A 142,617-nucleotide genomic window follows, 5' to 3' on the forward strand; every position below is an offset into this window, starting at 1 on the left:
TTTAAGCCCTGGGCCTGCTTATAGAATCATAGGGGTCGGATGGGACCTCTGGAGATGACCAAGCCCAACCCCCTGCTAAAGCAGGTTCCCTGCAGTAGGTTGTAAGGATGAAGTAGCAGTTCCTTGAGGATTATTAGGAGACAAAATAGCAATTTCTTGCCCACAGAAATCCAGCAGAGGAATGCAGTGAGCTCCTCTCCCAAACCACCTCCTTAACATGAAACAAAACACATCCAATGCCACAGAAGAACAGTAGGAATGATCTCTGGTGACTTGAAAAATGGCAGATTGCCCCAGTCATTCTAAAACTCTGTTAATGCCAGAGACCATTCCTCAACATTTCTCTCACTCTTCAGAGTTACCACATGTGTGGCAACACTGTGTGAGCCTGAGCCACTTCTCGGCGCTTCCCCATCAAGTGACTTCCCATCTAGATCGCTAGAGGAGGGGTCGTGGGATCATGACGGCAACCACCTCCATCCATTCAAACTTTAAATTCAAACCGCGGCTCCTTGAGCTGGGCCCGCGTTGCCATTAAGGAGAAGGATAAAGGAATACAAGCGGCAAGCCGTGCTTCCACGGAAAACTTCAGAGCCTTCGCCCACTGCCCGCTGAGACCCCGAGGGAGGGGAGGAGGAAAGGGGGATGCTCACGGGGGAAACGGGCGCAGTGAGAAGGGAGAAGGAAGGGCCGGCGGGAGGCACAGCCGCAGGGAGCGAGGGGCGATGGAGGGGAGGGACCCCCGGGAGGGCGGCGGGCACCGCGCGGCCCACGGCCCCAGCGCCGCCCGGCGGGAAGGGGCTGAGGGCAGGGGGCTCGTCCGCGGGAGGGAGCGGGGCGGGGAGGAAAGACGCGGCTGGGCTAAGCGGGAGGAGAAGGGAGGGCGGTGCTCACAGCGGATGGTATGGAAGGAGGCCTTGGGCCGCCGCTCGAAGCTCTCGCCCAGCTGCAGCGGGTGCTCCTCCTTGTCCAGCAGCGGGTTCGCCGAGCCGTTCATGGCCCCGCACCCCCCCTGTCCCGTCCCGGCCGGTCCCTTCCTCTCCTCCGCCCGCCGTGTGCGCTGCCGCCCCGCGCCCTTCCGGGCGCCGAGTGCAGCCGGGAAAGCGCTCCGGGGCCCACGGCGGCGGGTGCGGAGCGAGCGGCCAGGGGAGCGGGACCGAGCGGGGCTGCGGGCCCCGGGGAGGGGGAGCGGGCACGGGGGAGGGTCCCCCTCGCTCTCCGCCCTCGGGAGGGCAGGACAGCGCGGGGCACGGGGACAACGCGGCTCAGGAGCCGGCGCCGCGGGTAGCTTGGGCCGGGCAGCGCCGTGCGGGTGTGGGCTGAGCACACATGGAGGGGGGGACGTGTGGTGTGAGTGCTGCCAGGCTGCACCAATTCTGTGGTTTAATTCAGCGTGCTGTCCTGGGTCTGGGTGTTTGCGGCAAGGCAGAGCTTAGAACTACCTTAATGGTTTTGGGATTGGATGTTGGGTTTTTGGGTGGTGCTGCGTGGAGCCAGGAGTTGGTCTCAGTGATTCTTATGGGTCCCTTCCAACTCAGGATATTCTGTGATTAGGGATAGGAGCTGGATCCCTCCTCAGCCTACACAGACCCTTTTCATTGCTTCATTTTTCTTAACTCCTGGGTGGAGGGGGGAACAAAAACACTCAAAACAACAAACTGGTTGTTGTTATGGTTATAAGGGTTGTGTATATTTGGGAAGAAGCAGGGAATGAGTGCTGACACAGGCTGGCTTTAAGCATTCTCGTCACCATGCTGGTTTTGCTTTGTTGCCCAAGTATCTTGGTGCTGTAAATGCTGATGTTTATCTCACTGAGCTGAGAAGAGGAAGGAGAAATGCTAACACAAGCACAGATTGCTTTACCATCTTGAATGAGGCTGTCACCTATTTATCACTACTTTTGTCTTAGGTGTTGCTAACTGGAGTTCACAAGAACCGAAGTTTTCCTTTTAAGTCAGTTTTAGTGCAAGAAGTTTATAGCTACACCATCTTTCCCTTGGAAGGTGGATTTCTACAATGCATGAAGTAGACCAGTAGATTCTTTTAAGCATTTTCTTTAATTTTTATGTCAGTGGGATTTCATGCTCAGTGTTAGCTTGCATGGAACAGTTCTGAAATTAAGAGAAGTCAGATGGCTTTGCAGTTTGTTATGTACAATAGATTAGCATAAGGCCCTAATCAGTATGCACTGATGCATTGTGACTTTTCCTAATATTTTTCTTTTTTTTTTTCAGTTTCTTTTAGATATTTGGGAATTTTATCTATGTTAAATGATGGAAATGTACACTGAAGGAAAGAAAACCACCCTTGGGTCTTTGGTATTCATATCTGTGTGAAAGATTCTAGGATGTTCCATGAAAACACATCAGCACATTGCTTAACTACAGTAACAACATCTACTGAAGATGGTGCTTTCCAAACAAAAGGCCCTAATACAAGAATCCTTAGCCCGGAAGAAGCAGAGAGACTGGCAAAACATCAGGTTTTGGTGTCTGACTTCAAACAGCTGAAACTGGAAAAAGAGGCACAAAAGAACTGGGATCTGTTTTACAAAAGAAACAGCACCAACTTCTTCAAAGACAGACACTGGACAACCAGAGAGTTTGAAGAGTTAAAAGCGTGTCGGGAGGTGAGCTCTTTGCACTTCCTCTGTGACAGATGGGATTGACTGTTTTCAAATGATTTAATAGTATTTCTAATTCAGCCATGAATTTGGGAGCACTAACATGTTATGTGTGCGGTGCTCTGTGCAGTCCCTCTTATTATCAAAGGTAACACCTCAGAATCAGATGCATCAGATCAATTTAAAATTGACCCACGTGGATGCTGAGAATGAAATCTAGAACACTTTTTCTGTGACCTAAATAGACTGTAATGTGATGTTTAGAGTTGGAGCACTTCAAAACACAGCTTTAAGGAAAAGCACCCAGAATTACAGGCTAATTGCTAAACGTTGTTAAGAGGAATAGTTATCTGCATCTGTTGCTCCTTATATCTGAACGAGACAAGGCAGAAATGGTACAGCAATCTGTTTAGTCATCTACCCCTCAAGTAATTAAGAAGTATTAATGCGTTCTAAAAAGATGTGTACTTTTACAAAAGTCAAGATTCCTCTTCTGTAGTGTGAAGGTTATCCAGTGGATGGCTGCTTTAATTTCTGAGTCAATGGTAATTAAACTTGATTATTGCTTTTTATGTACTGATTGAACTGTGTCTCTGCTGATAGAATGAGGAAACCAAAAATGATGTGTTTTTTTCTTGGCTTTCTTCCACCCTAGTTTGCAGACCAGAAACTGACCATTTTGGAAGCGGGCTGTGGGGTTGGAAACTGCTTATTTCCGCTCCTGGAAGAAGATCTGAATATTTTTGCATATGCCTGTGATTTCTCTCCTAGAGCTGTTGAGTATGTGAAGGTTGGTGTGATATTTGGAACTTCTTTTAGAGTCTTAGAAACTTACTCCATTACAAATGATGGAGAGATGGGCTTCCCATATCATCCCTATATGAAAAGTAGAACAGATTTTATTCAAGACCTATGTTTCCCATGTCAACTTCTAGTATTACAGTCATATATATGAATGAATGTGTTGCAGACTCTGTTTTTTGGGAGCAATACTATATTTCTGGCTATGGGGTATAAGCAAAATTTCTCAGGCATGGAAGCATCCCTTTATATTTGTTTTATACTTTTTTGATGCAGTGCTGCTGATTCTTGAGTGAAAACATGCTCTTTTTGTTCCTCCAGAAAAACCCCTTATACGATACTGAAAGGTGCAAAGTGTTCCAGTGTGACCTTACCAAAGATGATCTTCTAGAAAATATACCAGCAGATTCTGTGGATGTCGTCACCCTTATATTTGTGCTTTCTGCCATTCATCCTGACAAAATGCATCTTGTATTGAAGAACGTTTACAAGGTAACTCATTAACACTTTATTTAACAGCCTTTAAAGCACCTGTATTCTCTTTAGCTTGAAATCAGTACAGTTTTATTCTGAATCCTGGTCTGGCGTATGTTATAAACACAACAAAATGGTATCTTGTAGCTGTGAGTTTGGCTTTGATGTTGTCTGATACAAATAATGTTCACGGGTTGTTGAAATGAAAAAAAAATAAAGGGCTGACTATAGCAGGACTAGGGGAAATGGTTTTAAGTTAAAAGAGGGAAGATTTAGGTTGGATGTTAGGGGGAAGTTCTTCACTAGGAGAGTGGTTCGGCCCTGGAACAGGCTGCCCATAGAGGTTGTGGATGCCCCGTCCTTGGAGGTGTTCAAGACCAGGTTGGACGGGGCCCTGGGCAACCTGATCTAGTAAAGGTGTATGTTTGGTGGCCCTGGCAGGCAGGGGGGTTGGAACTACATGATCCTTGAGGTCCCTTCCAACCCAGGTCATTCTGTGATTCTGTGAAATGTCTGGTGATGAGGTATAGACGATAGCAAACTAACTGACTTCCAGAATATGGAAAGACTTGCAGTTAGGACATTATTGCTATTATTAAACCTGCTTGACCTGCAATGATTTGGAAGTGGAGTGCTTGGAGATTAACAGTAATATAGAGAGACTCAGCACCCTGGGCTGCCTGTGTAGGCTGGTAGGTAAAGATAGGCCCCTCCAGAGGGCAGTTCTAAATGATCACAATCAAATTGGTTTTATATATATATGATCTCAAGTCATATATTGACTGTGGAGAGGCATAGTCAACGTGTATTTTTTATATAAGTGTATGCATGCATTTGGGCTTTTGTATTATCAGATATCCTGCTCATTTTATTATCAGTAGTTAGGAAAAGGAATGTTTCATTTTTTTTTCCCCACGTACCTCCTTTCTAAAGTTGAGATTGGTTTGTAGCTCTGGCACCTAAAAAGGCTAATTACTGTTTTCTGTGTGGAAACGTCTGGCTCATTTAACTCACTTGTAGGTTTCTGTACAAATTTGCAAGTTGCAAATATTCATTTTCTCCTCCAACAAATGCAGCTGGCATTGCTGAGGTTGAAAGGTTGCATGGATCAAATATCACCAGTCTGAAAGGGTAGTGATTGTACCTTTCTAAACATCTTCATAGCTCGATTCCTTTATCAAAGAGCAACTTAAACAAAAAAAACTAACACCTGACCTGCAACCCATTTTCCTATAATTGTTCCTTTTTTTTTCCCCCCTTACATTGCACTTTATTTTTCCTTCTTGCATTGAAAAGTTGTGGTTTTCTGTATTTTATTTAGCAGAATTGCGTGCTAGGTGGAACCCTAGCCAGCAAATATAACCCTGATAGGATTTCATTTTTATTGTTACACCATAGACATTTTTCTTTCCTCTCTGTTTGAAGAGTGTTGCAGAAAGCTTCTTAATTGTTCAGCACCCAAACAGATATCTTAAAGCGTATTGTGGTGTTCATGGGGAAGAATTCTTTTAAAAGCTAACAATCCACTTTGTATACGACACTTCTGCTGCATGAGGAATTAATTTGAAGTATATATTGCTTGTGTATGGAGCGTGTTAGGATACCTTGTCTTAATTATGTGTGTATAAACATGAATGCATAAATCTACTTTATTACTTTATTTTTACATGACAGATATTAAAACCAGGCAAGTGTGTCTTGTTCAGAGACTACGGACTGTATGATCATGCGATGCTCAGGTTTAAATCTGGCAGCAAACTTGGAGAAAACTTCTATGTTAGGCAAGATGGGACAAGATCCTATTTTTTTACTACAGGTAAGATGTTTTCTATCATCTTCTACTTAAGTTTGATTCAGAGAATTGGTAACATGCCCATAGAAGTTTTGTTTCTGCACAGGTGGCTGTCAAATGGTCAAGTACTTCATCTGCCCTCTCTTTTTGTTACTATTTATGGGAGGTTGTTTATTGGATCGACAGGACTTTATGGAGCTGTTGCTTCATTTATATGTTCTATCTTGTAATGAGAGCAGAAGCTTCTAAATTTGTTGGATTTCATTCAGATCTGTTTGTATGAGGGGAAAAAGAACAAAGTTCAGTAAAAGTTCAATAAAAAAAACATTTGTGATGCAATTTTGCTGAGGTTATTTCTGGTTATTCATGAGGTTATTCCTGGTGTGGAAGATTGTCTGCCAATGAAGAGCAGAAACATGACTGAAGGGCTGAGCAGATTGTACCCAGATCCTACTGAAATATCTGTGGTCATTGTCCTCTCTTTCTTCATGAAGTTGAGGCAAAAAAAGGTTTCCATTTGATAAGGTATTTTAAGAGCTTTTCATTTAGTGCTCTCAATGCTTTAGGAAGGATGGTAATTGTTGCAGGTTATTGGCTGCTAAATTGAAGCACAGAGACATGAAGGAATTTGTTAAGACTCTCAAAATGAACTGGGTTTATAGCTCATCTCTTAACTCCCAATTCTTCATGCTAAACTTTAGTGGACCATTACTTCTCCCTATCAAATATAGGGCACTGTGTAATAAAAGCTCAGTGTTTATTTCTGTGGACTCCTTGTTCCAAGTATAAAGCAAAATACTCTCACTGAAGAGACCAATTTGAAGCCAAGTAAATGTTCATATATTATGACATAATGTATTACCTAATTGCTTCTGATATATAAAAGACATTAATCATGTCTGAGATCTTTCTGTTTTTCACAGGACTATGATGAAATCCAAGATAATGCGGGCTATTCTACAGCTTCACTAAAGCATTTCCAGAGCTATTATTTACTGAGTGATTTTTAATTCCACTTTAACAAATTAGCTCTTAAAAAGAGAATGGGTGCTAAAAGGACCAAATAAGCAATGGACCTATCTATGTAAATTTAAATCCCATTCTTAGAGTGTGTGAAATATCAATTTCAGTTGATGCACAAGTGCTATTTATTAGTTTTTCATTAATGTGGATTCTCCACTTTAGAGGAACGCTCACTGTTTATGGCCAGCCCATGTGTTTTCCTGTTGGGTTTATGATGACAAAAGCCTGCCTTACTGCTGAAGTGAATGGTCTCTCGTGCCCTTCTCACTTTATTTAGTGCGAGTGCAGCAGTCTCCTTGTGCAGAACAGCTTAAAATCTAAAGGCGCGTGGTTTTTCATACTCTAACTCATTGGAACATAAGCTTATAAAAACGCTGGCTAGCGCTTTAAACATAGCAAAAACATAATTTTTCATCTAATGCTTGTTTTTTTTCTCTTCTAGAGTTCTTGTCTCAGCTCTTCAGGGCAGAGGGATACGAGGAAGTGGTCAATGAATACGTGCACCGAGAAACTGTGAATAGGAAAGAAGACTTGCGTGTTCCAAGAGTTTTTCTTCAAAGCAAATTTCAAAAGCCTTTCAGTAAGACATAAGTTCTTACTGATTATCAATAGCATCAGTGATAGCACATAGTGTTTCCTTGTGGGTGTTCAGCTGTTTGGTAAACCATAAATGACTGCATCCTCTTGGTTTTCATCCTCGGATATGAAATATGAATGTTAATTCTAATTAAAACTTAAGATGGTTTTGCAAAGCAGGAAACTTGATGAGTACCTGTATTCCTGTTTTTAAGGTAAATCCTCTGCAGCACTGTTGGAATATCAGATGATATAGACTAAAAAATGTTTAATTTGAAGTTCTAGCTTTTATTATTAACTGGCACAATTGTTATTTCCCTTTTTATTAAAAGCTATTTTTATTAAAAGCTATAATAAGCGTTCTTTTTCTATCACTTGTGTTTATGATTGACTTCTTAATGTTACAGTATTTCATCTTTTCATTTCTTCTAAGAGGAAAGGTTGAAGGAATGGGGCTTGTTTAGCTTGGAGAAGACTCTGGGGGGACTTCATTGTGGCCTTCCAGTACTTGAAGGGAATGTATAAACAGGAGGAAGAATGGCTGTTTACAAGGATGGATAGTGATAGAACAAGGGGGAAAGGTTTTAAACCGAGACAGGGTAGGTTTAGGTTAGACATGAGGAAGAAGTTTTTCACTCAGAGGGTGGTGATGCACTGGAACAAGCTGCCCGAGAAGGTTGTGGTTGCCCCATCTCTGGAGACATTCAAGGCCAGGCTGGTCTGGTGGTTGGCAACCCTGCACGTAGCATGGGGGTTTGAAACTGGATAATCATTGTGGTACTTTTTAATCCAGGCCATTCTATGATCTTCTTTCAGCATTTGCAGGGCTTCCGAGTATGATTTCTCAGGTGCAAGAATGAAATGGACTCAGTGAGGGATACTTTTAAGTTGCTTCAGTATATTAATCTTTTTAATGTGCTCAGCATTTAGATACTTTAAGTGAACATATGTTTACATATGTTCCTAATTTTAAGCTTGAAGGAAATAGTTAAAGAATCAATTTGTCTTTATCCCTAATTAATTTCATATGTTCTTCCTTTGCTTAACCGAAGCAGTCAAGGTTTTGCAAGTCAGTTTCCCATTTGGAAGGAAAATTTGTGGGCTGGAAGTACTTTATTTTACATTAAGTGTATTCTGCTTCTCCTTTCCTGAGCAGAGGTCTTAACTCTTCTCTGTCACTCTCAGAATAGTGTTGGTTTTTGCTGTTTCTGTCACTAAAAGGAGTTTTGATGTTATGCCTCAGACTGTCACAGACCTGACTGCTTGAAGGGGATTTTTCTTTTCCCTTTGATGGCCCTGGCTCCTTGTACTGCAGAACCACTTGTTCTTGGATTATATCATCTCAAAAACATGTCTGCATCTTTAACCTGCGTTTTGAACAGCTGCTCTGCAGCAGGGGAAGTATCTGGTGACTTGTGCAACTGGCAGCAGTGGTAATGTAATGCACACAAGTTGCAAGAAGGGAAATTTCAGAGAAATACTGTTTTTTGGGTGGGTTTGGTGTGTTTTTTTCAGTGGGAGGAATGGGGAAGATGTGTGCAGGCAGACGTTGGGACATGGCCAGAGAGGTGTGGGACCTCCATCTTTGGGGATATGCAGAAGTTGAGTGGGCAAGGCCTTGAGCAACCTGCTTGAGAGTGGCTCTGTTCTAAGCAGGGATTTGATCTCTTGTGGCTTAAATTACTCAGGTTGTTGCTCCACTCTACTTGTGTGCTATTAGATGACACATATCATTTTCGGCATAAAGCCTCCTACTATTACAAAGTTAACCAGTCAAATGGGAGCTGTCAGAAGTCCTCTATAGCTGAGATGGTTCTGAATAAATTTTCAGGAGATCATTGCTTTGTTTCAGGGCTTTACAGCTTGTTAGTTTTGGTTTCTTTTTTTTATCATCTGCTACAGTGAGCCCCAAAGCTGAATTTATTGTATGATCAAACTTGGGCCTCAGTGGAAAAAGAGATTAAGCAACAGATTTCTCCTTACGACTCTTAGAGGGTGGTTATTATATGACATGTTATTTTACAGAGAGTATCATCCTGGGGTTTATGTATTACTAATTCCCTGCTGTGCAATCCATTAGTACTTTCTGCCATACGAGTAATAAATGTCTAGTAACATTTACAATAAATGGAAAAATATATTGGAAAGGGATATAACAGTGATAGCATTATTATAATCTAAGTAATCATCATTTTGTGGCCTCCCTCAGCAAACGTTCATCTATATTACAGTAGTTTTGTTATGATTGGGTGTATCCTGAGCTCTGTTGGGTTTAGAGCAGTTTGGACCCTACAACTCTAGGTGTCCTATAGGGCTGGATGCTTGGTCCTTTCAGAGAGATGGAGCATAAATGAGACTGAGGGATTTGCCTACCGTGTTTTCATGTCACTTTGGCATTCCTCAAAAGGAACTGAAAATTAGACAAGTATTAACAAAATATTAGTCAGAAGTTTTCACGTTTGAGTCAACTCAACAGACTTAGCTGCAGACAGCAATTAACTTCCCTTTTCACTATGAACTAACTAAGCATTTCCTGAACAGCAACGTACCATTTAGTGGCTGTAGCCTCAGTAGTTTAATACATTTCTTCTGAAGGAACTGTTGTCATTTTTTGTATAGGACACATTCAATGGAAAGTAGTAGTAGTGTTTTTTGTTCTCATTTAGTCTCGTTTCCAGTCAGACCCTGAAAATGAAATAGCTTTCATTACCATGCTGCTCTGCCAGAAAGGCTTTCAGCTGTAGTTGTAGTAATGCAGAGGTCGTTCTGAGATGACTGGTCTCTATACCACTCTATGCTCTGTTCCAATGCACTCCAAATCATTGCAGGCGTTTTTAACTGGTAAAGTTTGAGGAAGTTGAGGGAGCTTTAAGAAGTCATCACATGGGATGTTATAACTCATGAGATGCACGAGTCTGCTGTTGTGCTGAAAAAAACACTATGCACTGAACCCTTCAGCCATTACCAAGCCCATGCAAGATCACCAGAGACTGCAGTTGATGAGGACAGATGTACCTGGAATAGTCTCAAAAGGACTTGACAGAAAAAATATACATGCACTGAATTGCACCCACCTTGCACAAACAAGCCATTATGCCATTGCTGTAATTAATATATTGATCATCCTGTGATTGAAGTTGTCTTCAGTCAATGAGGGCTGCTGAGACTGAATTAATTGCTTGCAGAAAACCTTCCATTCCTTTCCCTTAAGCTGAGCTAGCTGCTTTATCTGGCAGGTGTAAGTAATGCAGACTCTGGCTGAAGATTTTCCCGCAATTATGGAATCCTAAACATCACCCTCGTCTGTGGGATTCTCCAGTGTCCTCTGCTGGAATTGAACAACGCATATTAAGAGAATCCATTAGAACAAAGGCAGATGGTGAGCTTTTACTGTGGGGAGGCACACAGATATGTTGCTTGCACAGATAAAAGCTATTAGTCAGTAAGATGATTCGTTAGAGATCTCTTTTCTATTCCTACTTCCCAAGCTGATGGGCACCATTCATTGTGTTTGTACTGAAGGGAAAACACTGCTGACATTTAATTGGGATCTTTTGTCATTTAATATAAGCTTTTTAAATATACCAGACCTGATGCCATAGCACTAAAGCCATATTATTCAAAGGAAGGTGGAAGGAAAGGAGAGCTGTTTCCTACATTAATACAATAGAGCATGGCTGCCCAACCCCGTGGCTTGCCTGGGCCATGCTGAGTGAAGAGGAATGATCTTGGGCCCTTGTAGTGGGAAACGCTAAGTCATGCATTGAACTAGTGATTAAGCACCTCATGGGAGGTAGTGCCAACACAGGGGAGCTCTGGTGCATGCAGTGCAAATGAATGACCAGAACAGCTGGAGCCAGGATCTACCCATTCCCAGACCTCATTTAAGGGTTGGCAGTGGCAGCAAAGGTAATCTATCCTAACAATAGAGGAAAGAGTAGTAGCAGCATCTGCTGTAGCGTAGCTGCTTTTATTAACTGTTAATGGATATCATTTCTCCAAGGAAGAATTAAAGGAGATTGAGCTTCTAAGATCTTGTATCAAGCAATTAGAAAACAAGATTACATTTCTAACAGGGCAAAATGCCCCATCTTCAACTGCCATTTCTCCTCTAAAATTAAGACCTGTAGATTGTAGAATCTTAGAATCACAAAACCATCCAGTCCAACTGTCCTCCTATTACTGTTACTACTAAACCATCTCTCAGAGTTCCTCTTCCGGTTGCCTCTTGAACACTACCAGGGACTGGAGGGTCTATGCTGAACTGGCTATCTTTTGGTTCCAGAAAGAATATACAGAGAGTGATGGCATTAGTGATCATGGGTGTGGAAACTTTGATTATATGTGGTGATCAAACTAAATTTCAGGGAGATAGGGTGATGAGTGGTGGGTTTGGGGGAGAGAACATCCTTGTAACACAGACATGGTTGAAGTTGAGGGTTGGGTGTCTTCCACCCCAGGACTGTAATGTGTCTATTGCCCTAGTCCTGGAGTATATACTTGGCATAGACGTATTGTGGGGTCTGACTTACTACGGGAGAGTTCAGACTTAAAGAGGGATGCATTAGTATCTGTGTGGTAGAGGCAATTTTAAGAGGCCATGTATACGCCTGCCAGAGTCACACCAGGTTACTAACACATAACATATCAAAACACACGAAATTACTTGTCATAGCTTGAGCTTGCCACAATTTAAGATCCGTTCTGAGTGCTGATATGATTTGAAACATGTAACAAATGATTCTCACCTTGAAGATGTTGAAAATTACAAGATTTGTCAGCATTGTGCAAGTATTTGGGATATTGCTTCCTCAGTGAATGTGTTAGCTTGTTAAATTGTTTTATTCAATAACACAAACCCAAGTTTAATGATTAAATACAAAAACTTGCACGTCTGCTTAATAACAAAACACATTTGTCTTCACAGGCGTGCACAGTGTAGGTGGGTTGAAATATTATTGGCAGTCACCATGCTACTTGCCAACTGGCACTACACATTTAATGTGCAATAATAAATGTGGGTTTGGATATGATGTATGTGTTTGTGGTGATGCTGAAAGGCAGAGTCAACCCTACAAGAGGTCCCCTCAAAAAGCACTGCCATAAATAAGGCATGATGGCAAAGCAAGGGGTGTTTTCCCTCCTGTCAGATGGGGTTTATAAAGGTCTGGTAAAGAGACGCAATCAATTGTTTGATTTGAATATCTGATGGCAGCTTTGCATGTTCCAGTTGGAAATTGCTATGTGATGTATTTATGTCAGCTGGGCATGGAGTCACAACTCTGGCAAAAAGACTGATGATTTTTTTCTGCATTCTTGAAACCTATTCTCAAATTCCTTTTCCAAAACAGAAAGCAGAGCTGCGTATCTTCCACTATTCCCAGGGCTGTGTTCAGTCAGTGTGCCAAATGCACACCATTATTTGTCAGAACTTGTGTCAGCACAATGGAATGCTGTATTATATTCATTAGGACCTGGCCTGGTTTGTCGCCTCTTGTCTGGATTCATGTTAAATGCTTACTGTAATGAATATGCAGATGTTCTGGTCTCTACCTGATACAGTAGCATATGTCTTTGCCCTGCCACTCTAAGTCTTTTGCTGTTTTTGAGACAGCTTATGGTTACAGTTTCAGGCAGCTAATAAACAGATATCAGCAGTCTTCAGGATATTCTTGATGTGTGCTTGTCTGGAACAAAATGGCCAGGAGGAAGCTCTGTTAGAGATAAGAATAATACACAGAAGACAGAAGAACCTTACCTAAAGCAAACTGGAACGCTCAAGGCTGATACAGAAACAGAAAAATCTTCCTGTTCAAGACAGCCTTTTCTCTATGCAAAAATATTAGCCTTTCGTTTTACTTGAGTAACTATTTCCAAGCCACTAAATAAAGGGTTTTTAAAAAGAACAAAACCTTAAATGGAAAGAAAATATCATCAACAGACCTTTCAACATGAAGTACTTGAATCCCATAAACTGGCAGAGTCATGCTCACTAGCCAGATGAAAACTGGATTAGCTTATCAACTGATACCAACAGTTTTTATCTTGATTCCCTAATACACAGTTTGTACTTAATCCATGCAGGCTTACTGTGTATGGGAGCTCTTTGTCTGATTTGGTCAGCAGTAGAAGATTAGTGAGAAAGAACTTCAGTTACAACAGATCTGAAGTGTGCTGGTACTTATATAGAATAAAGGCTTCTTGTGAATGACTTCATATTCCTGCAATTAAAATATGGCATCGTCCACAGAAGATTCTTTTGAACAAAACCCTTTTAAATATTTACTGTGTGCTCGTGGTGTTATCTGGAGACCTGAGTATGGGACAGCGTTTTCTGGGATCTATAAGCACAAAGTGGAAGAAACAAACTGACCGAAAAATTATAGCAGTTCAGTTATGCAAGATGGGTAAGCAGAGGAAGAAGGGGTGTTATCCCATTTGTAACAGGGCATATAGACCAATATTTTCACTACTCTGAATTTAAATTACTGTGAAAATGGGACTGAAGAAATGATTTCCCATTTCTTGGCTCAGTGCTGCTGCATGACACTGTCCTATGTGAGATGCTTGTTTCCAAATTGAAAAGAAGTTTGATTTGTTGGATGGACCACCTGGTGGATAAGGAATTGGTTGGATGGTCATGCTCAAAGAGTTGTGGTTGATGGCTCAGTATCCAGATGGATACCTAAGAGCAGTGCCATTTAACAAGGGTTGGTATTGGGACTAGCACCATTTTTGAAGGCACTCTTTGCAAGTTTGTGGGTAACACCAAGCTGAGATGTTGACATGCTGCATGGAAGAGATGCCATCCATAGTGACCTTGACAGGCTTGAGAATGCTGCCTCTGCTCTGCTCTCATGGAGTACAGTACACTGGGGTCTTAGCTCAAGAAGGGCATCAAGGTGTTGCAGTGAGTCCAGAGGAGGTCATGAGGATGATCAGAGGACTGGAGCACATCTCCTGTGGAGACAGGCTGAGTTAGCCGGAGTTGTTCAGCCTGGAGAAGAAACCTAGTAGCTTTCCACTACCAGGAAAAACTACTAGCAGGGCAGCAGGAAAGTGAGGGAAGGACTCTTTCTCAAGGAGTGCAGTGATAGGAAAAAGGGTACTGGTTTTAAACCAAAAGAGGGTATATTTTGAATAGATATTAGGAAGAAATTCTTCATTGTGAGTATGGTGGGCCATTGGAATAGGAAACTGTGAATGCCCCATCCCTGAAGTGTTCAAGGTGAGGCTGGACGGGGCTTTGATTAATATGGCCTCGTGGGAGCTGTCCCTTACCATGGCAGGGGTTTGGACTGAAACACCTTCCTTCTCTGTAGGTTATCTCTGTTTTGTTGAATTCCTATCTGGACTGGGCAGAAACTCTCATAAATATGCCAAAATGTGGAGATGTCATCACTAAGTTACTTAGTTGTGCAAAAGTTGAGCTTTTGTGTTTTTTTTTTCCCCCTGCTCTGCTATGTCAGATGCAGTTCGACTAAGAGCAAAGGGATGGCGTTAGGAATTTTGATCGCAAGATGGCAGTAGCCACTAACCACAGCGCTACCTTCCTTTTAATACGCGCCCTGCTGCTGGCCTGGCATTTAACGCAGTGGTAGGAAGAGCTGGTAATGGTTATACAAGAACTAGACAGCCCGAGTCTTTTCTTACATGTCGTTAACTCATCTTTTTCTCTACTTAAATAGCTCTCAGGTCTCTAAGAAGGAAAGCAAAAGGTGTTTAAAGAAAATATAGTAGTATCTTAGCAATGCTTGTTATTGAGAATGTTCTTAGAACGTGAGGGAGGCTAAAGTGCAATACTATCAGCTTGTAATGGCACCTGGGATCCTCATTACCTCTACCTATGAGGCAGTAATTTGTTGCATTGACAACTTGCGGGCTGTTTTTGTAGGATCTGATTCCTGCTAAACTGTTACCGTGGAAACTGCAGCGATTTAAGATAACAGATTTCGAAGCTTTGAAATGCAGTGCCTTAATGCGATGTTTTATCAGCTCCTCAAAGATGTTAGACAAATCTCTGTATGAATTGTTCCTGTTTTCTTCCTATCATTTTCAGAGCTGCATACGACGCAGGAGACCAGAGAGGTTGTATCTCTTTCCTTCCTTACTGTGTTGAACTCAGCTATAGTTTCATTTGCCGTTTTGCAGTTTCCACTACTGTAGTAATCCCTATTTTGCCTCCTTACTTAAAAGGAAGAATGGAATAAAATGTCATTTACCTCTTGCTGGCTTTACATCTCATTTTAAACACTGTTTGTTTAGTGTAATCGTTACCAGGCAGCACAAATAAACTACATGTAATGCTGCCTAACCCACATTTTAAGCAACAGTAATTCTTCTGGGTATTGAATATCTGAACTATTGATAACACTAACAATCTGCCACTGCAGAAACCTAATTGTTTAAACACAGAAATAAAAATGAGAGAGAAGAGGATCCTCTCTGTGCTTGTCTTGCAACATTCATGGGTAGACAGTGATAAGATAAGGGTGAGTGGTTTTAAACTAGAAAGGGGAATATTTAGGTTAGATGTCAGGGGAAATATTTTCACTGTGGTGCCCCATCCCTGGAGGTGCTCAAGGCCGGGTTGGATGGGACCCTGGGCAGCCTGATGCAGTGACTGATTTAGTGGTTGGCAATCCTGCCTATGCCAGAGAGGGTTGGAACTAGATGATTTTTGAGGTCCCTTCAAACTGAAGCCTATGCACATTCATGTACAGGCTGAGAGAGCAGCAGACCAAGAGGTAAAGCCAGCTGAGAGGGTGCTGGTGTAGTTGGGTTGGTCTTGAGATATTCCTGTTCAGGTTAACTTGGGCTGCTTGAGTGGCACAGATCTGTGGTACTTCCTTGTTTGGATCAGGCTTGTGTTCAGCCTTGGCATCTCTTTTTGGTAGGCTCTGAAGCAGCACCAGAGAAGGGATGATCATGTTCCTAGCATGAAAGTGGAAACAAAAGGCAACTGGAGGCCTACAGAGTGGTTGCTCCCTCCTCTTTTCACAGAAGATGAATGGAAGCATGACTGTTCTGTGTTGTAACTAATCAGTGGTTGCAGCTGCCTCTGAGGCTGTGTTGGGGCATTGTACCCTTGAGAAACCGTGACACAAGCTGTTGGAGTTGGATGCTGTGCAGTGCAGTGGCTTGCGTTGTTCCAGGCTAAGCAATTAGGGCTCATCCACTGAGTAAAGATGGGTATGGCCAGGCATCTTGGCCATGTGTGACTTGTTCGGCAGATGGTACCTGGAGTGTAATGGATTAGGAAAATGTTCTGAGTGGGGAAAATATCACAGTTAAAAATGCCACCACAGATAGCATTTTCTGGAAGAGAAACTGACAGGGTCTTTCATGCAGGCTGTGGGTACCAGCCAAAACAAAGACAGTCATGAGACATATATATATTTTTTCTTCTGGCAATAATTCTGAATCATTTGACATGTCTCAAAAATTTTGAGGCATGCTTCACTCTCTAAGAATAAATAAATATAAGAGGGAAAGATATTTGTATTTTTAGTGTAGAATCATTGAGTGACTTCGTTTGGAAGGGACCTTAAAGACCACCCAGCTCCAATGCTCTGCCATGGGCAGGGCTGCCACCCACCAGCTCAGGCCATGGCCCCATTCATCCTGGCCTTGAGCACTCCAGGGATGGGGCACCACATCTTCTCTGAGCAGATGTGCCAGGGCTTCATCACCATCAGAGTAAAGAATTTCTTCCTAACTTCTAACCTAAATCCAAGACTCCCCTCTTTTAGCTTAAAGCCATTCCCCCTTGTCCTATCAATATCATACAGCATAAAAAGTTGCTTTCCTTCCTGCTTGTAAGCTCCCTTCAAGTACTAGAAGTACTATGGGAATGCAGACTTAAAATAGAAACTGAGAAACCAGTTTTTCCAACTGAGGTAGTTGATATAGACCCTGATACACTGATTGGGACCTGAGACAAATCAACCTGAGAAAGATTACTAGAGAACGCAAAACCAAACAATTATGTAGATCAGCTGTAATTTGCAAGGTGGAGCAAAGTGCTGAGGCCGAATTATGAAATATAAGAAGGATGACACTGGATGAATCTCCAACACTGGATGCAGTAGAGAAGTAAAACAAGTACTATAAGGATGGAGATCTAATGTAGACAAGTGTGTCAGAACTCAAAACTGGGTTTTCATGAAACAAAATGTGGTGAACATTGTGAGCCAAGGCAACGTAGCTTTTGAAAGAATACAAGTACACTGGTGGGCTGTATTACTTTCTAGTGCCAACAGTGCATGTGGCATGGACTGCAGAGTTGGGAGCTTCAGAAAGGAAAGAAAGATAAATAATGCTGCAGCCAGAGCTGTGCAAACTACCCTCTCTAAAACAAATAGGATGTATTAACAGAGAGTTAGCTTGTGGGCCACAGACCAGTAACATCATAAATGGGAATATCAACACTGAGAGTACTGATAAGCCAGAATAGAAACAGATAAAGCCTTAGTGATAATGGTAAGACATGTGAAATGAGTATCTAGATAAAATGGGATTTGGCAATGTTACAGTTTTCTTGGGGGTGAGAGGGAGGAGGGCAGTAATTGTTAATGAGTCTGGGACTCATCTAATAGTTGACCTCAAATGGGTATGCTTGCTAGAGAGATGGGGCAAAAAACAGTGATAAAAGAATTTAAGGATGTTTTTGAAGGACCAGTCTGTTAAAACAAACAAACAACTTAAGAGTCAGTAAAGATCTCCTTAACCTGGGGTTGAAGTCTTGGTAGGGATGAGTAAACTGATTACTCCTGGGAATTAACAGGGGAGCTGTTGAACAGATGCCCATATGTTAATTACTGTGGGAGAGGGTAGAACCCCCAGGTCATTCACTTCATATACAAACCCAGTGAAACTTAACAAGAATTTTAAAGGGAGCATTTTTCTATGCCATAGAATACTTTAAGACATCAAATATTTCTCTGCTTTGTTGCCCCAGAAAAAGTTCTGCAAAGCACACCTAGCATGAACATGGTGGATGCACGTATCCAATCCTCTTGCATTCTTGTGGCAATGCTATCTCAGCTTGTAGATACACTGTGGGACTCCTACCTGTCAGTGAAGCACTGGAACTGGTTGCTCAAAGGGGTGGTGGCTGCCCCATCCCTGGAGACATTTATGATCAGACTGCATGGGGCTCTAAGTAGTTTGATTTCTCTGTAGGTGTCCCTGCTCAATGTAGGGGAGTTGGACTAGATGGTCTTATGGTCCCTTCCAACTCAAACAGTTGTATGATTCAATGCTGGCTCCAAAATGATTGAATGTTGGGATAAGCTCACTTGTGCACCATTTTCTTTTCTTCTCTTGAAACCCTAGTGTTACTTAGAAAGGAGCATAGCTTCATAGGCAGGGAGGGAAGGCAGAAGGACGCCCATAGGTGCTCCCAAGTGACTGTGTTACAGAATATCCTAGTTCTGATAGCCTCAGTTTATCATTTGAGATTTCCTTGCTCCTGAGCAATGTTATTGGAAAACACAAAGGACAACAAATGTTAAGCAAAGTTTTATACTTCATACACCAAAATGACTACTTGGGAAGTAGTAGAACTCTGTGTGAAGATCTCCACATGTGAAGAGTGGAGATAGTAGTTCTATCACTCTTCACATGCGAAGATAGAGACTATGCCATTCAGCCTCTTCCCTTCAGTTGTTTGTTCCCAGCTCAGCAAGCTACTAGAGATCATAAATTGCATTAACTGGTCTGTGAATGTGCATGTAAAGCAGCCAGGTTGGCAAGGCTGCACAGAAACAGAAAACACCTCATTCAGTATACACTGATGTTCTAATTCCTTTCAGCCAACAGGTGCTTGCAGACATCTGTGCAAAGAAAAGCACAGCTCTCTGTAGGGTGAGCCATCATTTTCCAGTTTTGGGTCATGTTCCCTTTAGAAAGTATGGTTGAAAAGAGGAGCAGCCCAGCTGAAGGAAGGAACTGAAAGATCTGCCTTCTCACCAGGGAGAGCAGAGGAAGAGCCTGTCTGAATCTGTGGCTCCTGCATATCAGAGAAGAGGTGCATGAGCTGATGGGCTTCTGCTTTGGTTCCAAAAGACCTAAACTATGGAAACTTGTGGCTGACAGAAAACTGTGGGTACAACTAATTATTACCTGTGAAGCTGCTTCAGGTGGAGGTCTGTACTATAATATGAATACAGACAAAAGGCAACAGCAGTGCTTGACAGCATCAGTGCTGCTACTGGGTGTGCACTGATCCAATTTGCTCTTGCCTAATTAGCTTAAAGCTGTCCAGGATTTCTTGATTTAAGACTACTGGGCTCCCTTTTTTTACTACAACAGTGATATTCCACCAAAATGTGCCATGTTGAATGTCTGTCTTCACTCATAGTTTCTAAGGTGTCCTAGATATAATGCACATAAAGCGTATCTTGGATATTGCAGACAAGAGCAAGTACATTAGCATTTGCAGGATAGGGATCTAAGTCAGTAGGTGTGTTAGAAACACCCAGAAGAGGTATCTGCTCATCCCAGAAACCACACAGGGCTGCAAACTTGAAAGCAAACTGCGTGGCAGCTAGAAGCAGAGTCTTTTGAACTTCCCTTTTATTTTTACTGCATGTAAAGCAGTGAAGTAACCTTTTAACTAAAACTTTTAAAAGAAAAAGTAGTTTTAAAACTCAATTTTCTCTGCTGTTTCTTTCTCTGCAGCTTCTTTTTCTTCATTTATATTTCCTCTTCAGGGCATACAGGTGTTTCTGTGGTGTTCCTGTGCACACTCCCATTGCATCCTTGCATTTCACTGCTTGGGGCAGGAGCACATCAGCAGCAGCGTGGTTCTGGGTCAAGCTGCAGCAAGAACAAGCACAGGCCTCTCACCTCTGCTTTGAAACAGGTAGTAGGGTTGCTGCAGCCATGAATTTAAAATGCCTGGCCAAAAATGTGATTAATAGGGAACCATTTCAGTGTGCTTATTAAATGATTCTGATGTAAAGTATTCTTGTAGTTCTAAGAATAAGCTTCCTTCAGATAGCTTAAAACCCCTTCCTGTTCCTGTCCTACATTTTGTTTTCAAGTAGCTTCTCACTGTTAACTACTGAATACAGCTTTCTTAGGGATAATGGTGCTGTTTTTCTACTGAGTAGAAGAATCGGTGTTCCTTGTTGTGAAATCAGGCTGTAAATGTGTAACTCTTGAAAGCTTAAAGTTTATCTTTTGCATGAGAAAACAAATTCAGGTCAGGAGTCCAATTGCCAAAGTCTTTTCTATGTGTTTTTATACTTAAAGCTTCAGGTTAGGATTGTGGAGAAGCAGATTATGAACCAATAGAAGTCCCAAGGAGAATTCTGAGCTCTGATTTTGGTATTCATCTCCACTGTCCAAGATCCTAAAGTTTTGCTTATTCTCAAACCAATTATTTGTTATGCCTGTTGTCCAACTATCATAAAACTAGGAAACGCATCAGCCACACATCTGTTAAAACAGTGGTTCCACCAAAGCCTGATTATGATGATTTTAAGAATCAGATTATGTAGGTGAAATCTAAGTTATCTGTTCTCAGCAGGACAAAAAGCAGCACTTTCTTTGTGGAGGAGTTAATCTGATTATGAGCACTTGGGTACCAGTTAGGAACAAACTCTCTCTGTAAAAGCACAATGAAGAGGGGGTGGGAGGCTGTGTGTCTAAAGGTAGAAGGGAGCTGGAATAGTATCTTTTTCACAGTTGTGTTAACACCGCATGAATCAGAATATACAGTGCCTTGAATGCAGGCTTCTGGGTGTGGGGAAAATGCCAGAGAAGAGCCCATCATCAGTGAAAGGGCACTGCACCGCTATGAGATACCATTAACTGTTAGTGCAATGTATTTCTTGCAGATGGAGGTGTGATATGTCTCGAGCACACTCCATTGTGTTGCCTGAAGGTAGAGGTGGGAGGCCTTGGGGATAGCTTTTGGAACTAAAGCTATCTTGTTGGGAATAGCTTTTGGAGCTAAAGGAACTCTTGTTAGATGGTGATTTTTTTCTTTGTCAGTAGCTTCGTTCCGCAGCCCTTCCTCCATCTTGGAGCTAGGAGAGGCCTTGTGCCTAGCCACATGATGCAGCCATTGAAGTATTGCATGTTGGACTGCAGGGTGGTGGAAGATCCACCTGAGGGTGCTCGGGAAGCTGGTGGATGCAATTTCCAAGCTGTTTTCCACCATCTATCTGCAGTCCTGATCAAACAGAGAGGTCCCAGATGACTGAAGGCTTGCCAATATGACTCCCAGATTGGATATTAGGGAAAACTTCTCTGAAAGAGTGTCTGGGCTCTGCCACAGGCTACCCAGGGACATGGTTTAGCGGGTGATATTGGTGGTAGGTGGACAGCTGGACTAGGTGATCTCAGAGGTCTTTTCCATCTGATTCTAAGATGGAAACATGCCTCCTGCCTGTGGGCTCAGACAGTGTGTGAGGGGCTCTGCAGCTGTCCATGGGTGCACACCTGTGCTTGGGGAAACACAGGAATTTGAGCTCACTTTTCCCTTCATTAAGGTGAGTGAGCAAAGAGGATTGTACTATGTGATATTGTGATTTTTCACACGTCAGCACGTCATGGCTAAGCCCCTTGCTTCTATATCACAGCACTGTCCTGCTGCTGACAAGGATGTGGGCAGTTCCTTGCCATCCATGAGTGACTCAAAAAGAGGTTATTTCACACTCACCCTCTACAGCCCTTCTGGCTCCAGCTAGGAAAGGGGCTCAGCTCCCTCCAGTTCAGTCAGCTTTGCTGACGTGCATGAGCAGCGGATCTAATCCATTACTGCTAGTGCTCCCAGGGGGGCGATGGGCATCCAGATGCTATAACTGCAGGCAGAGGATAGGAAGCTGCAGTACTGTCCTTAATCTGTATCTCTGTAACGCTGTGCTGGGGTAAAAAGGTGAAGCAGCATCTTGCGTCGTCTTGCTTCTGCTGGTATTTACTCAGGGATGTGACAAGCTGTCATTTTCTAGTTTGTGTGATAAGTGACACCTAATCTCCCTCCCCCTGCTGCAACCTCGCCAGTGTGTTTTCTGTGTTCAGATATAGATTTGTGTTCATTTCCCTAACAGATGTCACAGTGATTGTGTGGAATCTGCTCGGGGACATGATGATAATTGAACTGTTTGCAGGGAGGGGGAGGCGAATGCATTGGTATTCTCTGCTTCTGTTGCAATACTACAGTTTTGTGTTTCAGAACCTTGATTCACATTTCACTTCCCATTTTGCATGAGGAGGAGGCAAGGCTCTCAATTGTTTTGAACGCTTTAAAGATTCTGTATAACCAAATATACGTAACAAAAGTATCTCATCCTAACAGACAACATAGGCTTCTGCTGATTTCTGCAAGGAGATTCTGAATGTCTGAGCAGTGTCGTATAGTGCAAGCTGCTGTTTCTAAGGTGTTCATGCAAGAGATGTACTGACATGCCATCAGGAGGGCATCTCCTGTGTGTTAACTTAAGGTGTTCAGGAACTGATTTTACATTCAGCACCACTGTGCATTGATTGTTTTCTGATATTTAGATGCAGGAGAGCATCTGTGAAAAAAATGTGAATCCTACTGTTATTTAAAGTAAGGCTTAATTAAAAGTAGGCTCCTCTTGCTCAGAACTTTATACAGAATGCCAGTCTCTTTTCTTTCACTTCTCAATCCAATTTACATGGAAAAACCTTTCTTTGCTGAGGAACTGACTGGAGAAGGTTTGGCACTCTTGTAATAATAACCCCAGGGCACCACTTCCCCCTTTGGTAAATTGTACAACTGCTGCAAAATAATACAGGTGCCGAATTCAAGAAGAATCAGAGGCAGTTATTTAGCTGAGCACATTGCTGCTGTGCTACTGTATGATAGCTGTAAATTTGTTGCTGTGATTTGCAGTTTCCAGTTTGTGTGTACATTTGCCTATATGTCCTTTCAAGAGGTCCCAGCTGTCTGTTATTTTCTGTCATTACAAGTGGATGCTTCTCTGTTTCTGGCTGGCTCCCTCCAAGCCTCCTCAGGGCTTGTGGGATCACTGCTCCTTTAATAAAGTTAATATCAGTGGAGCTTGCCATCTTGGACCATTCTGATACCTTTGGCACAAAGGAAATGCTGTTTCCTCCTTCTGTAAGATTACACTGCGTTAAAACTGCTCTGTCTGTGGGGATTAGCACGCTGCTGGCTATCTGTTTTTCTCTCCTGCTCCCTTGAAAGAATTACTGCTCCAGAAGGGTGCTTGCAAGGGGGCAAATGAATACTGATGCACTGCTGCAGTTGCAATTATAGGGGCTCCACTCCATTCCACTTTCTGGGCAGCAGCACAGATACCAGACTAAATGAGAATAAATTTCATCCCCTTGCATCAGGACTGCCTTTACACTCTTGACAGCAGTTCTGCTTCAGAGATCTCAGAGATAGGCCTTCTGGGTCTCCAGGGTGCTCAGTGCACTGAATTCTCTCCTGTGATCGAGCCCAGGAAGGGAGATCAATTTTCTTTCTGGTTGACTTGCTCCTGAGAAGAGCTGCATGTTAAATATATTCTCAGAATATTTTGTGATATGTGATTCCATCTGCAAGCGAGGGCTGGATGATGCTCACACACCTGTTCAATGCAGAAACCTTCAACTACTTTTCTCCATACCTGCATTCTTTTGTGCTGATTTCCTGAGCCATTCAGTCTGTTTGCTGAAACAGTCCTGGCAACAAAGCACCTGGGCACCCTTCCTTTGCTAAACATTGCTTAGTTGGGGCTCTGCAGCCTGGAGAAGGTTCTGGAGGGACCTTGTAGTGGTTTTCTAATACCCAAAGAGGCCTACAGGAAAGTTAGGGAGGAACTCTTTATGAGCACATATAGTGACCAAAAAAGGGGAAATGGCTTTAAACTGGAAGAGAATATCTTTACACTAGGTATTAGGAAGAGATTCTTTAATGTGAGTGTGGTGAGACACTGAAAGAGGTTGCCTAATGAGGCTGTGGATGCCCCCTCTCAGGAGGAGATCAAGGCCAGGCTGGATGGGGCTTTGAGCAACCTGGTTTAAATGGGTCCCTATCTGTAGCAGGGGGTTTGAAATGAGATGGTCTTAATAGTCCCTTCCAACCCATACCATTCTATGATTCCATGACTCTGTGACTGTAAGAGTGACTCAGGGGAAGGCTCACACTGTAGATGAGAGAAGCAACATCGTCAGCTGGGAGTTATCTGTGTTCATCCATGTGTTAATGAAAGTCAGTATGTCTGAAAATAACACAATAATAACAACAACAACAACAATAATAATAATAATAATAATAAAGTTTTGTGACCAATGAGTGGGCTGCAAGGACTCTAAAGGTGAAACGCTTCACTGCTGGCCCTACAAGCTCTTTTTTACTGAGTTTGTAAAGCTGCCCTCATATTGGTGAGATTTCAGGAGAAATGAGTTTTATTCTTCCCAAGGAAGAACATAATATCAGGCTACAGTGGTAGTAGTCCTCAGAAGTTCCTGAAGCAGTGGGCAGTTTTGCTTTCACTTTGGCAGAGCCTATGGTATGTCTTCTTTCTGCTGCCTCCCTTTCCCTGTGGGTTACTGGGGCGGTCCAACAGCCTCTGGTTTAAGGCTGTCCTGCTGGGAGGCAGTGGAGAGATCTGTGTCTGATGGAGGAAGGTCAGCTTGAAGACTGAGTTGCCATGCTCATAGGGCACTGCTGAGACCATGTTATGGTGGAAGGTTGAGGTGTGTGAAAGTGAACAAGAGTGTGGCAGGAAATAACTGGGAAGAGTGAACAGAAAATTCTGCCTCTAAGAGAGGGGTTACCAAGATGTAAAGTTGAGGAGGTCAGGAGAGGGAGGGGAAAGAGAAGGGAAGGACAAGGATAGATAAGGGAAAGCATTTTGATGATACTTGAGGTGGTGGGAACAGGGGAAAGTGGTAACCTCATGGAGATGCATCAAGGCAGGGTTGGAGCGTGTTAGGAAAAGGCTCTTCCCCAGAGGACACTGGGCACAGCCCCAAGCTGATAGAGTTCAAGGAACATTTGGACAGTGCTCTCAGACACTGGGTTTAATTTTGGTGGTCCTGTGTGGAGCCATGGGTTGGACCTGTTGTTCCTTGTTGGTCCCTTCCAACTTGGGATATTCTGCGAGACAGAATGCAGATCATCGTTGCCTCTTATCCTGAAGTATAGTGTTAGGTGCTAAAACAGAATCTGCTTCACTCCTACACACAATGTGCTCAACTGCTTGATTTTTATGTAATGAGAAGCGCTGAAGACTGTGATTCTGTCAGGTGGTAGGCTGAAGGCAAAAATCTCACTATTAATGATAGGAGAGAGGGCAAAGACTCTTGGTGCACAATAAGCCATTTACTGTTATGAAGCTGATAGGGACTGTTATATCTTAGTATTTGAGTGGTTCTTGGATTTCCATACATATTTAGAAGGAAAGAGACACTTGAGGGGGGGACCCTGGGAATCTTGCAGACCTGAAAATCAAATTGGTTACACTGACAACTGTTTCTGCATCTAGATACTTCATAAAATTAGGCTACAATGAGCCTAAGAGGAATGCTAAGGAGGAGGGTAGGAAAAACATCTCTTTTTTCTCATATCACTGCTTATGGGTCAGTCCAATTGGGTTAGGAAGCAAAGAGACTGTGCAAAGACCTCTTGATATCTTAATTGGGCTTGGCTGTGGAAGGGCTGTGCTAGTTGCTTTCCTCTTGGCTGCCAGCCGTTCCCCACAATTCAGAAGCAGGAGTTCCCCTGTTTGGTTGCCGGTCCTTGACTTCTATTTCTATAGACAAACCTTGGTTTCTTCCTTTTCTTTTTGCTTATCAGTTGGCTGTGAGAGTAATGAGGTCCTAAATCTCACTGCCTTTCTGTAGCTGTCTGGGCTACTTGGCTCCTTGTTTGAAAGTTTATTTTCAATATTTCTGCGGTTATCTGGGCCATCCTGTTCTTGAAATATCTCTACTCCTTCCCTATATTTAAACAATTAGCACCACAAAGATGTGGGATTTGTAAAGAAAAACAAAGGGAAAGCTTCCTTGGATAGCTAATGCTTGAATGAATGTTTACTGCTGGGCTGGAAGACTACTCTGTGCTGAGTGCATGAAGTGGCCATCCCATGTAAGGGCAGGGTTGACAAAACCGTCAGCAACCATTTGTGCCTCTTGCTGCCATACACTAGCCATGTGAATACACAGAACCCGACCATCTGATCTTTCTTACTTAGCATTTTACTTTTGCCCTTGCATTTTCATATTGCCCTGCTGCAGGGGTTTCTTTATTAATCTGTCAGTATAGGTTATTCTTTAAATCAGTGTTTTAAATGTGGCTTGCATATATGTCTGAGCACAAGAAATAAAAGATGAGTGTGGGTGTTTTTGTACTGAATAGCAATGTTGTATCTGGCTCACTGAAGAAGCATTACCAGGTTATTGGGCTGGGCTTAGGAGAATGGCTCTTGCATCTCATGTTGGCTCTCGTGTCTCATGTTGGCTCTCACAAGGCACCTCTTGTCTAAGGTCTTATTCTATGTATAAATTTACACCTTTGCATTTGATCTGTCCCCACTGAAACTGATGGGAGACTACTTATCGAGAATACAGATGGCAGAGCAGGGAATTTGTTCCACTGAAAGGGATGCAGTGTAGAGTTTTCCCTGTTAAAGCATCAGGCACTGTAAAGGGGATTTTTTCTTATCATTCAGAACCAGATACAAGTAAGGGTGTCTCATGTTGCTGTGCTATCTCCTAAATCTGCAAAAGCAGCACACTTAGTACTTTGTGCAGATGGGCGGTGGGCCTCCGTTTCTTCTCTGGAGACACAGCATTGTTGTGATGGTGGTTTCCAGTGGGAAATTCCACACCACCCACCTTGCCATGGACAGACTGTGTGAGAAGAAAGTCCTGTGGTGGTGGTGATTCTCTCTGTATGAAACAGCAGCAAGCATCGATCAAGCTATTAGTCATGTACTGTATATTTAGTAACGCTTATGCAAATTTTATATAAATACATATACTTACACTATCTGTATAAAGCATCATCCAGATGAGGTTTCGTCATAGTTAGAAAAGTAGTTAATGGGATAGAAAGGTATCAACTGGGATAGAAATATATAATGGGATAGAAAGTATCAACTGGCCAAGAAGGTAATTTTGCTAATATATATTTAGCTTTTTTTGAAAGTATCTAGGCTAAGCATGGCTAGAAAGTAGACTGTACTTCTTTAAATAAGCCTCCCTTCTTTGTAGCCTTGAAAGACTAGAGGGTATTTTTATTCATCCTTAAGCGATGCTTGTTAAAAAGAAATGAACTAAATGGTATTTTGGGATGTAGAATTTTCTTTAAATACATTCCTTGTAGGTGGAATAGCACATCACTTTTTTTTTGTTCCATAGATGCTCAAGGCCCATTAACGTATCTGTGTTCAGTGTTTGTGTGCAAGTTCGTAAGGTGATAGCATCATAATGTGGTGCCGTAAAAAAGAATGCTTGATTTTTAGTGCTTCCTAAAACACAGAGAGAGATCATGCTGCTAACATCAGGAATATAGAACTGTGATAACAGTTCTCAGATATAGACTGAGAAAAAGCCAGAGGAAGTTTGATTCTGATCACTTCAGAAGTGTTTAAATTCCTGGGATACACAGAGTATTAAAACCTTCAGTAAATGCAGCCTGTATCTCCAAATATAAAGCAAGGGCTTGGCCTCTTATCTGTAAGATTTAAGACTTGAAGGATTGGATCTTTAAATGTACTGGGTTTGTGGGCGAAATCTTAGTGCTTAAAAATGTTTCCAACATGCACAGTATACTTCTAAGAAGCAGCAAAGCATATGGGGCTTGAATGCTGGTAGAGCAGTGTCTTTGCTGCAGTTTAGAAGAGAGAGATGGTGACTTGGTTTAACACGAGAACTCTCTGGGCTGAACTAATACATGGTGTAATGTTGTCAAAGTTAGCGTGTAAAATCACTAAAGCGGTCTTCAGGATTAGTTCAGTTATAGCAATTATTTAGAGGATTTTACGCCCATAAGTGTATTTTGAGAGCCAAGTTTTATGTACTTGGTTAGAATTGGACTGTTTATACTTCTGTGTTTATTTGATGGTAATTTACTTAAATTGCTATAACGCTTCAATATTTGAGGCCAATGGGAAATTAGCCTCTGGCATCATAATCAACAAAAGCTGAAGAATTTTCAGAGCAGAACTATTTTTCTGGTCCCCTTGAGGAAAGAGAGGCAATATTCTGTAAGCAAGGCGGTGTCTCGGTCAATTTTCTCCACAAGGTTTTCCAGGAACCATGAATGTGTCTTCAGTAATCAGATATGTGCCAATTAGTCCTGAACTCTGCTCAATATGTTATCAGCATTCAAAAAGGAGATAGTAAAACTTGTTTCTGAGGAAGGAGATGCAGCTTTGATTTGTATTTTAAGCTCTTCCCTCTAGTGCTTGGGCAGAATCAAGCTTTTGGAACAGTACAAGCACAAATCTGAATGTAAGATAGACTTGAAAAACACCACACATCAAAACAACAGAACAGCCCAACCCAGCCTTTCTTTTGAATCCATTCAAGATGTACCAAACATCAGATACATGTAGAATTGCACTATCCATTCACTTGGATATTTTTTTTTCCTCTGCTAAATTAACTGCAGTCATTGGTATGTTTCCCTAAGTGGTCCCTCACTGACACATCCTGGCTGATTTTACTTAAAATGCAACTTCTATTTCCCCAGTGTCTAATCAGACAATGTAATACTTAGTCCATGAAACATCCTCCAGAACAAGGGAGAAAATGCTCTCTGTACTCCTCCCTTGCCTGCTTTTCCCTGCCAACTGCTGCCTATACACTGAGAATTTCTGTGGGACCAAAAAATGGGGTTATCTACTCTTGAAGGTAAGACTGCTGCTTGGCCAGAGCATGGCCCTTGCCCAGAGGTTTCTATACTCCACATCTGGCAATAATGGTAAAGATTGTACCCCAAACAGCAGCTGTCACATTGCACAACACAGATGCATTGTCTGGTGTGATTAAAACAGTTGTTAAAGTGAGTTGTACCATGACTCTCCCTGTACTGGTGCTTTTCAGATGAGCTGTACCACCTCCAGAGTAACTTGTGTTGAGCCACAGCTTGGCCCCATCACTCGGTGCTAATCCCCTGCTGTGGCCACTCCAGAATACCATTAACAACAGAGAGCCCTGTTCTTTCCTGCCTGAACCTCGCTTGATAGTTGAACACTGAGTGCTTCAGACCAGGACTTGAAATATTGATGTAGGAGAAAGTGCACAGGCTGCCTTGGTCAAACCCCGTGCAGGCTTTACTCAGCTGCCTTTGTGCATGTAAGGGAATCGAAAAAGGTCAGCATGACTGGCTGTCTTTTTTGGGCGAAGTTTCTTACTTTTGACACATCATGTAGGAGATTTGCTGGGATGAGATGACTCATGACTTTGTGAAAGCAATACCCAAATGTCATCTGCCGTTGATGTCTTGTGCCGTATTTCCATAAGCAGAGCATGGGCCCTGCCTACGTGCTGCGCAGTAGGGCTGCTCATGCACTCCTGGGCCTCTCTGCCCCATTGCATGTGACAGTGGTTTCAGTCAAAACTAATTCATGGGGAACAGAGAAAACCGATGATGCAAATAATATTCTTGAGTCTTTTATCGATATTCATGCACTCTGAGTGGTCTCCCTTTCTCTTCAAATTCCCCCCTCAAGGCTATTTTTCTGTTTGTGCCTTAGTGATGTCAGACTTGTGATCTGTTCATTCTTCAGCAATTTCTTGAAAATAAACCTCCCTGATGCACTGGCTTAATTCAAATTGATCTCAGAAGCCTTGGGGGCTGTGTGTGAGCTTTGGAGCTGTGGGGAAAGGGGATGTGCATTCGTACCATCTCTTGCACAGAGCCAAGCTGTGCGGGCAGCTCTCCCAGTACACTAACTCCAAGCACAAACGAGGAGAGAAACAGCTTGCTCTGACACGATGGTGGCAGATTGATGGATTTGGCTTGATTCTGAGTTCTGGTAATCTCTGGGGCTGTCACAGTGGCAGTGGAAGAATGGGGTTCTCTCTCAGACATGATAAATCCCTTGGGAAGAGCACAGTCCATGTCATAACATTTTGGTACCCCAAGTAGCAAGTAGCGCTTTTTGTGTAATGGTTCAGACCACCCAGGTCCTGGAGAAATAGGACAAAGCTACCCCAGCTCTTCTACACGGCTGTGTTCTCTACAGTAGGATTGCCAGCATTAACCCTTCCAGAAGCTGCTTTGTGGTTTTTAGGATGACCAGAGCTTTGGATGTTGAAACACATGAGCCACATGAGAGACCTGGAGACTCTGGAGCTCTGTATTGTTTGCACACATTGAATTCCCTTAATGGCAATCAACAGGAACAAACCACTTTTGTGTGGTGATGTTTTCTTTTTCTTTACACAGTTTCTCTTGCTGTGAGAAATGAAGATGTGAACAGCCCATCTGCGTTTTGCAACACCTCTGTTCCTTGATTAGTTTGGATTGATGGTATAACTTTGCATGTTTATACACTGTTCAAATGTTTGTGCCATTTTCTTTCTTCCCACATTGTTTTGATTTTTCCAGTTTCTTTCATAGTACACAGAATCAAAGAATCATTGAGCTGGAAAGGGACCCTTGGAGGTCATCTGCAATGAGCAGTTACCTACAGCTGTATCAGGAGCTCAGAGCCCTGTACAGCCTGACCTTGAGTGTCATCAGGGATGGTATATCTACCACCTCTCTGGACAACCTGTACCAGTGCCTCAACACCCTTATTGTGAAAAACTTCCTTACATCCAATCTAAATCTCCACTCTTTTAGTTTGAAACCATTTCCCTTTTGTCCTATCACAACAGACTGTATTAAAGAGCCTGTCCCCTGCCTTCTTACAGGCCCCTTTAGATACCAAATGGCCACTCTCAGGTCTCCCCACAGTCTTCTCTTCTCCAGGCTGAACAGTCCCATCTCTCTCAGCCTGTCCTCGCAGGGGAGGTGTTCGATCTCATCTTCGTGGCCCTCCTGTGGATGTGCTCCAACAGGTCCATGTCTCTCCTGTACTGAGGACTCCACATATGGACACTGTACACCACGTGAGGCCTCACCAGTGCAGATCAGTGGGGCCAGATCACCTTCCTTACCCTGCTGTCCACATTTCTTTTGATTCAGTCCAGGATACAGTTGACTTTCTGGGCTGTGAGGGCACACCGTTGGCTCATGTCTAACTTCCCATCCACCAGTACCCCCAGGTACTATCTAGGAGGGCTGTGCTCCATCCTTACATTCCCCAGCTTGCATTGATAGTGTGGGTTGCCACAACCCAGGTGCAAGACTTGGACTTGTTGAACCTCATAGGGTTCACGTGTGCCCACTGCTCAAACCAGTCTGTGTGGCATCCCATCTCTCAGGATTTAAGCTATTTGGACGAGCTTGAATACTACTTTCCTTCCCTTTTCTTTGCTGCAAGCTCACCAGCAGAGCCTGTAGGAATAGAAGAGACAGAAAAGGAGGCAAAAGGAGCAGTGTGAGGTGTGGTTGGCTTTCCCCAGCACCTGAAATCGCTCACCTCGGCTCCGCGCAGTGGACGTGCGTGGGCCTGCCGTGCCCGGCGGGGCAGGGAGGAACGACAAAAGAACAGAAGAAAAAAGGGGCTAAAAAATAAAGGGGAAGGAAAGAGCGGGGAAATTTTACCCTCTTTTCCTTCTCCAGGCACAAAGGGCCGGGGGGGCCGCGGGCAGGGAGGGGTTTCCCCGGAGGCGGGGCCGCGCCGAGGTGGCCGCTGAGCGGCAGCCGGAGCCGAGCGGGCAGCGGCGGGCGGGAGCCGCCATGGAGCCGGGGGGCAGGCGCGGCCGTGCCGCCGAGGAGGCCCCGCGGCCCGAGGAGGAGGAGGTGGATCCCCGCATCCAGGTGAGGGACCTCCGGCCGATCCCTCCCCGCGTACGGAGACGGACGGTTCTCTTCACGAGCGGCCCGGGGCTGCGCTTTGTCGCTGTGCGGACCCCTCCCCGGCTGCTCTCGGCCGTGACCTTGGCTGCGGAGCGGGGCCGGCACCCCGAAATGCGGGGATGGGAACGGGGTGGGGGAGGAGATGGCGTAGTGTTTTAATTCTTGTTCGGAAGGAGCTGTAATGGCAGCTGCCGTTTCCCTTGTGTCGGTGCCGTTCGGAAGGCTTTGGATTCCGTCGCGTTTTATACAGGCGATTTTTTCTCTCCCCTTAACCAAGCCGTGACCTGCTGCCTGTGTATTTTTGGGTCCGGGTCCGCGTTTCGTCTCTGCTGGCCGTGAGGAGTCCCCGCCGAGTGGGGGAGGGCTCCTCTAGTTTTGCCTCTAGTACGTATTTATTCAGAGGGTTTAACACCTTTGCTTTTGCTGTTAGAGATCAAAATGTTGGCTGGAAGGCAGGCTTAAGAAACACTGTCATCTGTCCCACTGACTGCTTGTGTTATAGAGCGGCTTGCCAAAATCCAGAGCACAGAGCTGGCTGTCTATTCCTTCTGTTGCATCTCCTGTGATAGGACTAATGTGATGCTGATATATTTGGGGGTGCCTGTTCCAGGTAGCAGATGCTGGCTACCTTTAACAGGAACAGAAATGACTCTACTTGACGTTTATTTTTACTTGTGAGGAATAGGCCAGAACAGGAAACATACTGCCTTAAAATAAAGCTGTAGAGCTGCTCTGATTATTTTTCTTTTAGGTTGCAGAATAGAAGACCAGTGGCAAAGTTGTTCCAAGTGTCTCAGGTTTTCCTGTTTTCATTACATATATAAGCCCACGGCCCTTGTGAGCTTTCTGTGGGGATGCTGAACGGTTGTTCTCAGAAACATTTCCCTCAGATTTCTTCATACACATTCAACATTTTCTTCCTTTCTTTTCAGGGGGAGCTGGAAAAGCTGAATCAATCTACAGATGTAATCAATCGGAGGGAGACGGAACTGGAGGTAGGGGCTTCATCCTTGCATTTTCCTTCTGTGCATGTTGGGGTTTGTAAACAACCAAAAGAGGTTTTTGAGCAGGTTCCCTCCTGTATGGTTATCCCAAGAGGTTATTTGGCAGCAAGGAACTGATGATAGATTTGAAAGGTGTGAGTGATGCTGACGGAGTGGAAGCCCTAAGTGGAACACCCAGCCTCTTCCACTGCGAAACCCTATTTTTAGGTTTTGAAACGAAACTAAGACAAGTTCTGCTTTCACAAGTGGCTCCCTTGGGTTTGGCTTCTTGCGATTATCAGCAGTGAAAGTTTGGTTGGTTAAAAGATCTTTGGTATAAAAACGCCTGCCAAGATGGAAAGTTGAGGAGCTGAAAGAAAATACTTCCTACTTAGGGGAGAAAGGGGTGTTCTAGGCTGTTTAAAAATCCAGTGGTGTGTTCTGGAGTGGTTAATTTGAGTTTCAGCTGCTTATCCATTCTGGAAGGCTCAGCACCGTGGATCTAATATGAATTAATTGGCCCACTTGTACATCTAAGTTTTCTTTTGTTATCTGCAAAACAAAAGATAAAACCTGTGGTACTGTGGGTTGAAAACGCTGTTAGAGGAAAGCTGGCACAATGTTTTACTTTAGTTCCTAAATAATTTCGATAGCATAACAGTATTTTGAATACTATATCCAGCTGTTCCATTCAGCTGGACAGGGTGCAGTGATCTCTGAGCTTGTTGTGTGGCAATTTTCTTCTTTATTTTCTGTTTCTGGCGTGTAGATCGTGAATTTATTGGCAAATGGACTTGGTGGAGCTGAGGACTATTTGTTATGCAGAATTAAACTATATTTCAGCTGTGGAAAGCACTCTGTGCTACTGGCTTCATTTGTATTTTAAGAGTGAACTTAAAAAAGCAGTATGCTAGTTGATCTTTTTAAGTGCAGCAGTACCAATTAAATGCATTCCAGCTCCCCTCAGGAGTAGTACTATATATATCCATGTATTACTATGTATATGTATATATGTAGCTGTTGATAGATGCAATTTAAATGGACATTTCTAGATTATGTTTTTTGCAAAGTATAAGGCCTTGCTGTTATTCTGCAGACAGAAAAGGCTGCTTTGGCCCAGCTCTCTTACAGGATAAATCCACAGTTGGGAAGGAGGAGCCGAGTCTTTGAAACAGTGATCCCAGTTCTGAAATCCTTGAGTGCTGCTGAAGAACATGGGCTTCTGGGAGAGCCGTGCTGGATTTGCCTTTGAAATTTTGGCTGCTTGCCCCTCGTGTTGCCTATTTCTTGTCTGTGTTGTTGCTGCTGTTGCGAGATAGTTCATTAGATGATGAGCTTTTTTTTTTATTCCTTACGAACAATGGAGTTATATTTATCCTGTTCTTCCGTTATTGAAAATACGGAGTGAATAATGTGGTAGTTGACTTTATAATAGTTGACGTTAATGGGAGCACAGCATCATTAGGCTATTTACGTTACAGGAAGCTGATATAGTACATCTCATGGTATTGCTTTGTGGTCCATTCATTCCCACTGTTGGATATTTCTTGGATGATCTGAAAAAGCGAATGGAGGGTTTGAAGGGAGGGTACATTTCTTTGAAGGAAGATCAGGAAAAAACCCTCATGTTTTCATGACTTGAAGTGCTCTCTAATAAGCAGGAAGAGTAACCTTGTGGCATCTGAGTCTGCTTTGGACTTCCTGCAGCTTTGCATAGCTTCTCCAGCTGGATTGCTGCGCACGCTGGCTCTTTCCAGATCCCAATAACAGGAAAAATGCTGTAGGCATTATGTGTTTGTAAATCCCTTGCTTTCGTTTTCACTGTGCCTCAGGTCTACATCTGCAAAATGGTCATGTTTACCCGATAGAAAACTGGGGCTAACATCAGTAAATGCCTCTAGGATTGTGACGTTGCACTCTCCCAGTGCAGCCACAGGCGTGTCTGTGTTTTAATGATGTCAGAGCTATTGGAGTTGGCTGCTCACAGAGGTGACAAAATGAGGGATCCCATTTGGAGTTGATCAGCCTACCTTCTTAAAACAAATAACAATAATAATAATAAAAATCTGTACCCGAATCACCCTGTGAGAGGTGTGATTTTACATGCATGGCATGACTTGAGAAATGTAGAAGTTGTCTAAATCTATTCTTTTAGTTGCTATAATTGCTCATTTTTTGCTCTTTTGGCCTATCCCACTAAAACCTGAAGGACTGCCCTGACCTTATAGTACTCACAGCCTGTTCAGGACCTGCAGAGCCGATAAAGGGCACCGAGTGGCTGGTAGTTGTGTTCCCTTAATGTATTGCCTGTTAATGAATCTTTGATTGGCTTCATTTAAAACCCCTCAAGCCAATCTTACTAAGTGCAACACTGAGCGTTACTGACACAACAAAGGGATGATAAAGGCCCTCCAGAGGATTGAACACTTGGCTTTCCCCATGTCCGTGATTGTGTTGGAAGCCTCTCTGAAGAGGTGTCGGAAACATCTTGCAGTGGAGATAGAAGCAGGTTTTGACCACATACAAGTTTGAGCAGTGCCTTGCTATTTCAGTATTTTTCCTGTTTACTGGGAACACATCTGCATGGGAGCTCTCATCGGGAGCCTGGAAATGCACTTAGCAAATGTACACGACGTGCCCATCCATCTAACCCCTGTGTATTGTTGACCAGCTCCTAGAGGTACGATTCAGCTGCAGCAGATCAATCAAGGGAACCTCTGGCAGCATTGCAGGGGGAAAAATGCAGCACATACCATTAAAATTACCACTGGAATCCTAGCAATCCCAGTGTGTTTTTTGTTACAGCTTTTGTGTTTCTGGAACTTCAAGCCTGCTAGTGTTTATTAAGGGACAACGATTGCACACAAAAACTAGTTAAGCAGTGCTACTTCCAGCCATGTTTTTTTAAGTGGGATTTGTTTAGGATCCTTCTTGTATGTTTGTCTAGATCCTCTAGTCCCAATCTGTGAGGCTTTGTGCTCCTTTTAGTCCCACATTTGTCCTAAAGGTTACTCTGGGTTGATGTTGAACAGTATCACAGGAAAGGGTTGCGTCTGCCGTGGTGCTGTCACTTGTAAGCCCTGTCAGCATGGGAACCCCTTGCAAAAGAGGAAGGGCTGTCCTTTCCACTTCCCCCTTCATATGTTTGGTTTATAGGGCTGAAGCTTCATATTTTGACCACGTCCCATGTAAGAATCTTCTTTTTATTTTTAAAGCAAAGATCCAAGTCCGGGTTTTAGAAAAACGGCCTGTCAGCATTGGGAATCTCATTCTGTGCATACCTGAGTGGGCTGGGGAAATTTATCTGTAGGGCCATCAGCCACTCCATGCGGTGTTTTTCGGCATCCCAGCAAAGAGTGCTCAGCAGAGGGAACAGAAGCTCAGCAGCCCTTCTTCCTGTTGTCTTTGAGAGCGTGATATTTGCGTGTGTTGGATTTGTCCAGCACTAAGAGCTCTTTCCCTGTCTGTATTATCTGTTTGTTTCCGTAGGAAATGGCTTCTACATGGGGATTGGTGTTACGGTACTTATTTTGCTGTCTGCTTTTGTCGTTGGATGAGTAAGGAAGGGCTTCTTCCTTTACTTCTAGTGGTAGTTTTCTGAGCTTATGTCATGAAAGCACAAAGCTCTTCTCTGAAGAATCCTCACTGCACATGCACCTCCAGGCTGGTATAATGGGTTGTCAGAGGTTCTACACACCAAATTGTCAGGATGGGCATAGGGCAGCCTTTGTGAATGAAATAAAGATGTGGAGTGGGAGTCTAGTTAGGAAGGCTGTAAGTTCAAGAAGTACAGAAGCTAGAAGCTGAGGATTGTGCTAGAAAAGCTGCACAACATATGCTGTGCTGTCTTGGTTCTTCTGATGGCAGGGAACTGCAGGAGTTTTCTTTCTCTGGTATTTGTGGCGCTGGGTGGAAGACTGAGTGTAGCAAGTCTGCAGCTCAGTAGTAACACTCACAGGGTGCTCAACACACTGCAGGACTCGATGAGCAATGAGGATGGTGTGGAAGGCTTCACCAGTGCTTGGAACCATGGGGATATTGCATCACCGTGCTGATGGTGAGCTCGTACATTTTTGGAGTGAGTGTTTATAGACATGGAATGGCTTAAGTTGGAAGGGACCTTAAAGCCCATGCACTGCCGACCCCCTGCCATGGGCAGGGCTGCCACCCACTGGATCAGGTTGCCTAGGGCCCCATCCAACCTGACCTTGATTGCCTCCTGGGATGGGGAGCCACAGTTTCTCTATGTGGGGTGATTATGGTCCTTTGCATGAAGAGTAAAACCAGCTGGTATGGCTGTATTTCTTATTTGAACTTCTCTGGATTGCCTGCCAGGGAAGATTTCTGCTGTCCCTTGGCTGCTGACATCTATAGATGTCCTGCCAGCACGCTGATATAGCCATGTGTTTCAGGGGAGCTGTGCCCTGCTCGTAGGAGATGAAGCCCTGGTCTGTAAGCACAGATTTGCTAGCGGTAGTACTAAGTTGCTGTTGTCAGATTGCTTTGTTCCAAGTGCTTATCTTACTGACATGGGAACTGAATTTTTTGATGATGTGCTACATGAGGGCTTATTTTTTTTTAAGCTTGATGCATTTATGTTTGTTTTTCCTTTATTCATTTTCCATACCTGGTATCCAGGTACACAGCTTGCACAAGTAGAAAACCAGACCTTAGAAATGATTCAACCTCTTCTCACTGAGGAACTCATTGACTCTATACATATTGTTTGAGTGATACACTTCATCCTTTCACTTCATCACTTCATCCTTGGATTATTGACTAGATTCAAGTTTTTACAATAATGTCTCTGTTTTGGCTCTGCCACCCATGTATTTCCTTAGAATAAACTGGAGCACCTTAAAAAAGAAAGGCTTTTTTGCACCAGAGGAAAAAATACTACTGGTGCTGTTTAAGGTTTTAAATAACCCTGAAAAGGAACCAAATCAGCTTTTACTGAAGTATGTTTCCTTTTCTATGAAACTAATGTACTGTTGCAGATTTTTCCACTTCTGTGAGCATAGTTGCAGGCTCCAATGTATATTAATTCTTTCAATGAATAAACAGTGGTGCATTCTAGAGATCCTCAGCAGTAATGATGAAACCCTCCTCAATTAGAGCACATCTTCGAGCCAGCTGCTTCCTGATTTATCACCACATCCCTCTAGCAGTCTGCCTAAATCCTGGTCTCTAATTAGAATTACAAGGCTTGTCAGTAGCTCACATGGCCCTTCCTCTCAGACTCTTTAAACCCTGGGCCAGATCTCAGCCTATATTTGCATCTCTCTGCAACGGAACCATTGATTTAGAGTCCGGGTTGGATACTGAGATTGAAATCAGGATTGCTCTGCTTAATGGTGTGGAAGTTTCAGTGGAGCGGAAAAGAAGAAGAAATGTAACCTCTTCAGCTAATCACATAAAGGGCAACTCTTCTCATATGGAAGAAGGTGGAATTTACGGTTCTTAAATATAACAATTAGTGATCAAATGGAAAGTTAAACCTGTATCAGGCGGTACAAACCTTGTCTGAAAAGACAGGCTTTAATGATGGATAATCTTTCTTCAATGGCCTGGAAGGTTTTTTTTTTTGTCTCTCTTGAAGTGTTTATAAAACTGAAGGAGGAGCTGACTTGAAAATACACCACTGCCATGTGGGAAGAGTCTGATTCTTCCTCCTGCAGAAAGCAAATCCTTTCTGTCCTCGTCTGCACTATGAAATGGTGCCTCTACTGATGACGCTTATTGGGGTGGGACATGTGCTGAAGTGTAGGAGATGCTGATCCTGTTTGAGTGCCAACTTGCTGTGGGATTAGGCCTGTCTGCTAACCCAGCTTGGTTAGTGAAAGGAAAGGCACATGGAGTGAGTTGGATGCTAAAAATTGTGTTGAAAAATCTTTAGTAAAAATCCAGCCATCAAAATTGGTGAAGCAAGATCAGGGAGCCTTCTGGCAAGTTTCCTTTGGAAAGAGTGTGGTGGAAATACGAAGTCACAGCCCGAATCAGTCACTGAGCACCTGGTGGGAAGGCAGAGCCAACCCAGGGGAGCTCAGCTGCTTGCAGTGCTCCTAAGTGACTGGAAGTGGTGGAGCCAGGATCCGTCCCCTCCTAGACCTCATTTAAGGGTTGGCAGTGGAGGCGAGGGTATCTCACTGGAGATCCTTGCCTACCTGAGGCCTTCCAAGGGTAAGCAGATTTTTCCCTCTGTTTCTGTGTCCGCAGCTGCTGTATGCTCACTTGTTTCAGCCTAGGGCTTTGCTATCCTGCTATCATTGCTGTGCTTTCTGTTGCATTATAGTATTACAGAGGACAAACCAGACATAAATTTTAAAGCTCTAATCTTTGGATGTTTTTTTCCCCTTTTTTCCTGCTTTGCAACATTTTGAAGGATGCACGTCAGAAGTTCCGCTCTGTGCTGGTTGAAGCAACAGTAAAACTGGATGAACTGGTAAAGAAGATTGGGAAAGCTGTAGAAGATTCTAAACCTTACTGGGAGGCTCGGAGGGTGGCCAGGCAGGTAAGAACTTTCTGCCTTATAAGCTTATGCTAGAAAGCACATAGTGACCGCATCACTTCTCTGCTATTAATAACATCATAAGTGTACGCTCTCGGCTGACACTGGTTTTTGTCTTGGGTTGCGTGTCAGCCATATGAAGTGATGGCAAAGTGTGCTGCTTATTCACAGTCACAGCTGCACATGTTCTTCAGTCCACAAGCAGCTCCAACAGACAAGAACTATGAACAACAAGAGGACCAGTGCTGTTCTCCCTTCATTACCAATGGCCTTTCAGAGCCTTCCTCTTGGCAGTTGTAATTGTTTGAGAACATAGTGTATGCCTTGTGTATCTGCTTTTTCATCTTAAAGCAAAATGCTGAGCAGATGAAGGGCTGCAACTCAAAGCTGCTGGTGAAGAGGCTCAAGTTGACAAACCTGGAGAGGCCTGCATGGTTTGGTGCTGATGAGGTTTTGCTGAAGCAGGATCGTGCTAAGTTTAGGTCTAAAATTTGTTGGTATTGGCAGAAATTGAGCTTTGCTTTTTGTATGATTATGTGGACCTTACCAGCCTCACTTCAAGTACCAAAGCTAACTTTATTATTGATAGGCCCCGGAAATTGTTTTTGGTGCTGTGTTTTTTTTTGTTGGAAAGGCCGCATGTGACTGAGGTAGGAAAGGATGAGGAGTGAAGGTAAGGATGTGCTCCACTGGCTGCAAGGGAAGCAAAAAATCTTTTGAGATGTCAGGCAGGAGAATCAGCCGAAAACTGAGTATGTAGTGGCATAGGGAATGCTTCTGCTTAATGTCTGTGGTGGGTTCTGCTGGTGCTGAGCCATTGTCTCAGTGAGTGGAGATGTGTGGGGATTATTAAACTTAATCATTGAGAGTAGAAACAGCAGAGTAAAGAAGTAAACTCTGCTTCAGGTGGCTGCTGCTCTGAAAGCAACCCAATCACAGGGACTGTGATGTGTGGTAGAGGTAAACCAGTTGTGACCTAGAGAAAGAGAAAGTTAGTAATAAAATAACATGAACAGTTAGCTCTCTGATCTTGTGCTAACTAATGTGCCTAATATCAATAAATAAATAAAAAGGCCCTGCCTCTAATGTGATCCCATACTTCTCTTCCTATAAACAGCTATAGAATAACTGCAGAACACATAAGATTTCTGGAGTTACGCTTGGAAAAGTCAATGATGAAAACATGTACGTTTACAGTACCAAAAATTCAGATGACTTTGAGGTTTGTAATGTCACACACTGAGAGCAGTGAACTTTGTCCTCTGTCCAGAAGCTGGCAGCAGATTATGTCCTGAAATGGAATTTCTTGATCCTACGTTTTTCCTGCAACCAAACTTCATTCAGTCGCAATTGTTCAGAGGTGCTCTGTGAGAACTCTTAAAAAAAAAACAACCAACCCAAACTGCCTGAAGTCCTGAGATTTGCAAAATCGCTCCTCTTGCATTGGGCTTATTAGGAAATACTGTATTTTTCTTCTGATTCATTTTATCATTAGCTGGGTTTAACTGCTACTTATCCCGGATCTGCTAATTGGCTACACAAATCTTTTAATTCCTTAATACTTGACAGCATAACCCTTTTTAAAAAATTCTTATTTTTTTATTTATTAATGTGGAGATTCCCCTACTTATCATTCATTTGACTCTTTTTTAGTACTGAGTCATGGAACTGAGCTTCCTCTCTATCTGCTGAGGAGATGAAGCTGGAGGGTTGTTTCTAGTTATCTTTTGGCTCCTTGTCTAGCTTCAATCTTGAAATACAAAATATTAAGGGAAAGAGGAATGTTAGTATTGTGAACGGGGCATGTGTTGGAAAATGGGAGATAGGAAAGATTGATGGCAGTGTCAGTACGGCATCTGCCCAAAGAGTTTTTCTAGTCTTCGCTTAGTCTGGGAAACTTCAGTTTAATTGGGAACAAATTTCCTGTATAAAGCAGGATAGGATATGAAACTGAAGGAATGTACCAGAATATTAATGTGGTGAGGTGGCAGCCCAACACCTTTCTTTTACACTTTAATTTCTAAAGTTTTAAAGAAACTGTAGGAATGGCTTTCTCTTTCCATTTGAGTTTAGAAAAAACATTGAGCTTATCAAGTTTTTTCTTTCTACCTTTTGTCTTTTCAAGTATTCTGGAGCCAGTTCGCTACTGCTGAAAATAGAGGCTCAGGGTTCTTGGTGGAAAGAGCTTGAGTAAATGATAAGTGGCAAAAGGCATGACTGTGTGTAAGGGAAGGGGAAGTGTAAATTCTTGTTCTCTACAAAGGGAAGTAAAAATATGAGCAATAAATTGAAGTCTGCCGGAAACAAGGAGCTGAGTGATTAAAGAAACCTAGCTTGGAAGAAGTGCAGGAGTTGTCTAGTGTTACTTGAGTTTAAGATGCCAGTTGTAGGGCAAGTTATCTTATAAAAGCTGTATTTAATCATGCTAAAGAGTGTGCTTTCACGTTGCACCAGCATGATTCTCTTGTAGAGATAACTCTTATTGAGATAAAATGCATTGATGTAGGGTCAGCAAAAAACAGGCCCCTGAATCAAGTACACCATGGAGAAGCTTTAGGACCGTGAGTCCTTTTGTCTCCTCACCCTTATCCACATCTTGTGCAATCCTGTGTTGGCAGAAGATGGGGAATTCAAAACGAATCCTCCTGTGCAAGATTCCTGTAACATCTTGTTTGTGTAATGTATGCCAAGAGAATTTCAGCTTAGTCTATTTCAGAGCCAAACTTTGCTATAACAGACCAATGGTGCCTTAGTGCTTGAGAGCTTTGTCCTCCAAAGTGGTGGCACAGGGAATCAGAATATTGCCCATTGACACCAAGGTTTTGATATTCAGCTTTGCTGAGGCTGCAAGCAAAAAGATAATGCTCTTGACCCTGCAGGTTTTATGCCACTTATGCAAAGATAACTTGTTGTGGTTCTTTATTTGGTATTGTGTTGTGCCTTTTGTTTTCGTGGTGGGAATAGAGCGTTTTGATTCAAATTATTTGCTTAATTGGCTTTTAATATGTTTTTGCTGAGATTTTTTTATGGTGCTGTCTTTGACTTATGCCATAATGCTTGTGTCCAATGGAAGAATCTTGGCATATAACTGGGGCTCACATACATGTGCAAGCAGTGATCACATTGCAGCAATCTGAAGTTCATCTAATCCAGAAGGTGGTCTGGGTTCCAGGCATTGGGAAGACAGATTTTTTAAATTTTTTATTTTATTATATTTATTTTCCTTCCCCATGTCTTTATTACTTTTTTTTTCTTTACTTACTAATCTGCTTTTCTCTGTGACTAGTCTGAAAATACTATTTCATTTTTGCCCAACGGTAATGGGAAAGAAGGAGGGCATTACCGGGAAACATTAGTAATATAAACAATAGCACAGGTCCTGAGCCTCTGAGGTAAGGAGTGTCCTAAGCCACTGTTGACTTAGCATTTTGTGGGGTTGGGACTGCAAAACTCCTGTGCAATAGTATCCAAGAAAGCAGCGGGAATTAGAGAAGTGTTACTTCATCAGTGGCAGCATGCTCTGGGACAGGATGCTGTGCAAAAGCAAGTGTGGTCTATTGCATAAATCATTGGGCTGTTCAGAGTCAGTTTTGTTCTGCTGCATGGCTTAGAGAAATTACTTCATCTTTCCCTTAGATCCCACGTGAAATGGAGCTGTCAGGCTGCTGCGAAGCTGAGTTCATTAAGGGAAGCGAAAGCACTTTGGGGTTATAGGGTAAAAGGTGCCTTTAAAACACTGCTGTTAGTACATCATCTCTCATGAACCCAGAGACAAACCAAACAGGAGAACTTTTCTGCTTTGCTTCTGATGGGGACGAAAAAAAGATCTGATAAAAATGTATTCCCTCACCCCCATAAGTACGAAAATCCACGTGTTTGTAGTGACCCTAGTCAGAACGAAAGCCTTGGGAGTGTTGCTTTTAAGCAAGCCTTATCTGCTGTTACTGAGCTCTGTATGCAAAGTGAGAAGTTATGTTTTAGTCCCCCAGTACTGGCTCACATGGGAGTAGGTGTGGATGCTTTGCTTAGCTTTAGTACTGAATCTATCTGGGAGGGATGTGGTTATGCTTAGTGATATTCCCCATGCTCCCTGCCCTGTTCAGCTTTAATAAAAAGGGCATTGGAAAGCCTGATTCAGACATAAAGAGGTGAAAGATCAATGCTAGGTCCTATCTGTATGTTTCTCTCACTCAAGGATCCATCTCTAACAAGTGTTCAGAAATCAGTAGTACACTGAAGGATATATGTGTGTTCATCCCCCCTTAGGTCACCTGCACTGATTCTGCTTTACAGCCAATTCTGCTTTCCATGTTGTTGGTGAACTTCCTTAAAATAAAATCAACAAAACACCCAAAACCAAAAGCAAACAAAAAAACTCTTGTATCACAGAAAACTTGAAAAAATGCACTGGAATCAACATGTGCAATGTTGTCTTCCCTGCTGCAGGCTGGCTATACCAAAAATCAAATAGTTTGGATTGGATGGATAACTGGATTGTGCATAGCAGGGGCAGATTTCTTCATCTCTTTGTATGTAGTCCAGCATCTTCTCCTCGCTTCAGTAGCATCCTTTCTGTCTTGTAATACTTTATACTGGACTGACACATCAGTTTGAAGAATCAGCTGGCAGGGTAAATAATTATTAAGGATGAGCTCATACCTTGAGTCTCTGTTCAACCTGTCTTCACTAAACCTCTGGGAACAGTTATCACTGAGCAATCATTTCCTCTTTCAAATATGATTTTAGTTGGATTTGACTGGGAGGATCAAACGTTCATAGTGGACACTAGTAGACCAAGGTGGGTACATAGCAGTCACCTTGATCAGTTGTACCTACTGAAGGGTTTATAGTCCCATTGAAGGTAGTCACTTGGGTCCCTTCTGGCTCTAGTCAGAGGTGAGAGACAGCTGCATTTGAAAAGTCTTCTAAGATATGTCCTTCTTCCTTGGGTACAGAGGGGGATTATAGGCATCTCATCTTTGGTTGCTTGGCCATTGATCGGTTGTCAGCTGAATCCTGCAGTGAGCAATTGTACAAATCTTAAAGTGAATTTGGATGAAAAGCAGCATCTGTAATCTTGCAGAACAGGAACTGAGGAGTAACTTAGTCTCTTGATGGTGAAAGTGGGAAGAGTGTAAGCAGGTAAGAGCACACTTACCTTGTGGGAAGACTCTTCCTCAGCTGATGATCCTGATACTGTTCTGTGTGGAAGACTGCAGCGTCTATAAATGAACAGATCTTTCCAAAATGGCCATTGCATCTCGGTTTCTAGGTGTTCAGCTTAAAATGTCTGAGAGCAGTATGGTACTACAGATGGTAACTTGCTTATCTCTGGAGATGAAGGTTTTTTATGTAAACATAACTTGGAGGTTCAAAACTGCCAATCATATCCTTAAAATTAATTAGGAATTGGAAAGTGTTGTCTTCCTAGTGTTTCTTGCAGCATTCAAGTTTCCCATCTAAATCTGTTCAATGAAGGAAAGCTGACTGGATCACAGTATTAGCTTTCTTGGCTGTGAACAAGGAGGGGACATCACTGGGTGTGAGTGACAGCTCCCAGTTCCAGATCCCACAGCAGTCCTGGTCATCCCCTCTGATTCCTAGGTGTGCTGTGCATGGGTGTTTTGGAGGTAGGGTTGAAAAGAGGCTTCTTATGGCTACTTTTTGGGCTGAAGACATGATGCTTGTACATAAGAGAACAAGGAGTTAAGAATGGTTCGTGTTATCTGGTAAGCTTATCTTGGCAAAAAAAAGATGGAGAGAAGGGGAATTTGAGAAGTACAAATTAAAATGTCAGCAGAACTGCGACAAACTTGAATTCTTGCTTGGCAGCTTGCCATGGAGTAGTTGTAAAAAGCAAAAATTATTGGCACAGTTGCAGTGAGGCAAACAACTGACCCTTCCTGGCTGAAGGAGTGTTTCTGGTTAACTGTTTAGATACCAGAAATCTGGGTGGTGGATTGAAATTTTCAAAGCAAGGCTGCAGAGACTTGAAAAGGGACTATGACAAACCTTCTACAAACCCTTTCAAGTGTCTGAGGGGGAAAGAAGCCCAATGTCCAAAGCATGTGGCTGCTTTCTGTGACTGTAGCACTGCAATATTGCTGCTCTGTGCAGCACTACTAATGGACCTCCAGTTCTGGTCTCTCCCTGTTTGAGATGAGCAAACAGAAAGAGAAAGTGGTGTGTGTACAGAAGTGCCTTTTTCATCAAAGAGAACAGTGCTGTTAACACAGAGCCAGTAACTGTAAGGGCTTCTAAGAGCATTTCCAGCTGTATTGCTGCTGTTGTAGCCAGCAGAAGGTACTCTTCGAATCTTCTTTGGCCAGTTGCAGTATTCTGTCCTAAGCTGATAGAATAGAACCATAGCATGGTTTGGGTAGAAGGGACTGTGAAGACCACCTAGTCCCAAACCCCTTGCCATGGGCAGGAATTTCTCCCAGTAGACCAGGTTACCCAAAGACCCATCCAACCTGATCTTGAAGACCTGAAGGGGATTTCTATGGCTGGGATACTGTGGAGGAGGAGACTCAGAACTTGCTGTATGGGTAATCAAGGATCTCAGCATGGTAAGTAAGTGGTAAGGAGAAAAAAAAAATCTTACATGAGCTCTGTAAAAAGAAAGATGTTGAGGGATGAAGCGTGGAGGCTGAGAGTTGTACTCAGTGATCCAAGAAGCTTTTATGTATCCTTTTCCTGTTCCCTGTGGACCTGCTCTAAACCTGAACCCCCCTTTTTCCCACATACGCTTTCTTCTTCTTTTTTTTTATGAAACACGTCATGAAATCAGCCCTCCTATGAAACATGTAGTTCCCGTTGCTTTGATCCCTAGGGTGTTTTCACAGTATATTCATCTTTTCATGGGCATGTGGCTGGCTGTGGGACTGGGTGCCCATCTGAAGAGGAAATAAGCCAAGCAAAAGGCTCATACATCAGTCATTTTATTACTGTTGTTATTGTTGGGGGAGAGGAGTCATTTCCCGGACTTGAACCATAGAACCCACTGAATTACGTAAACTTTATTACTAAAGCAGGATGCACTTTAGGTTAAGCAAAGAAAATGTTTTGCCACACTCCAGATTTGTGGGAGTGCTTTGTGCACTCATGCTGTGTTTTCACAATTGTTATTGACACCCTGTGAGTTATTACCTGGTATTTGGGTATGCTTGGATCAGTGTTTCACTGCTGCTGGATGACACTGTGCTTGGTGTGTCCACCTGAAGGCCATAAACCTCCAAACTGCATTCATAGCTCTGTTGCATTTTCGTTCAGGCCAAAATTGTGAATATGCCTAGGAAGAAGGGAAATGAGACCTGAGGGATTTAACCTGGGTCAGCCAGTTGGAGTTTGCCCAGCTGACGTATCAGTGATACTATTTGTTTAGTTTAAGTCCTCAATCTTAGGGTTGTGTTCTGGTTGAGCAGTGTGGCATTCAAGAGTCTCATACAGTACCTTCCAACTGCTAAAGTGGCAGATGCTGCCTGGTGGGTTTTGGAAGGTTATTCCAAAGATGAGATCTGCAAAGGAGAGCTCCCAAAAGCATTTACCTTCCCATCCTGCTGAAGTGGGAGAGTAGGTCAGAATGACAGGCAGGTTTCTGCCATTTCAGTCCCAGACAGCTGCAAATCTACCTCATGTTTGGGAATGTGAGCAGCTGCTGCTTCATGTTAACTAAAAAAAACTTCCATATATCCTTACCTGATTCATATTTAGTGCTCTGTTACCTATATTTCCTTCAGGCTAGATAGCATTTGCAGGTGGTTTTACTGCAAATGCCATATTCTTGTTGTCTTTGGGATGTGGGGACTAATTTTTAGCCACTCTATTGATGAAATGCCTGTACTGATAAGTTCTGTGCACACGTATGTTCTCTCTGTAAGTTAGAGCTCCTGCATCTGTCTGTCCTTCCTGTGCCTCGTTGAAGAGGTTGTTCTGGGTTGATACTATACCTCCTGCATCTTTGCTTTATTTAAGCATGCTCTTCTGTTGATGGATAAATATTTGTATTAGCTGCTGATGCAGAAGCCGTAGTTGGTTTTATCATTATTATTAGATGTGCCTCGGAGGACTGTAAATTAAAGATTCTTTTCTCTTCAGTGCTTCCTTCCTGAAGTAAAAGAAAATGCTGTTCTTCCATCAGAGTGTTTTGATGAGTTTCTCCATAGATAAAATGAAACAAATTCTTTGTGTCTTCTGTTCCATTTTCTCTAAAGCATCCAGGAGTCGTATTCTGGATGGCAGTGGTACAAAGCCAGCTGGCTGTTCAACCTCCAGTACTTGCCAACGATACAGTGAGATAAATATTTTCCTGCTCTTCAAGAATAGCTTTTCTTGCACTTTTCCTGTTGTGAAATGTAAACCTTGTGTACATAAGTCTGGAGTAATGGAATACTGGGGAGGGTAAGTTGATGGAAAAGTGTCTTCTTTGAAGTAACAGGGAGATAGTTTTGTTTCTGTGTCAGATACCTGCTGTTAATTTAAAGGAAAGACGCCCCTGCTTTGTTTTCTCTCCCCTTCTTCCCTGTCAGTCTCCTATGGCCATTATTGATGGCTGTTTCAAGCCACAGACATGCTCATCTGTTAAAAATAGTAGCCGGCATTTGAGATGGATAATGTGAGGTCAGGTTGTTATCCTTCATACCAGTTTTGCATGTTGACTTCTAGCAGGCAGCACAAGTATTGCAGCTTTGAGAAGTTGTTCAATTGCCCCAATCTTTATTACATACAGTGGCTTAAATAGGTAGAGTTCATTATGAAATCATAAATGCTTATGCTAGGAGTTGCTGCCAGAACAAATCAAATATGGTTATTGGTTACAGCCTTCTGGATGTGTTTCATTAGGACTTGTAGTAAACCAGTATGAGTTTGAAAAATACTGTCTCTAGAGCCTAATGGCTCTGTATTTTCCCAGTTTAAGTAAGAAACATCTCTTTTAATTGCAGCCAACTTGTAGTCCTTATGTTAGTAGACAAATGTCACTGGAAGGTTTGGAAGTAATATCTATCTTCTTCAGCTGTGTCTGCTTCTCGTGCTTGTTTTTCAGTTAGAGAAGGTGCTGAGGGTTTGTTCTTGCAAGAGGATTTTAGCACGGTGAAGGGGAATTGAAATCCTGTCCCTGCTGCTCCTTAGATTTCTTCCTTTTAAGGAATGGTCTTAGCCTTTTATATATCCAGGTCACCATTCAGAACTTTTCTCCTAAAGCCAAGCAGGCCTGTTGTTCATATGTACTGTGGCGATGTATTTAATTATATTAGGAGAAATTTTGAAGGGTCAGTGGATGAATTATCTTTAATGGGACCCTTAGGGATGTTCCATGAACCTCTCAGGAGTTCTCTGAGCACCTTGTACTCTGCTGAAGATGTCCATGGTCAGTCTGGACCTTTCAGTATCATCCCTGTTATGGAGGCTGGGATGTTGCTGGGCTGCTTAATGCTTCCTAAGGCTGGAGGGGGGGGAACAAGACCAGAGCAGCCCCTTGCCCCAGTGAAACTTCTGTCTGTGTGTCTTTTCCTTGCTTATACTGGGAGCTGTGCATGTACAAGGTGTGCTACTACAAGCAGGCTGCCAGTATTTTGCCAACTCTCTGGAAACCTCTACAAACAAACATTTACTGTTTTGGTGGCAATTAGGTGAGACAACGATCCGGTGTTTCTCCTTTGCATATTTCCTGTATCTGCTGAGCATGGATTATCTTGGATGACCGGCAAAATCCATGAAGGCAGGCTGTGTAAATCTAGCAGTGTGCATTGGTGGGAGTTTATTCCTTGCTTCTATATTTAATTTCAGCAAAGAAGGCTGCTGCCAGGTGCAGATGAGCATGCAGAGTGACTGTCTGTAAACTCTGGGCTCACTGAGTCATTGCCTAAGCCCCTGGTGTAGGTGAATGTTGAGAGAAGGGCTGCTGTGTTTTGATTTTTTTTTCCCCTTCTCTTAATAGAGTGATTTACATTGGAGATAAAAACCTGGACACGTTCTATGATCCCATCTTCCAGAAGGCAGCAGCTTTAAATTTTGCACAGCTAACAAGCAGATGGTGATATGTGCCCAAGAAAACTGTGTCTGGATGGTATTGGCATGAACAGTTGGGCTTATTCTGCTGCCATAGACTCGTTAACTAGGTTAAGCAACTCCAGGCAGGCCAAGTTCTTGAAACAAGCTCTTGAAAAAGGCTTGATATTGCATGCTTAGATATTTCCTTTTTTCTTTCCTTCCATAGTTCCAAAGGGAGGGAGGATTTTGTCTTTGAGACCAACTGTGTGTATGCTGCTAACAGAACTGCTAATAAGTGAGTGGCTGGTTGTGTCCTGAGCCTCTAATTTCATGGAATATGGCTTGTGACTGTCTTAGGGGTGCCAAATATATCAGCTAACTTTAGCACAGAGTTAGGTATCTCAGATCATGCTTTATAGGTCTACTCTGATTTCCCGGGCCTTTTAATAGTTTAAAGGTTTACCAGGAAAACAACTAGAACTGGAAGTCAGGTCAGTTCTGTAGCTTAAGCTGTTGGAAGAAGAGGAGTGGATGCATAAGTGGAACCAGAAAGCCCAGCACAAGAACAAGATACCTGATTGACAGCAGAGACTAAGTGACATCTGGTCATCGTATTCCACAGGCATTTCATTAGTTGTGCAGCAGGGAGGAAATGGGTTTTGCTACAAAAAGCTTTAGTGAGTCTCATTTCCTCCCTACCCTCAGCACTTGCCTTCCTCCACCCAAATAAAATTCTTCAGATCTACTCTTGAAAAAGCAATTTCTAACCCAGGAAGGTTTTATAGCTTTTTCAGTGAAAAAGCCTGAAGAATACAAGGGTGTTTCAGACTCTTTGAGAGACTGCATTTTCTGTCAGTAATGCAGTCAGATTAATACATAGTTCACAAAATACCTCAGATCTGCCAAAATGAGGTCACTCCAGAGGCTTTTGTAAGTTGTTTATAAGCATCTGTACATAGCTTACAACAAGAAGGGGTTTTGGTCTTTACTAACTCTCAGTTCTGGTTTGGCTCAGAGTTTTTTTTGTGGGGAGAGAGGAATGAGAGTTGTGGTCTTACATAAAGGCCCCCAGCTCCATTGCTATTCCAGTTATTAAAAAAAACAAGATGTGTGGGCTTGAGAATTTAGGAGAACATTCAGCATCAGTGTAAATTTTTGTAGATGTATTCCTTGTGTTGTTGGCTTTCTTTTTTTGTGCATGTGACAAACTGTAGGAAAGAAATTCTAGCATTTGCTAGAAGTGCTGTTGTACAAGACCTCTGGAGGCCATCTGATCCAACCTCCTCCAAGCAGATCTGTCACCATCTCAGGATTACATCAGCCGTGGCTGTGCCAAGTCTTGAAAACCTCCAGAGACTGAGATTTACAACCTCCCTGGATAACCTGACTGAGTGTCATGCTTCCCTTCTTTCTGGTAGAAAAAATTTCACTGTGCAGTCTGAATCTCCAAGCCACAGTTTATGTTGTTCGTATTATACTTCATACTGCCATTGAGAAGTGTTCATTCAACTCTTTTTAACTGCCCTTCAAATTTTAGCTGGCAGCTAATTTGATTGCTTCTTAGTTTAATCTAGCAGGAAAGAGGCCAATCCCATCCCTCATCACTTTTTATAGGAGTATTTTATAGACTCTGACCATTTTGATAGACCTTTGCTGGACTGAACGATGTCTTGATGTTCCTCTTGAACTGAAGGCCCCAAAGCTGGATGTAGCATTCAGTTTTCAACCACACCAAAGCAGAGTAGAGGGAAGTGGTGACCTCTCATGGTCTGGCAGCTCCATCAGCACTTGGTGGCACTTGCTCTGTTGCAGTGAGCACATACACCTTTACCTTGTGGACTTCTGAGTTACTGAGCTCACTGTGGTATCACAGTGTGATATCACAAGGCTCTGTTGTGGTACAGGATTGATCCTGTTGTCCTTGCGGGAGGTTTGTGCGGAGTATGGCAGCCTCCAGGATTAGGATGATCACCAAGGATGTGCTGCTCTACTTGAAAGCGTGCTCACTGTTATATTTACACACCAGTTCACCAAGGGATATTGTTACAAGAAGGAGAGTGAGAATGGAAATATCTGAAAATTGCTTCTGAAGAACATGACTGGCAGCCAGTCAGTCATTATCTGTTTTGCACTAAGCAGGTTTTAATGGCGTCAATTAAACTGTTATTTTAAAGAACAGTGAATGGTAGAGGTGTTGATTTCACATTAAGAGCCTCTAAGTGTAAAAGCCTTGGGTCAACATGTGATTTGCCGGTTGTCTTGTTCTGAGCAGCAAATATAAGTTGGATTATAAAGGGAACATAATAATTGTATTAAAAAAAAATAGTATCTTTTTTTGGCTGTGCACAGAAATGCTGAAGTAAAGCAGATGTCAAGACCTTGGCAGCAAGCAGTGAGATAGCTTCTCATTTTGAACAAGGCTGGTGAACCTGTTCTGTAGAGCAGTGAAAGAACTCCTCTTTTCTGAGCACTCCTTCAAACAGGAAATCTGTCAGTCATTTTGGTGGTGCTTTTCTCATGCGTTTACATTTTACTTATGATCCGGTCCTCTGGAGGCTGGTTGATAGCAGTCAGTTCTGTGTAACCACATGGGCAGCAACAGAAACTGCAAAGTTAGATGGAGTGAGTTAGATGGAGTTTTAGCTATCTTTAGCTAAAATAAGAACTGCTGTTGAGTGTGGCTCCCTGCTGAGCAGGGCTCTATGCAGAAGAGGTGGGGAATTTCCCATGAGGACACAGCTTCTGACTCCCCAGTGGGAGCTTATTACAGCAATACATTAATAGCTTGTAATTATGAACCCTTTGGGGGTTTTAGTCACAGTGTTGGAAGGCTGGATGGAAGTGTGAGCTCCTTTCCTCTGTAGTTTTAAAGGCAAAGGATGGTGGCTGTGACCTCTTCGATCAGACCAAATGACTTGTAGGCTCAAGGCTGAGAGCATGAGAGGAATCAGCTGGTAATGTTGTAGAACAGCTTGTACCTGCTGGAGGGAGTTCTAAATGAAGGCTAATTATTGAGTAATCCTGCAACTGAAGTACTTTTAAGTTGGGTATCCTTTTTCACATCGGCAAACCACAGACCTGTTGATGTTTCTCTAATGACTAATGGATCTTTCTTTACTCTAGCGTTTAGCTTTTTATTTGCCAGGCTCTCAATAAGTTGTTTAAAATTAGACTGCTAGACAGGTGAAGCTAAATTATTTGGACCAACTCTTCTGCTTAAGTAAAAAACATTTTGCCTTCCAGCCCAGTGTTTTCAAACTGCCCTTGTTGATGATCATTCAACAAATGCAGCTGAAAGTGTTTGTATCTGGTTTTGTCCGAGCTTTCTATTTACCCAGGCAGTTCTGGGGTGTGCAATAGTGGTGACTAGAACAGACCTGCCTATTTCCATCATTGGCTCTTCAGTGCCCTCAAATCCAGGTACTGGAGATACCAAACAACTAGAAGTCCAGCTGAACTGTAACCATAGCATCTGGTTTTCTTATCACAAAGAATTTTCTTGCTGCGTAGCCAGTTGTGCTCTAGAGGCTTCATTAAAAGAGCTACCAGTAGCACAGGTTTCCAATAAGTGCCATCTTCCTTGGGGATTTAGAAACTCAGCTCCTGACGTTCAGCTGAGTCTTTGCTGGCTTAGATGTGTTGATCCCTGACCTGGGTATCTGTGCCAACAGAAACATCCAAGTGCTGATGCAGTTACGGTGAGAAAACTGTACTTCCCAATGCCCCTGGGATCTGCTTTTACTGGAGTTTTGAAAGCAGACTTGGTGAGGTTCTGCCTGAGCTGGGAATGGGTCACCCATCTGTTTTCCTGTGTTTGCTGGGAATTCTTAGTGCTGGCAGACCCTCTCCTGCAGTGGGGAAGCCACAGAGCTGAGGCCTGAGCTGGGACTGGGCTCCAGTGGCCTCGCTGCGTGGGAGGCATTGGGTCCTGGCTCTCTCCTGCGTGATCTGCTGTGAAAATCAGCCCTATTTTGGCACACTTCTTCCTTGTGTCCTCAGTGCTGTTCTGTTACACTTGGGTCAGGTTATTCCTGGAATCCCGTGTTTTATTTCACTTCTTAACGTCCTACCTCAAACTACTGTAAATTTTCAGAGTATTCAGTTGAGGATATTTTGAGGGCTTAGATTTAGGCTTCTTCTGTGTCCTCTGTTGAAAGCTTTGGTTGAGCCTCATTAGTTGAGCTTCATTCTAAGATCTTCTGTGCTCAGTGGGTACTGTGGTTCAGGTTAGTGGCTAAACAATACATTCTTTAACCTGGTGTTCTCAGAGTTGTTTAAAAACACCATTACATTTGATAAGAAGGAGGCAACTGCTGACTGGAGTGTTGAGATGCCACGTATGGCTGGTTTAGCAAAACTGGGATGACATTAATTGGCGCAAAGCACCATTCTGCTTTAGGATGTGCAGAGCTGCATGGAACTGAAAGCTTAAATGTTCTGTCTCTTAGTGAAAGCTTTAGATAAGGTGGTGAATCAGCAAAGGATGCAACTGGAGGAATTACTTGGCTGTGGAAAACAACAACAACCACTTCAGGAGGAAATGCTGCAAGGACCTCAGTTGGAAGGAAATCCCTCCTCTGACTGTAACAACTTGGATTTCCCTCCACACCTAATAGCTGAGGGACCTCTGACGCATAACTCATATTTTACTGTGGTCGCTGTGGGGCAAAATACCTCTCTGTGTGGTAAGGGGAAGGGCATAAGAAGAGCTTGCTGCTATTTCAGGGCACTGTGAGGAGAAATGGGAAGCTTAATTTCCTTCTGAGACTTGTGTTTAAATTTTGTCTCCGACTCCACCCTGCCATGAGATCAGGGAGGGAAGGAAGGCTTTGTCAATTGCTTTTACAAGTAATTGTGGTGTCTCTCACGTGAAGGTATTTGATGCAATTGGTGTTGAGGATGTGTAGCCTGCTGTTAGCTTGGAGAAGTGTGTTGTTCTACTCGTTTCCCTTTTTGTCACAGGGAATTTGGCTATTTCCCAAGCGACCGCCATTTCTTCACAATGAAACCTCTTTCTTTGTTCATGAATTCATCTTCCTCAAGCTTGTATTCTCCATGCAATAGTCCTTTCCTCTGTTTCAGCCTCAGCTTCTTTCTCTGTGTATCATGGCATATCAAGGTTTAGTCTTTTTGTTCTCTCACTGATATCTGGTCAGAGATGTTTCCCATAGGTATAAACTTGGTAATTCCCACTTGGTTTAAAAAAGTATATAATTGAAATGTAAATGATAACTGTCTTCACCAAGCTCAGCACTCAACTAATTGAATGTGAAGCTTACATTTGAAGGCCTTTACTTCAGTGTAGAACAGAACTAACCCACTGCTTGTAAATGTATGAAACAAAAACAAACCAGAAACCACCAATGCTGATAACTTGTTTACAGAGATTCTTTGTTTGCATATCATAGAGGCTCCTCTTTCAAACATGTAGGGCATGATGCGGGTGGTCTGTAAGCTGGTCTGCCACTGGTAAAGCAAATGGGATCCTGGGCTCCATCAGGAGAGGGGTGGTCAGCAGGGATAGGGAGGTGATTGTCCCTCTCTACTCGGCTCTTGTGAGGCCCCATCTGCAGTACTGTGTCCAGGTGTGGAGCCCTCAGTACAAAAAAGACATGGAGATTTTGGAAAGGGTCCAGAGGAGGGCCACAAAGATGATCAGGGGGCTGGAGCACCTCCCCTATGAGGACAGGCTGAGGGAGTTGGGCTTGTTCAGTCTGGAGTAGAGAAGGTTGCGGGGTGACCTCATTGCAGCCTTTCAGTACCTGAAGGGAACTTACTCCCAGGAGGGGAGTAAACTCTTGGAAAGGGCTGACAATAGCAGGACACGGGGAAATGGTTTTAAGTTAAAAGAGGGAAGATTTAGGTTGGATGTTAGGGGGAAGTTCTTCTCTAGGAGAGTGGTCAGGCCCTGGAACAGGCTGCCCAGGGAGGTTGTGGATGCCCCGTCCTTGGAGGTGTTCAAGACCAGGTTGGACGGGGCCCTGGGCAACCTGATCTAGTAAATGTGTATGTTTGGTGGCCCTGCCAGGCAGGGGGGTTGGAACTACATGATCCTTGAGGTCCCTTCCAACCCGGGTCATTCTGTGATTCTGTGGTTCAGAGGGAGGTGTCCCTGCCTATAGCATGGGGGTTGGAACTAGATGATCTTAAAGGTCCATTCCAAACCATTCTATGATTCGATGGTTTAATTTTTTGGTCCAGAGTGAGGACCACTCTGGAGAGGAACACTCAGCAAACTAGCTGCCACCTTCTTGGAAAAGCTGTGTATGCTTTACAGCAGTGTGAAACTCCAAAACATTTCCTCAGTGTGATTAATGGTGCACTGATAAAAATCTACCCTGACTGAAGTGAGGGAGTGCCTTTCTCAACGCATTCGTGACATGCTACAAGTTTACTGCATTCTTCTTTTTCTTTTGTTTCTCAGTGATTAAGCCTATTGCATCAGTTATTAATCTCTCAGCTGGGTGCTTGTTTGTAGGCCAGCAGCTCTGCAGTTTTGACTGTGAACGTCATTTGGCAGTTCCTTGCAAATTACCTGTTTGGGTGGAACAGGTAATGTCTTAGCAGTATTTACCCCAGTGAGCAAATATGTGTCAGTTCTAAGCAAACAGTTGGGAAACAGTAATGCTGGAGTAGGTGTTTTTAGAGTCTTGGAATTAACCTGGTAGATCCTTTGTCTCTAATCCTTATATTTCCATTTTTAGGCACAGCTGGAAGCCCAGAGAGCGACTCAGGATTTTCAGAGGGCGACTGAAGTGCTGCGTGCCGCAAAGGAGACTATTTCACTTGCTGAGCAGAGGCTTCTAGAGGATGACAAACGTCAGTTTGACTCTGCCTGGCAAGAGATGCTCAACCATGCTACGCAGAGGGTAATAGAAACACCGGGATGCTTTTCCGTGTTCAGTTTTCTTCTTTGAGATGTGATGCAAGTTTGTGAAGCACATTTTTTTTTATATCGGTCCAGACATATGACCTGTAGGAAATGAATCTACAGAAAATTATCAAGCCTGAGGTTAAATGATTTGGGCCATGGGCTCCTACTGGCACAAACTATAGCTTTCTATCTGACTTTGCTAGTAGGTAGGGGAGTGGCTCTTGCTTAAAAAAAGAATAATAATAAAAAATCACCATTAGTTTAACAGGGGTGAACAGCATCCCTGGGAATATTTGCATTTAAAGCCATGCAAAAATAATTGCATTGGGATGGCTTAATTGCATGGGGATGGCTATTCCTAAGTGTATGTGTTGCTGAAACTGACCATGGAGTACCAGGGATGTGTTCCAATGTAGTGTCACCTATTTTCAGCACGACGTTAGTTTCAGCAAGGCATTTTTGTCTGGAGTGTATCTGCATGTGGAATTACTAAGCGTGTGTTGCATTTTAAGCTTGCACACTTCTGTTATAAATTTACTTTCAAATTTAGAAAGGATCTTACCTTCCTGGTAAGGTCTTTTTAAGTCTACAGAGAAGATGCAGCAACAGTGAAAGGCAGTATTCATTTTTAGCAGCTGTCAAGAATTTTCCTGTCATTTGCCTTCTCTCTTTTTCCTTACCTGTTAAATATGCAGAAAGGTGTTGTGGTTTTCTTCTCTTTCTTTTTAACATGAAAAAACCCAAAATCTAAGTTGAAATCCTTTGTTCTGTCAGAGTTCCCCTGATATGTCAGTGAAGCTGAACTTGCTATTCCAAGCGTGGGGAGCGTGTCGTACAATGCTGGCGTTGTCTTGCAGTCTTCAATGCAGTAGCTTTGTTCTGTTGCAGAAGCTTCTTGGTTATAAGAAAACCTCTATTTCAGACTGAATTCTGAAACCAGCTGCCAGATGACGAAACAGAGAACAAAAAGGATGTTGGCTGTGTTGGGGAGAGATGGAAAACCCGGTATAAACTAAAACATGAATAATTAAAAAACGCACAGAAATCCGCTGGGGAGTAGTTGGTGTTACTGTCCCTGTCATTAAGTATTTGCAGATCTGGTAACCTCTGCGTTTCTGAACCCAGCTTTGCAGTGTGTTTGCCAAGACACCAACAGCTGTTGTTTTTTCCTTGGCTGTTATCCCTGTTTCATGTGAGTGAGGTCCAGAAATGCATACGCTATTTTTTTTTTTTATCCTCAGAGTAGATAGATGAGGAAGAAATAGAAGCTCCTAAGGAGTTGCTTAGAGTTTCTCTAAGGAGTTGCTGAGATGATTGAGAGCAGCCAATCAGCTGGCTCCCTCTAGCAGGCAGGAGAGAAGAAATGCTGGCAATTTTCAGGGTTTAAATGGATTCCTCCTTTCCTTGGATATCCTTAAGGAATTCCTGTGTCCTTCTGCAGCCCTTAATTGTTCTCAGACATCCTGCAGCCAAGACGAGCATGCCTGAGATTTCCAGACTTGGTGACTTAGAGCAGAAGAGGACTTCTCACAGTGTTTGGTGGAGCTGATGGTGTTTGCATGTACTGTCACTGAATGCAAGAGGTCTCCTTGTCCGGTCTGAGGACTGACTGAAACAGTGACTTCTCTGATGGTTGCAGCTGAACAGAACATAGGAGCCTTGTGTTTGCTCTGATGTAAAATCTCCTAGGCACAGATTGATCTGTGTAGAGCAGCTGAGGACTTACTGGATAGGCAGTGTGTTACCCTACTCTTTATGGTACTGAAAATAGTCTGGGTAAACTCAGATCCCAGAAAGCACATATCTTTGCCTTTCCAGGATACTGCATGTTTGGAAAGAAGTACATGGAAGTTTTCCTCCTGATTTTCATTAACCCTTTTAGCGATGTTGAGGATAGAGCCAGAGCCAACAAGGGTAAAGAAAACAACAACAATAAACAAAAATGTCTTGACTGGAAAAGCCTGGCAGTGGTTTGTTTGGAATACTGTCTGCGTTTCAGTCTTCTTTAAAAGCCGAGTGAATATGTTCTTCATTTCAGTGCATGCAATTAGTGAGGTTCTTAGGGTTCATTGAGGTACACAAACTACCATCAGTCAACCAGCACTCTGTTTCCATGTGGAAAGTCACTCTTGGAGAAGCTTTTTGCAGCCGTTGGGCTGCTCTTTTTTGGATTAGCTTTTTTTTTTTCCTTTATTTTTTTTGCCTATAACTGTAAATTACATCTATTGGACAGAGCATAATCTTGCACTGTGCCTTGTACAGCAATGAATCAAGTGCCAAACAGCATCTCTGGGCCAAATGTCAGAAGTGAGTTACTAATTCATTTGTTTCTATATTGGTAGAAACGAGAGGCAAGAGCGGAGTGTTTTTATTTGCCCTTCCTAGGCAGCAGTAGCAGACTCTATTGAATTAATTCAAAATTTGGAACAAATCCGAGCCCTAAAGCAGCTTGGTAGCTGACAGACAGTGCAGAGAACATAAGGAAAAGGGATAGGCAAGAGGACAAATCAGACACATCTTTATTTGTATAATCTTGTATGGAAATAAATCCTGGTTGCTTTTCCACTTAACCTAATGGATGCGAATGAAGACTTGAACTGCAAAGTACCTATTAGGAAATGCTGTTTGCAGATCTTGGTTGAAAAGAAATGGAGCTGAGGGCTGCACAGTGTAACTGCCTTTTGATTTCTCCATGGTTTGAAAAGATACTGTCACATTGAAAATAAGCGCTACTGGTATAACAGGATAATGTCAACAAGCCTTTTGTAGCCACTGAAATAGAGAAATCATCTGTGTAACTGTTTAGAAATGCAAGTGTTGGTGAAGATCTTCATCTCCTGGATGGGTCAGAAGCATAACATGTGGGAGATGTGTCTATATGCAGAGCAGACAACCAGCATGAGTAGGTACCGGGAGTACAGGTTGTCAGTCGGTATTTGGGTTTTGGGTGTGGGAGTCTTCCCTGTCTGTCGGTACCTGGAGTTGGTGGCACAGGTGGCCAGTGAAAGGAGGGATGAGGGGCAGAGATCTTTGCATTTATAATTATGTAAAGGTCATTCTTGGATATAAATGCATCCAAAAGAAAAGAGCTGACAGAATATTACCTGAAGTTTGAGACTAACTGGAGCAGAAAAGAAGATCCTGCGTGAGATCTTGCTGATTTCTAATTGCCAGAGCAATCTGCAGTCTTTTGTGAGGTATGTTCCATTGAAAAATTCTGGCAGGGAGAAGACATGTTTTGGCTCTTGATCACTAGACGTTTTAAAAAGGAAAGGGTGGGGGGGAAGGAAGGAGGGAGAAGGCTTGCTCCCTCTTGCTTTAATTTGGCTTGCAAAGCTCCTTTTGCTATTACACCATGAAGTACCATCTGTTGGTGTAAAATGCGTGGGAGCTTTCATGATGTGGAGAGAAAAGAGACTTCCTGCAGGTAGAACCACTTGGAGAAAAAGGGGGGAAGGAAGCTGTGGAATAAGCAACAGGGATACCCACAACTTTCTCTGTTCTTATCTCTCCATCTTTTCACCATGGAAGTCAAACAGTGTTTACATTCTTCCCTCTACTATCTTTATCCCTTGTGTTATTGATTCTGCCCTTCTGGTTTCCTGGTGTTGCGTTATCTGTCTTACCTCTTTTATTTCTTCTTCTAGAAGAGTCGCCCATTTAATTTTTTAGAGAAAGAAACAGATGTCCAGAGTAATTCTCTGGCTCAGATGATCAGGTTTGTTAAATCTCACTGGCAAATGTTTCTTTTGCAGCTGCTATTGCTGAAATTTGCCTGAAGTCCATCTTTGACCTCAGCTGATGAAGATTTCTTGGCTGAGAGGGACAAAGCCACTTGCGCAGACCTATTTGCTAGATATATATATTTTGTACTGACCCTCCTTTCCATGGCATCTGGGTTGGAAACAGAGGGTAGATGAGGAAAGAGGAAGTGATTGATACCTATGAGCAGGTGTCATCTTCACTCTTGTCTCTGGCTTTTTGAAGGAGATGATCTTGCATCTGTGATGGCCTTGGCAAGGTTTGTCGGTAGAAGCACTGTCTTACATTAGAAAGAAGCGTATTCAGATGGTGTGACCAAAAACTTGTTTGATGCTTTTCCCCCACACAAACTTCATCTGTCCTCTACTAAGACCTTTTTAAAAGCTGAGGGTTTTCACTGACTTGCCTAGAGTAGAACCTAGGCTGTTTCTATCCACATGTCCTGGCAGACAGATTCTATGTTAAGGCGCTGTTCTGCTTCCGTGAAGAAGCAGATGACCTTTTTGTTTCTTCTTGACTGGGTGAAAGGTTTAAATACATCCTGACAGGAGGCAGCTCTCTGTGGTGATACTGATGTGGAACAGCCTTCCAGGTGCTGTAGGATCACGTCCATGTCTTCAGCCTAGCGAACACACTGTGAGCTGTACTCCCTTGGGCAGAGCACTTGGGTAATGTGAGCAGGCTGGTAGCATGACCGTATAAGAGCCACACAGCAGGAGGAGAAGCTTGCCTCCCAATGCTGATTTCCCAGGGAGATGAAGTATGCAGCTTTTTTTTCCCTTCCAAAAAGGGTAACAAATGTGGGCGTAGATATCTGGCTGCAAATTCCGTATTTTGTCACATAGTTTGAGGTGTTTACAATCTGTCATCCCCAAATCTGTCTTGCAGGATGAAGCATTTTTATGGTGTTTGATGTGAAAGATGTGTGAAGTCCACGAGAGGCAGAACACCTCACCTGTTAGAAGACCATGGTGCTGATAGTGCTGAAGTGGTTGATCCCATGCTGATTTCACCCCAAGAATGGATGGCAAGGATTGGCATTTAATTAAGAATCAGCACGTTTCAGTTGCTCTATTATTCTGTAGCTTGCAGCATTTGTAAATTGCGGTTGCCTTGCCACACTACAAAGGAGCAAACCAGGTTTTGTGCAGTCCTTGGAGACCGCATTCTAATTTATGTCAGTTCCATGCTAAAACCAGCCTTGGCTGGCATATTTCACCAGGGAAGGTCTTTGCATCAACCTTGCTTTCTGAGACTTCAAGATGAGAGGCTATAACTTGTTTCTGGGATTCAGGGGAATGTCTGCTATCAATCAGATTTCTTTCTTATTTTTTAAACTTCAAATGTGGATGCCTTATTCACATGTGAAGCAGTTGAAGGTTGTCGTAGTATATGTGTAATCAGATCTTTTAGTTCACAGATAGCAACTTTGGTGTAATAACAAGTGGTGAGTGCAGAGGAGTAACTGTGGCCTCCAGTTTGGCAGCCGACCTTCCAGCTGATGGGGATGTAGTGCAGATTTGGCCCATGGCATTTTTCTGTGAATACTTTCAGGGTTGAAACAAGGGATGCCTGAAGACCGCCTGCTTTCTGCTTACTGTCAGACCAATGGAGAGGTGTCACCACTTCTATTCCTTTAAACAAATCAGTTCTGTCTCTTGCTAAATCCTGTCTGCCAGTGCATTAGAGAAAACAGATTTTCTGGTGCCTCAGGCAGCTCAAATCTGCAAAATGAAAGTACCGTAGACAGAATTACTGGGAAAACATGACTGTAGGATGCTGGCAGGGCAGCCAATGGGACTGCTGTGCCTTAGGCATCTGCCTGCCCTGGTTAGGGGCTGATCTTCAGCATAATGCTCCCCACCTGCATTGTAGTGGACCAGTTCATGGCCCAAAGCTTTTTTGATGTTGAAGTCACGATTTGAGGCTGGCTGTCTCTTTCAAGAGGAAAGGCAGCTTCCTTGTCTTCTGCAAAACAGGCTATAGGGGAGCTGGTGGAGTCACTGCCCCTATAGGTGCTCAAGGAAAGGATAGATATAACACTGAATAGTGTGGTATGGTGGTGATGGGTTGATGGCTGGACTAGATGATCTGAGTGGTCTTTCCAGCCTTCATGGATTCTATGACAAAGGCTGTCTCATTGGATGGGCTGCTTTCTGGTAGCTGGTGCTTCAGATAGAGGGGACAGGCTGAACTGCATGCTGTCTTCTTATCCCTCTGGTTCATCTTCAGCCCCTTCCTAATTTGAGAGATTGTAGATATAATGTTAATAAAAATGGTAAGAAATGGATGCTTGGGTCTTGCCCCTCAACCTCTGTTTTCCTTCTTACAGGTCATGGAGGCAGAACAAACCAAGACAAGAAGTGAGTTGGTTCACAAGGAGACCGCAGCCAAATACAATGCTGCCATGGGGAGGATGAAGCAGCTGGAAAAGAAGCTGAAAAGAGCCATCAATAAATCAAAGTAGGTTTCACACTTGGAGATGAGTTTAGTGGTCAAGTCTGTTCATGGGACAGGGGATTCTGTGGGATTTTGGAAACCTGTGAAAAGATGTTGTCCTTTGCAGCACAAATTGTACTAGAGAAGTTTCCTGGGTGTATTCTTAGTTGTGTTTTAGTGCACTGAAATCTTCCGTAATGAGTGACTTGAGAACGAGGCATATGGGATTAAACAGAAGAAAAAACACAACAAAACAAAACCCTGAAGCTGCAAAACCACCACAGCAAAGCTTTGCAGCTCCATAGGCAGCATCTCTGTGAAATTCTTATGTTTAGTTGGGAAGACTGCAAAGCAAATGACAGAAACGTGGAAGGTGTGAGACTGCATCAGGGCAGCGTGCTGTACATCAGACTTGTTTACTTCCTAACGCTGCCTTAGCAAAGCTGTGCAAGAGCTGTTCATGGGGAAAGAAATGCTTCGGGGAGCACAGCTGAGCAGCTTCACTGAGAAACGTGTGTGCATTTGATGAGCAGTTCTGCTCAGTTGCAGAGAAACAGAGCAGCTTTTTCTCAGAACCTGTTTAAAATGTTGGCCCTGTTGACAACCAGTTCTTAATCTTCTTTCTATTCCACAGCCTTTCCTTATATTTCCAGACTGTAGCTTGCCTAAACAATCTGCTTGCTGTGTTTAGCTTTTAATCCCACCATCTAAAAATGATTTGATCGGGAAATTGGTCAACTAAAAGCCTGTTTTGATTGGCGTTTGCTCAGTTTGGGAAAAGTTTAGCACTTCTCAAGGAAGATGCAGGCATGTTTGCTATAACAGTGTGGCAGCATGGCTTTGTAGAATGAGCTGTGCTGTTTGTCTGGCACTGCTCAGAGCCTGAGCAAAAACACAGTCATCTTGTTGAATGATAGATTCATATGATCTTAGAATCCTTAGGGTTGAAATGGACCTCTGAAGGCCATCTAGTCCAACTCCCCTGCCATGAGCAGGGGCACCACAGCTAGATCAGGGTGTCCAGGGCCTGATCCAGCCTCATCTCAAAAGTCTCCTGGGATGTGGATTAACCACATCACAAGGCAACCTATGCCATTGTCTCACCAACCTCACTGTGTCAGGCTTTTTCCTTATATCTATCCTAAATCTACTGTCTTTGAGCGTGGTCTCTGGGGCATTGCAGGACCACGTTGTCCAGAGTCCTCCCCTCAAACCCCCAGGGTTGGCAGATGTGCTGGAAGTGTTGCTGCTTTCCCTGCAAACAGTGATTTGTGTTTGCTGCATGCTTCAGGCTGGATTAAGATGCTTAAAGCATTACTGTTCTGAAGTAAGACTGGGATGACCTAAAGGAAAGTTGTTCGGATGATTCGCCTTGTGAGACTGATGACTGGATGATTACAGGATTGTTTTGCATTGGTTTTGCTTTAAATTTTGTTTCTGGGCCCTTGCTTGCAAGCTAGAGATGTACATAAGGCTGCTTGTTCTTGTACAAAATGCAGCTGCAGAAGGAAACTGTTCTTGGTTGCTGAGAGGATGCCTGTGCGGTAGGCTGAACATCATTTCAATATCTTGCAGAATCTAGGCCTGAGGGAGTTGTATCATCAGCTCCAACAACTGGAATGTTGCAATTTGTATTTAGGTCAAAAGACCCAGGAGAAATAAATGGGTTAGAGGAGAAAAAAGAGTAGAGGAGAGCGCCTGTAGGTGTTCTGTCATCTCTACAGAGGTCTCTCAGGATTACGCTGAGACACAAAGTAGCTTTGTTAATGCTATTGAGAGAGCAATGTCCGCTCCAGCGCTCTGCATTTAGTCCTGATGGCTGTAAACAGTTGTTTGTTTTTTCCACAGACCTTATTTTGAACTCAAGGCAAAGTACTACGTCCAGCTAGAGGTAAGTGCAGAGTTCACATTGCCCTGAGACTCTTTACTGCTTGTGGTAAATACTGAAATTACATGGGACATGCTATCGGAGTAACTGTGGACTGTACAAAGCCAATTTTGTTCCAACCCTCTTATCATGAGCAATTTGCTAAGCACACTTTAAAGATAAGAGGCCGTGTTTCCTTGTGTGCAGTAAGTTCACACCCCTGTTTGAACCCTGCTCCTCATTTTGAGGACCGAGCTGATACAGTTTGTCTGTCTGTGCTTCTTGTAGTCTGAAGTGTCAATACACTACAATAGAGGGAAGAAATGGGGAGCTGGTTGCCCCTGAGCTCGGTACAGGGGATAGTGCTGGAGGGTGTGGGCTGTGTTGTTCTGTGCCATCAGCCATGGCTTTGGTGGGGTGACAGCTTAGCAGGACCTGCTAGGGGGGAACATAATGAACCGCATGCTGTGTGTCCGTGTTGTTTGTAGTCAAAGTACCTCTAACATCTGTCTTTCTTGTTAGCAACTGAAGAAAACAGTGGATGACCTGCAGGCAAAACTCTCCCTGGCGAAGGGAGAGTATAAGACTGCCTTGAAAAACCTGGAGATGATCTCAGATGAGATTCATGAGAGGAGACGGTCCACTGCCATGGGGCCCCGGGGATGCGGTGTGGGTGCTGAAGGGAGCAACACCTCTGTGGAAGACTTGTCTACCAGCAAACCAGAGCTGGACACTGTCTCAAGTGAGTGCAGAGCATTTCTTTGCCTGGGAATATCTCATGGGCTGCGGAATAGAGAGGAAATGCTGAGATGAAGATAATCTGTATATTGTGCAGATTGAATTTCAGTGGCTGTTGTGGGACCAGTTAACTTGTTATGTTTCTGGTTATTGCAGGAGTTTATTATATCCTGAAGGGGCGGGGGGGTGAATTAAAATGCATCAGTTGTTCCCTCCTGTTCTTTATATAGTGCTGTATGGGGAAAAATAAACGTGTTGCAATGTGGGGAGCTTGCACCAAGACCCTTTTCAGTCTTAGTTTCTGTCTTTTGGAGTTTGATAAAACACCATCAGCCAGGAGCCAGTGGACAGGAGGCGCAGAACTGAGGAACTGTTACCCAGAAAGGTGACGAGGGGGTAGGTTTGTTAATGAGAATGTATCTTCAAACATTGCAGTGGCCTCTGAAGTGTTTGAGGATGACAACGGCAGCAGCTTTGTATCCGAGGAAGACTCAGAAACTCAGTCAGTGTCCAGCTTCAGCTCTGGGCCTACAAGCCCCAGCGAGGTGCCCACTCAGTTTCCCCCCACGACACGTCCTGGCACCCTGGATCTGCCCAGCCCCGTGTCCCTCTCTGAGTTTGGAGTGATCTTCCCCGTCCTTGGCCCCCGAAGTGAATGCAGTGGGGCTTCATCTCCTGAATGTGAAGCTGAAAGAGGTACGAACAGCTCGATACACCCTGGGCCAATGCTGTTTAGCTTTACAAAGGGAGTGGGGAAAATCCTCTCAACTCCCCTAGGTGTATGACAGGCTGCTGAGCTGCTGCTGCTTCCTTGGGGAGGGCAGTCCATGAAGGGCCCACAGTTACCTTCTGATATCTGGGTTTAATATTGAGCCTCATCTTTTCTTTGCAGGGGACAGGGCGGAAGGGGCTGAGAACAAAGCAAGCGACAGAGTGAGCAAGAATAGGAGCAGCAACAGGAGCGGCTCTGCTGAGGGGCTGGCTCTGGATAACCGGATGAAGCAGCTCTCCATTCAATGCATGAAAATCAAAGAGGGAATATGCGCAGGCAGAAAGGCTGCCCAGATTGGCTGAGTCCTCCTTGTACCCGTCCTGATTAATGGGAATATAAATATTTATATATGAACTTCTAAGTGTTTGAAGAACATTGTGCCAATAATATATGCCAAATCTTAAGCGTTTACTCTAAGAATTTAAAACTGCACTAAGAAGTCTAATTGATGTCGAGGGCTGAAGTTTTTATTGAGTAAATCCTTTGTAGGCCAGACGAGTCATCAGCTGGTAAGCTGTGCTCCCATGTCACAGACTTTGTAACTCGTTTTGTAGCAGCCTGGCTGAAGCAATAACCAGTAACGTTCCCGTGCAAATTCATGGTGGGGGGGAGTCTGAAATTCAAGCCAGACGTTTGCAGAGAGCAGTTTGGCTTTGGTTTTGTAGATCGAGACGCTCTTTAGATACACTGGATCTCTTGAGTATAAGTGGCGTATTCTTTAAACATCCGTATTTGTCTGTATTATGCTGAAACTGTAGAAATATTTTGTATACAGGAAAGCTGCACGTGGGGGTCTAAAAGCCTTCACTCTTCCTTTGGTGCTCACAGAAAGGATGAAGATGAGTCACACCTCTAAGAACTGGCCCAAGAGAGACAGGAGCAGGACGGTATCACTCAGCAGCCATGGGCCCATTTTTGCTCCCTTCCTGAGTCTGGCTGGCACTCTTAAGGGTGATTCCACTGACCAAGAAGAGTTGATTGGTCCTTGCCCTTCCCCTCCCCTGAGAAGTGAAGTATTATTTTCAGCACTTTAAAGTGTTATTGCTCCAAAATGGGAATGATAGATGTATTCAGGACAGTTACGATTAAGGGGATCGCCCTTAAAATATGCATGAAGAAAAGGAACTGCCAGTGTAGATTGACAATGTGTTCTTCAATTTCTCCGTAGGTTGTACTGTGTGGGATTTTATAACTGTAAGAGGGACTGAGGTTTAGGATGCCCTAGAGAATTGTTTGATAAAACTAGAAAGGGCACCGGCATGTTTGCCGGCCGCTGTTAGGCAGTAGTAGTGTCTGGTCATTATAAGTGGTAGTAAAAATCCTAGGACTCTTCAGTTTTGGTGGCTAAGCATTTCTGAAAGCACCATTTTATCTAAAACGTCGGTTTATATTGTTAATTTCATGGGAATTTTAGTATTGCCCGAAGTATTTTCTATTCTATGTTTTTGCAGTCCTGTTGTATTTCGTCCTTGCCACAGCTTGTGTATTGATTCTCAATCTTAATGTAAAATTCTTCACACTACAGTAAACCTTTTTGTTTTCCACCTTTTGAGTCTGTTTGAGCTCAGTGTGTCTCAAACCATAGGCAAGGTGAGGCTCTAAATATCACTTTCAGCTGAAGACCGCAGCACAGAGTCTCTCACCTTGGTATCAGGCTTGTATCTATTCTTGTCAGTCAGTATCTATTGCTTTTTTCAGGTTTTTGTTGTTGTTGTTTTTTAAAAACCTTTTGCTATCAACATTCCTCTCACAGTGCTGCTTCTGACCAGAGACCTCTGCAGCTGTGTAATGAGTGATGTTATGTTCAGCAGGATCAAAGAAAGTTGCGTGTGATGCCTTGTGCGTGCTGGGATTGTTGGATTCAGCTCCCAGCAGCTTGAAGCCATCACTATGGAGGTAGGGAAGGGTATGGAAGCAGCGTGTCCATACAGGGTCTGTGTGAGGATCTCACTGCACCACTCTTCCTTTGGCAGCGCCAATGCTCGGCAGGTAAACCACACTTCAGATGTACAAGTAAACGGGCACAACCACATGTCTATTAAATTAATGGAAAACTCATTTTATTTTAAACTCTGTAAAAGCTGTAATTATAAATATGACAAACTTAAATGAACATACATCACCGGGGAGTACAGGCAAATCAATGAGCTTTTTCCAGTTCCTTTTCTGTTGGAATCTTTATATATCCTGATGTGGTAACGTGATAGTAGCTGCCTTCATGGATATAAAAATAAGCCTCTCGTGTATCAAAGTATTTATGAGCAGCACGAATGTATAAAGCAACAGTTAATGTAGGAATTCTTCTACTCTTTGGCATTATCACACAATTTAATATGTCCTTGTTTGCCTAAGTGATGAAAACCTCTATGGTTCTGTACATAGATTTAACTCAAAGCAGCTGATTGGTACGACACCTTATAGGTTGTACGGTCAACTAACTGTGTAATTACAAGAAGACAGTTCAGTAAGACTTGCATCAGGAAAGTAGGACTGAAACTCAGACTCACTGCAGAAAGCCTTGGAAAACTGATGGGTCTGATTAGGAAGGACTCATCCCACACATTCCCAACATAACAACCAGTGATGTGTGTGCTGGGAGGGGGTGGCTCACCCTGAGCTATCAACAGCAGCACACAGGGTGTTGTATGGAGGCTTAAGGTAGGACTTTAAACAAACAAAAACCCCATACCAAAATACAGAAAAGCTTTCTCAGTGTATAAGAATGGAGAATGTTAAGACTTCTGAAGAGGGCTCTCCAGTTGTCCCTCAGCACCAATGACAGAGAATTAAAAATCATCTGTTTGTTGTCATCTTCCCTCAGTGAATCAAGGAAAGCACAAATCCTCTTAAAGCTCCTCACAACAACCAGCTTTCATTGGTATTTGGCTGCCTTGTTCTGCAGCTCAGACAGTTTTCAGTTGTCGCATACTGTGCACTCGTAGAGTGAAGTATTGCTTGTTGGTAAGTGTAATGAGGTCTTGTATTTTCATGTTTAAAAGGCTAAGAGCTGAGGGTCATAGCTGTCATGCTGGAAGTGATGTGGGCAGTGTTCCCTCACTCCAGTTTAAGCTGCAGCTGTGAGCTCCTTCAGTTCCCCTCCCTAAAGCCTGTACTCCTTTCTGGAAGTCTTGCTTTCCAGTCTTAACTCAGTATCTAATATTCTGTCCTTAGAGATAAGAAATGCCATGGTGTAATTATAGCAATGAGGTAAAGGAAAGAACAACGTAATCGACGTCTTCACCTGAGGCTGTGCTGTAATTTAAGGAGCAGTTCACACCACTTATTTCACTTATTTTACCAGATTTGTGGAGAAAAAAAAAAAAAAAAAAAAAAAAAAAAAAAAAGCCTAAAGAAATAAATAGAAGAAACTCTTCCCCTAGAACAGAACCCTGGTACAGAAGGGAACTTGATTTTACCGTGGCCTACCAGCTTGATCTCAACAGCTGGGGAGAGGCAACAGCTTCGTTTAGTTCTGAAGGTTGGCAGCTCTGGCATCTGCCTCTTGTAAGTTTAGATGTCACAGGTGATAAAATACCTCTGTTTAACCTGAGCAAAACACAGGAACACGTAAGCAAATGAAGTTTAAATTTTGTAGGGAGGAACAGTCCTTGGCACAACTGACTGCACCCAGGAGAGCCACAAAGAACCTAATGGGTTTTTGCTCCTGTTCCCTATGTTGATATGCTGCAAAAGAAGGTAAGCCACACTGTGACAAGCTCAGCACAAGGCCCACATGGTCTCTGAGAGAGCTGCAGTCCAAAAAGGCATGTGTACTCACTGTCCTTTGAAAGCCTGACATTTATGAACCAGCTGCCTGATGGTGGAGATGAAGTAAAAAGGAGCTCAGACTATCTGGAGAAGGCAGAGACTTCTGGGGGAGTAATTTTACCCCCAGGAATTTCTAGTTCTCCCGTAGCACACGCTTGGTTTCCTAACAAACAAGTGGCACCAGTGCTCTTAAAATGCCACCTTTTCACTTGAAAACTTGGCAGACAAAGAAGGGCAAAGAGCTTCCTCTGGTAGCTTTAAAAGCAGTAAGGAAGCTGTATCTACCTTGTGCTATGATGTATATTAAAGTAATACAAAATAACAGCTCTCAAAGTGCAGGTAGTAAGGGTAAATCCTTCGCTTTTTTAGAAGTAGCTAAACCTGGGCTCTTTCTTATCTTTTACTCCTGTGTACATACTTGAGATAAGCTGAACAGGATAGTGGCAGTCTGGAATATGTGCTCAGCAGTAGTGAACTCACACTTAAATGCGAGAAGTGCTTCAATGCTGTAAACATTCAAGGCAGCGGTACAAATGGCATTTACTACAGATTTGGGCCTGAGAATGAATAAGCAGAATACACAAGAATACTTTTCTTACATTTTTACATCTCAGAATAAAATCTTCAACCCACCGACCCTGTACTTTAGGAGAAGAGAATTCTGGTGTTAGTTTTTCTCTGAACTCACTAGATTTTGATTTGAAGTGTAGAAAAACTGCAGCAAATTACGTTCTTCCAGTTTGTCTGAGTATAACACTTTAGCTTGTTCACAAGCCTGCTCAACAGTGCTCATGCCAATACTATAGCATCAAAAACCACATCTAATTTTCTGTCACGATCAATTGCCAAATTGGTGACTCTGTGCTCTTGGCTATAACTTGGAGTGAGATCTTTTTTTATGCAGATCTGCAGTAAGTTATTCACCTTTCTGAGACTGCAGAGCAGTTCAATAGTACATCCTTAAAACGCCATGTATCCCGTCTGTCTCCTCACTGAAGCTGTGATACCCTAAGAGGAGAAGTGCTATTAAAATCTAAGAAAAAAGGACCTTCTTGTTGAGGCAGGAACGTGGTGGGGATAATGTTGTAGACTCCAGCCAGGATGTTCTCCACTTCCAGGTAGCAAAATCCACACCTATTATAAAAGAAGTCTTACAACCAAGGTCTGAAACTCTTCAAGCAGTAAAGATTGCACTGAATCAACTATTTCTTACCTGTAGTCCCCACTGCTCTTCTTCTGAAAGCCATAGGAACCAGGATCACCTACTGTTGAGACAGTGACAATTTCAAAGCCAACGCTGTACTGCCTGTAAGTCAAACGACAGACCATGACTTTAATTATTTGGGGAACCGGGGCTAGCCGGAGGAAAGCAAGTTTTTGAAACTGTATAGCTGGAATACACTTAAGTTTCATCATATTTGTGACTGAAATGTGAGTGAATCTTACTGTGTGACATGAACGTACAGAGTGGAGGAAGATGCATTTTGGTTTCAGAATAGGAAAATCTCTACTAGCTTTCTGCCTCAGCACCAAAGCAGAGCCCAAGTGGTTAAACTTGCAGTGACGTGTTCCTGGGCTGAGCAGCACAGGTTTTGGGCTGCGATCTGATCACTGTCATTGGAACATGCAAGTTGGTGATCTCAGCACAGTTCTCGTGTTTCACTGCAACCCGGGACAATTTGTCTACTCTCCCTTCCTAAATGTGACAGGCAGCCGCTGCCCCTGTCAGTCAAACTACTCACGTATGATCTACAAATGCAGAAAAAGAAATGCTAAATCAGTGGAGTGGAAAAATTGCACCTTCAAGGAAACTTTCACAAGAGAGCTTCCTCAAAGAGAAGGTACATAGAGAAGTTACATAGAGACGAGTTGCCATTTTATGGCGACACTGTGCAGCTGTGCAAGTGATGAGTGCATGGCAGGAGATGTTGCTATTTAGAAGTGCTGTATACTGATATCTTGAGGCAGATAAATTTTGCTGAAGGAATCTGACCTACATAACTTTAGTACAGGACTACAAGAAGTGAGAAAGTGCTTCATCTTAACCCTTATTAGTTATCATCAAGCATACTGAAATGTATTGCAAAGGAGTTGAGAGGATCATGCCACTTAAACCACATCTTAAATTAGAGCTATTTTATATTCTACTTTCTTTAAAACCCCTCCAAATCCTTGCCCTCCTGAGCCCTCTCCAGAGCTGATAAACAGCCATTTAATAAAGGTCCTCTTTACCACAGTAACAGCTGAGAGCCCATAAGTATTACTGGCAACTCTGGGAAAAAGCTTTCACTATGAAAGACACTCCATAGGGCACTGACATCCAATTCTTCCTCCTGATCTGCCAGTTAGAGTGTAGATGCATTGTCAGAGCTGAAAGTACTGCACAGGCTGTTATTTAAGAACCTGTGTTTAGCATCCTGCGCATTAGCTCTACTACAAAAGAAAAGGTATCATGACTGTGACTACTTTTAATAGGAAAATTAGTCCTTTGTAGCCTCTTCCCTGCTTCACAATACATAGCTCCACCTGCACTCCAAAACTAATATAAAAGAAGGCTCCTGCTTCCCTCATCAAGGGTCCTTGTCAAGGACTTCCTCAGTAGAAAGCATGCAGGTTTAAATCACTACTGATGGCAGCATCAGAAAGAAATAGTGCTATGTCTGCTTAATATAAAACTTAATATAGCTGCTTCCCATATCTTATCTCTGGCTTTTCTGGGATCTTCTCACCCATCCCTTGGAAGACTCTGACAACTTATCCTTGGTGCACGATACTCTCACTGTGTAGAGAACCATGTATGACAAACCTTGGTCCACGCAGTTCAATTAGTAACGGCCCACTCTTGTCCAGCTGGAATTGATAGATGGGGTTATTTTTGTAGCTGTCTCTGAAGTTTCCACATCCTCCAGCACTGTGACCTTTCCATTGTCCATTAACCTAAAAAAAAAAAAAAAAAAAAGGAAAAAATACAGAAGATATTTTATATCCTGAGAATTTGCGTATAGATAAGCAATACAAGACTTGAAACATCTCTCACTTCAGTTGTCACTACAGTAATCTTAGAATCCTTAAAGGGTAAGTGAAAGTCGGAATGTGACCAGATTCAGAAGGTTTAACTACCTGACTCAGAGCTTTAGATCCCTTGTAAAGGTAATATTGTTTAGCTCATAAATACCAGGTAGCTGCTTGTGACTGCTAAAGATTGCATCTAATGAAGAATCTGTACTCCCACCTGTCCTGGGGTTGCTGAACTGTGCAGGTTTTTTTGTTGCCGTTTTTCCTGACCTTTCCTCCAGGAAACAAAACAAAAAACCTTTGTTGCACTAAATGAGAAACAAAAACAGCACAAGAAATACAACAATACTGGTGTTGTAGCCTTTGCTTGGGAAACTTCTCCCTCCAGCGCTGCCCATTCACCACTATGCACTCTGAGAAGCAGCGCTACTGAGACAAAGATGTCCACAAAGACAGACTCCAAAAGGACAAGGAAATACAAGAGACAGAATGTTGCTCAGGTTTTAAGAACCAGGCCATCTGTTTGCAAGTTCCTCCTGCTAGTCATTTATAAAAGTTCTAAGACATGCCAGGCGTTCACACAGCTATAGCTGAGTGGCAGTCCCTGTATGTTACTTCCCCCCTTCTCTGTCAAGCAAGCAGGGATCAACATTTTTTCCTGTGATATAAGTTTCTCTACTCAGTATCCAAAGCCTTCAAAATGTGACAAGTCAGGAAAGCAAGGGGGATTTCTTTCCCCACCACACAACCTGAGGCTGCTGTGAATTTCCAGGCCTTTTCTACCTCTTCTTTTCTACCAGTCTTCCAAACTAAGCTCAGTTTTTAGAGCTAAAAGTGACAGTGCTCTCTGGAACAACTGAGGATATAGTCACATTGTTCCCAGGAATCTCTCTAGCAACTTACTGTGCTCCTGAGCTGGTGGGATTCAAGGACAATAATAACATCAGCACGTGGCCTCTGGACCACTTGGGCTTCTCACTTCTTTTGGCCAAGTATTTGCTCTTGCCACTGCTGCTGCTTTACTCTCAGGGAGCATCTCTATATGAAATATACCATCTGCATACTGTCTTATTCCTATTTGACAGTGTGAGTGCTTACCAAAGTAATTACAGACTTTGAGATATCTTAGTAAATTTAAGACCTGTAAGGTATTGTGACCATTGTGATTAAGAAGTCCATTTGTCACAGCCTTAGTAATGGTGCCTTTGCTTTGCCACTGCTGCCTATGTCCCATCACACCAAGAACTTTAGATGAAAATAATGCATTTTCTCAGAAGTGAGCAACACTCGGCCCACTCATTACATATTAGAGCACAGGTTGTTACTCCAAAGCCAACACCAAAGGATTTATTTTGTATCTGCATCAGTAACACTCTATGATGAAGACAGAGCTTACATACTGAATAGGACTTTCATGATGATAGAAGTTATGCCACTCTCCTTACTAGTATAAAGAGTTAACCAGCTACCAAAGGCTTTTTTGTTGTTACAAACAATGCTTAAAGCAGCTGTTTGGCAAGTTATATGCAACCTAAGCACAGGGTTCGTCTTGCACTAGGTATGCTTAGATTAAGCTCAAGTTGACCTCCTTAATTAAGGAAGTTTGGTTTTTAAGAAGCTGGCATTTCTGACATTAGTGGAAAATTATATTTAGAAACCTTGTACATCTCAATCACGGAAAGACCACAACAGAATAATTACTTAGTAACTAAAAAAAAATGCTTTACCCGTTTGGAAATGGTGTAAGGTGTAGGAATCTTGGAAAAGGTAAACTTGCACAAGGAATACACCTGTGTGGTAAAAGCAGGAGTTGGTCACACATTCATCTGGCATTTTTCAAGATACATTAAGAGGGGAAAAAACAAAGAAAAAGAAACAAAAACAGAACTGCCTACAAACATGTTTTAGATACTCGCCCTATTTACTTGCTTTAAAAATAACCACAAAGGAAACGCAGCTTTAGAACTTGGGCTCCAGAGAACTCTTTCTGTCTTACCTACCTCTTATCAGAGGGCATTTCAGAGGAAAAGTAGTGGTTGATGGCAAAAGAAGAGGAGCTCCCCACCACCACTGTATTGTATTGATACCTTATATCATCTCAGCTACAATGGAGAACATTATCAAGCACATCATCCAGCAGTTCCACTCCATCATTCATAGCCTCCCTCCTCAAAGTAACAATATGGACCCAGAAGTGTGCTCACTCATCACATTTACAAATAAAGGACACGTTACAGTATATTATTCACATTCATTATGAAACCAACGGTACATACCCTGATGGTGTAATGGATAGTGTTTTGTTTCTCGTACTGAGACACCACTAATGTAAATGTATGGGTCCCTGGAGAGGTCAGCTTTATCTTGGTCAGATAATGAGGACTGTTGATCCGAATGCCGTCGATATATGGAAGAGGATCAGCTGAAAAAGAAAAGAATGAACACTTCTGCCAGTCAAAGAAACCCCGCAGCCATTTATAATCAGTGAATTCTGCCCAGAAAATCAGACTGTTGGCACTATGTTTAATCTATAAGCAGTCTTGAGTGCTTTCAGAAGAAAGGAGCCTCAAGCTTTGCTCATAGGAAGCAAGGACAGATAAGAGCAACTATCATTTTCTGAAGATGTACATCACACATGACAGGACAAATTCTGCACTTGGAAGTACAGCTTAAATGACTCGAGAGAACTACTTGTCCAGCTCTTACCAACATCTCTGTTCAAAGGAGTCCTACTGTAATTATGTTTAAATTTAAAGAAAAAGATAAGGAACATTTGAGCCCTCTATAAGAAAAAAAATCTATGAGAAGTCTGTTAGAAGCTCCCTTCTCTGTTGGCAGGGCAGCTGCAGTTGGTAGACAAGAATTTGCTGTATGTTAATGTCTTAAAGAAACAAAAACATCTTCATCTCTTTCCCTCTCTTAGGATTGCTACACAATACAAATGCAGTATTCATTATCAGCATCCCAAACATTTTTCTATTACGATTACACAATGCAATTTGTTATCTGGTTTCTAATTGGTTATTTCCAGAATTCTGTTAATTTTTAGTGAAACAGAGACAAGTCTAGCCAATTACTTCAATAGACCCAAGATCGCATCCTTTGTTTTCTTCCACACAGCAACATGGGAGAAGAAAAAGGATTATTATAAAACAACAAGAAGCTTAGGAGTGGGAAATCCCTGTCTCAGTGCCAAAGGATTAACCTGTTTCGTTCTGATCTCATTTTAACAGATGGCAAAAATAATACTGCAGCTTGGCAAATCTATTTCCATGGAAAAAGGTTTCAAATGAGTTTGAGCTCGTGAGATTAAAAGTTTATGAAAGAGTCTGGTTATCAAGACAAAACAGACAAATTGTCCAGCTCTCCTTAATGGTCTTGCTGGAAAACTCCTTTTCAAGCACAGCAGAACACGTCCCTCCAGCGTACAAAAGTGTATTGTTTGTTGACCTGAATCCTTTCAGTATAACACATATAAAATAAGCACTGCTATGACTAACAGCATCACAAGCACGTCTTGGGCAGAAAGAATCTGCTTGTTCTTAAACAAGATCAGCTGGTGCAAAACCTGGTGTTTTGGGAAGGTCTCAGTAGATGTTTTCTACCAAAAGACAGCTTGGATTTTAGGCAAACTGGTCTGCAGAGTACACTGAACAAGGCCAGAGATGAACCCCACAACCATTATCAGCTATTTCAATAGAAAAAATAATAATAAAAATCAAACAGACTCAAATGAGAAAAATAAAAAGCACAACATCCACTCTTAGTTCAGAAGAACTTTAAAAGCTCTTATTACCTGTTACATGAGCATTACCTTTACTTCCTGCATCTCAGACCTACTATCTCTCTTGGAATAAAACACACATGGCCTTCTTGCAGCTGCAGTTAAGCTCCAAAAATCAAGTAGAGTGAAGATCTGAAGCACATACAGCTTGGTTTATTCCTTCCATGCAGTCTGTTAAGGTGGTCAAAGGGCTGAATGACTGCATCAGAAGACTGACCTCAAAGAATGAGCTTTGCAGCACTAAAACAAACTGTGCCCCTCTTTCCCACAAAACTCTCTGCAAGCGTCCATTTATTCTTAAGCATCATCTTTTTTGACAGTTATGGGATACTAACCTGGATAGTAAACTTTTTTGCCATCAGTCTTGTATACAACCATAGTAATAAATTCCCTATTGTGTGCAAAGTCATCCTATTAGAAAAACACAGATGGAGTTATAAGCTTCTGTGGAATATAACCAACATTTAATCTAAATCAAACACGCGTTCTCCCACTCTTCTGATCACCACATGCTATGGTCCAATAGTTGTGTTTATCCTTTATAAATGTCTGAATTAAACCAACTACCAGTAATTTAACTGAAAAAAAATTCAGGCCCGTGGGAGTCAGAATTACTCTGGTGTTCTTATGGTGGAATATAATCCCCTCGCTCAATTTTAAAGTGGGTCTATCTCAACCATCTTGTAAGCAGGTATCCATACTGCTGAACTTAGAGTTTATACACATACATGCACACATACCATTGAACACGTAAACCTAAGCAGTTATACACTACATCACAGACAGATGCTACAGAGCTTAGAATATGGAAAGCACAAGGAGAGAACTCCCACCTTATCCGTGATGTGCCTACTCAGCAGCACCCAGACCACAGCTCCACCCTGTGGGCACTGCACTTCCAGCTTGTACTGCGGGTTGTTGGCCAGGCTGTAGGCATCCTTCACCGGGCCTTGCTTTGCATCCCAAGTACTAGAAGCAGTGCAGGCATTTCATCAGATCAGTTTTGAAAACAAAGAGACTTATTCTTCTCTAACTGTAGGATGCTTTATATGAGCTTTTATGTCCAAAACCTTGCTTCCCCCGCTCCTCCTCCCTATAGAATTTTATTCAGGTAAACTCTTATATAAAAATTAATCTGCTTAATGTTTGGAAAGGTGCCTGGTACCTTGATGTACCCTATGACAAAACCTGCCTCAGCAACTGTCTAGACAAAGAAAACATGGGAGGGCAGAGGAGGGGGGGGGGAATGTGCAGATAACAACACAGTGTGACACACCAGGAACAGAAAGGGATAAAGCTATTTGTGTAACTGACTCTCCCCACCCCCTTAAACTGAACAGCATTTGTGAATGGCTGCATTATTAACTACGCTTCGATTTATCTCTTATTACACCACTGTTTATGGCAGTTGTCACTGTGCCAGGCACTGGCCTACACAGAGGTATGACAATCGTTAAGAATACAAGGAAAATATAGAGTAGAAGTTGATTGAATGTGTATGTTCATCTCAGAGATCATCTCACTACATCATGTCAGCACATTTATAATCTGAACACAAAGGTGGAAGGAGCCTTTACAGACAAAATGAGAAGCTGTACTATTGATGGAGTTCATGCAGAGCTAACACATACAGAAGCTATTTGAAAGCAGGGGTGAAGCTTGGTATACTGCAGCAGGGAAACAAATAAACCATCACTTCCAGAAACAGAGGCACTTGTCTTCTAACTGGGTTAGAAAAAGACTGAATGAGATGAATACTAGGAAAGACAGGTATCGCGTAAATTGATGGCTAAAGAAGATAACATACAAGACAAGATAACATCAAGACACTGAGCGTTGTACTGACACAAAAGGTTTTTCCTTGGACCAACCTGTGAATACATGTGGATTCTTTAAAAAGACCTGGGTTCCAACTCAAATAAATTACATCATAGTACTGGCACAGGTCCTCCCAGGCAATCCAGAAAATACCTAAAAGAGGAACTGCTGTTATTGTTTGCTTACCAGAAACGCTGAATTTACTCGTTTTTCAAGAGTCCCTTTTCAGGCAAATGATACCCCACATTTATATGAAACAAAGTAGTAACATCTACAATGCCTACATTCCTAAAGTTAAACTTAACCCACAAAGCAAACAAGCTAAACCAAGAAAAACAAGTTAGTTAGAATCTCTGCTTATCTCTAACACTGGGTACTTCCTGAAGCTGTCAAGACATTTTTCATTCTCAAGCACTAATCAGAAGGCATGAGAGAACCTCTGTTCTATCCGATAAAGACATCACAAATTGATACTGAGCTGCCTTATTCTTCCCTAATTTAAAAACAAAATAAGACAGGTTATCCCAGTTCAACAAATCACTTTAGCAACACAGTGAAGTACTCAATTAATGTGAGTATCCTGAAGTGTATGGTTAAGGCACTTCATTATGGGACTTGCTTTAGCACCTCGCATCTGCTTCATCTTTACAATTCTTGTGTAATTATTTTAACACTCTACAGCTCATATAATTGCAATTCCAACCAACACCACCACCTACAAACTGACAGATTCCTGATGAAATGAACTCTCAAACAGGTCTCCGATACTGGCACTCACAGGTCTTGCAGCACTAGAAAGATACACAGTCAGAACAGCTACACGCTTAGACTATAAAATCAGTAGATAAATCCAGTCAGAAAAATAACTTCCTTAAAACTGTTAATGCTACTTTATATAAATTTTAACTACTAGACTCTACAGATGCACTAATTCCTTACTGACTGAATTTATGTAAATTATGAGTTAATCTCTCCTACCTACCAAAAGCCAGGACCGCTATTTCTTACACATTGCACGAAGTTCATAATGAAATGAAGTAAAATCTAATGGACTTGGATGCACACTGTTGTCAAAATGAAGCGGCATTAAACAAAAGGGTTTCCTCACTTACTCCACCTGTTTTTTGTGCTTAAGTGTTTCTTTTCACCTTTCTGCAGGGATAAACCACCAAGGTCTACATTATTTGAACATATGGTGACTCTTTATGTCTTATTACCATTGTCTATTTTCTGAGCTGTTCTTGGATCAAAGTTCAAGTATTTTTGTAGATCTGGGGTCCAACTTCTTGTGTCATTTTCACTGTACCGTCCCTTCCAACGCAAGTGACTCCATGGATTTTTCAGCTGGAGGAATCTAAGCCCCTGAAAAAAACCCAAACAAACCACAGAATAAAACTGCTGCGTTCACCTTATCAAGGTTATTTTTCTATTTACACGAACATGGAATAGAGACCAGCATCTTTATGAAATACAGCATCATTCAACTTTACAGAATTTCCCAATAAAGCTCAAGACAAAACAAACTAAAAGTCAGTGGCAACGCATCTTAAACATAGGTTTCAAGCTGGTATCTGAAAAAAAATGTTCAGTTTTACTTGTTACCTTATGTTCTCTTATATCCAAGACTGCATAGGCATGGGTTGGAACTAAACCCCACTTTTCTCCCTCCTCTTCAGACATCACACCTGTTGCTGTTGTGATAAGGACATCTCCCTTATGAAATCTGTTTACAAGAAAGAGGAAACATTTTAATTAAGCTATTTTTAACAGCAGCAAACTAACATTTGACAGATACTGTAATAGTATGTTTGCACGCTGTTAGTATGATCCTACTTTGTTTGAATACAGGTTGTTTATTGGAAGCAGAAATCAGACCTGAAGACACTTCTGAAAACAGGACTACTTTCTTCTGGCATTTAATACAGGCCGCACGTAATATAAAAGATTGTCATTATAACATAAAAATAAGCATTTGTCAGTCCAAAATTCAATCATTGTCATTTATTAAAAATACTCCTCACAGATCTTCAGCTGAACACAGAAACGCTTTCATCAACACTTACTCAAATGACTGAATACAGCAAATTAACTCTATTGACACCAGGATTTTGAGAGGCCTTCCCAAACTTGAAATAAATAAATAAATATCAATCCTTCAAGGTTTCTGCATGTACTTAGATTCCAGCTTACATGTCACTCAGTATTATGCCTACAGGGTTTGAACTGTCAAATGACAGCTGAGTTCAGCAATTGCTCTGAATTGCAGCTGTTGGCTTCACAGTAATTACTGTTGTGAAGACCTGCTAGTGTGTTTCCTAGAACACGATAAAATTCAAGTACACTCAAAGTCCCTACACAGTTTACAGGGTCACTGAACTACAGATTGTCAGTCTAGCACAGATTAACAACAGTGAAGCTATAATGACTAGATCTCACTCTAACTGCAGCCACACCTACAAACTGCAATGTCAGAACATCTGTCTGAGAAGCTGTTGACAATCAAGTGTGAGTTCCGAAACTACTGAGAAAGCACTACAGAAATAATCCCACTCTCCCATCATGAATGAGGGTCTTTCAGTCAACACAATATCCCATTTCTTCTGCCTTGGAATACAAAAGAAACTGGTTGCACAGAACAGTTGTGAAAGAAATTTAAGTACTTGTTAGCTGACATTTATTTTACAGCTGTATCTTTCACTGTAAGTAGAATTGTATTACAGTAGGTCTGAAGATCAAGATCACAGTTTTGATATAGGTTTTCTGCTGCTCCTCCAGATTTACAACTGGAAAATAATAATCAAGATATTGTGATATGATTAGGAATATCATACTGATCTGCTTGCAAGGGACAGCAGGTCTACTTTTTAAAGACTTCAATTGTACAGTGGTTCTCATCTGCTTTTCTGACTCTACAGTTTATTTTCTTCATCAAGAAATTGGGTGGTTATATTTTTATTTTTTTAAATGTTCCTCATTCAATGGGAATAAAAAATTGCACAGTATCTTACACTTTGATTAAAGTCACCAGTACATTAACTACTTCTTCCAGAAAGCATGTGGAAGATATACAAGCCCCAACTTGTAGTAGTACCAAGATTCTGTTGAGGGATCTGTGGTGATTGTAAGTAGTTGGATTACTGACTATAGAGCAAATATTTTAATTAGTTAAGAAAGAACAAACTTCTACCTCTGATAGAGCATTCTGAAAGTGCTATCTCTATCAAAAGCTTGATTGTCAGAGTGCATAGCAATTCTTTCAGGTATCCAACCAGTCAGCGCATGGAGGTCGATGTTCTGAAATACAAGCATTCAAAAGAAATCATAACAAATAACCATAAAGTGCCTTGAAAGAAAACAAAGATACTTATTACAGTAGCTCTACATATAAAGACCCAAGAGTAAGACAATAAGAAGTTGGAAATTGAACTGATGAAGAACTGAAACTTCTGAGCTATGGAAGCATTAGAAAAGGATCAATTGCTCAGTTCTATGATGCATTCTATTTATTTCTTTGATTCATAGAATTCTAAAGAACAGTCTCAGAAGAACTACTTGGAATCTTGCTATTATTATATGCATTTTAAATTATTTATGTTTTACTTCTAAGGCTCAGGATTTCAGAGTTTTTTAATATTCTTTTTGGTAAGGCTGACACTGTCATGCTTTTCAGTAATGAGAGGCTTTTATCTCCTTATTTTATCTCCTTGAAATATTGCTTCCTCCCCTTCTGTTCTGAACTCCTCAAAGGAAAAAGCAGAGACTGTAAGGGCTTGAAGAGTCATGAACAGCACTGGCGGGTGGGAATTTTGCAAACTTCAAATACAACACAGACAGTAAGTAACCCTGATTAGACAGTGAAGCTGTGATATAGTGGAGAACAGAGGGGGCGGAGATTAAATGTCAAACGTCAAGCTGTTTTTCCAGACAGCAAGTTAGAGGAGGACAATGCAAGTGAAACAGCTATGCTGTTTCTTCAGTACTGTTCTGCAGAACAAAGCAGCTCTCCACTAACATAAACATACATAAAAATGTATACCACATTTTGCCCTTATTCAAGACCACATTTATCTCAATAATCACATTTCTTAAGGTGACAGCTATCCATCACATCCACAAAGAATACAATTAAAGACATCAACTAGAATGGAATGAAGACAACGTTAAATTTAATAAGTTTGAATGAAAAAATAAATTAAAAAAAAAAAAATCTGTTCTAGGTAACGAATGAAGATTATTTGGGCTCAAATAGTCCAGACTCTTTGAAAGAATAGTTTCCATGTCAACAACCTGGCTGCTGCGTTATGACAGCCTATTAAAGTAACCACACTACAGGAAACTGACACACACTCATATAAATGAGTGGAACAATCTGATAAGCTTTCTTATATCAAAGTACTCATCCCCTCCATAAACATGGAGGATCCTTTTCCTTTCCAGCCTGTTCCTTTCCAGCTGGCTCCTCCACGTAGCAAGGGAGAAGGGAATCATGCTGTTCATAGAATGACAGCTAGAAACTGAAAATCTGCATTACTGATAAAGTCAGAGGCTAAGAATTTGAGTTTGCTCCAAACTTTCATCTAGGGTCAATACAAAACATATACTTTCCAACCATAAATCTCAGTCCTACAGCTAGTTTAACTCTGCCCATGAAGTCTGACGCACTTAACTGTGCTTAAGTATATTTGTGATAGGAAGAAAAATTAAAACAAAACAGAGGAAATCCAATGCTTACCTCCCCAAGCATTTCATTCTCATTTCACTAAAAGAAATGAAGAAACTTGACAGAGATTATCCAACTTTTTCCTTATTAGAAATAATCTAGTACTTACGGAATTTGATCCAGGAAAATCATATCCTCCCATGACCTTCATGTAAGCCTTTTCTATTAGCGATACCCATAATTCATTCTTATTGTTAGAATAAGAGCAGAGAAGCTCCCCATTATGATCAACAGGTAATTGGTCATCTATGATCACCTGTGCAAAATAAATTTAAAAAAAAGTATCTTAGAGCTAATAAAGTATTCTGGAAGAACTTAGGTAACAAAACCTAACTCATATCAATACAGAGCTTCCAAGATGCAGATCTGACTGCTTTTTCAGATGAGGACACCCGTATCGATCAGAGGCTTGCCCTGTGGTAGTTCTGTTGGTAACTCTCTCTTACACCACACTGGGTAACCTATGAGCATCTGCCTTAGTTTGCTCTTTAGGAAATGGAGATTATGACACAACTTGCTTGTCAAGTATTTAACACCAGCTAGAAAAGCTCAGTGTGGCTGTCAATATTAGAAAATATAGAGAAAGGCCTAACAATATCCCTTTCCTAATTAGGAAAAAGAACATAGATTGTGCTCAGTATGCAGTAGAGGAATTATAGTCATTGATCTATAAAGGGCCAAAATGCACGTCACATCACTTTCATAGTCCCTGGTTCCAAATTTATATTTCTTTTTCCTAGAAAGGAAGAACTATCAAAGTAGCAGTAATAAAAACATTTACATTTCTTGCATAAACTATAATTTGATGGAGCACTGGAACAGGCTGCCCAGGGAGGTGGTGGAGTCTCCTTCTCTGGAGATATTTAAGACCCTCCTGGACGCCTACCTGTGCGACATGGTGTAGGGAACCTGCTTTGGCAGGGGGGTTGGACTCGATGATCTCTAGAAGTCCCGTCCAACCCCTACAATTCTGTGAATTCCCGTTATGATAGATTATTACTGCAGTACCCATCATGGTCTGAAATAATTTCCCAGCACAAATATTTCACTCCACCCTTAGTCTATTACCAATACACTACTGAGTCAGCACATTTTCATGACAAATCCTATTTGTGCAAGAATGGATGATCCTTTTTGTAGAACACAGCCACTCTATGAACACAAGAACTGGATTTTTGAATTCCCATAAAGAATGGGAATGAACTGCAATAGCGACTGCTACAGTATTTTATTTCATACCCTTATTTACTGCACTAATAAAACAGTGTTTGTGAGTTTACAAAGTTCTACCATTGATCTTCAGGCATCTCCTCTCTTTACAGAAAAATCTTTGGTCATCAGCTTTTAAAATATATGATTTTAGCAGTAACAGTATTAAGTTTTCCCCAAACCACTTACCTTTCTAGGTACCCCATTGATATGAAGCTTCACCATGTATTTCCCACATGGATTATACTCTGGTTCTCCTTTCTTGTTCTGAGGGTAAATGATACTGTTAAAAAAAATAAATAAATTCAACACAAACTGTGACATAAGTGACTCTGCTGTACATACACTGATAATAGAAAAAGTGGGATTTCTATAATATACACTCAAATTTATTAATAGCGGCAATGACATCTAAGTAGATTTTTTCAGACCTTACTCCTGATGCAGTTCTCTCCTAATTGGAATAAGAAAAACCATGAGTAATATATCTAACTGAAACAACACAAGCAGATTCATCTTACTTTTAAATGTACTAAATTTATGCAACTTCTACTTAAATACAGTGAGTGTGATGCTACAGAACTCTGCTCATGAAGAAAACACATTCACTTCTAGCAAGTACAGGTTAAAACAGAATTATAGAAGTAACATCCATATGCTTGCTTGGCAATGGGCTGCTGGCAGACAGTCTGCCAAACACATGCTAAATTTATCACAGAATTCTTCTTAAGTTGGATTGAGACAATGTCGTTACCATTCTGCAGCGAGATTTGATAGCAACTATTTGTTGTACAAACTGGCATAACAAACAAAGAAACAAACCTACAAAGCATTCTAAGTAAAATTTCTATTAAAAACAAAGCCTTCTATACTATTTGCTCTTCTCAAAGCACATTTAAAGTAGTTTCACTTTTAGGAGTGGTAAAGCCACAGGATTCCCAGAGAGATAAAAGCAAAACAAACACTAATTTTACTGTGCCCAAATGTACAATAGAGAACCTCAATTAAAACTGATTAAAGTAGAGCAAACTACTCTAAATATATTTTTTTACATATTACTCATGAATAAGCAATAACAGACAGCAATCTAAATAGAACATACTGCAGAAGTTTAACTGCATTAAGCCTGATGATCCTAGAAAATAATAGCTATTTACCTTGTAATCAACTTTTTGTTATATCTTCTTTCATATGCAGCACTGATAGCTAGCGATGCCACAAAGGAACAATCTGACACTATTGTCTGTAAAGAAAAGGTGACAATGAAGATGTTTACCAATGTTTAGATACCAAGGAAAAATGGGTTGAATGGGAAAGAAAGGAACTGTCAGTTAGTGATTCCTTTCAATAGTGAAAGGATTTTAATGGAGAGAAGCCGAGTTACTAAAAAGAAAAAAGCAGGAAACATAGCTTGCTCTCTAAGTTAAAACATTTATTGAATGCAATGAGAGGTAAATGCAGCTATTTTGTCATTTTCTCACACTTAAGCTCTTTCTTCTCAAAACACATGGTGTTTCCACTGTTAACGCACTTGTTTATTCTCATGGCTAAAGTACACATGGAATCTGAGGCGGTACCATCATTAAATTAACATCAAGAGAGCCATGAAAAGCTCTCTCGTATTTAGGGGTTTCTTTTTGAAAAAGTAATCCTCTTTCGGAAAGTCTCATACCCTGCAATGTGCTCTAGGCCCATGCTTCTCTTCGGGAACAGCTTACCTGCTTAATGCTGAAACTTGATACAGTATAAATCATCGTAGGGTTATTTGTTATGTCATCCGGCCGCACCCACTTGGCAAACATTGCTTTCTGTTTGGGGGATAATGGCAACTTCCCACATTTATCACTAGATTTAAGAGAGAAAGGCAGAAATAACAGTTTTGATAGAAAAGCTTTTAACGACATTGCAAGTCAAACATATATCTGAAAGAGGGTGTAAAATGTGCACAGAACAATTACACAGCTGGAAAACAAATGCAGAGAACAGAGTTGATGACTTGTCTTTTATGCCTAAGTAATGTGAACCTATATCACTACTCATACATAAACAGTTCTCTGACACTCTTCTCTGAATAGCCCTTAATGGAGGAGATAGCTACCACCTTCATTTTGCAGGTGGGACAACTGAGACAAAGAGCACAAAAAACAGTAGGCAACAGACTCAGGAAATGGAGCCAAGTTGCAAGCACAGCCCCATACTCCAAAAAGCCAAATCAGAATATTCTTGAAGGCTTGCAGGGACAACTGTAAAGGCACTGCAGAGCAGAATCAGCTTACATTAAACAGACCCAAGATCAGACTGCAGAAATGAGGTTGCAGTATTTAAGTACCTAAGCCAAAGTTATGCTTAAAAACATGCTTAAACAATTTTAAGAGAAAACAATACCGATTATTGGAAAGAATGCAAAATAACAACAAAGAAACATCAGTAGTTGAACAGCACTTACGAAAATGGCATAGGGAAGGCAAAACGTTCCCTCAGATCAACGCTCATGAAAGGGACATATTCAATGCCATTAATTTTTGAAGTCTTTCTGCAAGTCGTAAGAGAAAAACATAGTTACAAACTTATCTATCATCCTTCAAAGGCTGTGTCTGAAAAGTCCCCAACTTTTCAAACTCACACACATTTCTATCTTCAGGACCATATCCTTAGTCCATTTAAATCCCTTCAGTAAATAAACAGGTTAAATGTTTTAAGATCAAATCCTGGACAGCATTGAACATCACCTCTGTCACAATCTTATTTACTGTGGAGGGAGAAGGAAGAAAGTTGTCAGGTAAGGATTACAGTGCCTTTCTTTCTTTATACTATGCTTCCTTGATTTCCTGTGAAATAGTAATTGTATCATATGTAAAACCACCTTCATATCTGGGCACCTGAGAATCAGATCTTTCATGAACTCAATCAGGTACAAACATACAAAAATATGGCTGTGAAAAATACTCCTGGCAGCCAACTACACGTTGTCTACTAAACATGCTCTAGAAAACATGCTCTGTGAATAAAAACCACTGATTGCATTACCATAGAGAATACAAGAATTTATTAAAGCATGAGTAATGGCAACAAATGAGTTTGTAAGTGGTGGTTTTCCAAGCCACCATTTATACTCCTCAAGCTTAGGTGTATAACTATTTACTGTCCAAGACTCACAAAGGATGCGTACACAAATGATAAAATGTTGTAACATCTTGGGCTCTGCTCACCTGAGTACTTCAATCTCTTCTGCAGTGTACCTCTGCCCTTGAGATTCACTAGCTTGTACTGCTCTGATTGTCTGTGGTTTATCATTTAAAGAAAAATCAGGTCCCAGAGGAAAGAATGTTCTGACCGGCTGATTTGGTCTAGCAGCAGTTGACTTCTCCTTCTGAGATGACTTTGACATTGATACTTTCAGTGCTTCTGCTCTGAAAGAAATAAAAATGCATTCTGTTTACAATCATAATGAAAATATAGCTATGGGTCAGTCATTCATTTCCTTGTTCATGCTCTCATATTTGTTAAAAGGGATGAACAGATGCTCAAGCTGACCAATATCATTTTTCCTATGAAAAATCAAATCATGAACAATATCAATAGAAGATAAGCATCAGAAATCATTCAGTACTAATGCTGGAGTTTCTTTATTTTCTTATTCTACAATCAATTAAGATATAGCATTTTAAATTCAATTAAAAGACACTTCCAGCAGAATTCATAAGGTTTAAGTCACCTTTAAGTAACAGCAGAGTTTATGTAAGCATTCATTATCTGGAACCTCAGAAAAAGACAACAAACCCAGAGAGAGAAAATCCCTTTTAGAGTGATTCACAGACAGGACTCAGAGAGTGCACTGATGATCAACAAGTATTACCTGTGCTAACAGTGGCAATACTCACCTATCTAATGCTTGCCGAGCCAGTTGTTTCAGTTTTGACTGCAGGCCTGCTTCTGAAGTTTCTGCAGCCTTCAATTCAAAGCACATAAACAACAAAAAAGCTATACATCTAAAGAAAATTCACATTTTAAGCTGTTCAGAAAATTCCATGCTTTTAAATTACAGTTACCACCTATTTTTTCTCCCCACCCCCCACCAATCCTCCTTGGAAATGAATGGATATGCATGTGGTGTTGTGCACCAAAACCGTTATCACAGAATCACAGAATTATCAAGGTTGGAAAAGACCTAGAAGATCATCTAGTCCAACCATTACCAACACTTCCCAGCTAAATCATATTCATCAACACAACAGGAGTGCTAACTTCTATTTCCAGTTGGGAAGTAGGTCACGACAGTTCACTTATATAACCAGTTTATATTTTCTTCTTTACAGGTGAATTACAGCTATTGGAGATAGGTAATCTCCGGGAAGCACAACATGAGCTGTGGCTTCTCTTGTCACACCCAATAGCAGGTTTCAGGTTTCAGGTTTGAGCTTTGTACCTTGACTGATTCACCTCAGTCATGTAGGTGACTTGAGGAAACAAAAGGCAAGCTACTTTCATCCTAGGAAATGAAACTACAAACACTCCAACCATTTTTCCATCCGCTAGTAAGTTACACTTCAGAGTTCCTTGTTAGAAAAGACTTTGAAAGACGTATGAAGGGAAGCAGTGGATGCAATACACCAGAAGACCTATCTAGGAGATAGATACCAAGAATAGACACAGCTGCTCTCTTACTGCTTCAAGGGTAAGAAAGAAGCAGATCTCTCTGCCTAATAGAGCAAGCAGAAAGCAAGACAGAATTAGTGATTCAAGACAGAGTTCCTTCCATCTTTCATCCCGGGAAGAAGAAGGTACCTTTTGATACCCCCTTGAGGGACAAAGCCTACAGTCGTTTAAAAAAAAACAAACCACAAAGCGTTGTCAATATGAAAAGAAACATTAGCTGTACCTGCATCTAATAAAAGATCAGGTAACAGCAACTGTTAATGAGATAATTTCAGAGTAATTTCTATATTTGTAAGCAGTACGTGCACGTACTAACACAACAGAAGGAGAAAGAGCAGTCATCAACACTGCATCAGCATACTGCTATTATAATAAACAAAAGCAGTTTCAATTAAACAGATGAAGCAGAAAAACCAGAGCAGTTCTACTAGCTCTTGATCTGGTTACCTTGTATTACTAGGGTTTTTAAGTCTACCTGAAACTGTTAGGTAGAATTCAGAGTAAAGGTTTTACCCTAGTATGTAGCAAAGGTTTTACTCTAGAATGTAGCAATATTACTATTTCCCTCCCAACCACCCTTATATATTCGCACTACAAAAAGGAAAGAGGAGAAAAAAAAACAGACTTGGTGGAGTTACATTATGATGGTGAGCTCTTCCTATAATGAGTTAGTTATGACAACTGGACTTCAGAGAAAAAAGCAGTACCTGTAATTACGTTTGTCATCATTCACACAATGGCCAATTTAACTCTACCATAAACTTCAGTGTGAAATGAATTCATCCATAATAGCTTTAATGTTAGCTACTGAGTAATCATTTTTTACCAGTTTCAGCAGCAGGAGACTGTTATGCTTTCAGAAAATGCTACACAAAAAAAATTCCAAGAATTATTTCCTTTAGTATAGTCAGAAAATCAAATAGCTGACATATTAGCAAGTCATCTTCAATTTGAACAGTTTTTGATTTCTCTTTTAAAACTGCATTCATTCTAGTGTAAAAGTTAACAAGACAAATTTTCAGCATATTTGTATTTCTTAGTATAATGTGGCTCAGTGAAGACACACAAATGAACATTCCCTGTGAATTTACAGCATTAAATGATGTAACAACTGGAAGAAACATTACAAAAACAGCCAATGGAAAACAAACAAAAAAGAAAGAACCAAGAACAGTTTTTAGAAATACAGGTACTTCATTTTTAAGCCAGCTTTTAGGGGTCAGTCACTTGTGCAAGTGGAAGAATTCCTTACCATCACGTAATTCCACCAAGTTAACTTCTAGCTTAACATACTGTTTTCAAACAGAGCTCCACTGCTTCCGTGTACAGCTCTATAGCTTCTTCCACGTTGCCTTTATCGTCTTCATCAAAAGCCTGTGTAACTAGGAAGTGAGCACGCTCCAAGTCCAACTGCTGTTTCGACTTCAGAGGGTCTGTGTTCTGAGACTGAACTAAAAGAAAAATAGAAGTATTTAGCTTTCTACAGCAGCAGACACGCAAAAGCATCCTTCCCATAGTAGTGAAACACTAGTAGTTCTATCAGATGAGAAACATCTACTCTTTGTCTGCAAGTAGTAAGTTCACAGAATCACAGAATTATCAAGATTGGAAAAGACCTAGAAGATCATCTAGTCCAGCCATCACCAATACTTCCCGGCTAAATCATATTCATCAACACAACATCCAAACGTTTCTTGAACACTCCCATGGTCGGTGACACCACCTCCCTGGGCAGTGCATTCCAATGCCTGACTACCCCTTCCGAGAAGTAATACTTCCTAATGTCCAGCCTGAATCTCCCCTGGCACAGCTTAAAGCCATTCCCTCTAGTTCTATCACTGATTACACAAGAGAAGAGGCCGACCCCCAGCTCACTACAACCTCCCTTCAGGAAGTTATAGAGAGCTATAAGGTCTCCCCTGAGCCTCCTCTTCTCCAGGCTGAACAATCCTAGCTCCCTCAGCCTCTCCTCATAAGGCCTGTGCTCCAGACCCCTCACCAGCTTTGTAGCCCTCCTCTGAACGCGTTCCAGAGCCTCAATGTCTTTCTTGTTGGCAGACTTTGCCAAACGCATCTTCACAAGGAAAAAGAAACACGCGCTCTTCCCCCAAGGCTGAGACATGTTCTCAAGATGTCATATGTCAACTAACATACATAAGATCTCTTTCATATTATGCAGATGTAGTTCCTAAGAATATCTAAAGTGAAAGAACATGCACACCCAACTCCTTAAGAAACGTCTTCTGCACTGTGCTACATTACTGATTCACTTCAGAATTCAAAACAGTGACTCACAAAAAACAACCGTGAGAAGCAGAGCAAACATCACAGATACATATTTCACAGCACTGTAAGGCTTCCTACTCTAGGCAAAGGTTTAATTAGAAAGCTCCATACCCACCTGCTGAATGGAGAGCTTGAACTCTCTCCAAATACTCATTTATTTTTTCCTGAATATTTTCCAAGCTTGACCCTGCCATGCCAGCATAAATCAAGGCTTGTGCGGCTTCCTGCAGGGAAAGGAATTTGAAACAAAAGTTAACGGTTGGTGACTGGAAATTACTTTCCATGCACAGAAGGCTATAGCAACAAGAAGACTGCATGAAAGCCGGCTCCTACACCTGCATCAAGGCTCAGTGGTGCACAGAGAACCTGCCAGAGAGAAGTTACAAATGAAATCCAGTTTCCTAAGTTCAATTCCACACAGGACAACCTGAAAGACTGCAGAACATCAGAAGTTTTATTATAATCACAGAGTGGGCTGGGTTGGAAGGGACCTCAAGAATCATGAAGCTCCAATCCCCCTGCCACAGGCAGGGCCACCAACCTCTACATTTAATACCAGACCAGGCTCCCCAAGGCCTCAAGACCATCCAACCTGGTCTTGAGCACCTCCTGGGACAGGGCATAAGGCCATACCTTAGGCCTGCATGTGCAGTCACATGCACAAAACCAGAGATTCACAGAATTATTCAGAATTACGGAGTTCTATTTCAGAAACAGTTTTCTATTTGCGCCACTCACACAAAGTGATTTAGGTTAGATATTAGGAGGACGTTTTTCACACAGAAGGTGGTGATGCACTGGAACAGGTTGCCCAAGGAGGTTGTGGATGCCCCATCCCTGGAGGCATTCAAGGCCAGGTTGGATGTGGCTCTGGGCAGCCTGGTCTGGTGGCTGTTGATCCTGCACATAGCAGGGGGTTGAAACTTGATCACTGTGATCCACATGAAGACTTTTTCTGCAATACAATAATCTATCAGGAAAAAAAAAAAAAAAAAAAAAAGCCCTCAGTTGTAATATATTCCCTTTAAAATTTATTTTAAAGAGCCATGTTCAGGTTTGGCAGGGTTGAAATCAACAGCCAGAGCTGACACAGTCTCAGAAGCGTATGGAAAACTTGAAATTTATCACTCTCTAAAACAAAGATTAAAAACCTTCCCGTGACCTCGTTACTGGCACGGGGGAAAAAAACCCAACAACCCACATTCGCACAGCAGTGCTCTCCTTCCCAGCAGCAGTGGGTGAGGGAGGGAGGCAGTCAAGTAGCAGGCACGTATGTAGGAAGCAGAACAATAACTGTCAGTGCTGCTCTCCAGCGATGGTGTTCAGAAAGATGGCTCTGTGCAGGGCAAGCACAGAGCTGAGGTCAGAGGGGCTCTCCTGCTTTATTTATCTTATTTTACTGCTGAGCTTCACAGAAGCAAGCATTGCAATACACCCTGTCAACAACCATTACCATAACCATAGAACCACTGAATGATTTGGGTTGAAAGGAACCCCAAAGCCCACCCAGTGCCAACTCCCTGCCATGGGCAGGGTTGCCACCCACCAGCTCAGGCTGCCCAGGGCCTCAATCAACCTGGCCTTGAGCACCTCCAGGGATGGGGCACCACAGATCCTCTAAGCACCTGTGCCAGGGCCTCACTGCCCTCTGAGTGAAGAATTTCTTCCTAACACCTAACCTAAACCTCCCCTCTTTCAGTTTAAACCCACTACCCCTTGTTCTATCACTATCAACCTGCATAAAGTCAGTTCCACTCCTGCTTGTAAGCTCCTTTCAAGGATTACACCACATGAAGTGCTCCAGTTTCATTTGAATGTAGCAATTAAGTACCATTAAGGTCTAACATACAACTAGTTCTGAGAAAAATGCATTGCAGACATTTGCTCCAGGAGTGCACGCACATCTGTGGCACCCTTATGGGCAAAGGTGCAGCAGTGCCAACATACCAGCTGTCACAGGATGAAGGTGTGGTTCAGAGCCGGTATTTCTGATCCATTACAAGCAAACAGACGCAGCAAATCCATTCAGACATCCTGTTTGTTGCCTATCAGCAACAAGAAATAACATTTCCCATGCTTTATGCTCAGGCCAATTCTCGCAGAATCCAATTTGTCATCTGTGTGCTTACTAAAAGCACAAGTGAATAATAATTAGTTGGTGACAGGTCAGATACCTTCACACAGAGCCTGGTACAAGAATCAACACCTGACCTTGTGCTGAAGGAACCTCCTGTCTGAGCACTAAAACCTGTATCTGCAGGGCTATGATCCAAAGCTTTCCTTGTACAGAGCATTGCCCATACTCACACTGCTTTGTGCCTTCACATGTGCAAATTATGAAGCATTTTCTGCACTACTTTCCTGGTTGCATTTAGCCTGAGGGGTGCCTTTCTGCTTTTAGAAGTTTCACCTGAATGCAGCATAGGAAAATAATTATCTGTATGCTGTGTGAAAAAGCAGAAGAGTGGTTATTTGCACACACAAAAAAATGGTTTTCTTCTGAGGAGCACCTGGTAAGTTCTTCCAGATATGTCAGAAATGTGTAGTCACAGAGTGTGCACAGCTAACAGGCACCATGCAAGTGCTGCTGAGAAGCACAGACCTTATCAGCATTGTTACTGCTAATTATAACTTCTGTACACACACAATTCCCGTAGTAAACTTAGATAACCTACGTTAACAGCATAGGTTAAATGCATTATGTTCTTCCTATATAAGAATCTCTCCAAAAGAAGGGGATATTTAGATTAGATGTCAGGGGGAAGTTTTTCACAGTGAGGTGCTGGCACAGCTGCCCGCAGGAGCTGTGGTGCCCCATCAGGAGGCACTGAAGGCCAGGTTGGATGGGGCCCTGGCAGCCTGATGGGTGGCAGCCCTGCCCATCGCAGGGGGTTGGAAACAGATCATCTTTGAGGTCCCTTTCAATCTAAGCTGCTCTGTGATTCCATCTTTTCACACAGAAACCCAAGAGAAGTGTGGTTTCCCTATACAGATCACTCCTGAAGTAAGGCCTTTCACCACTGCTGAAACACACTACACACTGCCTCATCGTGCCCACAGACACCTCTTGAGCTCCAGACACGTCCAGCAAACGCCGATGAAGGCCGAGTGCCCCCCAGCCCGACCCCACCCTCACCCCACCGCTCCTCCGGGGGCGAACAAACTTTCCGCTCGGCCTTCCGCCTTAAGCACCCGCCCCTGGGCCTTCCCCCGCCGCACCTTGTAGTAGAACACGGCCTCCTGGTAGCGCCCGCTCTGGTCCCGCTGCACCGCCAGCTGCGCGAACTTCACCGCATCCAACTCCAACGCGTTGGCATCCATGACCGAACCCCTCCTGCTACCCCCCACCGCCGGCTGCGCGCTGCCCGCCCGCTTCCCGGCCTGGCCCCGCCCGGCTCCGCCTCATCCCCGAGGGCTCTGCCCACCGGAGCCCTACATGCAGCCATGGAGGCGGACTACGCAAGCGCACCGAGCGAGGGCACGCTCCCTGTTGATATGGAGGAAAGCGCTGCTCATGCTCGGAAGGGCGGAGTTTAGGGCTGTGAGGAGGCAGAGCCGGCCTGACTGGCTGTGGGGGCGGATGGTGTGTGGTAGGGATGTCGGCGTGAGGTGACCCGAGCTGTGCCTCAAGGGTGTTATTAATTTGAAAGCAGTACCGTGGTTGTGTTTATCTAGCAGTGACTTTCCAACATGGAATCGCAAAGTCATTAAGGTTGGAAAAGCCCTCTAAGATCACCTCATCCAACTGCCAAACCAGCCCCACCATGCCCACTGCCCATGTCCCTCAGTGCCACATCCACACGGGTCTTAAACGCCTCCAGGGAGGGTGACTGCACCACCTCCCACACCACCAGCCTGTGATTTAGTTGGTTGTATCACTCGTGGTGTTCTCCAGGGCTCAGTTCTAGGACCAGTCCTATTCAACATTTTTATCAGTGATCTGGATGCAGGACTGGGTTTGCATCCTCAGCAAATTTGCCAGTGACATTAAACCGGGAGATGCTGCTGACGCCCTGAAAGGACAAGGAGCCATGCAGAGGGATCTAGATAGACTGTAGCACAGAGCAATCATCAACAGCGTGAAGTTCAACAAAGGAAAATGCTGGGTTCTGCACCTGGGATGGAGCAATGCCAGACACAGGTAAAGAGTAGGAGATAAGTGGCTGGAATTCAGCTCAGCAGCAAGGGATCTGAGGGTGCTGGTGACAGCAGCATCAGCATGAGCCAGCAGTGTGCTCTGCATGAGCCAGAGGGGTAAACTGTACTTTGGGGAACACTAAACGTAGCCATCTGGCAAAGAGGTGACTCTCCTCCTGTACTTAGCATTGGTGTAGCCTTGCCTTAAATATTGTGTGCTATTCAGGGCTTTGCAATACAAAAAGGATGTTAAGGTCTTTGAAAGCATCCAGAGGAGGGCAATAAAGTCTGGTAGCAGTGCTGTGAAGAGAGGCTAAGGATGCTTGAGTTGCCCAGTCTGGAGGAGGCCAAAAGGTGACCTCACTGCTATCTGCAGCTTCCTAAGGGGGGAAGAAGAGGGAGGTGCTCAGCTTTGCTCCTGGGAACTGATAATGTAGAGCTGTGCCAGGAGACAGTCACACCTTGCATTAGGAAATCCTTCTGTATCATGAGGATGATCAGACAGGTGGCTGAGAAAGGTGACTGTTGCCCCATGCCTGCCAGTGTTCAAGAGGCATTTGGACATGCTTTAACTTTTGGTTATCCTTGAGATGATCAGGCAGTTGGACTTGATGGTCTTTGTTGGTTCCCTCCAACTTAACTCTTATTTCTGGAATGTAAAGGCCATTCTTGTAATTTTCATAGCTTTGCTTTTGGTTGTGCTTCTAATAACTTTTTTTATTTCAGACTTTGTTTTATTGTACTTAATTGAGCACAAGAAAGACCGAGATTATACTAAAGGACTTTTTAAAATAAAGATACGCTGGTTCAATATTTACTTAATGACACCATGAAAATGAACAAAGAATTTCAGTTTACCTCAATTTGACGTTCAGCCATAGTGGCATAACATGTAGTGTAAAATGAATTTATGCGTGTCATTACTTTAGACTCAACCAAATGAAAATCTGAAGTATCCGGAGTGACAGACATGGTGAAGAGGAGACTGAACTATACAGAAAAACTCTGTATCAATATTAGCTGAAACAGGAATCATCTTCATGTTGCTATGTGTGGTACTTCATACTCTCCACTTAGGCATAATGTTATTCCTTATTTAAATAGGAAGACAAAGACCTTTACTGAGTAATGGAAACTGAGATCTCATCTACCTAAATTGGATTCAGAAATGTCACTTGGGAGAATTTTTCACTAACAGTCACTGATGATTAGCTCTTTTCTTCAAATAATAAGTGGCCTGTTGTAGAGAGTGTTATTTACAGCTGGTTAGCTGAGAAGGGTCGTAAACACAGTGCAGCTAAGCAAGCAGCCATACCACCTGCAAGGACAGCAAGAACAACGGGATGCCCTGTGATGGTGAGAAACTAGCCATGGTTTTGTGAACTCAGCAAGGGAGTAACTTTCAGGATGATAACTACAAGTTGCAAAGATACTTGGGGATGGTATGTAATTGGGAACCAATGATGAGCTCCGCTTTTGCAATATGTATGAGCTAATTATCCGTATTATAAATGTACACGCAGCCAAGGAATAAATGAGATTAGCTGATCATATGTCAATGACAGGTGTGGTCGTTTGCTTTTCTCCCACCATTCTACAACAAATGGAGCTCAAATGGAGAAGAAGCTGAAATTCCCTTCAGTAAAGCACTGTCACGTACACCTGGGGATGGACTGGTGATGTCTTTGCCTACAAGCCTGCTCCATCTTTATGTCCATACCCCCGATCTGTTTCCTCCCGTGTCTGAGGAAAAGCAGCCACCCTATGTTTGCAATTTCCAGTAACTGACAGCAGACACACGGCAAACACTGAAGTACCCACTCGCCCAAATGGGGGGCAATGGCATGGGGACATCCATGCTCCTGCCCAGCACTGCCCCAGGAGCTGCCCTGCCCTGGGAGGTCTGTGCACAGGGTGAGCGGTAAAGACAGCAGGTGTCCCTGAGTTGTCTCCATCAGATGTCACACAGGAGCAACACACAAACCACCTCAGCTTCATAGAATCATAGAATCATAGAATCACCAAGGTTGGAAAAGACCGAAAAAATCATCCAGTCCAACCGTTCACCTATTACTAATAGCTCCCACTAAACCATGTCCCTCAGCACAACATCCAGTCTTTCCTTGAACACACACAGCTCCTTCAAACACACACAGCAGGCCCAAAAAATCCCCTTCCGATCTTCCACTTGCAGGGAAAAAGGTGGAAATGAGGGCCTGGGAAACGATCCCTCCCCACTCCAAATTATGTCTGAGGCCAAATAACCTGTTAAGACTGATACTTATTGTCTAAAATGAAATCCTGACAATTCTGTATGAAATTAGTCATCTATTACTCAGCGAAGAACTGCTGACTACTCCTAATGCTGTTAACAGAAACTTCATTTGTATTCCCATCCATATTTTTGCTGCTGCAAGCTATAATCCAAGCCCCAAGCTCAACTTTAAGCATAATGGGGTTTAAGATTGTAGGCCCTACCAGGTCTCATGACAAGAAAAATATTATTTCACATTCTTCAGTGTTCATAAGGACTTATTTTCCTAGTAATGCTTCTGGTCATTTGTCACTCAATTGGTCTAGGAATTATATAGACACATGGAAAGGACACAGAATAAAACTGTAGGATTTTAGACGTGTTTTTACAAAAGCTTAAGCTGAAGCCTTCAGAGGTCTGTGTCTCACTCCAATTATTGGAGGAGATGGTTCAATACACATATATATACACCCAGAAAAAGATGAAGGCAGCAAACAAAGCCAATGTTTTCCAATTGATTTATTACAAGTTCTAAGCAACAGATGGGAAGATGGGAAAGTTGGCGAGAAAAGAGAAAAATTCTAGGAAATGATTTGCAGAGCAAGGATAGTCCCCATCAGGGATCCAGCGGCGTCTTGTTGGTCTGCAGGGAGGCAGCAAGTTGGTCAGTGGTATCTCACTAATATGCAGTTGGGCAGAGGGGTACCTCCATTGCATCCTTTCTGTTACCGGGGCAACAGCTGTTTGTTGGGTAACTCCTGCTTACCCTAGTTACCGGGGGCATTGTGCTCTGTTTGTCACAGACAGGTAGCTGTTGAGGTAGCTGTTGAGGTGCTTGCATTGGTTTATCTATTTAAATACTGAGTATTTGATCAGATAGTTCCCTACACCAGGTCGCACAGGTAGGCGTCCAGGCAGGTCTTGAATATCTCCAGACCCCACAACCCCCCTGGGCAGCCTGGTCCTGTGCTCTGTCACCCTCACTGTAAAGAAGTTCTTGTGCACATTTGTGCAGAACTTCCTGTGCTCCAGTTTCCAGATGTTTATACAAACATATCTACACTTATAATGTTATGAAACTGAAATTTTTTTCAGGCGTTCATTAAGAAGAAGATTGGTGATCGAAAAGTTTGGTTAACAAACTTCATGGAGGACAGGCGACAGCGTCGACTACATGGCCTTCCTGAAGTGAGTCCTAAGCAATAGTAACAAATCTGGTGGATGAGATTTAAATGTAACAAGGTGTTTGTATTGAGTGAAAAATGTCTGTGGGTTTTTTTCAACAATATTTATATGGTACAGAGACAAAACATTTGACCTACAAGGACTTAATTAACAAGGAGTTGATCCTTTTCTCAAATTCAGACGATGAAAGATCTATTCCCTCCCTTGTTGATGGTAAGCTGACAGTTTATTATGATTTGTTGGAATATTCTCTTTTATTGTTTTTTAAACTTGTGATTTGGTTTGAAAGCCAATATATTTAGGTAGAGTTTAGAAGACTTCTATATTTTTGTTGTTGTCATTTATACGCTGAGGAGTTATGACAGTTCTTCTGTGAAGAAGTTTAAACTGATGCTTTGTAGCCTTTTAGATTAACCAGAACTCTACCCCGGACATTACAAGTCCTTTGCTTCTGCTTAAACAGTCAGAAAAAGCAAGTCTTTTAGGTGCTTATAATAATTACAATTCAAGTTGTATCTGAATTTAGATAAAAATGAAAGGGTGAAATGTTTTCTCCCATCATGTAGCACAAAAACTCTTAATGCTTATTGATCCTTCATGCAGTCATCCTATGGTTCTCTAAATCAGATTTACTAACTCTTCCTTTGCAATGGCGTGGGTATGAAAAGAAGCATCTTTTACTGCACAGTTTGTTCTTCATGTGTAAAGCTGTCTGCAGGCAGCATGAAAAGAAATTTCTGCCTGTATTTTTGTCAGTATAAATATGCTTACTAAGATATGGTAAAAAAACCTTGAGGTTTCATAAGACAAAAAGGAAAAAGCATTTATCTCCAGTTTCCAAACTGGATGATATGCAGACAAGTTCTGCATATCAGAACAAGGTCCCTTCCACAAAGATGGTGTAGTTCAAGTGTACAGGTACATCAAGTGTACCTAAACGTTAAAGATAAGATCAAAGAGAATGGCTTCTTAAAACTGTAAAAGATCTAGAAGGGATAGAAATAGCATGTATTTTTGTTTTATCAGAAATAGTTAAATTTCAGAGTGCTTTAAAATAAGTGTAAGCTACAATTACAGTTGTCACTGCTGGATTTGTGTTGATTCTTAGGAAAAAGATTTTGCTCACTATACTGGAAAGAAAAAACTCTTGACTTGCACAGGTACATTTAGGATGAAATTATACTTATTAGAATAGTGTGTGTGCTACTGGCTTAAAGGGTTAAGTTTCCATTCTTCGGACAACTTTTTGTTAAAATATTCATTTCTACTATTATTTTTATTATCTTAAAATAATTGAAAATAATTTATTTTGTTAAAATTACAGTATGCATTTTTTCCCTCTAAAGTTTAAGTTTCTTTCCAGAGTTTAGAAATGAGAATAAAGCAAAATCAAGATGTTTTTTTTTTTTTCTTAGAAACCAATGCTTTTTTATGTGTTGAAAATGGGATCTTCTTCTTACTAGGTTTAAAACCAGAGCAGCGCAAGGTTTTGTTCACTTGCTTTAAGAGAAATGATAAACGTGAAGTAAAGGTTGCTCAGCTGGCTGGTTCTGTTGCTGAAATGTCAGCTTATCACCATGGGGAGGTGAGTACGAAGAGTAGAAAAGTTGTGAGAATTTGTAGCCTGTGTACAATGTTTACTGTATTAAAATTCCAAATCTTTTGACTCAATCTACTAATTACAGGTTTAATTTTAAAGAGTTTGAGCCGAGCAGTAAATACTTTAAAAAGAAAATATATTTCCACTATGTCCAATTCCTTATGCGTGGTGGTATTACCAAATAGTTAATGGGTTATGGAGAAACGGTAAGTAGATAAGTACATAGTAAACTTATTCCATATTCTCAATCATAGTAACTATGTGCAATGGAAATTTTTGGTGTTGAACAAAAAATAGAGTCTTTTAAGGTAAGAAGGGTACAGTGTTCTCCAGTACCTGATACAATATTGAAACAATGGTTGCTTCTATCTCTTGTTTGTTTATGTTTATCTGAAATATCAACGTGAGTTGCCATATTCATTCTCTTTCCATCCTTTCATCTTTGCCTTTGAATGCAGTGAGTAGTAGTTTGTGCAAGAGAAAGCAGGTGCAATCATTTTTTGCCCCTTTAATTACTCCAGAAAAGTGCTTTAAAAAACTGAGAAAACTTTGGGTTTTTCCATGCATTGAGTACAAGGACATTTAACTCAGGGAGGCAATGTGGCTACAAAAGAGGGAGCTTTATGCTTTGCCAGTAGCTCTAGTAAGAGGCTATGTTCCTTTCTCAAGCTGACTTCTTTGAAATTGAGGTCAGGTTAGTCACAGAATTCCTGGACATTAAAAATCTGCATTCTTGACTGATTAGGAAAGAGTGTACTTCTAATGTTTATTTCTGTGAACATGTATTTTCTTGCAGCAAGCATTAATGATGACTATTGTCAACTTGGCTCAGAACTTTGTTGGAAGTAACAATGTTAATCTTCTACAACCTATTGGTCAGTTTGGTACCAGGCTTCATGGTGGAAAGGATGCTGACAGCCCTCGCTGTATTTCCACTATGCTAAGGTAAACATATTGTCAACGGTTTACATTAAGCTTTTGAAAAGCTTTATTATCGAAGTAGTCCTTTCACAGCAGTAAAGGATTTATTTTATTTTATTTTTATTTTTTTATGTGAAAGGAATAGGAGAGGATTAGTCTGTTTTGATAGCTGTTAGTGCTCAATTTTTGCCTTATGTTTGTAAGTGTGGTTTTTCATCTTGAGTTTTCTGCAGAGATTTTCTCTGCATAGAACTGCTGTATAAAATGTAGCTTTCAAGGAATTAAACTCTGAATTATAAAGATGAAGACTGAAAATGCTGTAGACTTAGGTCTGTGTGCTGTGTGATCAGTTGTTAGTGTGTTATATACATGTATAATTGGGAAGGAAGCAGACATCATCTGTTATTAGTATGCCATTCCATTGGGAAGAACTTTGTTTTCTCAGGAGGTGTGTACATTGTAATTTCAGCTTCAGAATGGCAAAGAATAGAAGACATGAAAAAAATAGGTCATATTTGGACACACTGAGGGTTAAAGCACTTAGACGTGAAAACTAGTGGGACTCCAGTTAAACAGATTTTTATTTTCTTTCTTTTTTAAAGCCCTTTAGCCAGGCTTCTTTTTCCACCAGTGGATGACAACTTGCTGAAATTCCTTTATGATGACAACCAACGTGTAGAGCCTGAATGGTATATGCCCATCATTCCTATGGTTTTAGTAAACGGAGCTGAAGGAATCGGTACTGGATGGGCTTGCAAACTTCCAAACTATGATACCAGAGAGATTGTAAACAACATCAGACGAATGCTGGATGGCTTAGATCCCCATCCCATGGTAAAAATAATAATATACACTAGCATTTTATACACTTGGTAATCAAATCTAATTTTGTGCTTAGGAAATGTAGTCATATAACTCCATGAATGCTTGATTATTGAAGTATCGAGGTTGAACTGTCCTTGTAATTTTGCATGGGAGCCTTACTTGACTGTTGGAAAGTGATGTGGAGAAGTTCATCTTGAAGAAAAGAAACAGTGCAATTTGTGTATTTCCAGTTATTTCAGAGGACTTTCTGTTCTCTGTTGACAGTAAGACTTTGAAGTTTCAAGTCCTAAAGATAGTCATTTTGCGTGGGAGTAGAGTAGAAAGTTGTGCTGCTATTTCTTAGATGAGGTGCAAGTATTTATCTTCTGCCAAATATACAGTTTCCACCGTCTTATCCAAATTGTACTCTTCAACACATCTGTAAGCATAGGAGAAGGTACTGTCACTGAGATTAGCACAGTATAAAGTGAGAGCTGTAGGGTGCATGGGAAAAAAAATAATAATAAAAAAATCTTCTCTATCATACTACGAAGTTTCTTAGCATTCCACTGATTTTTGTTACAATTTCAGCTTCCAAACTACAAAAACTTCAAAGGATCCATTCAGGAACTTGGTCAGAACCAGTATGTGGTCAGTGGTGAAATATCTGTGGTGGACAGAAACACTGTGGAAATTACAGAGCTACCTGTAAGGACATGGACCCAGGTAAGTTACAGTGAAGAAAAAAAGCTCTATATTAAACAGTTTTATCCTACATGCAGGAGAACATTTTAGTCCACTTCTGATCGTTTTATATACATGGAAAGAAACATGGTTTCATTCTTTTCTTTGCCTTTGTAGAAGAGGGTTCTACTTGTACTATCTCATCTACTGTCCATACTACAAAGAACAACTGCTTCTTCTGCTGAGTTAATACATAATCCCCTTCCCTCCAAACTCCACACCCCACTTTCCCCACCCTTTTTTTAAGTAGACTTTCTTGACCTTGTAGAATGGCTCTTACGTTTTTTCTAATCCCAGCTTTCATTTTTAGGCTATATTGGTTTTGTAAATTATCACTGGTTTCACCTGTGGTACCCAAGTTGAAATCTTAGCTTGGTTGTGAGCTTGGTTTAAAGAATTAGGAATTTAAAGAAGTTGGAATAAGTGTTTCTGTTTTTTTGCTATCTTTTTCTTAATAGTTGTACAAAGAACAGGTTCTGGAACCTATGTTGAATGGAACTGAAAAAACTCCAGCATTAATTTCTGACTACAAGGAATACCACACTGATACGACTGTGAAATTTGTTGTGAAGATGACAGAAGAAAAACTTACACAGGCAGAAGCTGCTGGATTGCACAAAGTCTTTAAGCTTCAAACAAGTCTTACTTGTAATTCTATGGTAACTTTTTTCTGTTTGACTATTAGAATACATACAGTTGCTTGTTGTAAACTTGAATGTTTTTGTAGTGAATTTGGCACGACTGAACAAATCTCTTCTTCGTATTTGCTGCTGACAAAAAGTAATTTTGAACTGTTTGAATTCAGTTGTCTTGGAGATAATGCAAGTCTTGCTTTTTTGATCATGTTGGGCTCCTTGAATTTTGAAACTTCACTGTAACTGTCTAGAATTCTAGTCTTTTTATGGCAGGTACTACTTTCAAACATTGTCACAAAGCAAAAATACACACATGCGTGTGTTGAAAATGGCCTTGCTCAATCTATTGTGTAGATTATTTTTGAAAAGCAAATGCACCATATCAAGGTGAATGTAATTTTCACAGGTTTGAATAAGTGTAGGGACTACTGCTAGAATCTCTCTGTAAGGCTTGTATTTGTGTAGGAAGCAATCTGTCCTAGTGTAAACATGTTAAAAAGTTAGATACCTATGTGAGTCTATTATGCATCCACCTACCAAACAGATACTTTAGACAGATCAGTTCCCCTAGAGAGGGATTTATTTCTTTCAGCTGACTATAAAGGGGTGCCCAGCGTGACTAGTCCACCTATAAATGTCTGAACTGGACGTGTCAGAAGTCAGGCAGAACTGATTTTGCCTGTGATGTAAAAATGATTTATTTCTTTGTACTTGAGGGATTTCTGAGATGTTTAAAGTGGCAGTTTTCACATTGGAGGTTAGAGATTATAAAAAATACTCTTCAACTGCTATACGATTATTATTATTATTGGTGTTGTTGTTGTTATTATTATTATTAATATTATTGTGAATTTAGATAAAATTATAGTTTCAACTGAATTTTGGTGTCCTCTCCATATACTGGCTTTCTTGCTTGAAGATATAATCATAAATCTTATGTTAAGTTTACTTGTGAATAAAAATATAACCTATCTAGCTATGTGCTGTATAGTCCCTGAGGAAGGTTTGAGCTGTCAGTCTTCAAAATGCTATTCTTCATATAGTGTGCATGTGAGAGCAATAGAAATAAACTCATACACGAAGATTAAAAATCTTGAGTTAAGAAATCTCTTTCAAGCCATATGTTATCTCTTTTATAGGTGCTTTTTGATCATATGGGATGTTTAAAGAAGTATGAAACTGTACAAGACATTTTGAAGGAGTTCTTTGATTTGCGATTACATTATTATAGTTTACGTAAGGAATGGCTTGCGGGAATGTTGGGTGCTGAATCTACAAAGCTAAACAACCAAGCTCGCTTCATTCTAGAGAAGATACAAGGGAAAATTACCATAGGTGAGTAACACTCTCTAAAATAGAACTGGGAGGAAATCTGGAAGTGATTTAAATGTAGTAAAATGTATTTGTATGTAAGACATGGACTTTCACAGCATTGATTTTGTTTGTTTGTTTGTGTTGTAGAGAATAGATCAAAAAGAGACGTGATTCAAATGTTGGTTCAGAGGGGCTATGAATCCGATCCAGTTAAAGCTTGGAAAGAAGCGCAGGAAAAGGTGATGATCAGAAATCTCTGGATACGTTTGATGCTGTTGTTATAAATGATATTCATTTATCAAGATGTATGTTTTTGTAGTAGTCTGATTAATTTATGACACAACACTTTAACAAGATTATTCATTGCTACGTTTCATTGGCTATCATTCTTACAAACACAAATTTTCATACAAATATTGTTGCATAATGGTGGTATTCCACATAGATAATTCTAAGACAACTAGATAATATAAAGGTTGAGAATGAGAAGTTCATACGTTCAGGGTTTTTATAGCACTTTGACAGGAACATGGCTTTTTGGAAAAGACAAGTAAAAATTTCTTGTTACTGAATCCATGAGGAAACACCTTAGTATTCCATCAGGGTATTTTGGGGAATTGCTGTTGTTCATTTACAGAGCTAAGATTAATCATATGTCTAATTCTGAATATTTCACTTCAGGCAGCGGAAGAGGAGGAGCCACAAAACCCAAATGATGATGCTTCCTCTGCTTCTGGATCGACTTCTGGCCCTGATTTTAACTATATCTTAAACATGTCTCTGTGGTCACTCACAAAAGAGAAAGTGGAAGAGCTCATGAAGCAGAGAGATTCAAAGGTTGGTGTGCTGTGAGAGGCTTATTCTGAAATGATTTAATAATTACTGATGTGCCCAATTGTGAATGTTCTGTTCAGATAGTATGTACTAAGTTACTTGTAACTGATGATTCAGCTGACACATAACTTATAAACTTATATTTATATGCTACTTTCACATTTTAGGAGAGAGAACTAAATGACCTTAAAAGGAAATCTGCTTCGGATCTCTGGAAAGAAGACTTAGCAGCTTTTGTTGAGGAGCTTGAAGTATGTTTTACAAATCTTTCTAAAAATATATATTAAAAATAAGCAAAATAAACAAACAAACAAAAAAGGAAGAAAAGAAGGAAAAAAAAAAACAAAAAACCCAAACAGATTGATCTCCAAATATAGGGGCAAGTGGGAAATCTGTTTTGGGTAGTTGACTTCCTATTTGTGGTCCTCAGGGACTGTTTCTTGCATCTGTACAGTACAGTTCTTTTTCCAAGTCAGTGAAAGAAAAGCTACCAGGAACAAATTTGTTTTCAAATGACAAAAGAACTGGGAGTAGGAACTAGCAATTCTAAGTGATCTAACCAGTTGGGAAGCAGTAAGCATTATCAAATTCAAAGCCACAAATCTGGGAACAAAGCATGTAGACAAGAAGTGCTAGACAAAAGGCTTTTACCTTGCCTCATTACTATCTCTGGCAAAAAGGTAAAGGCGTATTGGTGGGTAACTTGCTGAGCCTCAACCTTCAGTGTTTCCTGAAAATGGCTGATGTAATCTTTTGAAGTAACACAGGATAATACAAATGTTTATTTCTCTGCACGTTCATGGTGCAGATGCAATTGGAAGTATTCTGTGCTGAAACCTCAACTTCTGTAATAAAAAACTGGAAAGGACTGGAAAATGTGCCTTATAAAACTTACTCTTAAAGCTCACTGCTTGCTTTAAACACTGAAGGACTGAAAAGTTATATCAGTACCTGGAGATACAAGTGAGGAAGAGAAACTTGATGAAAGGAAGATATTCCAAAGTGTCCAAAAGTTTCCATTTGTTTGAGCTAACCACATGAAGTAGGGGAGAACTCACCAAGATTAAGTGACAGATTTTCCATTAGTAAAATGTGCGTTATAATTCAGCTGACAATTAAGGGCAGTCTTCTGCTCCATGTTAATAAATACTGAAAAAGCACCATGTTCCACTTTGCCTTTACTGAAAATGAACATGTTTCCCTCCCGCCCCTGGTTGTTTGTTAGAAAGTAGAAGCACAGGAAAGAGATGACATTCTGGCTGGTATGATTGACAAACCAATAAAAGGTGAAGTTGGTAAACCCAAGATGAAGAAGCTTCAGTTGGAAGAGACCATGTCATCACCATTTGGTGATGCCAGCAGGAAACTGCTGAAAAGGGAAAAGGTAAACCAACTGTTGCTACAGTTACATTATTTAACTGCTGTATTTTTCTGTGCTGATAATGCAGATCCAAAGACTAGACCCCACTAGACCCCATTAGTACTGTATGTATGTATGATGTTTTGCTAACTCAATGTGTAAAGAAATTAATGCTGGACTTATTTTATATTTGAAAGCCTATTATGACTACTTATTGCTGGAGTGTTTTTGTTGATTTTTTTTTTTCTTTTTTCCTTTCCAATACTATTAAAATTGTCAATATAATAGTCTACTTTAATTTATTCTCTTCTAAAAATTGTATTGCAGTTTATTGTTGAAATATAAAGGTATAATTTTATTTTGACCAACTTGTTAATATTTTTAGGGTGATGCTGATTCTGTAGTAATAAAAATGGAATTTGATGAAGAATTTGGTGTGCAAGCTGAGAGTGGTGGGGATGACGCAGTGAATACAGCAGCCTTAGCAGCTAACATCGCTAAAGTGAAGAAAGAGAAGGAGGAGCCTGGTGAGATATCCTTACACAGTCATCATTAAGCTTGAATGAGAACTAATTTTGCATTAATTGTATTTTTAACACATTATGAGAAGGGAAATATACCACAATAAGTATTTCATCTGATTTTCTTCCTTAAAGAGATGTGTAGAAATACTTCAAAACAATTCTGTATTACTTACAGCATACAATCCCAGTTCTCCCAACCATAAGATTTGTGCCCCAGTCTCCTTACAGCATTGTTGTCCTTCTCTGGACATGCTTCAGGGCCTGGATTCTTTCATGTAGTGAAAGACCCAAAACTGAACATGGTGTTCAAGATGCGGCCTGGCCAGAGCTGAGTACAGGGGGATCACCTCCCTGCTCCTGCTGGTTGCACAACTTCTGATGTTTGGTAGCAGTTTAAATTATGTGCCTCCATTCTTCTAGATTCAAATAAGACTTTTTTTTCTCAAGTTCCTTTGTAATCTGAGGCAGGCCCTGCTGAGTAACTTCCCCTTTCTTATATTTATGCGGTAACATAACTATTCTGAAATGTGTAAAAATGTATTGTTTTCACTGATCTGATTACCATTAGCAATTTCTACAGAATATGTATGGGGTTTTATGTCGTAAATAGAAACTTAATGCAGTAGTCTTAAGAGTAATGGTATTGAGATTTATGCAGGGGAAAAGAAATAATAGGTTCTGATGCTTAGAGGAACATGGCTTGTATAGTAGGCACATGGTACACGCTTAGCCTAGCTGTAGTATCAGAAAGGTGTATCTGTGAGATTGATCTTGACTGTAACCGATAAGGATGATTTAAAATATGCAGTGAACAAATCTTATTCTGAACATTCTCTGTGGTTATAGATACAACAAAATTGGACAGTGACGAGGAGGATTCTCTTCCTCCTTTCTCATCATTTTTCAACACAGAACCAACAGAGAAAATTCTAAGTGAAACAGTAGCTGCTAAAAAAGGTAAGTGTAGGATTACCCTCTAAATCAAGCCTTTTTTTCAAGTTCTTCACTTCCATCTTTGCATCATCTCTTCACCATCATCATCTTAAAAGTGGGAATAGCATTCATGTATTTCAAATTCAGTGGCACTGCAGGAGAAGGTGTGAATTTCTTCCAGCTTCTTAATGATATTAATTTCTTTCTTTCTACCATAATGGCAATACTTACTATGTAGAGATTTCAGCCTTTTAGTTTAGATTGCTTAAAGATTGCTAGAGAGAATGGTAACTCCAGAAGTAGTATAAAAGAGAGAGATAAAACTGAGAAAATCAACTGTTATGTTGTATTTTCTGCCTGTTGAGAAGAAGCTTGAGCTGTAAATGAACTTCAACTTTACACGCAGACATGATAAGATGTAGCAATGTCCCTGCTGTTTTTTCCAGCGTGCCGAACTCTGATGTTTTATTGAAATTATGTTCTCTCACCTAGGAAAAGGGAGAGGGGCAACGAAAAGGAAAGCATCTGACTCAGAAAATGAAGGTGAATACAACTATGGGAAGAAGGCACCTAAATCACCACCAAAAACCTGCTTTTTGAAATAAAGTTTAAACATTAAAAAATGGAAAACTCTCCATCTTGTGTGTGTGTGTGTAACGTTGGGGCGGAGGGACCGACTGCCACATGGGTGCTTTTTTAAAATAAATATATTTTATTCTTTGCCAGGAGACTCCATGGAAAAAGGTAAACAGTATATGAACATAGAAAGCATTGTTAAACAATCTCAATGTACAAACAGAGCCAGTGAAAGTACATCACAGACTTGCTAGAATATATTAAAAAAAAAAATAAAAAATCCACTAGTGCTTTAAATGAAACCTAAGAAACTGACACTTTAAATCTGTTAACCATTCTACCACAGTTTTCACTCTGCTTCATGGTGATTTAACAAGGCCAAGAAGGCAGATTCTCTCCTTGTGTTTCTGGAAGTCCTGTCTGTACTTCCCTAGCACCTGGAAGGCCGCGTAGCCCAGCTCGTTCCTGGTGGTCGACTCTTAAGGAAATACCCTGGACTCACCCATTCGAAAGCTGTACATGAGTCGGCTGGTTATCATCCCATGAAGTTTCCCTAATGGCTTGTGAATAAGTAAACAAAAACATGGTAACACTGAGAAGTAGAGGCTATCATTGCTGTAGAAATGCAGTAGTTAATGGTGTAGGTAGGTCACCAGCCAGGTAATAAACCACTTTTTCCATTTTAAAGTGACGTTAACAGTGGAACCAATGACATCTGAATAACTGATCTGGCAGTTAACGCTGACACCGATGTCTTTTCTGCGAGTGCAGGGATTTTCGTGTACTTTTTACAAGGAAGGAGATGCAAACTGAGGGCATCCAAGAGTAGTTTTCATATTAACTAATCAGACGGTCCTTGAAATTTCCTTTTCTGGATGTGTACAGTAGGTCCGTTTCATCTGGTTGGTGTCTTGATCGTTTTAGGTACGAGAGACAAAAGGAAAGCACCAAACATCCAGTACAGAAAATACAGCCATACATCTGTATGTACAAAGTCATCAGAAATGCAACCAGAATTGAAAGTCTGAGATCTGTCTTGTCACCATGCAGTCTTGAATGTTCAGAAAACAGAAGCTTAACTTTTCTTTTTTTTTTCTTTTTCTTTTTTTCTTTTTTTTTTTCTTTTTGCATGAAATGGCTGATTTAGAGTTTCAAAAGTTTGCATTTTCTATTTGAAAGAGTTTAAACAGCAAGGAGTATATATCGATACATATGAAAATGTCTTGGTTTTTGTTGAGTTTTTACCTATCTATATATATACATGTATATATTATATATATTAAATCCAGAAAGTAAGCAGCAGTAAAAATGTTTTTTCTTGCTTTTCATCCCTGTACATAAGGTGTTAGGAATGTCTGAAGTAGCTGGAATATGTCTTATTGCACCATAGGGGATTGACTGACACTGCAGTTATCCACCGAGCTAGGTGAGATACTCGGGCTGTGTTCTGCAGTGTTTCCATTTGAGGTTGGTGTCAGTGGTTCGTGTCCTTCAGAGTTCTCCAACATTTCTTGAATAAGAGGCGGCATGGATCCAGGAATTTCCATTTTCAGCGTAATGACACATTCCGCACCTTAAAGAAGAAAACAAAAGAGAAGTCCTCTCTATTAGGATGAGTTGTGCAGTTTCTTTTTCCATAGCATCATTGGTAGTAATTTCAGGGTATGTTATTTCAACAGCTTTGATGTCTCCCTCTATAGTTCTGCATACAAAATTACGTAAGTAAGTGAGCTCCTTCAATTCATGGCAGGAAAATGGAGCAAGATGAGCTCTCCTTAACAAACTGATTTAAAATGGTGCTCACAGCAGCCAACAGCACAGTACAGTAAATTAGATGAACCGCGTCTTTTCCCAGAAGGAACCAAAATGGTACCAAATGATGCTGAGAAATTAAAGGCAACTGAGATCACTTGGAAGGCGTTATAAATTGGAACGTACTTCCCAATTCCTAAGCTGGATGGGATCTGCAAAGCCTGCGGGAGGGCAAAATGTTGGGGGCTCCGTGCTAAGCAGGTGCAGTGCAATGCCAGAAGTAAATACTGCCTCACTGCAAACTGTGGAGTAAGGACCAGAATTCAACAAGCCCTTGTCTTATAAAAGAAGAAACTCAGCCAAAGGGATACTTTGGCGAAGCTGCCTTCTCTGGGGGTTGCAGGTGTTTAGAGCTAATTCATCACAAAAGTACACAGAAACCCTGTTTACATCTGATGTAACTGAAGTTAAGGGACTGTTCAGTACTTCCCAAGTGCAACTAAAATTCAGTGCATGTTCTAGTGCATGCCAGCTCTGTAGAACAGTTTAGAATAGGGAAGGAGTGTGCAAAGTCGTCAATAGCATGTATAAGATCAACTTCTACGGCTGCATCTTGTTTCTAACATGCATCAGTTTTGACAGGTACATCACCATTGTTCAAGCAACAAAAGCTAAATCTTCCAAGAAAAGGCGGATCCTGCGCAGCAAACTCGTGTGCATGGCTGTCTGGCTGGCATCTGTCAGCCTGTGCCTCCCTGAGATCATGTACAGCCAGAGCAAGCAGATCGGTGCTGTGACGGTCTGCAAAATGACGTACCTGCCCAACGTTGGCATGGCCTTCAGAGTTGCCGTCCTGGCTCTGAAAGTCACTATAGGCTTCTTCCTCCTGCTTCTGGTCATGGTTATTTGCTACACCCTGATCATCCACACCCTCCTCCAAGCCAAAAGATGCCAAAAGCAGAAGTCCTTAAAGATCATCATCATGATCATCACTGCCTTTCTCCTCTCTCAGTGCCCATACAACATTGTTTTGCTGATCAAGACCATCAACATGTACACCGGGGCGGTGTACAGCTGCCAGACCATCAACGGGCTGGACATTGGGCTGCAGGTCACCCAGAGCATCGCCTTCCTCCACAGCTGCCTCAACCCCTTCCTCTATGTCTTTGCCGGGGAGCGCTTCAGGATGGCACTGGCCAGGATGGTGCGGAGCACTGGCCGCTACTGGCTTGGAGGCCAGGAGCAGTGCTCCTCCTTGGGTGACAGCCAGGACCACAGCTCCAACTGGTCCTTTGCCATGCTGGGGCGGCGGCGGGTGAGGAACTCACTCACCCTCAGCACCCATTTGGCCTCCTCTGTTGTTCCTGCCTCGTCCCAAATCCTTGTGTAAGCCAGTGTCTCCTGAGGGGTATCTAGTATGTCCTTTCAGACGTCGTTCCTGCACCCTGAAGATTGCCTTGGAGGAGGGCTGGCCTCCGTGGTTGTGTCCAGGACTAAGCAGGGACACTGAGGGCCCTACATGTGCCTTCTTTGTGCCCTGCCAAGCCAGACCAGGCCTCGCTCACGTAGGGAAGTGAAACCTTCAGCACCATGCAGCAAAATGGAGCCAGGCATGTTGTGAGCCAAGCTGATGAAGGATAAGAGCTATCTCTGAGGCAGCTCTTAGAACCCATCCATGGCTCAAAACACAGCCCAAACAGCAAACCTCTCAGGAAAGCCATGAGCAGCATGCAAGGATGAACCATCTTCCCATCCATGGGGAGCAGTGAGAAGGAGCTGGGCCCTTGCTGCAGGCCAGCTCCACAATAACTCAATTTTTGGCCATTGCCTGGTTTCAGAAAGTGAAGGCTGTTCCCTGCACACATGGACACAATGCTGCTTTGTGGGACAGGCAAAGGAAAGCTAATATTCTGTACTCACTACAGAATTAAATCCTTCTCCTGTATTTTAGCTCTTTGATGTAAGAATTCAAGGCCATTGGATGCTCTGAGTTTTCTGTCCCTGAGCACCCAAACCCCAAACCGACGATTCAACAAACCATCAATTATGAGCTGGTACCTTTGCAATGACGACAAAAGACGTTTAACCCAGAACTGATGAGACAGAGAGTCGTAAGACCTCAAACCCATCGTTAGCAACATTTTGGTTGAGATGCTCCTCCTGGGGCTGGTGGGGTACAAGGTGCATGTAGGTGGGAGCTGCAGCAAGCCTAAGTTTCTTGGGAACTGGGAAGGGCCGACATTGGCACCAGAAGAGCATGGGAGCTCTGCGGTACCACAAGGCTCCCAGCAATCCCAATTCCCACCCCCGGCACCCCTGAGTTTATGCTGCTTGTTTTAGTGCTCAGGAGGCTTTCTTGTAAATAACCAATTTGAATCATCTGCTTTGGCATTAGGTGACTATCAGTCATTAAAGCATCTTGGTAAACACCGGTTTTCTGCAAGGCTTGGCACTGCTTTCCTTACTAACACAGTAAATCTGGGGTTCTACTTTGATATACATTTTTTGAGGGCTTTTTACCGTTTTTCTTTTTTTTCCTTAGAGAAATAAATGCTGAAAGAGATGTGCATTTTTTCCTGTATGTGTAAGGGCGGCATTTGTGATTTGCGCAGAGCTCTGTAGAGAGTGTTATTTACAGCTGGTTAGCTGAGAAGGGTCGTAAACACAGTGCAGCTAAGCAAGCAGCCATACCACCTGCAAGGACAGCAAGAACAACGGGATGCCCTGTGATGGTGAGAAACTAGCCATGGTTTTGTGAACTCAGCAAGGGAGTAACTTTCAGGATGAAATCAACAAGTTGCAAAGATACTTGGGGATGGTATGTAATTGGGAACCAATGATGAGCTCCGCTTTTGCAATATGTATGAGCTAATTATCCGTATTATAAATGTACACACAGCCAAGGAATAAACAAGATTAGCTGATCATATGTCAATGACAGGTGTGGTCGTTTGCTTTTCTCCCGCCGTTCTACAACAGCCTGTGTGTTTAATTTTCATCCACTGTAAAATTAAATAAGAAGCTGTTTTTAGTATAAAAAAGTAGAGTACGACAGTGATGTCTTGTCTATAGCTAAGACTTTATAGGTATTGATGGTTGCCTTTTGTTTGTTTCATTTTTGTTTTATTTTAATTTTGGAGCCAGATACTGTAATTGTCTCTTCTTTCTTTTCAGCCTCAAGCAGGAGCAATATTTTCTAAAAGTATCCCTTGGGAGAAGGAAAATCTGATAATTGCCAGTGACACTTACTGCTCTCTCTGATTTCTTTCTTCAGGAGTCATCTTCCAGCTACTTGACAAGGGCTTGCTGTACAGATAGTGAGGAACATTGTGTTTCATTCAGTTTGTATGCATTTAAACCTGCTAGTCCTTCTCAAAACTCCATTTCTGCAGTGTAGTGTCTACCACACACATTTATTCCATTTCCCTGTTGTGACAGTTGCTGTTCCAACATCCTTGTAGGCCTCCTGGCACCCTTTCTTGCTATATCCTTTTTGATGTTTTATGTCTGCTTACTGTCTTTTTTTACCTCTTTTTCTCTTTCCAATTAATGTGCTCTGAGAAGATCATAGCTGTGTCTATTTTCTTGATCTTATTCCCTCTGGGTCTTGTCCTTTTGCAGAAGCAACATCACATGAAGGAATTAAGGTGTCATTTTTTCTTTAATACTCCTTTGCTGCTGGTTAGACAGAATCAGATAATTCTCATATGTCCTTGCTCTTTGAGATGCTTTCATCCCTCTTTTCTTTCATCTTCATAATGCTGTGATTTGCTGTCCCCCAGCTCTCCTTCTGGCTTCCTTGTCTCTCTGCCTCTTCCTCGTCTTCCATGCATACACTGATGGGATAGACATTTGCATGTTGGCGATGGCTCCTACCAACTTGGTATTCTTTGATAGCTCTTCATACATTTAATCTCACCTTGAACGGAATCCTCTTAGTGTTTTTGATTTATCTTTATGAACTTCATTTTGTATTTCCCCTATGTTTCCTTTGAGATGGTGTGACCAGAGTGGTGTGCAGTATTGAAGTAGTAAATGAGGCACTGATTTTTGTATCCTGATGTACTGTTTTCTGTACTATTCTCTTTTTTTCCATAATCACTCCAAATGCTGTACTTGCCTTTTTAGCCACTGCTGAGCATTGACTGAATTTCAAAAACCTCTCCAAATGACTCATCTTTCCTGAGAAGGAATAGGTAGTTTTGCTTCAGCTATTATGTATTTAATGTGGTGTTTCTCCCTGGTGTTTCATCAACGTTGAATCTCACAAGCACAGTGATATGAAATCCTTATACATCTTTCTGTAGTAGGCTTTGACTAATTTTGGAGGCCTTTTTTTTTTTTTTTTTTTTCTTTTCTTCTTGTTTTTTTTTTTTTTTTTTTCTTTCTCTTTTTAGGCCAATGGTACCCTAGGGTGCATTAAAAACCTTTCTACTCTGCCCTGGTGAGGCCACATCTGAAGTACTGTGTCCAGTTTTGGGCTCCTCAGTTCAAGAAAGATAGAGAACTTCTAGGGAGAGCCCAGTGGAGTGCCACAGAGATGACTAGGGGCCTGGTGCATCTCCTGTACGTGGAAGGGATGAGTTTATGTTCCTCTGATGTATAAACTGTCATTTTAAGAAGAATATCTGTTGACTTATTTTTATTGTAAGTAACCACCAAATTATTGGAACATAGGCCTGAGTACTGCATTTTAAGGGCTGAAGCCTTATCTGTTCCACTGAATACTTTCCACTTTAAAAGGAAATTTTTCTTGATTGGGAGCTTCAGAACCAGAAAGTAAACCTTCTGTTTTTACTTATTGGTACCTTTATGAAGTTAAGAAGCCAAGTAAAACATAGCTGAACATGAAACCTTTACATGACCGTATAGTATTATAATTATTAGTATGCTGGAAAGCACTGCTAGAAAGCATTACTATTGATAGATCTTTGAATATACAAAACTATTTGATAAAAGAAGTCAGCTACATTGTACCACTAGATGTCCATCTACTATTAGATTGGAGATAGAAGTTATTACATGGTTAAAAAAAACAGCCAAAAGAACTTTAGACACATCTGTAACAGATTTTACAAATACAGATGTGTCTTAAGTTACTTGGGTTCATTTTGATGTTGATATTTTATTGGACTTAAAGAGATTTAGACTTTGTTTTCATGATCAAATATCCAGTGTCCAGACTGACGGGAAGTTTAAGCATTTGCCCTGTCCCTGCCCTCCACCTTTTCCCTACCTCATCACAGCCTCCATTCAGGTAGCCGTAGAGAGTGATAAGATCTCCTGCTGTGCCTCCTCTTCTCCAAACTAAACAATCAGAATTTTGTATCCCAGAATATATTATGCACTTAAGGCATGACTGAAGATGAGGTACTCCTTGGAGGGTAGACATGGTACATGGAGGTCAGGTTATAGCCTGGGGTTACCTTATACTACAGTAAACAGGCATGCCTCAAAGTGAAATTTGTGGATTAAACTAAATAAATAAAACCATAATTGCAGAAAGAATTTACACAGCAGAATCTGATGTTGCTGAATCATATATAGGTGGCCCCTGTAGAAGACCCAGTTGAAACCTATTGTTTATCAAGAGGACATAAGTTAGAACCACTGGAACCCTCCATTTCTTTGCCCCTCCCATAGAGGCTGCATGCTCCTGTGAAGGTTTTGATATTACAAGTGTTGACTTCTGCTGTTGGAAGGGTGTTCCAGTTATAATGTGTTTTCACCAGCAAAGCTGTGATGTGAGCTTCTGCTGCTCTGTTACAAGTACAGTGTGAATGCTTTTGCTCCACAATACTAAATAGTGAGATCAGTGAGAAAGAAAAATTGTTTTGTGCATGCTGTCTTCAGGAATGTAATGTGGTTGAGGCAGCTGCTAACTGAGTTTATACTAGACCTTCCCAAACAGTAATTTTGTTTGCATATAGTACGGTTAAATGAGAGCCCTTCAGATGTATGACTATTTTTCTTGACCCCTTTTTTTTTGTATTCTTCTGACACATCTTGTTTGCTAGGTTCATCAAAGTCCTTGCACTGTAAGATCTGAGTGGGAAGAACAAATAAGTGGGAAGAACAAATGTATGTAAAGGAATGAGGAAAGAAACTGCCCAGAATACCTGCAATGGAAACACACTGAGTAACTGCACATTTGTTAGCAAGTTAGTAGATAGGCAGCAGGTGGACCTCACAATGTCCACTAAAAGAATGCCACTTGCACTGCATAAGAGTGCAGTAGAAAAGAACAGTCAGCTGCTTGTGCTGCAGATATTTATTGTATATTCTACATTTTTACTTAATCCCGATGATCATAGAATCATAGAATTACCAAGGCTTCAAAAGATCTCCAAGATCACCCGGTCCAACCATCCTCCTGTTACCGATGTTTCACACTAAGCTGTGTCCCTCAGTGCAACATCTAAAAGTTCCTTGAACACCTCCAGGGACAGTGACTCCACCCCCTCTGTGGGCAGCCTATTCCAGCACCTGACCACTCTTTTGAAGAAGTTTTTCCTAACATCCAACCTGAATCTCCCCTGGCAGAGCTTGAGGTCATTCCCTTTAGTCCTATCACTGATGTCTTCAAGGATAAAGTTGTTCATGTGCATAAGAGTTTACACAGCTGGAAAAAAAAAATTATTTGTGCACCATGTATTTCCCCTAATTTTCCAGCTGTTGCTAAAACAAGCATGAAAAAAAAACACCCAACACCCTCCTTACTTCAAATGAAAAGCTAGTTATTATTCTTCCCAGAAGTAAGTAGCCAGAGTCTCCCTTTAGTCCTGTGGGACCATTGTGACGTATAATAAAGTAATACTAGGTAGGTAGAATCTAGTATGGAGTGGATTTTATCTTCCTTGTCATTACAAGTTATTTACTCTGACCTATGAAAAAAAAATTCATATCGACTCTTGAGTTATAGATGTTTTGTCTCTTCAATGTGAAATGGATGAATTCTGTCTGAAGGAGTCAATGACACAAAAATATTTCCTGGAAATGTTATTTCCAATGAGGCTGTCATCACTCTATGAACTTTTTACCAGGAAGTGGCTTTGCAAATGACATCCTTTATGCATTGAATGTTTTAAAGTTTGAACCTGAGAGGACATCTGTTTCATTTTCAGAGAAGTAAGTCTACCTTGGAAGACTGAATGAACAAAACAGGGATCTGAAAATGTCCTTCTAAACTCAGACAATTCTTAAATTTTGGGGTTCTTTTTACACGGCAGGCAAGAAGGTAGCTCTGACTGTGGTCTGAAAACCAGAACTAGAACCCCCAGCAGTATTGGTAGATGAACATTTTTTTTTGCCTGTTCTTTCTTTTCCTGCTTAGAAACAGTCGAAGGATCAGTTTAGAACTGGAACCAGAGCAGTCTGGAAGCTATAACTTAAGGACAAAATCCCCCAGTGTTCATTACAGGAAATTGTCTCTCTGCTCTGCTTTTTTTAAGTGACTTGCCTACACGAGCTTTTATAAAGTGGATCCTAATGCTGGAGAGAGCTTAACTTCAGTCTCTTTGTAGCAATCTTCTTTAGCCTGAGTTTTAGGAGGAATCCACATGTTCTTCATGATGACAAATGTCTAAGATCTGTCTAAGATCTAAGGCTGAGCAAAAACCTTTTAAAATTATTTTTCCTATCCCTGGAAGTCTATGTGGGATAAAAGCTGTTATAAGAACTCTTGTCCTTAGGTAGGTATAACTATAGGTGGTTACACTTTTTGGTTAAAATTTAGAATTGCTTTTTAATAATCTCTTGTTTCTCAGAGGGAATAAATTGAACAAAGCTACAACAGACCTACACATCATCTGTAGAGTTGGATGGCTTGCTTTTACTTACATAGCGCTTTACTTTTAGAATTTGGATAACTGGCCACAGAAGTATGAATGGCAACAGTTGATCAGACCAATCTCCCTCTGAGCTACTGTGTTGTCTGACAATGCACAAATGCAGCTGTATAAATAGTACAGGAACAAAGGAGAAGTGTAGTAATACCCTTCCAGATTTTTCCCATCCTCCAGCAGCTCAAGGAACAGGGACTACTAGAGCTAAAAGGAGACATCTCTATATTTAATGACCTCTGATACATTTTACTTTCAATTTTTCTTCTCTTCCTTTGTGCCAATTTGAACTTCAAGCACTCATTAACATCATGGTGCAAAGTATTCCATAACTTAAGTACATAGTACTTATCCATTCTGGTTTCTGCCAATCTGCCAGCATCTAGTTTTACTTAATTCCTATTCTTTTTTGGATTAGGCAGTGTGTGTAAATTGTTCACAGCCTTATGAGCATTTTACCAGTGGGTTGAACAGTCACTTTGAATCTTTTCTTACTTTTGATTAGCTATTAGAGATTTTGGTTAGAATTAGAGATTTTGATTCATTGAATGAATGAATCTGCTGAACTATTGCTGTACTCCTGAACGACTGTTACTTTACTTCACTAGAGATGTGGGGATTTGATCACAAGGAAGAGTTATAAATAAATAAATAAATAAATTGGATTGATATGGGTTATATCAGCAGTAACAGAAATAAAAAAATACAAGTAAGGATATGCAATTTTGAATGTTATATTAACTTGGTCTGATCTCATCATTATGTGGCAGTCAAGTGGGAAATACTCTATTTATGTAAGAAAGCTCAGTAAATCCACTATTCTTCGGAATGTTGCAAAGGTCATTCTTCCAGATGTTCTAATTTCCTTTCTTTTCTACTAAAACTAGTGACTGACAAAGGAGGAAAATATATTTCTATAAAAGATGGGGGTATCTCTAAGGATATATATTTTTTTTCTCCTCCAGTTAAAATCCCTACGACATTCAGTAAATGCTGAAAGTGGCTATAGCAAGGTTTGGCGTCAGTAATTACTTACTTCCGTTTGAAGAGTTTAGAGATAAAACAAAATGTATAGTACTAAATATTAGCATATTTCCTCCCAGTTGAAGCTGTAGAGGTTTTAATCATAGAATCATAGAATTGCTCAGGTTGGAAAAGACCATCAAGTCCAACCACAATCTAACCAAAGTTACCCTAACTCTAACAGCCCTTCACTCAGTCATGTCCCTGAGCACCACATCCAAGAGTTTTTTAAACGCATCCAGGGATGGTGACTCAACCACCTCCCTGGGGAACCTATTCCAGTACTTAACAACCTTTGTCACTCTTCATAGGGCATATTCTCTAAGCCCTTCACAATCCTTGTTGCTCTTCTGTGGACCTGCTCCAGCACCTCGATGTCCTTTCTGTACTGAGGTAAAATTTACTTATTACATATCCTGGTTTGAAATACTCTCTTTTCAACACATATAATAGAATTCAGAATTAGTCAAATGAACTAGTAAACTGTTTTCCCAAACTATATTCTTGTAGTCAGTGTGCCAACATTCAGACCAAGACTCTAAAGTGAAAATATACTACAGCAGATTGACCTCTGTGGACTTGGGTGGTATGACAGTGCACAGGTATGGGCAGTTGAGATTTCACCTAAATATGAGTTTGATTCCTTCCTAAATAATCAGACAAAATTGTACTGGGCTCAGAACCTAATCTCAACAACAACAAAAAAAATTAAGCCTACCTATTTCTTTTCTCCCTGGTTTACTTTTATTTATGAAGTGTCATAATGTTTGCAGCAATGTGAGCAAAAGGAAAGCAGGCTCCGAAGATACCTAGATAGTTAGAAGCTTTGCTACTCTTCATAAGAAAATCAATTACACATTTATTTACTTCTGACCTATAACAGGATGTTGAGGTTTCATTAAATTATGGAAGAAAAACTTATCTTGCATTTAGCTGTGGAAGATATACAGATGCAGTGATTTGTTAGGCTGGAATGGTTTCAGTCCTAGAACTCAGTTTTGTCTGAGCATTTAGACAAGTTGTTTGGAGAGAACGTGTTAACTATTAAAATAGAATTTTATTTTACTTTTTGCTGAAAAAAAAATGAAGCAGATATAAAGCTCCCTGTTATGACACTCACGATGGATTCAGTCCTCTAAAACTAAGACATGTATCATTTCCTCTGCTTGAATTAGGTAGCCAAACTGTTGGCATGGCAGCTTGTTCATGTTAGAAAAGGTGGGAATCAGCTTTTCAGCTAATGCTGATCCTCTGGCCCTAATCCGTAGAAGTAAGTGGACAAGGTACAGTGAAATGATTTTCATTCTCCCCACCAATCCTCTTTTTTAATTGCAAACTTTCATTCTTGACCTGTGTCTATGCACAGCCTTAACTGCCTTGTAACAGGGGTTTTGTATTGTAGTAGCTTTATTTGGGAGGATAAACGTATTGCATTTAATTTGCAAATGAAGTTACTTCATCTCACGTCAGTGGTGTTCTACATATACTACACTACCTGATGTTCTACATGTTCCCCTGTTTTCTCCCTGCTCTTTGACATGTATTCACAGCTGGCACTGCCATTGGGCCATGAGATGTCACTGCAGGGTTGAAAACTGAAACACTGACATTTTAAATGCCTCACTTTTAGATGTTTACAGTTATGTTTTTACAAAGAAATCTCACCTTCCCTTGCTAACTTATTATATGCCATTTGCATAAGGATTGAGAATTTCTTGCGTGTGGGTGCTTGAGGCATAAGCTGTGTATTGTCACACTGTGTTTGTACCAGAGGACCACAGTTTTCTAGAAACTAATACAGCATTTAATGTCTTTCATATAGGTTTGCTTCTTACAGAATCACAGAACGGCCCAGGTTGGAAGGGACGTCAAGGATCATGAGTCTCCAACCACCTTGCCACAGGCAGAGCCACTAACCTCCCCATTTAATGCTACACCAGGCTACCCAGGGCCCCATTCAACCTGGCCTTGAACACCTCCATGGACGGGCACCTCTGATACACCGGTATCTTGTAATCTTAAGAGGAGGGGAAAAATAAGGAGTTTTTTTCAGTTATCCATTAGTTTATTCTTAATTTTCTCTCTTTTGTATATGGAATTTCTGAAATGATATGAAACTATAGAAGGAGCTATATAACACAGAATTTATTAGGCAAGCTTAATGATTCAAATCTGACTATTAAGCCAATGTTCTTTGAGATATTTTGAATTCAGGTTAAGTTCAGGTTGAGCTGTCTTAAAAAAAGCAAGTATGGCACTTTTCATGCACTTGCACTGTATGTGGTACATATGCATGCAAAAAAGCTGCCTTAACAGACAAATGTGGTTAATAAACAACAGAAATTTTGTTTTAAGTCTGTACTTCTTGTCAGACAATCGGAGACAATTTCTATTGGACTTGATTTTTTCCTGATTTGTTGCCTCCAGCCACTGGATTGCTGCTTTCATTCTGTACCTTGATTAGAAAAGAAAGCATGCCTTTAGAAAGATACTCTAGGACTAAACTTTTTCATGCACATCTCAAACAGTGTTGGACAACTTCAGTGTTCCTTAAATCTAAAATTTCATTTCTTTGCTCTTTCCTGTACCTTGTTTTTGGTGACCTATTTTTCATTATAAAACAAACACCATGCAGAAAGCACACACACACACACACACATAAAAAAAGCTTAAATATACTTCCTTGAGTATGTGTGCAAGGCTTTGCACATTTACCTCAAAAGCTGTTTTCATTTGAGTACTGCTCAGCCTAACGAAAAAACAGGTGTCCAGCATTGTGCAGCCATGAGAAGGATGTGTCAGTCAAACATATTGTCTGCTTGCTGTCAGTTACTCCTCTCTCTGCATTCTTAAAATTACACCTTTTTCATTTACTGCATTCAGCAAGGATGGACTGCTCTAATAAATCTCTCTTCCATTGGAAATGAACTAAGTTCTCTCTCATACCTTGAAGAACTGTGAGCAGCAGAGTCCCTTGTGAAGTAGTTGCTCATTGTCAGTGGCCAGGCAGTACAAAGTACAATAGTTCTTTGACATTCCAAGAAAGGATTACTGGAAAGGAAAGAATTAAAGCCCCATCTGAAAACCAGATCCTCATCTATAAACTGTGGTATAAAAGTCAATGGTGCTTTGCTGATTCATATCCCCATGGATATGTTGGATAAGGAATAAATTGTAGAGGGAAAAAACTAATAAATTGCTGCTGATCTTTCCCCAGACAGCTGATTGCTATAAAATAGAATAGAACAAGATGTGTGTGGGTTTTGAGATTGTATGATACACAGAAGATGCTTCCTGGAAAAAAAGATGATACAGCTGTAGGTTAAAACAAGTTGAAAATAAAAAGAAAAACCGAAGAGATAAAGCCAAAGTTCTTCCACCCTTCTTCCATACATTATATAAAAGCTATGTTCAGACAGCATAGTCTGATTTTTGGTGCAATTTCAAAATCAGAGTTCTCAGATAAGCAGTCTTATGAATGTATTAGTCGAGCTTATTTATGGCATTCAAATAGCTTTATATCTCAGCACAGAAAAGTATTACATCCTTCAAAACATATTGTGGTAAAAACATTAGATTTGTCAGATTTGAGAACCTTTACCACAAGCAACTTGATGTATGTATTTGTTCAGGAAGTGGAACATATAACAGGGTATGGAAGGGTTATTTCCTTCTAAAGAGTTGCAAAGTGTAAACGATCTTGTTGTCAAACTGTTGCAAGCTTTTACAGTGTTCTTTCAAAAAGTCTGTCTCAGTCTTATGGTGACAAGTAGGAAGTTCCACATAAGTAAAGCTTTGATAGTTTTTGCTGCAGACTATTTTACTTTAGAGGGAGATACTTTTGGCAGGATTATGTTTTATAAAAAAAGCTTCCTTTTCTTCATAAGTGCCCATGGTTCCCTTCTTCTTTGTCTCTGGGGCAGTGATAAGTATATTGATTTGTACTTAGAGCAAAATGAAAATACCTGGGTGACTGGAAAGTGTCATTACAACTATAAGATCAGTTGATAGGACTCTTGTTTTGGAGAGAGTTGCAAGCCATACCCCAGATATTTCAGTGAATGGGGGAGGTAGGGGAAGAGCTCTGTGAGTGCATGTAGAACTGCCTTACTCAAAATATACATTTCCTTCTTCTTTTCCTTTTCCTTTTCCTTTTCCTTTTCCTTTTCCTTTTCCTTTTCCTTTTCCTTTTCCTTTTCCTTTTCCTTTTCCTTTTCCTTTTCTTCCTTCCCGGGGCTGTGAGTTGTTAGTAGTATCACATGTTTTCTCTTTTTGCTGTTTTAAGTAGGCTCTTTCCACCAAGCCTGATTGCCTTTGACAGTCTGCTTTTGATCTGTTGGTTGTCCCTATCAGATACAAACACATTTTTCACCAGAGAGATGAACTGTCTTAAAGAGGAAACCAAGCTGAGAAATACTTGCACAGGAAAAAAAGCAGGTGATTTTTGATTGCAAAACTACTGTGATACAGCTCTACACTCCCATCCTTTCAAGTCAAAGTTGACAGGCCTAAGGTCTGGCAGGTTGTTAGTTGAAATGAGAGCATCATTGACGTCAGAGGCCGTGGAAACTCTGATTTTCTTGATGATGTTTCATGATGCTTCCCTGAAACCATGATTTCATTGATAATCTTCTACAGTTTGTAATCCTCTGGAATGTTATGGGCTACCCAGAGAAGTTGTGGAGTCTCCTCTGGAGATACCCAAAACCTGCTTGGATGCTTTCCTTTTGTAACATACTCTAGTAAACCTGCTTTAGCACAGAGGTTAATCTACAGAGGTCCCCTCTAACTCCTATGATTCTGCCAGTCTGTGAATAGTAATTCATGAGAGCTGAAAGTTAAAGCTGTCCCTAGTCTTTCTGAGCTTCATAGGTACCAGGGAGAACACAAAGATAAACTACATTGGAAAAGTATATGGAAAGGCTTGATTGTCTTAGCATTGCATTTTTGATATCTGCACTGTATTTTGGCAACAACTTATTTTACAAGTAAATAGTGTGAATATTTGCATAGTTATTATAATAAACATATATGTGTGTCATATATGTTCCATTCATATATGTCAAATACATTCAATTCATAAAGATCAACTAGATCTTTATATATGACGGTGTTAGATTAAACTCAGTTTTTGTAGCTTAGTAAATGCAGATCTGAGGCTGAAAGTTCACTCTTCAATCATCCTATATAACATTACAGTTTCCAATACTGAGCCTAACACTGGGCTCCAGTGGATACAGATGTGGTGGTCTGAGACTCAGGACACTGAATGAACACAAATCTTTGTGTTCCTTTGGCCCTGATAATCAGGCTTATGATTCATCATGAGTTAGTGGAATCATAAATGCTCAAGAAAACTATAAGCAATAGCATAGCTACCACAGTTGGTTTGTTCCTTAGCTGTGCAAAGTGTTTTTTGTGTTCTTAGAACTGTTAAGTGTTGAAAAGGAGTTTCAGAGAACATTCCGTTTGCAAGGGTTTTCTTCAGCTAATGTGAAAGCTGTAAACGTGTTGTATTTTTACATTTTATGGTACAGAGCAGCCTGGGAGTATGAAGGAAAGGTCTGCAGTGAGATTTGTCTGTTCTTTGCATTCAGTAAGTACTTTCAAAAGGATTGTGTATGTTTATTACTGAGAGATGCTATAGGGGCAGTTTATCCTTGCTGCCTATTATTCCAGGAGCAAGATGAACAGATCTTCCCCAGATTGTTCCTTAGAACAGATGCTTCAAGTCAGGGTTTCCTTGACTCTGGAATAAACATGCTTGCAGTGGTGCTAAAAATTTAAGAGATCTAATCAGTAAATAAACAAAGACAAATGGTAAATTTAAACCAGAAAAACTTAATAGTGCTCAGGGGAAAATTGTGATGCTAAATTTGTTGTACTCTTTTGTGTGGTCCTAAGAAAAAGTTTGGGTTTTTTTAGATGGTGTTATAGAGGCCAAATTCCATGACTGACTCCCTGTACATATGCAGTATGAATTGCAAATGTAGCATTTAATTGCACACTACAATGTCAAAGTATTTTTCATACATAGGTATTTCACTGTGCATAAACATTTTTCTTTGTGGATTTACAGAAAAATGTAGTAAAAAGGAGTTATGTGCTTATTCTTGCTGCATTTATTTTGCTGATAGAGAAGTGACTGTAAAGCAGAGTTCAGCATCTTGGATGCTAATTTAGTGACTAAAATAATGTTCTTCTGTCCACAAAGTTATTCCTGTGAGACACTGACAAATCATATGACAGATTTCTCAGGTAGTCATCAATTGTGTTCTAGGTGTCTAAAGCCACTGGAGAATGAAGGTAAAATTTTGAAAAACTTCTGAAAAATCTAGTTTTGCCTTTTGTAAGTACACAGTGAGATCAAGGATTTTGCAGAACTAGTGATCAAGCCATTAAAGAGACTATCACAAATTAACTAACTTCACAAGTTTAGACAGAGGTCCAGGTGGACTAAGAGAGGCTTCTCCACTCCATCTCTACCATTTTCCCCATCATGGCAGCACATATTTTCCATGAAAGAACTAGTACATGTCAGAATTGTGTTGCTAGTAAGGACAGATACCAAGTAGTCAATATAGTGCAGAACTAATGATAATTTTTTTATATGAATGTTTCTACCTACAGAAGATGTGATTTTCCTGGACAATATTAAAGTTGCGACCTCCTGATCCTGCTGCAGAGGAGGTATGAGTCAGTGTTTATGTATAGCTTTAGCTGAGGTAAACAACCAGTTTCTTAGAATCACAAAAGTGTTTTGCTGATATGGAGCAGCTGACATGGCCTGTATTTGATACATTTCCCCTCACCTTCCTTAAAGTATTCATTAGATTCTGTCTGATAAGAGATCAATCTAGTTTAAAAGTAACATCCCTCCTGTTACTTTGTTACCTTTTGAGCTGAATTAATTATTTAGCTTTGCTCAACAGTAACCATCACTTTGTTTACGCCATTCTCTTTTCATTATCTAGAAATATGTCTTGCTCTCATTAAAAGCTTTTGTAGATTCTTTGGCATGTAATCATTGAGTAATATAAAAGCATCAGGGAAAGGTTTGGCAAAGATGAAGGGAAGTTTTCAGTGAAGAGATGCTGAGGGTTGAAAGAAGCGAATAGCGTAGGAGACAATGAAAGATCTAGAAACTAAGTTGTCTGGGGAAGGCAAGTAGTGATAAAGGAAATTACTACCCCTTAGGAGTAATACAGCAGCACATTCAGTTATGTTCAAAAGTGGGGAACTTAAAAATTATTGACAAGAAATTCTGTCACCAGTTGATGTCATAATTGAATTAAGATACTTCTAAAGGACCATATAAGAGCCCCAAACTTCAGAAGATGATAGTACAATTATGAATGTTGTTATTGCAGTAATGGTAGGAGAGGTACTTGGCAAGTTTGTCACCCAAGCTTTTATCCAATTGTCAGTTTAAAGATTTTGGTAAGACTAAATGAGAGAAGGAGAGAGTGTAAGAGTAATCAATTTAATGCTTTCTAGATATGCATTTGAAACTGGCTACAGACATGATCACCTTCAGATACTTTCTATACTTCCATGAATTGTTAATTAAAATGATTGGATTAAGAATGTGCTCATATTGGTTAGTTTTGTTAATGACACTAATGGCTAGAAGCAAGAAGACACGCAGAGAAAACACCATCATGTTGGCTATTGTATACTGCAGAACGCAAGTCCCTTCCTCCCCCTTATTCCCTACAATACAAACACATACATGTTTATAACCAATATGTTTTATCTAATACTAATTCTAGTCAGATCAGCCTCTTCGGAAATATGAGACACCACTGTGTGATCTAGCTGAAGTTCTGATTGCATTAGCATATTTTGTTTTTCTTCTGCCAGCCTTACTTCAATAAAAAGAATATTGCTTCCTACAAATAATCATTCTGGAATCTGATGTATTGTTGTGGTTGGTATGATCTCTTATACATAGTATAAGGAATACATAGTTTTAAGGAAAAACACCTGGAAGTGCCATACAGAAAAGGTTCAAAACTGGCATAGATGGAAATGATACATAAATGTAAAGTTCATGCTGGGCAACTCTGCATAAGCTATGTGAGCTTTCTTGAATTAAGTAAGGGCTGTGAAGAGAAAATGCTTCCTTATGAGCACTGTAACAAATACTAGTTAATAACTTTTCTCTCCACAAGCCAACTGAAGCAACCTCATCTGATTGTTCTCTTAAGTAAACACAACTTTCCTCAAATTTTTGAAAAGCTCGAGGTGCTTTTTGAATATATATATATATTATATATATATATATTTTGGAATAGGCATTCATCTACTCTCACACATAAGACTTCTGTACCCATGGTCCTTCTATATCCTAGATGTAAGTATTCTGTAACCAAAACTAGGAGTGCGAAGAATTCTTAGAATAAAAGTAAATTAAATAAAATGGGGCTGGCATATAGAAAATGCTTATTCCTTGAGAAGAGTTTGGGACTTATTTGCTGTGTTTCGTTGTCAGTGTAAGGTGAAGCAGTCTTTGGTTAGTTGTTCAGATGTTTATTGTAAATTACTTGCAAGAAAAGATTTTGCATCAGTCTTTCTGTATTATGTATTATCTTCCAGCTAGGAGACATCCTGTATAGGCTTCTGTGTTATAACCTCTGAAAAAAGTACAATGCAGTCTGGCAAATTCTGTGTGCATATTATATTTTACAGTGTATTCTTTATGTCTAAGTCATGCGGAAGAATCCTTCTTGAGTATGACAAGAACAGAAATATCTAGATATATGGTTTGGTGTTAACAAAACTCTATGGCAGTCTTGCAATTGCATGTCCAAAACCTTTGACCTTAGAGGAGTCTGCACCTCAACTACAGCGCAAGGAAAATTGTGTTCAGGGTTCTGGAATGCAGTTTATAACATACAAATAGGGAGGTCTATTGCATATGAGCTTGGTAGATAGTCCCAAGCAATGAAGTGCTCTGTCAAATGAAAGCCTAAATATTTTAATGAAAAAGTTTAGTGCAGAGCCATTAGATTCTAAACAAAATAGCAGAGAGATACTGAATTAAGCTTTCAGTGTTAAGTAATCAGGCACAGTGAAACTACAACAGATTAGAACAGCTCATAAATTACCTACATCACATGTTTCCGCAAGTTAGCTTCCTTATGTAACGTTCAGTCATTAGAATAATTTTACTATTTGCTGTTCAGACCCTCACATTTGTGACAGCCAGTGGGAATTTCCAACCATGACAAAACTCAGTTACATTAGTACTGTATTGTTTCTTTATTTGCAGTTATAGCAAGCCTGGAGTGTTGTCTAACTAATCCCCATATCATTAGCAGAGTACTGCATCATCAAGGAAATGCTGTCATGGAAATTATAGAATCATGAAATCGCTCAGATTGGAAAAGGCCTTAGACATCATCAAGTCCAACTGCAACCTAACCATACTACACTAACTCTAACATTCCTCCTCTCAATTCTGTTCCTGAGCACCACATCCAAGTGGTTTTTAGACACATCCAGGGATGGTGACTCAACCACCTCCCAGGGATGCTATTGCAGTGCCTGACAACCCTTTCTGTAAAGTTGTTTTTCCTTATATTCAGCCTAAACCTCCCCTGCTGCAACTTTAGGCCACTTCCCATATCAGTTTATTTCTGAAGTCAGAAGGCCTGGCTCAGGTTTGCATGAGCACTGAAAAGGCCTTTTCCTGCTTCCTGGAAGCCAGTTTTAAAACTCTTTTGAACTTTGAAAAGAAGTCAGAGGGAGTTCCAAGCAACTGAAATTTGGTGTGCATCTCTGCTTTAAGTTGCACTCTTGCTCCTACTGACTCTGACCTTCTGCTGAGGTCTACCAGCAGCTTCTTGGCTATGGCTTTCTCTACTTTTTCTTCTTATTTACAAGATTTGGGGTCAGATCCTATGGTGCAGTCAGAGTCTGCCAAGTATACGTCAACGGAACAAACCTGAACAGAACATATCTTTACTCATGAAATCTGTGGAGGGATCTGTTATTTCTTTAGTTTTCTAACTTTGACAGCTGTGAGTCTGTGTGAGGTCATGCAGAGAGAAGTGCAGAGGTTGTATCTCCAGAAGAAAATGGTGGGGTATGCTCTTTCCCGAGGATTTTTACTTCCAGGCATATCAGTGCATCTCTTTCAGAAACTTTGACAGCACTTGAGCTTTCTCTGTTTCCCTGACTCACTATATTACTTTTAAGAAACAGTGATCTAATACTGTGTTGTCTTTGTTGTATTACTCTTAGAGAGTAGCTTGCACAGCGTCAGGGATATCTAGTACTGAGACAGTATTACTAGACCTGAGTGGAGAAAGCAAGGCAGAACTTTATTTCCTTTGAAATAGAGAATAAAAAAGAATATATATATATATATATATATATATAAAAGAATACTTCAAGAAATTATGTTCCTTTCTTTTCCTTTGAGTTTACAAGATTATACTAGATATACTAGTAGTTCAAAGTCTTCTGTATCCAGTTTGTAATTAAAACTGAGCTAATGAACTTCCCACTTTGTGATGGCTAAGTGTGAGGTGACTTGCATTATTGCTATTCTGAAGCACGATTTTCTTCTTCTTCTTCTTCTTCTTCTTCTTCTTCTTTTTTTCTTCTTCTTCTTCTTCTTCTTCTTCTTCTTCTTTTTTATTTTTTAAGTAAATTTGTTGTTTGTTTTTAACTGAATCTGGATTTGAATCCTTAGTTTTGTGTACAAGATGCTTTTCCACTCAGTACTCCTAGGAACTGGTGAATCACATCTGCTAGCTCTCTTTAGCACTCTTGGCACTGAGAAGCTGCTCTCATGAATGAAATGTTTGTGCTTAGGTTGCTTGATATCCTTTACTAAACGAGTCAGCGAAGCACATGTAGGTAAAAGTTGATATTTTCAGCATTTATGCTCTTCACTTTTGTCTGATTTCCACTCAAAGGAACTGGTAAGGATATTACAAATTATTTGTGTCATCCTCAGAGTTTAGCTGCTCTATCTTACAATACCTGTCAAATGGGTTTTGTTTCCTGCTTTATTGGTTTTTTATTGGTAACCATTATGTTCTTCCTGGCAAGCAAGAAAACTTGACTCTTGGTATTACCATGCTACTGTGTATCGCAGGAAAAGTGAGTCTAAAGTCAGAACAGGTAGAGAAGACAGACAAAACACAGTAACAAGTGTGTTTTCTGTTCCCTTAGGTTTTTCCTTTGGAAACCACCTTTTGGAATATCTGCAATAGTTTGTTGATCACACTCACCTCCAAAGTCAGGTAAGTCACTAAATGTGTCCTTGCTTGATTCAGTGTCTAGCCATGTGATTATACCTGCAGTCATTAGAGGAGTCTGCTTGCTTTTAAGAAACCTGAAGAAGGTGGAGCTGCAACTTTCTTCCTGAGACATTTCAGTGATAACCAAAAGACAATGTGCTAATTGAAGAAAAAAAGTCTGTAGGGAGGAGATCATTGATAAAAGGACTTCTTTGTTTTCTGAATGTCAGCTCACTGTAAATATTTTGCATAACTTCTACAGCCACATTTATTCTTTTTTTGGCATTCCTGTCTCAGTGGTGAAAGTTCAGCATCTGAACATATGAGGACAGTAGTTAGGTGTGGGGGCGGAATGGATTTATTCTAGTTTCACTGTTTGGTGAAACTGGGAACCTGCGTACATGGAATCTAGGCTTTAAATTCTCCTTAGTGAGAGAAAAGGAATGGGGAGGAAGGAGTAACTAACCAGGGCATTCAAGGCGAGCCTATCTGTGAGCCAGAACTCAGTTTTGGGAGCTTTTTCTTTTATTTTCTCTCTCTTTTTTTTCGTTTTCCCAAAAGACTTCAGAAGAAATGAAATCAGGATGTAAAAGCTGAAGAAATCTAACTGAGGTACTTCATTAGGTAAGAAAAAGCTGCATGACCACATACTTCACACTGTTGGAGATGGGATTTGAATTTGCCACAAAAAAGATTGTGTTCTTTCTCTTAATATATGGATAAAGAAGCAGGAAAATGTTCCCACCCAAAGTTGTGAAGGGAAATTCTGCACGCCGCATGCTTATAAATGATAGGTGTAAAATAAGTGTTGTGTCAAATTACCTATGCTTTTTATAATGCACTTCAGAAGCATTGACATTTAACTCTGGAAATCTCTGTATTAGCAAGGATCTACTGAATAGCTTTCCTTTAGAACACAAAACGTTGAAGTACATAAAACTGGGACAATAGCTCATCAGAAAGAGAAACAAAATATAACTGCAAGTAATCTCTATGAAGAGTTTAAAGAATTCAGGAGTGCTCTTGCTTCTTCATTTGAGATTTCTTGCGTATATATAATGGTGGGTCTCTAGGAACAAACAAGAAGAAAAAATAATGATGGTTAAATGTGCTACAAAATATGTGTATTTTTTATACTGGTTTCTAAAAACTTTAATATTAGTAGATTTTCATAAAATAGCATAAAATAAAATAAAATTTAAAGTTAAAAGTATATGGGTTTTTTTTTCCTTTTGAATTGCTGTCTTAGCATTCACATATATTATATCTATATATATCTTTATGTAATTAGCTACTGATATGTGTATTAGGTATCTTGCAATAGGGCTTCATATCTGCAGTGTTATATTAACTAAATTTCCATATTAACATTGCTAATTTAGTATGCAGAACTGATAATGCTCCATGGCACTGTATCTGAGTAATGTAGGATTTGATCTGTAGTATCTGAGCTTTAATACTTCTTTGCTTGTTTAGCAAATGTTGAAGAATGCATAAAGGAGGAATAAAGTACTTTCGTAAATACTGTATGCCATGTATGACTGGAAGTTCATGTGGTTTCATGAAAACTATGCAAAATAAATGGTGAAATTAGGGAAATTCATCTGTATGTCTTTTTAAATTGCAGTGTCTCTGCATTTAAGGAAGCTACCTGAAGTGTGATGTCAGTATGAGCTACTGAAGGGGAAAATAAAGGGCAAGTGGGAAGCTGGTTCCCTTCTGCTCTCATTGTTTAGGTAGAGTGAGAGAAGCATTTAAGGCATGGAGTAACTGACCCTATGAACAGGGAACATCATGAACACTAAGGTCAGGAGAAAATGAAGGCAGAAAATGTGTCTCTTACTGTGTAACAGTAAGATGGAGACTGCGGTACAAAACTAAAATTGTTGCTTCACAGAGGAAAATCAAGCTCCTTGCTAAAACGGCAACTACAGTTTGTGTGTAGTACCAGAAGCTTGGTGATACTAACTCCCTTGGGTTTTTCACAGATAGAGTTTTTTGATCTGAAAATTCTTACCTTTATAGTTAGGGGAAAGTGAAGCTCACCAGAATTTAATGGCAGGGAGTTTGTAACTAGACGATCTTTAAGATCCCTTCCAACCCAAGCCTTTTATATAAGTTTCTATGATTTACTGACAGAAGGACATTGTTCAACATGTTTGTGCACATAACATCTGTGAAGCACACTCCGGATCTTCATTTTGATTTCAGTCTTCATGAAATCCTTTGCTTCAGACCTCCATGTGTGGGACACTGAGCTTTTCATTCTTTGAAATCTTCATGTGGTGATGCAGAATAGTAAATAAATGGTAAATAAATGCTAGTGGCAGTGCAAGGTTTTTTATTAATGTTATTTGTCAGGGCAACACTTTGTATGCACATGTGGCTTTTGCTTCACTGAGTAGACCATCTTTATCTCAGCCCATGAGTTCTCCCACTTGTAACTTTCTGACTCACTTTCTGCCATCCCACTATGGAGCAGCTGCATGGTATTGCTTAGTGGGGTTAAACCACAACATCTTTTCTTTCTTTGAAGTTGCTGACCTGCATAAATGATGAAATTGGCAGAAAATTATTGGTAGGTTCTGGAATAGTTCATTTTCTTGTGGAAGACGTTTGTGTTCTGTTTGCTCCAAAAGAGAGAGAAATCTTTGTTTCTTTTACTTTGTGTTCCAGGGGGCATCTAGGAGAATTATCAGATTGGCTAGGAAGATTCCCTGTACTAATAATCAGGCATCTGGCTGGACTGAACTGATAAACTGCCATAACGACATAGCTAAAGCTTCCTGAGTAAAGTCTATGAAAGAAAATATTTCAGAGAGCAAATTGCTCTCTACCTTCAAAGTGCTCTAGATTATGTTAGTTAACTCTCTCAGAAATTCCAAGAAATGATGTCATCCTTTTATACATCTGTCCTGTATGACCATCTTTTTGTACACTTTTTCCAGCATTTCATACAAAGTCAGATAAATATCTTCTGAAACACTTCCTTCTCCATCCCTTTTCTTAAATCCATTAATCAAAACTTCTGGCCTTTCTCACTGTCAGAATATGTTTGAAATATCCTGCATTGCAGGGAATATTGTATCTATTTATCAGAAAGAAACAGGTTGATGATTCAAGTGAAGTAATAAGTGGAGATACTTTCATTTTTAGAGGCAGTAAGTTTTCAGAAGTATGTAGTAAGTAAGTTCAGCAGTCTTAGGACCAAAATAAAACCTGACAGCAAGATGTAAATTTGCATAGAGGCATTTTCTGACTAGAGGGAATTTTTCTGGTGGCATTTTACTTTATTGACCTTGAATGCATTATTTTCAAGCTGCACTGAGAGACGTACATACAACTTATTAAGATCACAGAATCTTAGGGGTAGGGAGGGACCTTTGGAGATCATGTAGTCCAACCCCCTGCTAAAGCAGGTTCCATTACAGTGAAGGAGGGAACCTGCTTGAGAAGGAGACTCCCAGTCTTTCTGGGAAGCTTGTTCAATGCTCTGTCATGAAAGATCATCCAGTTCAAGATGCTTACTGTTTCTCTGGCAATGGTATTACACATCATACACTAACAAAAGTTAGTTATACTGATATTTTTATTTTGGATGTCATTATAAAATTTAACTGTATCACAGAGTAAGCTTTTTGCTGATTAAATCTAAAAAAGAGGTTGTAATGAGACATAGTAGTGAGAACTGGTAATTACCAGGGAGAGTGCTGAAGAGGTTCACTAACTATTGGGGACATATACAGAAAATTTAATGATCAAGACAATTTAAATGTGAAGATGTTATTTAAGATGTAGAAAAACTTTTGATTTGGTAGGGTTTCATATATGACATATCAAGCTTTTGCTTACTTTTTAAAGGGAACTGAAAAATGCAGAGGAATTGAAGAAGGTTTCGACAAAGCAGCCCAATGTTTCTTGCCCCTTTTCCTTTTTAGCCTCCATATAGTACCTGGAATTCCTTCTGGTGCATAGGGACATTATATACTTCTGGCATCTCAGTGTTACTGCAGCATTAGTAATAGGTAGTGCCTCTAAGTGGTAGGTTTCTTGAAATGGAGCAGATGTGGGTTTTTTTTCTCCCCAGAGATGTTCCAGAGAGCCCTTCAGGAGCTAGAACAGAGCTTGCTGTGATGATGCCTGGAAATGATATTTTGTTGTTGCTTGAGGGTAGAATATGATCTTGAGTAGATGATTTTTATTCATTGCTTTTTGCTATTTCCAAGACCTAGGATAATATTTAATGTCATTACTATAGGGCCTTGGAACTTAACCCTGTGCTATGATGGGGACCAGCTGCAGCCTTTCCACTGAGTGGTATTTGCAAATCCAAGATATAATTTAAAACCCGGTGTAACAAAATGTTAACAGCAGCATTTGGTCATTAACTTTGTTTTCATGGATAATTGGCTAACTTTTCTGGTAGAACATAAATGGTGTTTAGAATGTGATAAACAATCTGTTGGCCTGTGATCTTAATATAAATCTACAGCTGGTTTCAAAAGAGATTAGAAACCTTTAAAGCAGTCCATGAAGAAGGCAGAACATTCCTATGTTGCTTAACTTTCTTTTTATATTCTTTCCTTAATCTAAGAGCTATTGACAGGGACATGGGATTGGGCAAGGTTCTGTTCTGATCACTGTGACTTTTTGTCCACTGATGGCAAGCAGATGTTCATCAAACAAAAGTGACAGAAACAAAGAGAATACACACATATGTGAACATACCCTGCCATCAGCACATTCTCTGAAGATACTGAAGTCTAATCATAGGATCATATAATCCTTAGAGTTGGAAGGGACGTCTGAAGGCCATCTAGTCCATCTCCCCTGCAATGAACAGACATAACCACGGGCAGATCAGGCTGCCTAGCACCTTATTCAATTCTCACCTTGAAAGTCTCCAGGGACAGGGCATCAACCACATCACTGGACAACCTGTTCCAGTGCCTCACCACCCTCACTGTAAAAGATTTTTTCCTTATATCTAACCTAAATCTACCCTCTTTGAGCTTGAAGCCATTTCCTCTTGTTCTATTACCACAGACCCTGCTGTCCCCTTCTTTTCTTTAGCTCTCCTTTAGATGCTGAAGGGCCACTATCAGGTCTTCCCACAACCTTCTCTTCTCCAGACTGAACAGCCCCAGCTCTCTCAACCTGTCCTCATAGGAGATGTGTTCCATTCCATGGATCATTTTTATGGCCCTTCTCCGGATGTGCTCCAACAGTTATATATATCTCTTCTGCACTGAGGACTCCACATCTGGACACAGTACTGCAGGTGAGGCCTCACCAGTGCAGAGTAGAGAGGCAGGATCATATCCCTTGCCCTGCTGGCCACGCTTCTTTTGATGCAGCCCAGGATATGGTTGGCTTTCTGGGCTGCAAGGGCACATTGCTAGCTCATGTGCAGCTTCCTATCCACCAGTATTCCCAGATCATTTTTTGCAGGGCTGCACTCAATCCTTCCATCCTCCAGCTTGTGTTGGTAATGGGGATTGCCTCAACTCAGGTGCAAGTTCTTGCAATTGGATTTGTTGAACCTCTTGTGGTTCACTTGGGCCAACTTCTCAGGCCTGTCTAGGTCCCTCTGACTGGCAGCACCCCACAGCTTTGTGTCATCAGCAAACTTGCTGAGAGTTCACTTGAGCCCACTGTCAATGTCATTGTGGAAGATATTAAAGAGTACTGGCATCAGCACCAACCCCTGAGGGACACCACTCATCACCATTTTCCATCCAGACATTGAGCCATTGACCACCACTCTCTGTACTCAACCCTGCAACTAGTTCTTCATCCATTGAACAGTCCACCCTTCAAATCTATATCTTTCCATTCTGGAGAGAAGGATGCTGTGGGATACCATGTCGAAGGCCTTATTGAAGCCGAGATAGATGATTTCAGTGGCTCACCGCTTGTCCATTGATGCAGTGACACAATCATGGAAGGTCACTTAGATTGGTCAAGCAGGGTTTGCTCTTGCTGAAGTCATGCTGGTTCTCCCACATAATCTCCCTGCTTTCTCTGTGCCTCAGCATAGCTTCCAGAAGGATCTGTTTTATGATCTTCCCTGGCACAGAGGTGAGACTGACAGGTCAGTAGTTCCTGGGGTCATCCTTTTTACCCTTTTTAAAAATGAATGTGATGTTACCTTATTTCCAGTCACCAGGGACTTCACCTGACTGCCAGAGAGTGGCTTCAGCCAGTTCCCTTAGGACTTCGTGATGCATCTCATCGGAACCCATAGACTTGTGGATGTTCGGGTTTCTCAGAAGGTCATGAACCTGATCTTTGCTTAAAGTGGGAGCGACATTGCTTCTCCTGTCTCCTCCAATCAAAACTAATATTTGAGGGCTGTATGGCAAGCAATAATCGGAGAACACTGAGGCAAAAATGTTGTCAGCTCCAAAACTAAATTCTAGGTAAATTATTCTCATTAGAGCTCCAGAAGCCCTGAAATAGTATTTATTTGTTTATTTAAGAAGTCACAGTGTAGAGTCTACTGAAACTGTACACTGTATTGAACTCAAGCCTTGAAAATGAGTTGTTTAAACTACTTCTTTATTTTGATCTGAGTTTCTGCCAGGACAAACCAACAGGTTTAAACAATTACCCGAGACAGAGCAATGTTTGGCTTATTCCAAACTTCTGGTAGCTTAACAATGCTTTGTATAAAATTTTGGTTGTATTAAAAAGGGAGTAAAGAATGAAACAAAGGCAATGATTATGACCTGGCTTTCCATTTCTTTTTATTCTTAAAAATATTTGTTGTATTTTTATAATACAACATCTATAAACCATTAAGTGTACTTGTGTTCTACAACTGAAACTTTTTCAAAACTGTATTGTTCATTGTTTAGTATCCACAAGCTTAATGTAGCTTAACTTTGTACTTTCTTGCTGAGATTTTCATTCCCATTTCACCTAGCAATGAATTGTGGCACTGTCATATGGCATCTTCGGTACTGGCTAACTGGCAGTTTTAACTTGCAAATAAATGCTTGTTCTTATCTAAGCCTACTTTATATTTTTCTATTTTATAACCCACCAAAATTTTCTTTTAAATAATTTTGTGATCAAACAATTTGAAGACTAGAGCCAAATCTTAGCAGTTCAATTTCCATTAATCTTGTATTGTGAATAGCTTGCTTCCTCTTGAATTTGGGACTGTGGTAAATATAGATCAGAACAAAGAGTTCATTTCAGTTTTATTCTGTACATCAATGTCAAGCACTAACAGTTCTATATTAAAAACATGTATGTTGAACATAAGGGAAGAAACTTGGAATTTGAAATGCTAGGGATAGTAAGCCTCTGTGATGTTAATAAAATGCACACAAAACCACTTTACTCACAACTATCAGGCTCCTGAGAAATTATGCTCTTTGTTTCTTACTTTGTTTTCTAGGGAGACCTTCAAAATGGATGTTTGGAAATCGCTTCTTGTTCTTCTCTTTGTATCCACCTTCAGCACTACAGATGCACAGCAGACTGGTAATACATTAAAGAAATATCTCATCTTCAAATTAATAGTTTTTCCTTTCCTACATTGTATTTTCAAAAGCAAGGAAGAAGTTTTACTGTTATGTGGGTATTTCATTGTGTCCTAGCTAAAAATTTTGCAGCCCAGGTATGTATTTGCTAATTGCAAGAAAGCAAAGTGCGAGGTAAGTCCGGGGCTCAGCACTGTTATCTTAAATCTTCCAAAATAATAGATGACTGCTTGAGAAAGCATTCTGTTCTGTAGCAGAAAATCTTCACAGCATTTCTTGGCTTAAGGAAATTGTTTACATTTCATTCATGCTCTGATATTATCATATGCTCCTGAAAGGTGTGGACATGTATGAATTAGTTATTCCCTACAAGTAAATGCATTTGGTCTTCTTTAAGTCAGTGTGACTTAATAGTAATGCATGCTTACAGTCCAGAGTACAAAGTAAGGACCAGAGTACAAAATCTGGAGTAACTTTTCTTCGTAGTTCACTTGGCAGTGAGTCTATGAATTCTTATGATTGTAGTTCACATACAGAAAAGAGTACAGCAATTACCATGTGCATTCTCTGCTTATGATTTCATATGGAAAAGCTGTATATGGAAGTTATGTTGACGAATTTCAGCTTCTCTTCTTTGCCTAACAATGGTATGGAAAGATGTGACATCAGACACCCTGTATGAAGAATAATGGGAAAAAAGGAACTTGATGTACCATGCACTGAATTTTTACTCAACACCTACTGTGACAAGTGTGGTATCTTACAGAAGGTAGAGAAATTGTCTCACATTGGAGGAGGCACCAGAACTGGGTATATCCTTTAGTTTATGATAGAGAATCACTTCATTAAAAGTGCTGGTGGAAAAATAAACAAACAAATAAAGGGGTTCCTTGAACTGCTGCTGTGATAAGAAATGGGCAAGCTGAAGATAATACTCAAAATGCAGCCACAGCAGCCAAGGATGCAAGTATCATGTTGTATGCCGTAGGCATTAAAGATCTTGCTCTGCATGAACTTCAAGAAATAGTGAGTGAGTCAGCAGATAAGCATGTCTACAAAGTGAAAGATTATTTTGCTTGGTAGTTTTGCTCTCACAATGTTCTATAAAAGTTTTGTGGAGGAGGAAACTGGACTAGTTGCACAGTTTGCCCATGATATGTCCTGAAAGAGCTATTTCTCTTCTTTGATGGTTTTTTTTTTTGTGTGTTGTTTTTTTCTCTTTGCAGATAAAGAATATAATTTCAGTGTGTTGCCAAAATATAGCTTTCTTCTTCTATCTTCCATATGCTGTCAATAATACCAACTCTTAAGTGTTGCCAATTTTTGAGTATAAATATATATATGTATATATATATATTTATAAATATTTATAAATGTTTATATTTATATATACTTATATATATATATAAATATATTTACATATATAAATATAATATTCAAAATAATGGAACTGGGGGAAGGTGAGAGGAGGAAAGGAAAGGCAGAAACATACAACAGCTATAATTTTTCATGAACAATAAAACGTCTGTTCTACCTTATTCATGAAGAATGATAGTAACTTGTTTTTCTATGTCATCTTCCTTGAGCAGCTTGCAGTAAATCCACAGTGGCAGACATTGTTTTTATAGTGGATACTTCAACAAGTATTACCCAGGAAGACTTTCAGAAAGTGAAGAACTTCCTCTCCTCCTTAGTCTCAAGTCTTGAAATTGGTCTTGACACGATCCGAGTTGGACTGGCTCAATACAGTGATGAAGTTCACCAAGTATTCTTACTGAATCAGTATTTATCAAAAAATGATGTTTTGGATCAGATTGGGATTTTGCCATACAGAGGTGGAGAAACTCACACAGGGGGAGCTCTGGATTTTGTTAGCACAAAGTATTTCACAGAATCTGCTGGTAGTAGAGCAAAGGGTTACGTCCCTCAGTTAGCCATTCTTATCACCAGTGGAGAATCCAGTGATGAAGTAGAACAACCTGCTAAGAAACTGAGATACAGGGGCATTTCCATTTATGTTGTTGGAATTGGTATCCAGAATACAACTGAGCTTCAGCAAATAGCCAGCAAACCTTTCCATAAATATCTGTATAGCATTGGCAGTTTTGATGACCTTCCAGATCTCTCCACAAGACTTTTGCAAAACTTCTGCTTTGCAATTGAAAGCCAGATACAAGGTAAGGATTATTCTTGTGCCATTTCAGCTGTCCATTCCATGTAATTGTGAAAATAGAATGTAGAAATGTGGTCTTGGTTTTGATGCTATTTTATACAACTGTTGCTGTCATGTAGCTCCAGTGAAAATAATGGGGTTAAATCTGATCTAAGTCATAGTTCAGGATGATGTTCCTGTTTTTTTAAACATGTTTAAGTGCCTGTATTGACATCAGTGATGTTAAACTATTAAAAACAAAGGTAAATTTATGCTCAGTGCTCTCTGTAAACAGAACCTTAATGGGCTGCAAAGAAAATCTGGATTGGATTCACTGATTTAACGAAATATATTCAATTACATCTCATTATTGCTGGTAGAGCCATTAACAGAAAATTATTTATGTCACTGAACAGTTTCACAGAATTATTTATCAAGCTATACTTTTGGACACTTCCTCAATGCTTCTAAAAACTCAGTTCAGAGTGACCATTTTAGGAGTGAGAAAAATGAAGAGAAACCATATTGTCCAATTTTTTCAATATATTTTCTGAATATCAAAATCCACAGAAAATGTATTTTCTCTGTTTTGTAGAATCTATCTGTCATTGTTGAACCACGAAAGAGGATGGGATATAAAAAATGCAGGCATAGTAGCAAAACTAATATCAAAACAAATAAAATGAAGTTTAAAACAGTAATAAGTCTTTAAAATGCTAAATGCAAATTGGAAGTACATTATGTTGTTTTTTAGTTTTGTAGAGGTCAGTATGCATAACTTTAGTACTTGATGAGAAAAAGTTAGGGGTTGGACGCTAATGTTGGTACTTAGGCAACTGGCTGTAATCTCCTTTTCCATAATAAATTGTTACACTGAAAGACACATTTAGGCCCAGTTTCATTTGTCTTGCATCTGATTTCCCCTCACAGAATATGCATCTCTTTCCATTAACTTTAAGCAAAGTTAAGCTAGAATAATTTTAAGTTCTGGTGCTTCCTCTGGTATTTGAAAGGACTTTCTGCCTTTTGGAACAAGTCTTCATGGAACTGTTACTAACGAAAGTTTATTCTTAAGTGTTCAGATGAGCACAGTTCTTAAATACAACCTAGATTATAGTAGGGATGTAGAAGACCTTGATAAGCAGAATATTACTGAAATTACATGATAAAGCATGCCATCTTACCCACAAAGTCATAAGTAGAAGGTGAAATTTTTGGTGTACAAACACTATCAGATATAGAAGATTCTCAGGATATTTTTAATACTTTTGGTTGTTTTCATTAGAATTCTTTGTTTAACTTGTCAAAAGATAATATTACAGCTGTCATGTAGCATGTTTAAATGATATGCTGTAGACTTAAAGCTCATGTCCAAATTTAAATTCATGAACATCAATGACAAGGTTGCAATTCTTCTTTAGGTTACATTTGAAACTAAGTCTGGATACGGGTATCTCAGCAGCTCTTTTATTATGTTTTTTCCTCTCTGCAGCATTCGCAAAACAATATGCTGATGTTATTTTCCTTATTGATAACACTGAGAACATGAAGACTTCAACATCTGAGAGGGTAAAACACTTCATCTCCCAAGTAATTAGACAGCTAGATATTGGGCTTAACAAGTATAGGATTGGCCTAGCCCAGTTTAGTGGCATAGGAAAGGTGGAGTTTTTACTGAACACGTACGAAAACAAAGAAGAGGTGCTTGGCCACATTCAGCGCAGCATTGCATTCACTGGAGGCTCATTGCAGAATGAAAGTGCCATGGAGTTTTTGAAGAAAACCTTTTTAATGAATGGTGCTGGAAGCAGGCTCAGCGATGGCACTCCACAGGTTGTTGTGATCTTCACCTCTGTATCCAGAAACAGTATCATGGACGAAGCCTGGATATT

The 142,617-nt window shown here is 41.0% G+C and overlaps 7 protein-coding genes across 16 annotated transcripts in view; 5 read left to right on the top strand and 2 right to left on the bottom strand.

The window, feature by feature from the left end:
* The window catches only part of EAF1 (ELL associated factor 1), an 18,884-nt gene extending 17,813 nt beyond the window's left edge, over positions 1-1,071 (bottom strand). Inside the window, exon 1 of one of the 3 annotated variants that reach the window (XM_015854032.1) lies at positions 895-1,071. In XM_015854032.1, coding sequence (XP_015709518.1) covers positions 895-997 — 103 coding nt within the window. In that variant the 5' untranslated portion in view covers positions 998-1,071. Of the gene's footprint in view, positions 58-894 lie in introns of those variants that run through there. The other 2 variants (XM_015854030.2, XM_015854031.2) reach the window with 2 other exon arrangements.
* METTL6 (methyltransferase like 6) lies at positions 878-7,660 on the top strand. Of its 5 annotated transcripts, none has more exons than XM_015854037.1 (6): positions 878-902; positions 2,235-2,629; positions 3,279-3,413; positions 3,746-3,916; positions 5,573-5,714; positions 7,156-7,660. In XM_015854037.1, the coding sequence occupies exons 2-6, from the start codon at positions 2,348-2,350 to the stop codon at positions 7,302-7,304; spliced, it is 879 nt and encodes a 292-aa protein (XP_015709523.1). In that variant the 5' UTR covers positions 878-902; positions 2,235-2,347; the 3' UTR covers positions 7,305-7,660. The 5 variants fall into 5 exon arrangements, with proteins under 5 accessions (XP_015709523.1, XP_015709520.1, XP_032298265.1 ...); XM_015854034.1 differs by lacking the exon at positions 878-902 and adding an exon at positions 1,015-1,127; XM_032442374.1 differs by lacking the exons at positions 878-902; positions 7,156-7,660 and adding exons at positions 1,015-1,127; positions 6,062-6,178.
* A 24,365-nt stretch (positions 7,661-32,025) lies between these two features.
* SH3BP5 (SH3 domain binding protein 5) lies at positions 32,026-67,678 on the top strand. Its single transcript, XM_015854066.1, has 9 exons — positions 32,026-32,160; positions 33,132-33,194; positions 39,565-39,693; positions 56,385-56,549; positions 62,649-62,779; positions 64,604-64,646; positions 65,145-65,364; positions 65,796-66,056; positions 66,253-67,678. The coding sequence occupies exons 1-9, from the start codon at positions 32,080-32,082 to the stop codon at positions 66,432-66,434; spliced, it is 1,275 nt and encodes a 424-aa protein (XP_015709552.1). The 5' UTR covers positions 32,026-32,079; the 3' UTR covers positions 66,435-67,678.
* A 488-nt stretch (positions 67,679-68,166) lies between these two features.
* CAPN7 (calpain 7) lies at positions 68,167-94,794 on the bottom strand. 3 transcript variants are annotated; one of them, XM_015854064.2, is made up of 21 exons: positions 94,608-94,792; positions 91,504-91,612; positions 90,396-90,553; positions 88,328-88,395; positions 87,656-87,856; positions 86,893-86,979; positions 86,165-86,291; positions 85,604-85,689; positions 84,636-84,729; positions 83,347-83,493; positions 81,705-81,811; positions 80,120-80,240; positions 79,735-79,879; positions 78,571-78,670; positions 77,533-77,668; positions 77,035-77,110; positions 75,192-75,337; positions 74,643-74,705; positions 72,707-72,837; positions 71,114-71,206; positions 68,167-71,034 (listed from the first exon to the last, which is right to left on the bottom strand). In XM_015854064.2, the coding sequence occupies exons 1-21, from the start codon at positions 94,707-94,709 to the stop codon at positions 70,890-70,892; spliced, it is 2,442 nt and encodes an 813-aa protein (XP_015709550.1). In that variant the 5' UTR covers positions 94,710-94,792; the 3' UTR covers positions 68,167-70,889. The 3 variants fall into 3 exon arrangements, with proteins under 3 accessions (XP_015709550.1, XP_032298268.1, XP_015709551.1); XM_032442377.1 differs by lacking the exons at positions 75,192-75,337; positions 77,533-77,668 and having other exon boundaries at positions 94,608-94,794; XM_015854065.2 differs by lacking the exons at positions 91,504-91,612; positions 94,608-94,792 and having other exon boundaries at positions 90,355-90,467.
* Positions 94,795-98,877: 4,083 nt separating this feature from the next.
* Positions 98,878-109,258, top strand: LOC107309329 (DNA topoisomerase 2-beta-like). Of its 2 annotated transcripts, XM_032442378.1 has the most exons (13): positions 98,878-98,967; positions 99,063-99,177; positions 100,428-100,549; positions 101,361-101,509; positions 102,088-102,319; positions 102,881-103,015; positions 103,492-103,692; positions 104,808-105,003; positions 105,130-105,221; positions 105,664-105,819; positions 105,984-106,067; positions 107,042-107,200; positions 108,547-109,258. In XM_032442378.1, the coding sequence occupies exons 1-13, from the start codon at positions 98,926-98,928 to the stop codon at positions 108,631-108,633; spliced, it is 1,770 nt and encodes a 589-aa protein (XP_032298269.1). In that variant the 5' UTR covers positions 98,878-98,925; the 3' UTR covers positions 108,634-109,258. The 2 variants fall into 2 exon arrangements, with proteins under 2 accessions (XP_032298269.1, XP_032298270.1); XM_032442379.1 differs by lacking the exon at positions 99,063-99,177 and having other exon boundaries at positions 98,927-98,967.
* A 1,890-nt stretch (positions 109,259-111,148) lies between these two features.
* Positions 111,149-113,899, top strand: LOC107309330 (C-C chemokine receptor type 9-like). The gene has a single exon (XM_032442380.1). The coding sequence runs from the start codon at positions 111,545-111,547 to the stop codon at positions 112,349-112,351; it is 807 nt and encodes a 268-aa protein (XP_032298271.1). The 5' UTR covers positions 111,149-111,544; the 3' UTR covers positions 112,352-113,899.
* A 25,646-nt stretch (positions 113,900-139,545) lies between these two features.
* The window catches only part of COL6A6 (collagen type VI alpha 6 chain), a 36,551-nt gene continuing 33,479 nt past the window's right edge, over positions 139,546-142,617 (top strand). Inside the window, exons 1-3 of the mRNA XM_015854028.2 lie at positions 139,546-139,603; positions 140,163-140,750; positions 142,218-142,617. The exon at positions 142,218-142,617 is cut by the window's right edge and continues 185 nt beyond it. Coding sequence (XP_015709514.1) covers positions 139,546-139,603; positions 140,163-140,750; positions 142,218-142,617 — 1,046 coding nt within the window. The remainder of the gene's footprint in view (positions 139,604-140,162; positions 140,751-142,217) is intronic.

Source organism: Coturnix japonica, chromosome 2 (genome assembly GCF_001577835.2).
Source record: "Coturnix japonica isolate 7356 chromosome 2, Coturnix japonica 2.1, whole genome shotgun sequence".
Lineage (NCBI taxonomy): Eukaryota > Metazoa > Chordata > Aves > Galliformes > Phasianidae > Coturnix > Coturnix japonica.

Coding starts and splice junctions, on each gene's coding strand:
- METTL6 (XM_015854037.1), top strand. CDS start 2,348: ATGTTCCATGAAAACACATCAGCACATTGCTTAACTACAGTAACAACA. Junction 3,917..5,572: donor TATTGAAGAACGTTTACAAG/GTAACTCATTAA, acceptor TTTACATGACAG/ATATTAAAACCAGGCAAGTG. Junction 5,715..7,155: donor ATCCTATTTTTTTACTACAG/GTAAGATGTTTT, acceptor TTTCTCTTCTAG/AGTTCTTGTCTCAGCTCTTC.
- SH3BP5 (XM_015854066.1), top strand. CDS start 32,080: ATGGAGCCGGGGGGCAGGCGCGGCCGTGCCGCCGAGGAGGCCCCGCGG. Junction 56,550..62,648: donor TCAACCATGCTACGCAGAGG/GTAATAGAAACA, acceptor TCCTTCTTACAG/GTCATGGAGGCAGAACAAAC. Junction 62,780..64,603: donor AGAGCCATCAATAAATCAAA/GTAGGTTTCACA, acceptor TTTTTTCCACAG/ACCTTATTTTGAACTCAAGG.
- CAPN7 (XM_015854064.2), bottom strand. CDS start 94,709: ATGGATGCCAACGCGTTGGAGTTGGATGCGGTGAAGTTCGCGCAGCTG. Junction 77,669..78,570: donor GAATCCACATGTATTCACAG/GTTGGTCCAAGG, acceptor CACTGCTTCTAG/TACTTGGGATGCAAAGCAAG. Junction 71,035..71,113: donor AAGAGCAGTGGGGACTACAG/GTAAGAAATAGT, acceptor CTTTTATAATAG/GTGTGGATTTTGCTACCTGG.
- LOC107309329 (XM_032442378.1), top strand. CDS start 98,926: ATGGAGGACAGGCGACAGCGTCGACTACATGGCCTTCCTGAA. Junction 105,222..105,663: donor GGAAAGAAGCGCAGGAAAAG/GTGATGATCAGA, acceptor ATTTCACTTCAG/GCAGCGGAAGAGGAGGAGCC. Junction 107,201..108,546: donor AACTGCTGAAAAGGGAAAAG/GTAAACCAACTG, acceptor CTGTGGTTATAG/ATACAACAAAATTGGACAGT.
- LOC107309330 (XM_032442380.1), top strand. CDS start 111,545: ATGTATAAGATCAACTTCTACGGCTGCATCTTGTTTCTAACATGCATC.